Source organism: Pseudophryne corroboree, chromosome 10 (assembly GCF_028390025.1).
Source record: "Pseudophryne corroboree isolate aPseCor3 chromosome 10, aPseCor3.hap2, whole genome shotgun sequence".
In the NCBI taxonomy this organism is placed as follows: Eukaryota; Metazoa; Chordata; class Amphibia; order Anura; family Myobatrachidae; genus Pseudophryne; species Pseudophryne corroboree.
Window position 1 is genome coordinate 76,965,431 of NC_086453.1, and position 144,179 is coordinate 77,109,609.

Here is a 144,179-nt window from a genome sequence, read left to right on the forward strand (position 1 = left end):
GTGAGCAGTTCTCCTGCTGCACATACTCAATAGCTCCCTCTGCTGCCTGCAATGTATCCAGCGCTGCAGAGAGCTCTGCTGATCAGAGCTCTCTGTGAGGAGCAGTCGTGCGTGTTTGCCCGGCGGCTCTGATTATGACTGCAGGTGTGACCGGCCAGTGCATAGATGGAGACAGGGCTGTCTCCATCTCCGGAAAACAAATTTGATCCGTGCGGGAGAGGGTTGGGGAGAGGGGGGTTCTGCTCCACTGCCACCAACGGCAGACCTTTATAAAACAAAAATAAAAAAATCAGGCCCCCAATATAAGAGAGGCCTGGGGTACTGTGTCCCCTTGGCACCCCCCTTAGTCCGGCTCTGGTTAGAATACATCACTAATACTAGTCACAAACTCATGTAACAATTTACAAAAAACAATTCACATTGTTTCCATAGTTACAGGAATCGGCACTCACAGTCATTGATGCAGCTTGCCCGGTGCCGCCTCAAGACTATGGAAATGCTGGATATATGGCAATAGTCGAGTGGCACTCCAGGTCTTTGATATAAAAAAATGGCACCTCACGCCCGGATCTGCAATGTTTTGGTTCTTTAAAAAAAACCTTCATCAGGCACAAACAACAATCAAATGCATCTTACCTTTATACAAAAGTATCACCCTGTGAGACAGCCCCAGGGAGTCCAGCTGACTAGACTTCCGGTGACATCATGGGCTGGTTACGTGATGTGCAATTTTACCCTTCACCACACAAATATAGCACCAGAGTGAGAACAGGGCCAGTTCTTGGCCTTGTGGCGCCCCGGGCAAAATATAGGGGCATGGCTTCAAATGGGGGCGTGGTCACGACGCTGAAAGAAAATAAAAAATAAAAAAAAAGTATACTTACCATCCCCATTCCTGATCCAGCCTGCTGCAGACCCCCTCCGCCGGCGGCGCCGCTCTTCTCCTCTCTTCGATCTATGGGAGAGCCGTTATTACGTCTCTCCCATAGAACAGCATAGACACTAGAGATCAATTATGACCCCTAGTGTCTGTGCCACTATGCTGTGCGGTGCGCGATGACGTCATCGCGCATCGCACAGCAAAGGTCCTCTACGTGAAAGGAAACTAGACCGTGGCGTCTAGTTTCCCTTCATGGAGAGGACCTTTGCTGTGCGGTGCGCGATGACGTCATCGCGCACCGCACAACTAAGGTCCTCTCAATGAAGGGAAACTAGACGCTACGCGTCTGGTTCCCTTCAAAGCGGGGGGCACAGCAGGGCACTGCGGGGGGCACAGTGGCGGATCTTGCCCTGGTGCGGCGCCCTCCGGATGGCACCGGCGCCCTCCGGAAGGCGGCGCCCCGGGCAAAAGTACCGCTTGCCCGTGGCAAGAACCGCCACTGAGTGAGAAGCATACTGGAATACAAATAAAACAGCTAATTTTAGTATAAATCTTGAGCCCTGCAATGGATCAACAACGTCTCAAAATATAGAAACATTTGTAACATGCATAGAAACTAACACAATGTATACAAATTGATGCAGACTATTTTAGGAAAGATCAAACATAATGTACAATGGGCCAGTGGCAAACACAGGATTTTCATAGGGGGGTTTCTGTACATGATAGATAGACAGACACACACACACACACACACACACACACACACACACACACACACACACACACACACACACACGACATGCCCCCCAGCAGTGCCAGCTACACATGACATGCCCCGCATCAGTGCCAGCTAGACATAACATGCCCCGCAGCAGTGCCAGCTACACATGACATGCCCCCCAGCAGTGCCAGCTACACATGATAGTGTTCACTTTTTAGGGCATGGTGCTGATCACAGGGAGGGCACATTTTTAAGTTAGGAGGGCAAAATGATGTACATACTGCTTGTTGTTCCCATACCTATATGCCAAAGCATGGACAGTGCGCGACGAAGGCGCGCAGCAAAAATTAAGGGGAGTTACTTCGTGGGGAAGGTACGTGGCCACATAATAGTGGCAATTTGCATTACACCACACAGTAGTGCAGCTAATACACACTGCACCAGGTAGAACCTCCTATACACTTTGCGCCAGGCACAGCACTGAGACACATTGCACCAGGGAGAGCACTGAGACACATTGCCTAGCCACAGACGCCTAGCGGGAACACTACATGACATGCCCCCCAGCAGTGCCAGCTACACGTGACATGCCCCCCAGCAGTGCCAGCTACACGTGACATGCTCCCCAGCAGTGCCAGCTACACGTGACATGCCCCCACCCTCCCAGCAGTGCCAGCTACACGTGACATGCCCCCAGCAGTGCCAGCTACATAAATGGCCACACAGTGCCAGATATGCACCCACAGTTCAGATACATAAATGCCCCCAAAGTGCCAGATACATAAATGCCCCCACAGTGCAGATATGCCCCCCACAGTGCCAGATACATAAATGCCCCCACAGTGCCAGATACATAAATGCCCCCACAGTGCCAGATACATAAATGCCCCCACAGTGCCAGATACATAAGTGCCCCCACAGTGCCAGATATAAAAATGCCCACACAGTGCCAGATATGTCCCCACAGTGCCAGATATAAAAATGCCCCCACAGTGCCAGATATGCCCCCACAGGGCCAGATACATAAATGCCCCCAGTGCCAGATACATAAATGCCCCCAGTGCCAGATGCATAAGTGCCCACACAGTGCCAGATACATTATTGCCCCCACAGTGCCAGATATGCCCCCGCAGTGCCAGATACATTAATGCCCCCCACAGTGCCTGATACATTAATGCCCCCCACAGTGCCAGATACATTAATGCCCCCCACAGTGCCAGATACATTAATGCCCCCACAGTGCCAGATACATTATTGCCCCGTGCCAGATATGCCCCCAGTGCCAGATACATTAATGCCCCCAGTGCCAGATATGCCCCCACAGTGCCAGATACAATAATGCCCCTAGTGCCAGATATGCCTCCACAGTGATAGATACATTAATGCCCCCAGTGCCAGATATGCCCCCACAGTGCCAGATACATTAATGCCCCCAGTGCCAGATATGCCTCCACAGTGATAGATACATTAAGGCCCCCATGCCAGATATGCCCCCACAGTGCCAGATACATTAATGCCCCCAGTGCCAGATATGCCCCCACAGTGCCAGATACATTAATGCCCCCAGTGCCAGATATTCCCCCACAGTGCCAGATACATTAATACCCCCAGTGCCAGATATGCCCCCACAGTGATAGATACATTAATGCCCCCAGTGCCAGATATGCCCCCACAGTGCCAGATACCTTAATGCCCCCAGTGCCAGATATGCCCCCACAGTGAGAGATACCTTAATGCCCCCAGTGCCAGATATGCCCCCACAGTGCCAGATTAAATGCCCCCAGTGCCCAATATGCCCCCACAGTGACAGAAACATTAATGCCCCCACTGTGCCACATATCCCCTGAGTACCTGATGTGCCGGGTGCCGGCGATGAGGGAGGGGGAATGCAGCTGCAGGCAGGCGCGCTGTGCGGCGCCTGTGCCCTAGTGATCTGTGCGCGCTGTGCGGTGCCAGTGTCTTACATCAGACGCCGGCGCCGAACAGCGCGGCGCGCGCAGGGCTAGGACAGGGCCGGCTCCAGGCTCCAACATGTCGGCGCCAGCGTGCGGCGCCCTTTAAGAGTGGCGCCCTGCGCGGGCGCTCGACTCGAACATGCCTGGAGCCGGCCCTGTACTTACACACACACACCATACATACACATAGCATACAAATGCACACAGCTTACAGACTTACACACATACAGCAGACACAGACAACATACACATACACATCACACACAAACTGCTGTGATAATCGGGATATGATGGGCCTCACCTGGTCACCATAATTCATTATACACTACCTCCCCCTCCCCCCTACAGAGTCTCCCTGATTTATGAGGAACTCACCTGGCTGCACAAGAAGCGCTGGAGACTGTACCCAGCACCTCATCTGGATCCTTAAGAACTGCCTGAGAGGAGCTGCGAGCTGCCACTGCCAGCCACTAGCTGTCAATGTTAGGACGCAACTACCGCTGCCTGCATGGACACAGCCTGCCTGAGCTGCTCCGTACTCTAAGTAAAAAAAAATAATAATAATTGCGGCGAGCAGGGGGGTTTTCTAGGTGCTCGGAACTCCCCCTTCCTGCGTGCGTGTATGATGGGGATCATATTACAAGGCTTTTAGTCAGCAACATAATCACATTTAGAGAAAACAATTAAATGACAAGGCTTCATTCAACCCCTTTGGGGCTATTGTATTTAGCCGATCAATCCAGTGGGCCTCTCTTTGCAAATAATAGCTTACTGTATGTCTATCAACTGTTCTCCCCCCCTCAGGAATAAAGTCTGTCATCTTATAGCATAAAGAAGACAGAGTGTGTGAAAATTCTTTAAAGTGTTTAGCCTCCGGCTGCTCTACACCTTTACTTTCTACTGTTAGTTTTATTGTTTTTTTTCTAAATGTGATAATGTTGCTGACATTGGGGAGGGGGATTGGAGCAGGAAATGCAGGCTTGTCATGGCTGTTTTCGGGGAGGGGGGGGGGGCCTGATGATGTTGCCTGCATTTCCTGCGATTGTAAACATGGAAATGGTGTGCCTGCATATGCAGCCAGGATGTGTAGGCAAGTGTCAACCTCTATTTTCCAAATCTGCAATGCAATCTCAATGATCAGCATGCGAGCTGATCAGTACAAGTTTTTGCTAATTTAGCAAAAACTGCAATCAACTCTGAATAACCCCCTTAGATTGCCAGGCAGCAGCATGGCTGGGTGAAAATTGCAGAGTGTGCTGCATGGCATATGTGGGGTCATTCCGAGTTGATCGCTGGCTAGCTAGTTTTTGTAGCCGTGCAAACGCTATGCCGCCGCCCACTGAGGAGTGTATTTTAGCTTAGCAAAAGTGCGAACGCATGTGCCGCGGAGCTCTGCAAAAAAGTTTGTGCTGTTTCAGAGTAGCTCTGAACCTATTCAGCGCTTGCGATCACTTCAGCCTATTCCTGTCCGGATTTGACGTCATACACCCGCCCAGTGAACACCCAGCCACGCCTGCGTTTTTTCAGACAGTCCTGCATTTTTCCAACCACACTCTGAAAACGGTCAGTTGACACCCAGAAACGCCCCCTTCCTGTCAATCTTCTTGCGGCCACCAGTGCGAAGGAAAACTTTGCTAGAACCTGAGAACAACCACAAAGAGCTTTGTACCATTGCGGGGCATGCGCATGCGCAGAAATGCCATTTTTTTTTACCTGATCACTGCGCTGCGAAAATCGTCAGCAAGCGATCAACTCAGAATGACCCCAAAGGAGCAAAGATGTAGCAGGACACATCTGCACAACGGTTGCATATCAAATTGATCAGTGCAATCTAGCAAAGAAGTTTTGTCACTTCAGTTGTTTTATTTAAGATAATAAGATGCACATTTTGAACTAGAAGATGCTCAGCATGGCCCAGTCGCTCGGGATTTGGCTCACTGAGAGGGGCTGTTTTGCGTGACTGAGGCTACGGTGTATGAGATCATATCTGTACATTATCACAAATTCAGTCTTCCAATATAAATTGATGGAATCAAGTCAAGCTTGTCCTCTTCTCAAACTGGCCACAGATCTGATCTGCCTAACCAGACTCTCATTCAGTCTATACCACATTTGTCCATGGACAGTGGCTACCTAAAGGAAATATTGAACAATGAACAATACAAATGTTGCTGAATATGAAAATAAAGAATAATGTTTATAAGGACTTCCACTTTATCGCCAGTTATATGCAGTTGAAAGATTATAACTGGATGGCACTTGGGTTTGTGTCCCCGGACACAGGGCAGTAAAGATGCCCAGAACTCTCAAAGACATTCGTATAAGTTTCACTTTGTTCTATAAACTATAAATAGATCAAAAAATTATTATGAAAAAGAATAATACGTTTAACAAGTACAGTACTCAGATGCATGGAAAAGGTGTTCTTAGGCACAACCTAGCGATTTTAATTGCAATTGAGTATGTACCCATTTCCTGTGCATACGGAGGTTAGTGTATTTGCATAAGATGTGTGTTATTGGCAGAGCTACCAGGAAGCTGTGTAGTGTGTATGATATTACTCTGCAATGTTCCACAGCATCTGGTTATTAATTATTATCTCGCAGACCTCCCCTTAGAAGAAGTGAAACTGACTGGGACCTGGAGAGCACAGAACAAAGGTTCCAGCTTGGAGCTCAGGAGGCAGAGACTGCAGAATCAGACACAGACAGGGGGCATCAGCCATGGGTCTCTATAAATGTGTCCTCCCTTCTATGCTGATGCTGCTGATGGGAGTGGTGGTTCCAGGTAACATTTGCTGGGATTTATTGTGTGAAAATTTAACTATGTTGCTAAGTGAAATGTTTCAATAAAACACTGCTGGTAATTGACAAAAGTCATCAGGCTGCACAATAATTCTGTCATTTGTCTCATGTATGTAAGCACAGTGATGGTGATGCTGTATTATCCCCTGCAGGTGCTGTGGATGCTCAGGTGGTGAATGGAGCTCTTGGGGGATCTGTTTACTTAGATGTGACTTTCACATTCCAACCAAATACAATTATATGGAATTTTATCATGGCTAATGGTACCAGGATCCCAGTAGCTAACCTGCAATCTTCTGGAACTATACACTATTTTGGTCATTATTTGGGAAGATGTGAGTTGTATATGAATGGAAGCCTGAGGCTGGATAATATTACACACACTGATCAGGGGGAGTACTCAGTGGCTGCTCAAAATGCCGACCTTACAGAATTTGGTACAAAACAGCTTCAGCTCTACATCTACGGTAGGTACTAACCATAAGTTGTAATGTGCTCAATTCCCATTAAGTTTAATTTTTCAATGTGTATATAGTACCATGCCTGAGCAGGAAACTGATTAATAGAAATGTACTTTGTAACGTAAAATTATTTAAACAGAAACGCCATACAGTACTCTGCAAACAATATCTTCCTGCACAAAGCAATACATAAATGTAACCATAAAAGATTACCATTGCGTGTGCATATAGTAATAAAGAAGTATATATTATAGTATGATACAACTTCATTTATGTCTGTACTATATAAATCACTGCAATATGGAATGGTAGCTGCTCAATACCTCTTAGGTGCTCAATTTAGATATATTTTTTTATATGTGCCATATGTTGCCTAATGTAAGGTCACATGATAATGGCACATATAAAAATATATCTAAATTGACTTACATTAGGCAACATATATAGCCCACAGTGGGTGCTGTTATCAGGTAGCATTATGGGCCTCCAGTATCAGAGACGCTGTGAAGTTGGCCTGAGGACTTAAACATATTTTTGCAAATATATGTAATGAAGATCTCTGAACTTTCTATTACCATATAGCAGTGGTTCTCAAACTGTGTGCCTAGGCACTCTGGGGTGCCTCTGGGTGCTTGCCGGGGTGCCCTGGGTTGGTGGTCCAGGACCAATTCAAATTAATTACAGTCAATGCAATAGGCAAAACCAGTGCTTGTGGCTTCGAATCATAAAATATGTGGACAAGCAGAATCCTGTCCCTCACCACATAACTGAACCAAAGGATGACATATAAATACAATTTAATTTAATTTTCTGAATTTCTCAATAAGAAACTTTTGGTCTAGGGGTACCATAAAAAAATACTGAAACTCTAGGGCACCGTGACTTAAAAAAGTTTGGAAATCACCAGGGCCGTAAACAGATGTGTACAGTGGGGGCACCGCATATAGCGCTGCAGGTTAGGGGGCGCTGTTGGTGGCACTTGTCAATTATCTGTTTTAATTACTTTCACCTGCAGCTTCCCCGCTTTTTAAAGCCGAGCATTTCCTGACCACCCCTGTTTCCTACCCTGACCCCTTCTGTCGCTATCACCTTTACAACATTCACGAACCCGGGATTCGAACCCATTGCCTGTGGCATTGCAGTCAATCAATTCATTGAGCTATCTGCCCTTGCATAGAAAGCTAGAGAAGTCTAAGATAGAGAATTCTAAATATTTGAAGCTTACCTTGTACTTTGTGAAAAAAGGATCAGCATTGGGGTTGAGCAGATCTATGTAGGGTGTGGCTGCACACTACATAGATCTGCTCAATTGCAATACTGATTATTTTTTTTACAAAGTACCAGTAACTTCATATAGTGTTCATAGTTTTTATGCAGGATCAAATCGCTCAATGAGTAGGGTGTTTGATTAGAATTCAACAGGTTATTGGTTTGAATCCTGGGTATGGCAGTATATTGAAATGTGTTATTTAATAAAGGATATTGTAACTTAAATTCAACAAGATCTCAAGTTGGGTTACGGATGTTATTCCGGCAGGCGGGATGCCAGCTGTCAATATCCCAACAGCAGCATCCCGCCCACCAGAATGCCGGCAGCAGGGAGAGCGCTAAGAGTCCCCTTGTGGGCTCAGTGACTCGCTGTGCTCTCGACAGGATCTATTCCCACTGTATGGGTGTCGTGGACACCCACGAGTGGGATTAGCCTTGGTGCGCTGGGATTATGGCTGACGGCATTGTCGGACATCGGGATTTCGGCGTTGATATTCTGAACACCGGGATCCCGACAGCCGGCATTTTAACTGCATCCCCTAAAGTTAAGTGCATGAATGTGGTATACAGAGGATTTGTGTCCAAAGCCATTTTCTTGCACTTGCAATAGTCTAGAAATATGTGTTATTTATTTATATATATATATATATATATATATATATATATATATATATATATAGATAGAATATATATATATATATATATATATATACATACATATAGCAAAAGAATATGAAGAGGGGGTGCTTCATAGTGTAAAACCATTTTATTCAATATAAAAAAAACTTTAAACAAAAGCAGCACTTTGGGATGTCAAGAATCATACCGCATCTACCAGTGTGGGCTGGTTACCACATGGTTTAATGAAATTCCTCCCGGCAATTACCCAAACCTCGTCTCGTGGCAACTTGGACTCCTGCCTCCCGCACCTGGCTGCCAGCAGCGGTCACCGCAGGTCTGATCACCGGATCACTTGCTTCGGGACGGTGAAAGCCGGAGGATGATGACAATCAAAACGACTCCGCCCTAACGTGTTTTGCGCAGACTTGGTCAGAGGGCGGTGCCATTTTGACGCGACAACTAAATATTTATTGTCTGCATTAGCCAATCATTTACTACATCAATTCACAGGCACAACGGGTCAGTTTATTAAATACACTTAAGCTGCAGGTGTTATTACCTGAAGACTATGGGTTACCCCAATCCATTTTGTACTTATTTTTAAGCAGCGATTTGAATAATACCTTTGTACATAGTATTACTTAATACCACTTTTGTATCAGTTACAAGTTACATGTATATTCTGATCTGTCCCTTTGTTTACATTATAAATACATATACAACATACAACAAAAAGCATTTAAAAGATACTAATTATTTAAAAAAATATTTTTAAAAATGCTAGACCCACAAAGAATAACTCATCCATGTAGGAATTCATCTGCACTTCGTATCTACATTTTATACCGAAGATTACACTTTACAGCCAGTTCATTCTACTACATTAGATCCCAGAACTTTATGATTACGTATCTTTTGCTTCTTTATTTTTACTCATAAACACTAAGCACCTTGAACGCAATTATTCCTATTTGATGATATGAGGAACCATAAAGATGAGTGAGCTACTACAATAAAAAGAATCAAATAAACGGGGTGATTTCAAAGCCTTCATTCAATCCCTTAGGGGTTAACGTATCAAGTGTTAGTATCCAATACGTTTCTCTTTTAAATAGTTCCTTTTCTCTATCACCACCCTTATACTGAACACGCTGAATACCTTTGTAACGTAATTTACTTGGGTCACTATCATGATATGCCTGAAAGCAATATAATATTATGAGTTACATGAATTGCAACTCCACGTTTGTGGTATATATATTGAGTTGCCCCTGTGGGTACGTATATGTAGGCAAAACCAAGAGAATGTTAAAGATACATATCTTAGAACATATGCAAAATATTAAAAATAAGGTGGCGAATCATAGTGTGCCACGTCACTTTCAGGCATATCATGATAGTGACCCAAGTAAATTACGTTACAAAGGTATTCAGCGTGTTCAGAATAAGGGTGATGATAGAGAAAAGGAACTACATAAAAGAGAAACGTATTGGATACTAGCACTTGATACGTTAACCCCTAAGGGATTGAACGAAGGCTTTGAAATCACCCCGTTTATTTGTAGTAGCTCACTCATCTTTATGGTTCCTCATATCATCAAATAGGAATAATTGCGTTTAAGGTGCTTAGTGTTTATGAGTAAAAATAAAGAAGCAAAAGATACGTAATCATAAACTTCTGGGATCTAATGTAGTAGAATGACCTGGCTGTAAAGTGTAATCTTCGGTATAAAATGTAGATACGAAGTGCAGATGAATTCCTACATGGATGAGTTATTCTTTGTGGGTCTAGTGTTTTTAAAAATATTTTTTTAAATAATTAGTATCTTTTAAATGCATTTTGCTGTATGTTGTATATGTATTTATAATGTAAACAACGGGACAGATCAGAATATACATGTAACTTGTAACTGATACAAAAAGGGATATTAAGTAATACTATGTACAAAGGTATTATTCAAATCGCTGCTTAAAAATAAGTGCAAAATGGATTGGGGTAACCCATAGTCTTCAGGTAATAACACCTGTAGCTTAAGTGTATTTAATGAACTGACCCGTTGTGCCTGTGAATTGATGTAGTAAATGATTGGCTAATGCAGACAATAAATATTTAGTTGTCACATCAAAATGGCACCACCCTCTGACGAAGTCTGTGACGAAACGCGTTAGGGCGGAGTCATTTTGACATCATCATCCTCCGGTTTTCACCGTCCCGAAGCAAGTGGTCCAGTGATCCGATCTGCGGCGACCGCTGCTGGCGGCCAGGGGCGGTAGGCAGGAGTCCAAGTTGCCACGGGACGAGGTTCGGGTAATTGCCGGGAGGAATTTCATTAAACCATGTGGTAACCAGCCCACACTGGTTGATGCGGTACGAGTCTTGACATCCCAAAGTGCTGCTTTTGTTTAAAGTTTTTTATATTGAATAAAACGGTTTTACACTATCAAGCACCCCCTCTTCATATTCTTTTGCTAGATCCATTCACCCAAAGAGTTCCGGGGACACAGAATGAGGCTAGCAGCAGTCCAGAAATTCAAAGTGGACTTTTAGTGATCATTGTTTGTATCAGGTGGAACACTGAATACACATTGTGGCTACAAGTGTGGATTTAATTCATTTATCAAGCAGAAGTGAATGAGCGCAGAGTCCACATTGTCCTTTTTGTCTATATATATATATATATATATATATATATATATATATATGTGTGTGTGTGTGTGTGTGTGTGTGTGTGTGTATATATATATATATATATATATATATATATATATATAAACGTGGGAAGGGGCATCATAGCATGGGCTTTCTCTGGGATCAATCTTGTCATGCTCCTTCACCACAGGGCATTATTTATTTATTTTTTAACAGTTTCTTATATAGTGCAGCATATTCCGTTGCGCTTTACAATTAGAACAACAGTAATAGAACAAAACTGGGTAAAAAAGACAGACATAGAGGTAGGAAGGCCCTGCTCGCAAGCTTACAATCTAGGCATGCACCTTATGTCCCTATTGAAAAAAATAAGGGGGGGGGGGGAATGCCAATTCTCTCTCTGGCACAGGGCACCAAAAAGTCTAGGTACTGCTCTGGGAATCACTGCCATATAGTGTAAAAGTCTTGTTACTGATGCCCCTTGGTGTGCTGGGCAATTATTCCCCCACCACTTCCCCCCCTTTGTTTCTATATAAATCACTGGCAAGAAGTAAATAGTTAGTGGTAAGAAGTAAATAATTAGAAATAGGAGGCATGATGGGGAGTTAGGGTGTGTACACACAGTGAGATCCTTGCTATGCCCGATTTTCACTTGCGATTTCCCTTGAACTCCCTGGAGCCTAGATAGCACAGATTTTGACTAACTTTTATTGAGATCTGTACTATGGCCCTCATTCCGAGTTGTTCACTCGGTAAAAATCTTCGCATCGCAGCGATTTTCCGCTTAATGCGCATGCGCAATGTCCGCACTGCGACTGCGCCAAGTAAATTTGCTATGCACTTAGTAATTTTACTCACGGCTTTTTCATCGTTCTGGCGATCGTAATGTGATTGACAGGAAATGGGTGTTACTGGGCGGAAACAGGCCGTTTTATGGGCGTGTGGGAAAAAACGCTACCGTTTCCGGAAAAAACGCAGGAGTGGCTGGAGAAACGGGGGAGTGTCTGGGCGAACGCTGGGAGTGTTTGTGACGTCAAACCAGGAACGACAAGCACTGAACTGATCGCAGATGCCGAGTAAGTCTGAAGCTACTCAGAAACTGCTACGAGGTGTGTAATCGCAATATTGCGAATACATCGTTCGCAATTTTAAGATGCTAAGATTCACTCCCAGTAGGCGGCGGCTTAGCGTGAGCAACTCTGCTAAAATCGCCTTGCGAGCGAACAACTCGGAATGACCTCCTATGTGTGCTTACGATTTTGGCTTATGTGAGATTTTGGCTTATGTGAGATGTCATTGACATGTGAGATGAGCTAGACAGTACACTGATCTAGCAAGGATTAAGTTGCCTGCACAGTCTATCTTTTCTTGCGATGCCGACCTGGCGGGACCGCGCATAGGGATCGCAAGGTGACTTTCACCTTGCGATCTGCACTAACTTTTTTTGCGATTTTGACTATATAGTCAAAATCGAAAGAAAATATCTCACCGTGTGTACACACCCTAAGACTGAGAAAATTATGTGAAAGACAAATACCAGTGCAGGAAATGTATGAGAAAGAAAAGTATATGAAGAAGAATTTGAAACAGATTTTGCTAATGAAAGAATGTAATATTTTAAATCATTAATGGATTAAGATGTTTAATTCTAAGTGATGATCAGCATAATTTTGTTCTGTTAACACCATACTGAGGTACTGTAGCACTAAAAGTGAAGGGTGCACAATGTTCAAACCTTCCAAAGTCATATAATTTCTAGCGATCACTGTAACACAGGACAGGTGCAGTTAAGCAATAGTAGGTTACCTGTTGGTAAGCCATTAAAATACAGCAAGCTAAGCAGCAACCTAAGTAAAAATGTAGCTGAAAACTGTCTCAAAAGAAAATGTGTCCCTATTCTAGTATATTACTGGCACACTTTTTTCATGGCACCTAAGGTAATGACCGAAGGCACACTGATAATTCCAAAGCTATTGTATATGCTACATTTATTACAAAATTAGGCTTTCAATTAGGCTAATTCAAAAAATGGATCTTTAATCAGAAAAGAACGATATAGGAGTTCTGAAATGTTGGATTACCAAGGAGACTTAATTTCTTTTATTTGCGTGTAGCCGTTCTTGCTCCATTACATTTGCCCACATTGCTGAATGTGATAATTGGAGGGCACTAGAAGCAAAAAAACAAACAAAAAAAACCCCCTATTTGTCTAGTAGTGCTGCCTTTTATATGTACTATCTGTCTGTACTATCTGTCTGTCTGTCTACTAATTTTATAAGAACAATGGGGGTCATTCCAACCTGATCGCTCACTGCAGTTGTTCACAGCGCAACGATCGGGTTCGGAATTGCGCATGTGCCGGTGCCGCAGTGCACCTGCGCATGCCAGATGGCCGAAGGCCGTCGTTCCCTAGCGATCGCCTCTGCCTGACTGACAGGCAGAAGCGGTCGCTGGGCGGAAGGGGGCGGTGCGGCAGCGTTTGGCCGCCATTTTGGGGATGCGGTCCAGCCAACGCAGAAGTGGCCAGACCATGCAGAGGGTGGGCCGCAGCAGGGGCAGCGACGAGCAGCTCCTGGTCAGCCACAGGAGCTGCTCTGGCCGGGAGTTACTCAACAAGTACACAAGCATCACTGCTGTGCGATGCTTTTATACTTGTGCAGGGGGGGGGCGGACAGACATGCGGGGCGGGCTAGCTCTGTGCTGGGCATCCCCCCGCATGTCTGGGAATATGATCGTAGCTGTGCTAAATTTAGCACAGCTACGATCAACTCGGAATGAACCCCAATATGTCTGTTGGTTTGTTCCAAGTTGGCATAAAAACAACTAAATTGATGTTGAGGAACACGGCATAACTTTGTAGTGGGAACTCCATGAAATACTTTAGATAGCAGAAGAACAGTACTTATGTATGGGTATACACTGTATAAAGGTGCACTTAGAAATTCATTATTCAAAATGTGCTATATGGTTTGGTTAGTAAGGAGGAAGGTGTGGGTGATTACCATACTGAAATGTGTTGAGCTGCTCATTGTACCTATTGTGTCACTCTTCACTTGATATTCGGACAAGCAATATTTTTGTGGACATGACTAAGACATATTTACCGTTGTTTGGAGATCCAATATGGGACTACTTGCTCATTCAAAGACTACATGGACCTGCTACTACAAACAAACATGGTAACATTGATCCACTGGTTGGATATTATACTGGAACTGTTCTCCTTTATATGCACCTCTTTATTTATGCCAGAGTTGGGGAACCTTTGGCCCTCCAGCTGTTGTTGAACTACACATACCAGCATGCCTTGCTACAGTTTTGCTATTTGACCATGCTAAAACTGTTGCAGGGCATGATGGGATGTGTAGTTCAACAACAGCTGGAGGGCCGAAGGTTCCCCATCCCTGATTTATGCGTTGGTGGTTACTGATTGAGTTTAACCATATGATTACACGACCTGGATCACCAGAGTTATTTGGATCATAGGCAACCCAACTGACACTAGAGCCTATTTGCAATACAGGTGAATGTAATTGGTACAATCCATTACCTTGTGTGCATGAATTGTCTTTTAATATACTTCTTGTTTAAGTATTTTAATGTTTACGAAATATGGTATTTTATTCACCAAACCATATTGCACATTCTGATTAATGAATTTTTAAGTGCACCGTTATATATATCCACAAGCACTGATCTTCTGCTGTACTTTTTTTTAGCTGCTATTCCCTTGCATAGCAGCTAATTGACATGTTTCGGTACAGTATTTTTGTTTGCTTTTGTTTAAACTCTTAGAAATAACCTGCACTTTGTTTCATCTCGATCTTTCAAATTAAAGCTGAGCAATAACAAAAACAAAATTTACTGCCATTATTAATGCAAGAGATAGGTGTGGCACAATGCGCACTTCTGGTAAGGGGTGGGGCACAACAAATTTTTGTAAATTGTAGGAGCCAGCTAAAAGTTTAGGAGCCAGACCATCATCCATGACCAAAATATATTAAAACTTGTATAGACCACCATACATGGCCCCTTCAGTAATCATCAGATGCCCACATGCCCATACCTGTCACCAATACATAAAATGTCACACAGTATGCACCAAATTGATAATATGCCACACAGTATACCCCAATTGAAGATGTGCCACACAATATGCCCCAAATTGATATAATGACACACAGTATACCCCAAATTCATAGTATGCCATACAGTATGCCCCAAATTAATATTATATCACACAGTACTATATGTCCCAAATTGATATTATGCCACACGGTATGCACAAAATTGATATCATGCCATACAATATGATTCAAATTGATATTATGCCACACCCAAATGCCCCAAAATCATAATATGTTACACAGTATGCCCCAAATTGATATTACTGTATGTCACACTGTATGCCACAAATTGATATTATGTCACACTGTATGCTCCAAATTAATATTATGCCACATGGTATCCACCAAATTCATAGTTATTCACACAGGATTGCCTCAAATTGATATTATGCCACACAGTTCACCCCAAATTCATAGTATGCCCCACTGTATGCTCCAAATTAATATTATACCACACAGTACTGAATGACCAAAATTTATATTATGCCACCAAATTCACAAGGCAAAATATCATCATCCCGCTGTCTGATTCTCACGGATTTTGCATTCCACATAAACAGCCATTCATTGCCACCATTTTCACTCTGGACTTGGAGAGTGAGGGAGACAGACCTCTGTGTCTCTGTGGGTGATGGCATTAGGTAAGCTCAGTCTGTGCTCTGTAGGGGTGCTGTTCCTGTCACTGTAGTGTACCTGGGCTGTTAAGAGTTCTGTCCTGGCTGTCACTGGTGTTTCATGTGCTGTTAGGGGTGCTGAAGTTGTATATGGGTGATGCTGTCACTGTGTTGTACAGGGGGTAGTGGCACTATCCTCCTGTATGCTGTGAAAATACAGGGGTGCTGGCTGTAAAAAATATGGGGTGCAGTGAAAATAAATGTACACTGACCCTGTCTTGTATGCTATAAAAAAATCTGGAGGGCAGTTAAAATAAATGTACACTGGCCCTGTCTTGTATGCTGTAAAAATTCAGGGGTGCAGTAAAATAAATGTACACTGGCCCTGCCTTGTATGCGGTAAAAATTCTGGGGTGCAGTAAAATAAATGTACACTTGCCCTGTCTTGTATTCTGTAAAAATTCTGGGGTGCTGCTGTTAAAATAAAAGTACACTGGACCTGTCTTGTATGCTGTAAAAATTCTGGGGTGCAGTGAAAATCAATGTACACTGGCCCTGTCTTGTATGCTGTAAAAATTCTGGGGTGTAGTGAAAATCAATGCATACTGGCCCTGTTCTGTATGCTGTAAAAATACAGTGGTGCTGTTGTTAAAATACAAGTACAGTGGTCCTGTATGCTGTAAAATACATGGGTGAGGTGAAAATAAATGTACGCTGGGCTTGTCTTGTATGCTGTAAAATTACAGGCGTGTTGTGAAAATAAAGGGGTGCTGGCACTGTCCGCGGTTGTGATGTCTAGGCCTAACCTTCAAAACACTGTACGGGAAAAGGAGGCTCCTACCACCATTTGCATGCCCTCTGCAAGTGCTGGGAGGAGCACTGCCAGTCCAGCTGCTGATATTGAGATTGAGGATATCACTGTAGAAGTTCACCAGGATGAGGAGGATATAGGTGTAGCTGGTGCTGTGGAGGAAGTTGACGATGAGGATTCTGGTGGTGATGTGGTTTGTTTGAATAAGTCACCAGTGGAGACAGTTGTTAGTCCATGGGATGAAAAAGGCCATTGTCATGCCTGGGAAAAATACTAAAAAAGCCACCTCTTCGGTGTGTAATTATTTCTTCACAAATCCGGCAACAGGTGTCAAGCCATCTGTTGCCTTTGTCAATCCATAATACATAAGTAGTGGTAAGGATATTAAACACCTAGGAACATCAGCGTATTCATCATAAGTCATTGTCAAGTTCAAAAACGTTGGGTAATAGTGTAACCAGTCTACTGATACCTAAATGATGTGGACTGTTTGAATATTATTTCTCTGTGAGGCTGAGGATATAAACACTAAGGGGGGGATCTGAGGATAAGGATGACATCTTGCCATTGTAGAGCCAGTTTGTGCAAGGAGAGATTAATTGCTTGTTGTTTTTGGTCGTAGCCCAAACAAACCAATCATTTCAGCCACAGTCATGTGGCAGACCATGTCACTGGTTTGTTAAAGTGTGCATGTCCTGTTTATACAACCAAAGGGTGGGTGGGAGAGCCCAAAGACAATTCCATCTTGCACCTCTTTTCTTTGCCACATCATTCCAGGAGTGCTGCTCATCTGCCCTATCAGTCCAGGGGTGCTGCCCCACTGCCATTTAAGTCCAGGGGTGCTGTTGTCTGCCTGCTGTGCTGTGTATTTCTCCAGGGGTGCTGCCTATGCTGTATAAATCCAGGGGTGCTGACCTATAATTCCAGGGGTGCTGCTGATCCTAAGTTTAAATGAAAGCCTAGAATAGATATGAAACAAGCTTCAACATCACAAATATATTTGTGAAAACATAGCCGCAAAGGTGGAAATGGAAATTGCTATTTTGACAAGGTGTTTTTTAATAAAGTGGGGAGAGACCTCATTTGTGGCCAAAGTCAGTGTGACTCAGAAGAGACAGAATCATAATCCAGTGCCACTGCCAAAGAGGTAAAAGTGAAATGTTTGCTGTAGCATTAGAGAGAGGTTCTTCTCAATTATTTAATGTTAGGTACTCACTCAAATGAATGGCTCCAATTAGTCAACCTTAATTTTGATTTATTATTGATATTCCACATTTTGGGATTATTTATTTAGAAGATGCGCATTTGTTGTACAGGGATCTTCTTTTCCTAAGAGCTGCGTAGGGTTATCGCAAGACCTCGCAGTGTTAGAAGAACAGAGTTTCAGTGATCTTGCATTGCATCAGCTTTCCATTGCACTGCAGCACTAGATGGTCCAGGATCTCCAGTGAGGCACAGTTACTGAATAAGGCCCAGTATGGAGTCATGTGGTGATTTACAGCCAGGAAGATGTCTGGCTTGCCAGGCTAAGGCATGCTGTGAGCACAGAGGTTAGCATTGCTTCCTTCCACAGTCCTACTTATAGTAGGAAATTATTTTCGACTGTAGAGTGGTAAGTGCCACTAGGGCAGGGGCTCAATAACAAAAAATTCACTACAAAGTACTGCTTAATACTGTACCGAACTCACCCAAACTTAATTTGCCCATCCGGGGCTGCTGTGAGGGCTCAGGAGGGGCTGCTAAAACATCTAAGGGGCTGCTTTATTTAAAAATTAAATATGAAAAAAATAAACAAGCACACAGGTATGCTCACATGCGTGTAACTGGGACACACAGGTATGCTCACATGCGTGTAACTGGGAGCTGTGGAAAACAAAAATAAGGCATCTGCCACAAAATATGTAAAAAAACTGCAATAAAAAATGGAAAAAAAAAGAAACCCACGAGATTTTCACAAAATAAATCTCCAGACTCCGTGGAGGGGAAAATATCCAATTAATAATTATTGTTTGCTTGGTTGAAGCCCTTTCTGTTCCTCACCAATATAGGAGAGGAGGTGAAAGCCTGTGTGTTGTTCCTGATTGCGTGTGCCTCTCTATTTTTTTATTCACCTTCTTGACACTGTCCTCTTCCTCTTGCCTCTTCTCATAATGTGAAAAGTCATCAAAGAAGAAGGTGATATGTTTGTAGTCAGCTATGATTCTGAGAACTTGGCAAGCTTTTTCCAGGGGGGACCACCTGTCGCTGAAATGATGGGTTTATTAAACTGTGCATGTCCTGTTTAAACAACATAAGGGTGGGAAGGCACTGGGTGGATGGGAGGTTTCAAGACTATTCCATCTTGCACCTCTTTTTTATCTTTACATTATGTGCTGTTTGGGGACTAGTTTTTAAATCTGCCATCCTGTCTGCCACTGCAGTGCTACTTCTAGATGGGCCAGGTGTTTGTGCCGCACACTTGTGTCGCTTAACTTAGTCATGCAGCTACCTCGGTGCAACCTTTAGGCCTAAAAACAATATTGTGAGGTGTGAGGTGTTCAGAATAGACTGGAAATGAGTAGAAATTAATATTATTGAGGTTAATAATACCGTAGGATCAAAATTACCCCCAAATTCTGTGATTTTAGCTGTTTTTATGTTTTTTTCAAAAATCATTCAGATCCAAAGGGTGGTTTTGGCAAAACCAATCCAGAGCCAAAACATGAGTGGGGATCCAGATCCAAAACCAAACCACAAAACCCGAAACGTGCCTTCCACACACCTCTAGTTAAATAGCTTTGATAAGTAGCTATTCATGTTTAGTTATCCTTCCGGCAATGCAATCCGGTCTCCACGGGTCCGACAATCTAATCTTCAGCTGCGGTTCTCTTTTGCCATGCATGGAGTCAGCCAGTAGATCCCTGTGCGCATGCGCTGTCAGCTGAGCTCCCGGGAGGCTGCAGGGGCTGCTGAGAGTTCAGGGGGTGAAGCTAGTACCGGGCAGAAAGCAGGGAAGAATTGTTTTGCACTGATTTTCAGACTGCGCCATCCTGAGATGGTGAATCTGACACACTGGAGAAGCAGAAGGCAGAGCTTTCCATTCCTTCATGAATCGCACTCACCATAAAAAAGTATGCAATGGTGATGCGATTCGGGCACGGAGCAGGGCTGCCGCTGGAGACGTCAGGAACTTCTGCATGGTAACCCGCTCTGTGAATAGCTCAAAGCAAAGAAACGCCCTGTTTTCCCCAAAACAGGGCATTTCTCTGCTTTATGAATAGACTCTACTATTCTGAGGACACAAACCCACATGTTTTGACAGCAAATTGAAATCCACACAGTAAAAAAGCATATTACTGTACATAAACTCATGTTGGGCTGAAAATTGTCAGCTTGCTGTAAACTGTTGTTTGTTGGACACCCATTGTGGGGTATTCGGTCAGAATGTCAACATTCAGAATATTGAGTTATTGACAGTCAGAACGTCACACCATAATGTTGACATTTTCTGAATGTTGAGACCCAGAATGTCAACATGGACATTATTTCCATATGTAACATGACCACATACAGATAGGTCGACATGTTGATTATGTCAACATTGTGTATGACAACAATCAAAATTTTGACATAACATTTGAGTTCTAGGTTAGAGTTATGTTTAGGTTTAGGCTTAGGCTAAGGCTAAAATAATGAAAAATGCTATGCTGACATGTGTCAACATTTCTTTATGTCGACATGTTACAAAGCAACATAACTTCCATGCAACATTCTAATTGTGAATGTTGGCAAGCAGAATGTAGATAGTCCAGGGTTAGGGTTAAGCTGCAGTTTACAGTTAGGTATAGGTGGTGGTTACTGTAGAGAAAGGGTTATTGTTGCAATCACCTGAAAATGCTGACATTCCTACTGTAGACATTCACCACGCCAACATTCTAATTGTAGACATTTTGAACCACACCCCAGTATACCTACATGTACACAGGAGAGCATAAAATAAAAGGACTATGAATGTTCTACATAATAGACAGGCTTGGATTAATACCTGATACTGCTCCAATTTAAATTGTCTCTCTAAAACAAAGAATCAACAATCACAGGTTGGAAAGATACAAGTAGCCTTAAAATGTTGCATTTTTTCTCCCCATGGGAATTTATTAAAGATTTCCAGTGAATCTTTAAATGACATTCACTTTCTGTAAGGTATTACCCATGTTGTGGGTTCCTAATGAAAACATGGCAAATACACTGTTGCAAATAAGCTGTGCTGTCACTCGCTATTGTATCTGACATATATTGTTTAGTATATGAGAAAGATTACTTGAAATCGAAGTTGAAAAATCTTTAAATATTCACCACCAAAGCAACATTTCATACTTTTATTGATGGATCTTTAATGTCACCTAAATACACAAGGTTTCATTTAAAAATTATATTAGATATACACCAATAGACTAAAACAGGCACACACAAAAATACATCACTGATTTTTATTTTGTGTTTTGTTTCAGTTTCCCTCACTGATCCAGATCTCGTGGTCAATGCATCTGATGGTCTTATTGATGGCAAGAATGTGACTCTCCACTGTAACGCTGGCAATCAGAATGTATCTAGCTACGTTTTCCATAAGGACAAGGAGAACGTCTGCTCTAAGCCCCATGTGACCTGCAGGGGGGCATTCCTGGACTTCCAGCCAATCACAGGGAATGACACTGGTACCTACACCTGCACCATCCAGAACCCGGTCAGCACCAGAACCAGTAACTCTGTGCATATATTTGTAACAGGTAAGTCTGATGAATGACAGACATAGGGCCTAATTCAGACCTGATCACAACAGCAAAAACTTTCTCTAATGGGCAAAACAGATGGGGCAGATATAACATGTACAGAGAGAGTTATATTTGACTGAAATCTAAATTGTGGTGTTAAAATAAAGCAGCCAGTATTTACCCTGCACAGAAACAAAATAACCCACCCCAATCCAACTCTCTCTGACATGTTATATGTGCCCCACCTGCAGTGCACATGGTATTGCCCATTACAGAAAGATTTTACTTTTTGCAAACAGGTCTGAATTAGGCTCATAGTACACACTGATCTCTTCACAGCCCCACTCATAGAAGATCCATGTGCACTATGACGGGGCTGTGAGGTATCCACAGTGTGTGCTGTGAGGTGGGTTGTAAGCTGTGATGGGGTCTTTGTTATATGAGAGGGGGGTTGTAAGCTGTGAGGGGATCACTGTGCTGTAAGGGGGTGTATAAGGTGTAAAAGGTCAGTAACTGCTGCAAGGGGGTACAGGGAGCTATGAAAGAGTCAATGAGCGGTATTCAATTCTTTTCACCCCCTTCCACACCCATTCTGTTTCTGCTGATGGGTATGGTATTATCATTTTAGCTCGCTACACCAGGGGTAGCAAGGTGACTAACCCTTTACACAAGTAAACCTGATTACTATGGGCGCAATGTGCGCAATAACTGGTATCACTTTAGAAAAGGAGATTGGGCATGATACATTTGAATACGGCCCAATGTGTTTATCATCTGCTGATTCGCTCTGTCAGTCCCTCCATTGGTTGCCCATATTCTATCGTATTCAATATAAAATACTTCTACTCTCATATAAAGCTATTAACCAAACTACACCAGCATATATCTCTTTGCTTATCCCAAAATATCTCCCAACTCAACCTCTCCGCTGTGCACAAGATCTGCATCTCTCATCTACGCGGATCACTCGCTCCCGTTCACAATTGCAGGACTTTCTTCGGGCAGCACCCACCCTATGGAAAGCCCTCTCACACACTATAATACTCTCCTCTAGCCTCCAAACTTTCAAGCTTTCCCTGAAAACTCACCTATTCAGGCGAGCCTATCAAATTCCTGAATAGCCCACATGACCTTCAGAAGCATTCATATCTAATTACATCCCGTCAGGACGGTCGTTGCAATCTGGTGATTGCTATGCTATAGATAGAGCCAATGCCGTAACTAGACATTTTAGCGCTGTGTGCAAGAAATTGCATCAGCGCCCCCACCCCCCCCCCCCTTACGCAAAATAGGGGCAGTGCATGTCGCAGGCGTGCGTCAAAAATATAAGGGCGTGGCTTCATGGGGAAGGAGTGTGGCCACAAAATATTACCAATTTATATTACTGTGTACAGTAGTATCCATTATTCAAATTACGCTGCAAAGTAGCGCCACTACACCAGGTAGAGCCCCTTTTTATACACTACGGCAGCAGTCCCCCTTTTTACACATTTCGGCAGACAACATCCCCTTTTTACACATTACGGCAGACAATCCAACTTTTACACATTACAGCAGACAGCGTCCCCTTTTTACACATTACGGCAGACAGTCCCTCTTTTCACACATTACGACAGGCAGAGTCCCCCTTTTCACACATTACGACAGGCAGAGTCCACCTTTTACACATTACGACAGGCAGAGTCCACCGTTTACACATTACGACAGGCAGAGTCCACCTTTTACACATTACGACAGGCAGAGTCCACCTTTTACACATTACGGCAGACAGAGTCCACCTTTTACACATTAGGTAGACAGAATAGATAGGTAGATAGGTAGAATGATGGGAAGCACATCCCAGCATTCACAGCAGCGGCGGCCAGCCTATGTGGAAGGAGAGGGACAGCTGCAGTGGTGCCGCCACCAATTACAGTGCACTCCAAAGCTGCTGCTCCTCTCCTCGCGCACACAGGCGCTTTGTAATGAGTCAGTTTGACTCATTACAATGCCTCTGACTAAAGACCCCTTGGAACGGGTATGCGGCCAGTTGCGCCCTCAGGGCGACTGCGCTGTGTGCCAGACACACCTAGCATACACCTAGCGGCCCTGAATAGAGCTTATCTTTGTGTATCCTTCCTTTTTCCCTATAGATTGTAAGCTTGTGAGCAGGGCCTTCCTACCTCTATGTCTGTCTGTTACTACCCAGTTTGTCTTATCACTGTTGATTCCAACTGTAAAGGGCGGGCATTTGGAAAGTTGTTCTGGTGTCCCACAGTCCAGTGTGTGCATGACGGGAGGCTGTGTCATATGCGCATATGAAAGAGACAACGCAGAGTCCAGAGTGGCCGGGGTGGTAAAGAGGCGGATCGGGAGATGAGAGAACTACAGGGAGTGAAGGGCAGTGGGTGGAGAATGCAACGGGAGTGCAGAGAGGGGTGTTTCCGCAGCGGGAGAGGTTAGTACATCCCACCCTGTATTTGAAAAATGACAGGATCTTGTTGGTTGGTAGTTTATCTCTCTCCACTTTATCACTTTCCAAGGCTTAGTACTTCTGCCCCAAAATATAACATTATAATGCCCTCCAGTTAATTTTATATCACATTACAATAAGCAGGTCTAGGGGCGTAACATAACTAGATATATTGTAGGCCCCAAGGCAAAGTTTGTAGGGGCCCCTGTGTTCCACCCAGTAGTGAAAAATGTACATAACACATGTAGCTTTGACAGAGATGGTGGGCCCCTCTCAGCTCTAGGCCTCATAGTAGCTGCACTGCCTGCACCTATGGTAGGTACGCCCTTGTATGTGGCTCTGAATCAGCCCGCAAATGAATATGCTCTATATGTAATTAGACAGTAAGTGAAATTATTGTACTCGCTAAACAAGGAATAAACAAGTACAATAATATGTATTATTAACATTGAAAGGACCCTATTCTGGTATATTGTATTGTATTGTATGGTTTTGTATTGAAAGGACCCTATACTGGTATATTGTATTGTATTGTATTGTATTGTTTTGTATTGTTTTGTATTGAAAGGACCATATACTGGTATATTGTATATGGTTGCATGGTTAAAATACTGTATGCTACATAGTGCATGTGTCTTCATACACCAGGCGTCTTTACACCACACATTGCGAGATGCCTGGTTTGATTCAGCCATTCAAAAGGTGTAGCCAGGGGCGGATTGGGAACAAAAAGCGGCCCTGGAAAAATTTGTACTAGTGGCCCCACATCGTCAGCACCAGAGGTGTAAGGTCTAGCCATGGGCCATGGCAGCAGCTCCCTCCCCCCAAGACTTTCCAGATACTCGGCATGTCCAGCATCAAGGGGGAAGTTAAAAAAAATAAAATTAAATTTTATGAGCACATTATATGATACACCTTCAGAATTTAGGAAACTATATAATTCTTTAGAAAGATATATTTTCTTTCTTATTACACCAACCATATCCCAATCACTATTCACTCAATCTTATGTCAGCCAAGCAGGCAGACAGAGCATACACTAGATCATCTGCAATCACAGGCTAAGTGGCAAAGTAATTTTCATATATGCAAATTATTTTGCATCTTATTCATTATGTCTATAAAGAGGATCACATGTCCTCAAACAAAACAGGCCCCATGGGTGCGTCGGCCCACCGGGAATCTTCCCTGTAAACCCTATGGCCAATCCGCCTCTGGGTGTAGCATACCATTTTTTTCTTTAAATTTGTATCTTATTCACATTGTAGAAGCAGTGAAACACCAGAGATGCCAGGCTGTGACTTTAACCTCACTGGAATTAGTGCCTAATTCAGACCTGATCGCAACAGCAAAATATTTCTCTAATGGGCAAAAACCATGTGCAGTGCAGGTGGGGCAGATATACATGTGCAGAGAGAGTTAGATTTGGGTGGGGTGTGTTTAAACTGAAATCTGAATTGAACTGTAAAAACAAAGCAGCCAGTATTTACCATGCACAGAAATAATGTAACCCACACAAATATAACTCTCTCTGCCCATGTTATATCTGCCCCACCTGCAGTGCTGCATGGTTTTGCCCATTAGGGAAAATTGTTGCTGTTGCGATCGGGTCTGAATTAGGCCCTTAGTTTTAATCACATACACAGTTGCAGATGAAGCACAATAGAACTTTGGGGTAAATTTACTAAATGGGAGTTCTATTTAAGATGGGATGTTACCCATAGCAACCAATCAGATTCTACTTCTCATGTATCTAGCACCTTCTAGAACACAGGTTCTCAAACTCGGTCCTCAGGACCCCACACGGTGCATGTTTTGCAGGTCTCCTCACAGAATCACAAGTGAAATAATTAGCTCCACCTGTGGACCTTTTAAAATGTGTCAGTGAGTAATTAATACACCTGTGCACTTGCTGGGTTACCTGCAAAACATGCACTGTGTGGGGTCCTGAGGACCGAGTTTGAGAACCACTGTTCTAGAAGATAATACCTGGAATCTGATTGTTTGCTATGGGCAACATCCCATTTTAAATAGAAACTCCCATCTTAGTAAATTTACCCCTTTGTGTGAGAAAAAGTCACGGCTGCTGCATTATAGCACTTTATACACAGATTCAGACTCATGCACAAATGTACAGTACATTACAGATCACATTGATCAGTATAATCTAGCAAAGTATTTCTATTACTTACTGTTTGATTTATGTAAATAAAACAAACATTTTGAGCTAGAAAGATGCTAGGCGCAGCCGAGTCGCATGGGTACTGGCACATAGTTTGGAGCATCTGAAACCACAGTATATGGGGACACATCCGTACAGAGCATATATGGGATAATGCTCATTTATTGTTAAATTTAGTATAAGAAGTCAGCTAGCAGCTCTGTGACATAGAGTATTTTTTTTAATTATGATCATTACACAGTTTCTTTTGTGATTGATTAATGTAAGAATCTGAGTATGTTGTTCTACAGCATGTGCCAATGTGATCTTTGTGTTGTCATCTCCAGTGCCGGTCTCTGGGGTGAACCTGACCAGTAACGCATCAGATTCGCTGGTCTGGCCAGGAATTACTTCAGTTTCGCTGAGCTGTTCAAGTGGTGGTACAAATGTCAGCTTTTCCTGGAGCCTACAGGGGGCACCACTGCCTCTTGACCACCGGTACTATCTCACCGAGAATAACTCCACCCTCATTATCAGCCCTGTCTCAGCCAATGATAACGGAACCTTTACCTGCACAGCTTCAAACTCAGTAAGCAACAGTACCAGCAATGGCGTGACGCTTACCCTGGCCTGTGAGTAATACAAGGAAGATTTCTATGCAGTAGATATATTTTGTTACTGTTTGCTGTTTTCCAAGTGCATCATTGTACATAATAGCCTATGCAGTTATATACCATAAACCCCTTCCTTCCACATAAAGACAAAAGCCAATAACAGTGTATCAGTAACATATTAAAACCACAGAGGGGAATAGAAATCTTTTATAGCCCTTGGCCACTGCCCCTGTTACCTGTAATATATGAACCATCAGACATTGACATTTATCAGTGTTTATCTAATATATCATCCATTTGTTTTATACATTTTTGAATACGGGAGACCCATAAATTATCCAAAGAAATTCTGTAAACAGTAGAATAAATGTACAGTCTACTCTACAGTACTATTTTTCTTTTATAAATATAGTATACTGCTTATACATCAGCCTATGTGCAGATTGTTGTGTAGTTTTGCCTTTAAATCATAGTACTTATATTAGACGCAGATTACGTAATGTCAGTACTATACTGTAGGAATCAATGAGTGAATAAACTCAGTGATACAGACATATCCATGTAATAAAATTAAGCACATTACTGTATTTCCCAAAAAATGTCAGTTTAATGCCTTATATACCCCATATTGGATGAGCGGTCCAGTTTTGCAAAAAACCAAACACACCCAAATTTTGAGGATTCAAATTGAGGCAAGTCCTGGCTCGTATCACTTTTGGGGTTCTGAGTAGAACTGAGACCTGGCTCATGTTTTCCCAGGCCGAATTAAGGGAGGGGAGACAGGGGCGGTTGTCCTGGTGCCCCCTCACACAGGGTAATCAGACCCGACAATTGGGACAGCAGCTGCCGCCACTACATACGGCACAGTGCAGAGCGGCTCCTCAGTCCCTCATCAGTGGCACATAACACATCACATCCGTGCCACTGATGAAGGGACTCAGGAAACGCTCTGCGCTGTATGCACTGGCAGCTGTTCCGATTGCCAGGTCAGAAAGCATGGGAGGTGAGTAACTGGGTAGCATGGAAGGGGGTGGGGTGTACTGTGGCCATATTAGGGGGATATAGGGGGTGCGGACAGGGCAAGCAGTCATTTTATTGGAAGGCCACCCCCACAATTTAGTTGTCCCGGGACTCCCACAAGCCTTAATCCAGCCCTGGATCTTCCCCACAAGTTCTGATCTAAAAAAAAAATCAGATCTTTTGTGTATGTTTTGGATGGCATGTACAGTATGTCCCTCCCTCGTGATTTCAGATGCCATTTTACCCAGGAGAGTATACTAGCCTCCAAGCTACATGATGTTACCTGTTTTAGCAATTTTTTAAGATGTACAGACAGAAAACAAAACCCAAACATTTGAGGGTGGACTTGTCAAAACCAGAAGACGGGGGTCAGCGCACATCTCTAATTAGTACATTAGAGCACAGTAAGCTTTGAGTTATCTTAACTCTATTAATCCCGGACATCTGGATTGGCTGCATGAGCAGGCCATACAGTATTGTGAGCTACCAGGGAGGAATAATGGCATACTGTATGTGTTATCAGATCCACACTTCCCTATATGATAATACTTGCTGTACAAGTGTGCTTATGATTGCAACCTTGGTATTTTGTTTTGATATCATTAATAAATACTATTTTTTTTTCTCTTATAGAGAGCACCCTTTAACCTTGGTTTTATACTGTTTGCCTAATAAATTTCCTACTTAAGCACCTTACTACTGTCTTTGGATTTGCAGCACCAGTCTCTGCGGTGATGCTGAGCAGTAACACATCAGGATTTCTCTGGGTGGGAGATGATTCTGTGTCTCTGCATTGCTCAGCTCAAGGCTCAACCATCACATTCTCCTGGACACTGAATGGAGAGCTATTGGATGGGACGCAACATCCATCATATACCATTACACAGGGAAGCTCCCCTCCTTACTCCAATCTCACCATCAGCCCAGTCTCCAGGAAGGATAATGGATCTTTCACTTGCACAGGATCTAACTTGCTGAACAATGAGACCAGTCATGCACTGAGCTTGGACTTGGCTTGTGAGTATTACTGTATGCTGCAACAAGTGCATTTTATTTAGTCTATCAATGGCTGTTGTGTTTGATAGGGGTAGTTTGGAATAAATTATTACAGTTTTGGAAATGTATCCATAAATTTACAACTTCAGGTTACAGTTGATCTTGGACTTTTGGTGCAGAATTGAAGCACTGCTGTGACTTGGGGGTTTATTTACGAAGCGTCAAGTTGTAAAACTAGGAGCGTCTGATTGTGTTTATGCCCAATATTTCAAAGAACAAAACTTTTACTAGCCGCGTCCAGTAAAAGCATTAACATAGAATTTGATGACAGATAAGAACCTCTTGGTCCATTTAAGGGAGTAATTCAGACTGCATCACTGCAGCGGCAGCGATCGCAGTCTGAATTGCTTTATGGAGTGCGCACGCGCAGAGGATGCACTGCGCGTGCGTACCCCGGGAGTCCAATGACATGCTATCAGCATCTCACTTGTGCGATCGTCTCTATCTGATTGACAGGCAGAGGCGGACGTGAGGCAGGAGGGGGCATGCCAACGGGGGTAGAATGCTGTTGCCAGGGCATGATCCAGACAACAAAGGCGTGTCCTGACCATTGGGGGTGCAGTCCGCGGCGGCTGCGTGATGTTACACGCAGCTGCTGTGACCCAGGATGCGGCGAGTAGTGGCCTGCCAGCGTGCAGGAGCTATGCTGGCAGGGAGCTAGTCGTCAGGTACAAAAGCATCGCCGCCGTGCGATGCTTTTGTACCTGTGCGGGGGGGCAGAGCCAGACATGCGGGGCGGACTAGCCCTGTGCTGGGCGTCCCCCGCATGTCTGTGAAACTGATCGTAGACATGCTAAATTTAGCACATCTAAGATCAGCTCTTAATTAGGCCTTAAATACATGTACACACACACACCTACACACTAGGGCTAATTTCTGACCTCAGTGCTGTGAGACAATAATGAGAACCATTGCACCATCAGTACTGCCCTTTTAAATATCGGCCATAAACACAATCAGAAGTGTCAGGTGTGCAACCCGTTGCATCATAAATAAACCCCTTGGTCCTTAATACCAGAAAACCTGACCATAGAATGTAATATTGGTGGATGATGATTTTTTACTAGAACTATGAGTAGTGGTAGCGAGACCCTCAGGCAGGGCCGAAGCTAGGATTTTTGGCACCCGGGGCAGGCAGTAATTTGGCACCCCCCATGCGCACACACACTTTATTACTGTGTTTTTGACATGGTTCCAAACAGTTGACAAAGTGACAACCAGCAATGGCAGGGTGCATTCAGCACACACTTCCTAAGAAAATGGATAGGAACACAACAACACAACAAAACTAACATGCACCTTAGAAACAGTATTGTGGGGGACTCTGACTGGCCAACTGCTATAGGACTACAAAGCCCAGTATGCCAATCAGGACCTAGGACCAATTAAAGAGGAGCAGTACCAACTTTCTGGGGAGGAGGGACACACAGTGTTGGTTATCCTGACTGCAGAGACGAGTCCCTAGGACTGGCTGGTGTTATATACCTGATATAAGCCATGCAATCACTGTATCACACACACTGGGGTGGGAGAGGACTCCAGCTGGCCAACTGCTGTAGGACTACAAAGCCCTGCATGCAAGTCGGGACCTAGGACCACACTTTGGGAGGCAGCAGCTGTCCTGGCGTATAGAGATCTCACCTCAGTGCCCAGACTAATTATCGACTGCTGCTGCTTCCTCTCGCCCTGTTCTCCTCTGGTGAAGCTGCAGTGCAGGTCTGGGAGGCCCTGAGGAACAGGGCCGGGGGCAGACATAGTTTACACAGGCACAGGAGTGTGTGAATGGCCACACCCGCCCCATTCATAAGTGTTCTAGTTGCCGGGGGGAGGTTGGTTTCCTAGGAGTCCACATTGGTGGTACTGGGGAGCTGGGACCTGCAACAAAGGTTCTGGGACCTGGCAGTAGGTAGCCCCTTAGGGCCCTGTCCTTTTCTGGTGGAGCTGCGTGTGGGAAGGGGGAGGCGCTGGGGAACAGGCATCTGGGCAGACATCACTTACACAGGCATTGGAGTGTGTGAGTGGCCATGGACCAATGCTTGGAAAATGAAAGGTAGCAGCTGGAGAGTCCTTGGTCACTGCCCCTGCCCCATTCATTAGTGTTTTAGTTGCCGGGAAGGGGGGAGTTTTATTGGTGGTGCTGGGGAGCTGGTACCTGCAGTGAGGGTTCTTGGACCTGGCAGAAGGTGTCCCCTTAGGGCCGAGAGGAAAGAGGAGAGGCAGAGTACCCATCTAGTACCCATCTCTGCACCGGGGCACATGCCCCCTTAGACCTCCCTAGTTGCGGCCATGCCCTCAGGTATCGCTCCCTGGGAAATATTATCAAATTAGACTCTTAAAAATGATGAATGGGATTTATTCAAATAGACTGTCATTTACAGAAGTGCCTTTTAATTTTGGGTACAGTATGTTGATTTAAATGGAAATATTAAATTGAGATTTTGAGCAAGTTACTAATACCGATTTCAGACCGCAAATGGCGAGTTGCACTCAGGATTTGTACATGGGTAAGACTCCACGAGACCCCTTTCAGACAGGCGGTCCAACTCGGCTTTTTGCTGGTTGGTGACGTCACCACCGACACATCTGGTGGGGGGCGCTTGGAGATGAGATGATCTCCTTCCTGTGGTGTGAATGGTCTAGCTGTTGGTGTCATTGGCTGGGCCGTTGACACCGTGGTGTCATCGACACAGCCTACCTGTTCACAATGCACTACAAGACGGTTTTAACCCGTGTTCATCCCTGCTCGCTACCCAAGTTGAAATACCAGGTCGCTCGAGGTTATTGCTGGCAGTCTGAAAGGGTTATATGAGTGAATGTAGGTAAGAGAATTTAGGGAGAAAGTTAAGAACAGGTTTTGCAGTGTAGAAATGATTATATAATGTTGCATAAAGTTCCTGTAACAGTAAAGAAGAGAACATGTTATAATAAGAGCACAGTAAATAGTGAATGAAAAAATAAATTAACGTGAAAGAGGCAAGGGAACTCCGGCCACGCAGCCCGACTCCCCACTACAGCCCAACTCTTCATCGCAGCCCGACTACCCGCCCACAGCCTAATTAAGCCCCCCGCTGCCTATCTAAGCTCCTCCCACAGCCTATCTAGACACTCCCACCCGCAGTCTAACTTTCCCCGGCACCTGGTGGATTAAAAGAGGTGCCGAACTATCAGGTGCTGGATAATCAGTGGTGTACCTGTAGTAATTATGCTGGTTGTGGATACACGGATAGAGTACAATATGGGACAACTGTGGTCCATTCAGTTAGATTGCTAAACAGGTAAGAATATACTAAGAGGCTACATAGATATTTACTAGGCAGAAATATTAATTGATAATACAGACAGTGAAAATTTCAGAACCGTTTGGCAGATGATTCACCGTATTCCTCATTAGGGCTCAGAATTTGACACATTTCTCCTTAAATGTTCCATGTGAAATTCCTCTCATTATTTTTGCCTCCCTCTGTACTCCATTATCTCACCAGAACCACAAACCATTGTGAAAGGACACTGTTGTTCCCCCAGCTTTATAGTATTTATAGATTATACATCAGCAGATTTACCATTCCAAGGCAAAGCAAAAGTCATTCATGCAGACTGTGGTATCAAAACTTCACATTTCTTTCTTCTACCACAACTTGCCTATCTCTAATAATGCAGTAGTTTCATTTTGTATTTATTTTTTACAATAGACATAAATGTCATTAGTTTGGAAAGGTAAATCACATGATAAAAACTAACAAACTTGGCTCTAGGGGTAGATTTTTTAAAGCTTCTAAATCAGACAAGTAGTGGTGATGCCAATAGCAACCTATCAGATTCTGTCTATCATTTTCAGATAAATGATAGCTAGAATCTGATTGGCTGGTATGGGCAACACCCCCACTAGTCTGTATTTAAAAGCTTTAGTTAATCTACTCCTAGGGCTATATGAATGGCTTATTGAATGGCTGCTACAGTATGTTCTTAGAGACTGGTATAGTCTGAATGTGATTTAATAGTTGGGGCATTTTGGTAATTCTGGTACTTCTCAATCACAACAGTTACTAAAAGTGAAATATTTGCGGATGGTGGTTAATAAGAATTGTTTTTGTATCATACTGCAGTTTTGATTTGTTATATTAGATACAGAACCTGTGACATGTATTTGTGTCAGTATTGAAAGGAATTGGTAACTCTAGTTGAGAGGACATTGGGGAATTCAATTCAAAGCAAATTGAGCAGCGCCGGGAGTTTGCTCCCGGGGCTATTCAATTCACTGCAGAGTGACCTCCACTGACGGGATTTCTTATCGCACCCCGGGGGTCCCGATAGAAACAGCATTGCGCTGGGCAGTTAAGTTGGAGAATGCCGTTCTCCCGATAAAACACCCTGTTTAGTCCGGGAGAACAGGCATTTGCCGACTTAACATTGCGTTGAATTGAAAAGCCCTGGGAGCAAACTCCCGGCGCTGTTCAATTCACTTTGAATTGAATTACCATTGATAGAAGAACCCGATTGGGAATTGCCATCAACCTGTGATTTCAGATTGGGCTGAAGCTTTTATTAACAAAGTTTCTAAAACCAATTGGAAAAAAAAAACACATTTGCCAAAGAAGCACAATATATAGAGGCAGATGTACTAAGCCTTCGAAGGAGATAAGCTAAAAACCAGCCAGCTACTTTCATTTTTCAAACACAGCCTGTAACATGAAAGTTAGGAGCTAGTTAGCGGTACTTTATCCCGCTCTCTCCAATTTATCACTCTCCAAGGCTTACTACATCTCACCTAGAGTCTCAGCTGTCCTCATCTAGATAGATAATTGGTTCCAAAGAGATTCACATGACTGAAATGTTTATATTTAGTGGTCTTGCTCTTTCTGCAGTGGTAATTGTGTGAATGTGGCTGGTCTGCATAGTAGCTTCAATGGTATGGAATGAGTGGACATAGGACAAGACAGGGACAGTAGGAGAGATGAAGCAGGATATTACACATGCCTTTAGGTAATATAATCATTGCCAAAAGTCACAGCTTCACATTTGAGAAGTAGATTAAGCATACCTCCCAACATGACCTTCTCCAAGAGGGACACAATGCTCTGCTCCTGGACTTCCCTCTTAATGTATGATTTCCATTACCTGTAGTGAAACACCATTCTTATCCAGTAACCTGCTCAACACAGGTGTAGGCAATCATACATTAAGAGAAAAGTCCAGAGGCAGAGCATAGTGTCCCTCCTGGCAGGACCGGTCCGCCCGTTACGCATGTTACGCGCACGGGTAAGGCGCCACACTGTTGAAGGCGCCGGCACAACAGGCGAGGAGAGCGCAGTGCGCGCCTCTCCTGCCTGCCGCCCTGCACCCTCGGTCTGGTCTCCGTCAGTGATGGCGGAGTTTATAGCTCAAATCAGGTGCCGGTTCGTTAGCCAATCAGAGCTCACCGACCGGCGCCTGATTTGAGATATACACGCTGCCGTCACCGCCGGAGACCAGACTGAGGGGCAGAGCGGCAGGCAAGAGAGGTGCGCGCTGCGCTCTCCACACATCCAAAAAACATTGAGCAGCACTATGGGGGCATATATGGCATTGTGGGCATATGTGGCACTGTGGGGGCATATCTGGCATTGTGGGCATATGTGGCACTGTGGGGTTATAGCTAGCACTGTGGGCACATGGCACTGTGGGGGCATATCTGGCACTGTGGGGTCATATGTGGCACTCTGGGGGCATAGCTAGCACTGTGGGCACATGACACTGTGGGGTCATATCTAGCACTGTGCGGGCATATCTGGCAATCTGGGGGCATATGTGGCACTCTGGGGGCATATCTGGCATTGTGGGCACATGGCACTGTGGGGGCATATCTGTATCTGGCACTGTGGGGGCATATCTGGCACTGTGGGGGCATAGCTAGCACTGTGGGCACATGGCACTGTGGGGGCATATCTGGCAATCTGGGGGCATATGTGGCACTCTGGGGGCATATCTGGCATTGTGGGTACATGGCACTGTGGGGGCATATCTGTATCTGGCACTGTGGGGGCATATGTGACACTGTGGGGTCATATGTGGCACTTTGGGGGCATATCTAGCACTGTGGGCACATGGCACCCACTATCTCCCTGTGACCCCAGCCTCCTCAGTCACCCACTATCTCCATCACCTCTGCCACTCAGTCACGCACTTTCTCCCTGTCACTGACAATCTCCCTGGACCCCTGGGGGTACTATTGTGTGGCCACGCCCCTTCCTTGTGAGACCACACCTCTTTTAAAATTTGATCCCATCAAGGGGCGCTAAATTCTAAATTCGCTTACCAAAAAAATTAAGCTCGGGCCGGCCCTGCCTCCTGGAGAGGGTCATGTTGGGAGGTATGGATTAAGGTCTTGCACCAGGTCAGAGAAGACTATACTACCCAGGTGGCATTCCAAACCAAGGCAATCAGTTTAATCCTTATTCAGTTGGAGGTTATAAGCATCTACAGTATTATAGTAGTGTTATGCTGGTGACATTTAAACTGAAAATCTTCTGCAGCTGGATTAGCTGAGTGTATCATTACAAGTAAATGATCTGCAGCTAAAAAGCATTACTCTAAATATTGAGTGTAAAAGTATCAAAACATCACTAATTAACAAGAGTGAATGGGCGATTTCACATAGTGAATTTTACTGATAGAATCAGCATTTTTATACTACCATAAAGTGGATGGAGGACAGCAGATATCATTTAGGGGCTCAATTAGGTCTTCCAATATAATGTACAATGCACACCCCTGAGCCCTGGTACAGCTATTTAATAATGCAGTATGTTAAATAATATATGTAATTCTCAATACACTTCATGATTACTTTTATTAATTTCATTTCACAGGGAGCCCAGAAGGAAACATTCAATGTCTTGCACAACCTTATGGTCAAAGACTCCAGATACTCCAGCTTTCCTGCTCCTGGCCGGGAGGACAACCTGTAGCCAACGTGACCATGATATTTGATAACGAAACAGAGACCAACCATGACAAAGTGATAAGGAATGTGACTTCATTGACTAATGTTCAAGGGTCAAATCTGACCTGCAATGGGGATCAGCTGGGGAGAACCTCAAGCTGTACATTGCCATTAGGTAAGATATACTCATAACAATAATAATAATGTATTTCTGAAACTGCTCCTTTATGTAGCTGAGCCACCTGGAGAGAGTCTGTGATATTACCATAGTACATACTTGCCGATATTCTGGCTGCCTCTTCCGGGAGGAGGCAGCCAGCTTAGCATGGCAGGGGTGTGGCTCAGAATATTGAGGGCATATCGGAGGAGGGGTGGTGCTAGGTAGGGGCAGATCGGGGACATGGCCATAAAATTGTGTCATTGCGTACCCGCCCCCACTACACAATGCTGCTATTACATGTATTGGGAGGTAGGGAGCGGGGCCATGATGACACAATTCACCACAAATCACGTCATCTGCCCCCATCTGCGGGACCTTGTGTGCAGCTGCGGGGGAGGTGCGGACAGGTGTCGGCTGGCCGGGAGACTTGCCCTCTCTTCCGGGGGCTGGAAGAGCCACCCGATTTTCGGGAGCCTCTCGGCCAATTTGGGAGAGTAGGTAAGTATGCCATAGTACAAGAGCAGTGAGGAAGAAAACTAAGTCATGCACTATAATAATTCAATCTTACTGTCATTGGAAAGAATAACTGACCCCAGGTTCATGCCTTACCAATGAGATACAAAATGTGACACATGTAATGCCCACTCTTAATCCCTGAGTTAAAGGTCCATTGCACATGACCTATCTGCCTAACGTTCCACATCCTACTGCCCCTCCACCCAGTGGTGTCACATGGGGGTGACACCAAAATGCCATCTTCTGCTAAGTAACAGGAGCCAGGTGCTGCACTGTAACATGTGCAGCACTCGGCTCCTGTCACTGTGTAGGAGCCGGCACTGCAGTAACACCACTCCCTGGGGTTGCAGCCCGCATCTCCCAGAACCCCCGGAGTGATGAAAAACGGCCATTGGGACATGAAGCCACACCCCCTCCTGTGAAGCCATGCCCCTTCATGTGAAGCCCCACCCTTTTATTGCACCGCCGCACTGGGTGTCACTGTGATATGTGACGCATCTTCCTCTGCCCACTGCTATCTGGGTTTATAGACAGAAACTCATTGTCAGCCTTTTGCTAAGCCTCTTCAGCAGCTTCCAAGCATACGGTATAACCACCTTTACTTTTCAATAATCCCACTCAGGTATGATGTCTGAAGAATGGTGTTTATTATTTAGCAAAGGAATTGCGTATGTGCATATGCGGTAAAACTGTAAATGTAAACAAAAAGATGCAATTACAATATGCATGTGAAATAAAAGCAAGGCAAACATATACAGTACATAACATGGAGTATGCAAACATAACACTACATGTGCAAAGAATAGGCCACAGTGCAACTAGTACAGCTAACATACATGACTGACTAACCAGGTCTGTGATGGCACAGTTACTCAAAAACTCACCGTCTAATGCTATACCAGGTTGGACCCATGTAAAGTATGTCTGCCTAAGACCATGTGAGAAGTAGAAATGGCTACCCACAGCTTCTTTCGCCCAGAATGCATTGCTAGACTAGCTACAAGAAGTTAGGAGGGCCAAAATGGAACAACTTTCAGCTACGTCTGTGGTGACTACTGGATGGGGTGGATGACACAAATTAATGTTAACACAGAAGTGAAATAGATTTAAAACCTACGCTGAAAGGCATATTACACATGACTATCTCACGTGTCACAGATCTCCCCCAAAGCCCCTAGTGAGCCCAAACATCTTCTCCCATTTTTTCCTTTCACCCAATTACTACACTCCACCAATTACCAACTACCAATTATTACACGCCACCAGAATATCTGCCCAGTAGCTGTATTTCTATCAAAGCTTGTACATCAGTCAATGCTCTACTGTCTGCTGCTCTGTACCATCTTGACCCTTGCTCTGTCCCATCCCTCCCCATCTCTGTCTACTGCTATATCCCAATCCATCCCCATCTTTGTCTTTTGCTCTGTCCTACTCCATCATGCACTCTGTCTGCTGCTCTGTACCGTCCCACACCCTGCTCTGTCCTACCCAGCCCCATATCTGTCTGCTGTTCTGTCCCACTCTCACGCTTACTCCACTCCCAGCAGTTCCGGTGGATTATCCTCTTTCACAGATAAGCTACGGTCTGTCCCTTACCAGATTATATAGATATATTACCTCTCCACCCACTAAAAGCAGGCTTCTCCCATTGGTTTTATTTTTTTTGTAAATTCGGGCAGTTGCATGGGAAATGCAATCTAGAATGTGAATTTAAGTGTTTGAAGGAGAATTTTGCTAATTCTCATCCAATTACCCTTTAATACATTCTGGTGATATTAAAATAACATGTAAAGGGTGTGAAAACACCCTTTTTCACATTAATTTAGAAAAAATATTTTTAATATATATCTCCGTAAATGTGTATATAGAGAACAAATGTTATGAAAGAATATGCTGATGCTCTTACTTGGAAACATTTTCTTAATTTATATTATGTTAGGTCATGTGAGCCAAGTTTATAACAATTTGATTCTTAGTCGCATACAACGCTGATATTAATGTAGTTTGGTGACTCTTTGCTAATGTGCATGCACGATAATCCCTAAACTCTCTTACAGCGCGTTTGTCTCAGAGTATGAACGCACAGAGGTGCAGTGCTTATTAAGAGGTATAGTGTGTGAAACGTATTGGAAATGTATTAGATGTTTCTGGGCAATGACTGGGAGGTGGCTAATCAGACTCATGGAGATGTACAGTCTTATGGTCGAGTTATGGGAGTGTCGTGGGCATGTTGCAGAAGTGGCTGTGAACTCAACCACTTACATTGGAGACCATACTCTACTCCTAGCATTGGGCTGGTCCAAGTTTCAGTTGTGCATCCTATGGTTGAGCCTAAAGACATGCTCATCTAATAGTCAAACGCAGGTGTGTGTAGGGATGGTAATTTCCAGTTGCCCAGAATACCCTGTCTAGACAAGCGTCTTAAGTTATGACCATAATAGCTTTATTGTATAATACAATTTTACTAGAACTGAGGCAATAACATACAGAATAAGGGATGAAACTGAGCCGTTATGTATGGCCAGTGACAGCAGCTTTTCTTTCCATGGGCTGGCCACACAAAATTAAGCATATGGAAATGCTACTCTAGAAATCCTGCATTTGCCCCTGAATCAGGATTATAGCGACTATAGATGCACAGAGTGGCTGTCTTAGCCCTTGCACACTCAGCCATACGCTTGCACACCAGGAAAGGGCTTATACTGGTATTAGCATAATATCGCACTTGCGACTATGCCAAAAGACGCTAATGCGGCCGCACAGTGTGCAACTCAGGATCAGCTCCTCTATGTACTTTCAACTAATAACACCAATCGGATAAAAGATCGGTGTTACAGAACACACTCAGATTTGTTATAACTACAGTATGTCTTATTGAACGAATCCTTCCTTTAACAGTGCATGAATATTGCTTTTCACTTTATTGCATTTTTTTTTCTCTAAGTAAATGCTGTAGATGTCACTTTGCATTATACATGTGCAAATCAGAGAGTATATAATCGACCAATCACAAAATGCAACACACTAATTCAACACTTGTTTTCATTTAAGACATGCAACTAATATGTAATTGATTGCTTTAGAATACACCAATTGGAGCTGTGCAGTCTTATGTTGAGCAATCAATATGAGGTGACTTAGCATAGTTTTTCTGATTTTATTTCATCAGAGCCTCCACAGTCCCCGGGACATAACAATAGTGCAAATACTACAGTGACAGAGGGACAAACCGCAGTAATGAACGTGAGTCTGACAGCTGGACCCCAGAACCGAGCCAGTGCTCCCACATACAAGGTCCTCCCTGCTGAGTTCTCCTGGTACTATCCAAATCACACGGTTATAAATAATGGAAGTAGAGTCATAGTGATCTCCACTGCCTATACATCCAGTCTCCAGATCACTGATGTGACTGCAGATGAAAATGGAAAATATGAATGCAGAGCAAATAATTTAATTGGAAACACCACCTTCATCTTCACACTCCATGTGGCAGCAAAAGGTAAGTCACCTTCATTTTTGAGGGGCATCAAACAATTTAAATTATCTTATCATATGTACTCCATAGTCAATGGCGAAGCTGCACTGGGTTCAAAGTATGTGCACCTGGAGATGACTGTGCTTGGCAGAGATGAGAGTGCTTGGTGGAGATGAGAGTGCTTGGTGGAGATGAGTGTGCTTGGTGGAGATGAGTGTGCTTGGCGGGGATGAGTGTGCTTGGTGGAGATGAGTGTGCTTGGTGGAGATGAGCTTGGCCTTGCAATGCTGGACACCCCCCTGTACTCCCATTCTGTCATCAAAATACCAGAGCAGGGGCCTCTTCTTCGCATTCCCCAGTCTGAGGAATGGTCTGAAAATGCAGCTGATCTACTCTTCTGGGCAAGATAGGCTAGAGTGCCATCAGATGCAATATTCCGCTCATGCCCACAGAAACTGAAGTTGCTGATAGTTAGGAAAAGATAGGTAACCAGGCCCTTAGAGACACACTACCCTACGTTTTAGAATATTTGTAAGCATTACTTTTTTTTTTAATCTCTGTTGTTATGACTAGTGAACATGTTTTATATGGGCATTAAAGTAGCATGCAGGGCTGCCATCAGAAATTGTGGGGCCCGGAACTGATATATAGTCCATAGAGAAGGATGGCACTCGTGGAGTCTATCAGCATGCATAAAGAAAACACTGATTCCTTAGCTTACATCAACATCTCAAAGCATGGCTCCTTTGTCAAGTCTTCATAAAGGAGCCACACTCCAAAACATTGACGTAATCTAAGGAATCAGTGGGGTATATTTACTAAAAATCGTATTTTCCCGTTTGAGGTCAAAGTTCAATCACGAATGACATCGAAAGTGTAAATATGCAACTTTTTGAATTTAGTACGACTAATTTACTAAGCTGCCGTATTCTGCATTTTCGGGTTTACCGATGTCGATGTCATTCGTTGTTTTAGGCAGTGTTTTACGTGAGTGACTTGTAAAAAACTGCCGACTTTCATACAATGAATCTCGGCTGGATCTGAGAGATCCGTGCTGGGCTTCATTGTGCACCTTGTAAAAAAAAAAAAAACATGGTTAAAATAAAAAAAAAAATTGCGTGGGGTTCCCCCTCCTAAGCCAAACCAGCCTCGGGCTCTTTGAGCCGATCCTGGTTGCAAAAATATGGGGAAAAAAATGATAGAGGTTCCCCCATATTTAAACAACCAGCACCGGGCTCTGCGCCTGGTCCTGGTTCCAAAAATACGGGGGACAAAAAGCGTAGGGGTCCCCCGTATTTCTGAAACCAGCACCGGGCTCCACTAGCCAGATACATAATGCCACAGCCAGGGGACACTTTTATATAGCTCCCGGCGGCCCTGGCATTACATAACCAACTAGTCACCCCTGGCCGGGGTACCCTGGAGGAGTGGGGACCCCTTCAATCAAGGGGTCCCCCCCCCTCCAGCCACCCAAGGACCAGGGGTGAAGCCCGAGGCTGTCCCCCCCATCCAAGGGCTGCGGATGGGAGGCTGATAGCCATTGTGTAAAAAAATGAATATTGGCCCTCATTCCGAGTTGATCGGTCGCAAGGCGAATTTAGCAGAGTTACACACGCTAAGCCGCCGCCTACTGGGAGTGTATCTTAGCATCTTAAAATTGCGACCGATGTATTCGCAATATTGCGATCACAAACTACTTAGCAGTTTTAGAGTAGCTCCACACTTACTCTGCCTGTGCGATCAGTTCAGTGCTTGTCGTTCCTGGTTTGACGTCACAAACACACCCAGCGTTCGCCCAACCACTCCCCCGTTTCTCCGGCCACTCCTGCGTTTTTTCCGGAAACGGTAGCGTTTTCAGCCACACGCCCATAAAACGCCATGTTTCCGCCCAGTAACACCCATTTCCTGTCAATCACATTACGATCGCCGGAGCGATGAAAAAGCCGTGAGTAAAAATACTATCTTCATAGCAAAGATACTTGGCGCAGTCGCAGTGCGAATATTGCGCATGCGCACTAAGCGGAATTTCACTGCGATGCGATGAAAAATACCGAGCGAACGACTCGGAATGAGGGCCATTGTTTTTAGTAGCAGTACTACAAGTCCCAGCAAGCCTCCCCCACAAGCTGGTACTTGGGGAACCACAAGTACCAGCATGCGGAGGAAAACCGGGCCCGCTGGTACCTGTAGTACTACTACTAAAAAAATACCCCAATAAAAACATGAGACACACACCTTGAAAGTATAACTTTAATGCATACATACACACCTCCATATACACATACTTACCTTATGTTCACACGAGGGTCGGTCCTCTTCTCCATGTAGAATCCATGGTGTACCTGTGGAAAAAATTATACTCACAAAATCCAGGGTAGATGGCTCCTCTTCTTGTAATCCATTTGTAATCCAGGTACTTGTCAAAACAAAAAAACGGACACCCGACCTCGCACTGAAAGGGGCCCCATGTTTTCACATGGGACCCCTTTCCCCGAATGCCAGAAACCCCCTCTGACTTATGTCTAAGAGGGTTCCATCAGCCAATCAGGGAACGCCACGTTGTGGCATCCTCCTGATCGTCTGTGTGCTCCTGTACTGTATGACAGGCGGCACACGGCAGTGTTACAATGTAGCGCCTATGCGCTCCATTGTAACCAATGGTGAGAACTTTGTGGTCAGCGGTTGACCGAAAGTAACCTCACCGCTGACCACAAAGTTCCCACCATTGGTTACAATGGAGCGCATAGGCGCTACATTGTAACACTGCCGGGTGCTGCCTGTCATACAGTACAGGAGCACACAGCCAATCAGGAGGGTGCCACAATGTGGCGCTCCCTGATTGGCTGATGGAACCCTCTTAGACATAAGTCAGAGGGGGTTTCTGGCATTCGGGGAAAGGGGTCCCATGTGAAAACATGGGGCCCCTTTCAGTGCGAGGTCGGGTGTCCGTTTTTTTATTTTGACAAGTACCTGGATTACAAATTACTTACAAGAAGAGGCTTCTACACTGGAGTATGTGAGTATAATTTTTTCCACAGGTACCCCATGGATTCTACATGGAGAAGAGGACCGACCCTCGTGTGAACATAAGGTAAGTATGTGTATATGGAGGTGTATATGTATTGTAACACTGTAGGGGTGCAAGGCGCCTTTTCCTGGGGAATATGGCCGCACGCAGCAGCTGAGGAACAACACAAGTCCAGTTTCTGGTACAACTGACCCCGGCCAGTTTTATTGAAACAGAAAATAAAACAAAACCCAAAAATAAAAATACCTTGCCTGTCCGGCACTAACTAAACATAAGATATTCCTAACTGTCACTAAACAAAACACAGAGTTCTTCAGTACATACTGTATAGCTTACTTGCATCAGAAAGCGTGTCTCTCACACACAGATCCTCCAGCCTTCCCAGGCAGTCTGCCTATACTAATCAGGTTAGAAGCACTATAACACTCTTACACAGCTGAAACCCTGATTAGCCCTCTGTGAGGCCAAAGACCCGAACTGGGCCCAATGTCTAGAACTCGCCTTATCTCTCTCTCAGAGCCTTTACCCAGCTTTTACAGCAAACTGAAAAGGTTCAGACAAAACAAAAAGCATTTTTCCTAGAAGTTAACATTTTCTAAAACATGTAAGACAAGAACCTGGGACAAATATACCTGCCCTCAAACACTATCCCAGTGTTCTTGTCACATATCCCCCTCCCCTGTTTCGACCTAGGGGCCGGAACACTTGTAGCCCCCAAACAGAAGATGCGAGACAATGCATCTGCGTTGGCCAATTGTGTTCCCGGTCTATGTTCGACAGTAAACTTAAAGTCCTGCAACGCTAGAAACCATCTAGTTACACGAGCATTCTTGCCTCTATTTACATACATCCATTTTAAAGGGGCATGGTCCGTCACTAGTCTGAATTGTCTACCCAAGAGGTAATACCTCAAGGTATCTAGTGCCCACTTAATGGCCAAAGCCTCCTTTTCCACAATGGCATACCTTTTTTCATGCTCATTGAGTTTCCTACTCAAATAAATGATAGGGTGTTCGTCCCCATCTCTGGTTTGGGACAGCACAGCACCTATCCCTACCTCTGAGGCATCTGTCTGTACCACAAATTCTTTTGAAAAATCTGGTGTTATCAACACCGGTTGTGAACACAAAGCCACTTTTAACGCTTGGAACGCCTTTTCTGCATCAGGGTTCCATTTCACCACATTTGACTGCTTCCCTTTGGTAAGGTCTGACAACGGCACCACTGTGGTCGCAAAATTAGGAATAAACCGTCTATAGTACCCAGTAATTCCCAAAAAAGCCCTTACCTGTTTTTTATTCACTGGACGAGGCCAGTTTTGAATAGCATCAACTTTATTCAATTGGGGCCTAATCAGACCTCTGCCTATGGTGAAGCCCAAGTATTTGACCTCCTCCATTGCGAGGCAGCACTTCTTTGGGTTAGCAGTTAACCCTGCCTCTCTGATTGAGTCCAGTACTGCTTGTACTTTAACCAAATGGGACCCCCAGTCTGTACTGTGAATTACCACATCATCCAAATAGGCAGCTGCATATTTTCTATGGGGCCTCAAAATTTTATCCATCGCCCGTTGAAAGGTTGCTGGAGCCCCATGCAACCCAAAGGGTAACATCTTATACTGGTACAGCCCCTCCGGAACCGAAAAGGCTGTTTTTTCTTTGGCGCTATCAGATAAAGGTATTTGCCAGTAACCTTTGGTCAGGTCCAATGTGGTGAGAAACCTGGCTGTTCCCAGCCTTTCTACAAGCTCATCCACACGGGGCATGGGGTATGCGTCAAACTTGGACACCTCATTTAACTTACGAAAGTCATTACAGAAGCGTATGCTACCGTCGGGCTTCGGGATGAGCACTATGGGACTGGACCACTCACTGTTAGACTCCTCTATGACTCCCAGTTCTAACATGGTTTTAACTTCCTTAGAAATAGCTTCTCGCTGAGCTTCAGGAATCCTATATGGCTTTAAATGAACCCTGACCCCTGGTTCTGTGACAATGTCATGTTTTATTATGGTCGTTCGGCCAGGCAGCTCTGAAAATACCTCCCTATTTTGGCTGAGAAATTCTTTAACCTGATTGTTCTGATCAGCTGATAATGTCTCTGACACCTTCACTGCGGGAAGCAACCGGGGTGAAGACACCGAAGGGCAAGGCTCCGCTGACAGAGACAACCTATCTTTCCAGGGTTTGATTAAGTTAACATGGTAGATCTGTTCGGGTTTTCTCTTTCCCGGCTGGTATACTTTGTAATTAACCTCATTCACTTTTTCCCTAATCTCAAATGGACCCTGCCATTTAGCTAGGAATTTGCTTTCCACAGTGGGTACCAAAACAAGAACTCTATCGCCAGGAGCAAATTCCCGTATCTTGGCACTCCGGTTATAGACCCTCTGTTGAGCACTTTGGGCCTGTTCCATGTGCTCTCTGACAACAGGTACCACGGCTGCAATCCTATCCTGCATTTGTGTTACATGCTCAATAACGCTTCTATAAGGAGTGGGCTGTCCTTCCCACGTCTCTTTGGCAATATCCAACAGCCCTCTGGGGTGTCTACCATACAACAAATCAAATGGAGAAAACCCCGTAGAGGACTGAGGAACTTCTCTGATGGCCATTAACAAGTAGGGCAACAAACAATCCCAGTTTTTCCCATCTCTCTCAACAACCTTTTTTAACATACTTTTTAATGTTTTATTAAACCTTTCCACCAACCCGTCAGTTTGGGGATGGTAGATGGACGTCCTGAGGTGAGTGACCTTAAATAACTTGCACAACTCTTTCATGATCCTTGACATAAATGGAGTACCTTGGTCAGTCAAAATTTCTTTTGGTATTCCCACTCTACTAAATACCTGCACCAGCTCCCTAGCTATCGCCTTGGTTGTGATAGTGCGTAAAGGGACAGCCTCTGGATATCGAGTGGCATAGTCCATAATTACCAGGATATACTGATGGCCCCGAGCAGACTTTAACAAGGGCCCCACGAGATCCATGGCTATTCTGTCAAACGGGACCTCTATAATAGGCATGGGAACTAGTGGGCTCCTGAAATGGGGTCTAGGGGCATGATACTGGCATTCAGGACAGGAAGAACAATATTCAGACACTTCTTTATAAACCCCTGGCCAAAAGAACCTTTGTAAAACTCTTTCAGTGGTTTTTTCTGCCCCTAAATGTCCTGCGGTAACGTGACTATGAGCTAAATCTAGTACCGTTCTCCGATAAGGCTGGGGAACTACCAGCTGTTCCACCACATCCTCACCCCTTTTGACAATGTGGTACAAGAGCTCATTACAGATGGCCATGTGGGGATACGTAACCCTGTCACCTGGTACCACAGGTTCCCCATTAACAATCTTAACATTCTCTCTAGCCTTTATTAAGGTAGGATCCTTTAACTGTTCAGACGCAAACAGATCCTTCTTTACCTCCAGGTCAGACACGCTTTCAGTTCTAACTACTATGTCTCTGTTCCCGGCAAGAGGGTCCTCACTGGACTCCCCATCTGTCACTTCCCCAGCCAAACTAGCAAAAGGCAAAGGGCCAGAAAGTTCCGAAGACCCACGTACATCCATAAAATCACCGGTATTATCAACTGGCTTTTTACTTCTCACATCTGTTGATAACCGTGATTCCCACAGTTTCCAAAAATGAGGAAAATCCCTCCCTATTATGGCCTCATGCACCAAGGTAGGGACCAGTCCCACTTTAACCATTGCTGACCCACAACAAGTTTCTATATTCACCTCAGCAGTGGCATAATGTTGGGTATCCCCATGTATGCAAGTTACCCCAATAGGTATTTGCTGGACCTTTAAGGGGTTCACTAACCCAGCTTTCACGAGGGTAACTAAACTTCCTGAATCTAGCAAGGCCTCTACCCGGTTACCCTCTAAGAACACATCACACATTTGTTTTTCCAGCTCAGGTGAAGGTACCACAGTACAGGCTAACCTAGCAAAGAAAGACATTCTGCGACATTCAAAGGCAGCATCACATTGCATGGGTTCTTGCGTGACTGGGCAATTGGCAATAACATGACCTGGCATACCACACCTAAAACATTTAACCACACGATTATCAACCCGTTTGGGCAGCATAGACCGTTCTAGCCCCATTGGCCTGTCTCCAGGGCCAGTGTTTACAGTCTCTCCAGCCCTGCGTTCTCTTAACCGCCCAGCAACGTTTTCCCACGGAACAGTCTTACCAGTCTTTACTAAAGGGCGCTGTCGAGGATCTATGGGTTGCTGGGTGGTCATCAGTAGTTCCTCTGCTGCCAAATACCTCTCTACCATGTCCACTAATTGGTCAGCAGTACCCGGGTTTCCATGGCTCACCCACTTGCGCAGGACCATGGGCAAAGATCTCAAGTAGCGGTCCATGACGACTCTTTCCACCATCTGGGGACCAGTTAATGTCTCTGGCTGTAGCCATTTTTTTGTTAGCTGAATAAGGTCGTGCATCTGGGAGCGCGGAGGCTTCTCCATGGCGTACAGCCAACGGTGCACCCGTTGTGCTCGTACTGACAGCGTGACTCCCAGGCGGGTCAGGATCTCAGTCTTTAGTTTATCATAGTCCCGAGCCTCAGCAGGGCTTAAATCAAAGTAAGCTTTTTGGGGCTCACCTGACAGGAAAGGTGCCAGCAGACTGGCCCACTGTGCTTTTGGCCAGTTCTCACGCTCTGCAGTCCTTTCAAACGTGGTCAAGTAGGCCTCCACATCATCAGCCTCTGTCATTTTCTGCAGGAAGTGACTGGCCCGTATAGAACTAGAGCTGGTCGGAGCAATGACGGCCACATCTCCAATCCGGGCTGCAAGGCTCTGCACCACTTCTGTTAAGGCCTGTCTATCCTGACGCTGTTGCCTGTAAAGTTCATCAACAACTGCCTGCTGTTGTCTCTTATTTTCCTCCATTGCCACCTGCTGCTGTCTTATATTTTCCTCCATTGCCACCTGCTGCTGTCTGTTGGCCTCCTGCTGTAGTCTCCAATTTTCTTCCATTGCCACCTGCTGCTGTCGGTTGGCCTCCTGCTGAGCCGCTGTAGCTTGCAGCAAGGCTTTAAGCAGATCCTCCATGTCGACAGATTTTTCAGGCGGCTTTGTAGCTGCTTTCACCCAGGACATATCAAACCCTCAGGGGTGAGTCTCAGTAACTTCACACTGGGCTGTATCTGCATAAACCACCGTTTTCTGCAGGCCTCACAAAGCTGCTGCTTTCACTTATGCGCAGAACGGTGTGCTCGCATTCTCCACCAAGTTGTAACACTGTAGGGGTGCAAGGCGCCTTTTCCTGGGGAATATGGCCGCACGCAGCAGCTGAGGAACAACACAAGTCCAGTTTCTGGTACAACTGACCCCGGCCAGTTTTATTGAAACAGAAAATAAAACAAAACCCAAAAATAAAAATACCTTGCCTGTCCGGCACTAACTAAACATAAGATATTCCTAACTGTCACTAAACAAAACACAGAGTTCTTCAGTACATACTGTATAGCTTACTTGCATCAGAAAGCGTGTCTCTCACACACAGATCCTCCAGCCTTTCCAGGCAGTCTGCCTATACTAATCAGGTTAGAAGCACTATAACACTCTTACACAGCTGAAACCCTGATTAGCCCTCTGTGAGGCCAAAGACCCGAACTGGGCCCAATGTCTAGAACTCGCCTTATCTCTCTCTCAGAGCCTTTACCCAGCTTTTACAGCAAACTGAAAAGGTTCAGACAAAACAAAAAGCATTTTTCCTAGAAGTTAACATTTTCTAAAACATGTAAGACAAGAACCTGGGACAAATATACCTGCCCTCAAACACTATCCCAGTGTTCTTGTCACAGTATGCATTAAAGTTATACTTTCAAGGTGCGTGTCTTTTTTGTTTTTATTGGGGTATTTTTTTAGTAGTAGTACTACAGGTACCAGCGGGCCCGGTTTTCCTCCGCATGCTGGTACTTGTGGTTCTCCAAGTACCAGCTTGCGGGGGAGGCTTGCTGGGACTTGTAGTACTGCTACTAAAAACAATATTCATTTTTTTACACAACGGCTATCAGCCTCCCATCCGCAGCCCTTGGATGGGGGGGACAGCCTCGGGCTTCACCCCTGGTCCTTAGGTGGCTGGAGGGGGGGACCCCTTGATTGAAGGGGTCCCCACTCCTCCAGGGTACCCCGGCCAGGGGTGACTAGTTGGTTATGTAATGCCAGGGCCGCCGGGAGCTATATAAAAGTGTCCCCCGGCTGTGGCATTATGTATCTGGCTAGTGGAGCCCAATGCTGGTTTCAGAAATACGGGGGACCCCTACGCTTTTTGTCCCCCGTATTTTTGGAACCAGGACCAGGTGCAGAGCCCGGTGCTGGTTGTTTAAATATGGGGGAACCCCTCTCATTTTCCCCCCCATATTTTTGCAACCAGGACCGGCTCAAAGAGCCCGAGGCTGGTTTTGCTCAGGAGGGGGGACCCCACGCAATTTTTTTACAAAAAATAAACACTTTCCCATCCCCTTCCCACTGATAAACATGCACGGATGTCATGGATCCGTGCATGCCTATCCAAACACGGGATAAAAAAGCAGGTCTGTTTTTTTTAGCACTTTTTCACAAATTGTATTTCTGCACTGCAGTGTTTGGCTATTGTCGGCAGTGTTTGTGATTTGCACTTTTTAGTAAATTACCGATTTCTACCAAATTGCAGGCGTATTTGACCGATGGTGTATTGATTCGTGATTTTTTCCTAAGACTTCCAAAATATTACGAATGCCCTCATCACTGCCGAGATATTTGCTTAGTAAATTACCGAAATGACACTTTGAAGAAAAAACGGCATCTCGGTCAAAATCGGGACCTTAGTAAATATACCCCAGTGTCTTTCTTTGTGCATGCTGATAGACTCCACAAGTGCCATCCTTCTCTATGGACTATATTATGACTTAAGGTGAACATGCACCGGAGCAAGCTGCAACTATATAAACACATGAGTGCGGAGCATTCTAGCAAATATATATACAGGTGATCATTGGTTTTTAAGTTGCTCCTATAGAGATTTGTCAGCAACTACAATGTGCACATTAATGTAAGTCATGGATTACACGTGTGCTGTGTTCTAACTGTGCGCTGTACGTGGTGTAACAGGGGTGTAGTTATTAGGATATTATCATCTATTGGGCTAGAACATCAGATTACAGTATTTGTTGTTCACCTCCTAGTGGCTTGTAGAAGGATGTAATCTTCCAAAGCAAATAATAAAATCTCTCTTGAATGTGTTTCATTTGACAATAGCAACCAGCTTATTGATCGGGTCATTAGGTGAAATCTCCTAAGACACTGCAGTCTCTATCAATGATTGTATCACTTGCTGTTAACAAGCAATCATTGGTTACTGTGTAACATGTTCTATTTCAGGATGAGATTTTACATTATGTGACTGTTGTCTCTTTCAGACATGCATCTAAACCCAGGTTTTTGCACATGAACGTGCATCAATGTGGGATTTCTGCATGTGTGAAAGGATGCAACCCAGTACAAAGTCCCAGGTGCGGGGTTGGACTTGCCCAAAAGGTGTACAAGGGTTAACCCCCGGTGGGCCCCACCTCTTCCCCTAAGGATCACGTTTCATTTCTGCATTTGAATTATACATTATACATACTGTACTGGGGCCTAAGTTCATGCCTGGCACCCGGAGGCGAAATAGACGGTGGTGCCCCATCCCCCCAGTTTCTCTGGCTTGCACATGTGCTAACGTCCCCACGACTTGCCAATGGTACATTGATAATAAATAGAGCCTTAGGAGCGGTTTTATCAAAGCTCAGAAAGAGATAAAATTGTGAGAGATAAAGTACCAGCCAATATGCTTCTGCCTTACATTTTTCCCGGTGGGCCCTCCATACCCCAGTCCGACACTGTCCGACTCTTCAACTATGCTCCTGACTATGGTCATGAAGCTGAGACCCGGGAATTTGCCGGCTGCTAGACTCAGCAAATTCCTGGGTCACATGTCTGAAAGGGGTATTATGTGAGTTTACCAGCTAAAGTGCAAAATCAGGAACCAGGACCTTTTTGTAAATATCCATTTCAAACCAGCTGCTGCTCTCTCAAAAGATATGGGACGCTGAATCCCAAAAGTGACGTAAAAACTTGAAGAGCACAAAAGAGTGAGCACAAGCGGAGTAACTACAGTATCTCATGAATATTTAATCAATGAAGTAGAACAAAATATAAATAAAAGTAAAAGATTATACATAAGCATACAAGAGACATAGGGGGTAATTCAGAGTTGATCGAAGCAGCAAATTTGTTAGCAGTTGGGCAAAACCATGTGCACTGCAGGGGGGGGCAGATATAACATGTGCAGAGAGAGTTAGATTTGGGTGGGTTATATTGTTTCTGTGCAGGGTAAATAATGGGGGTCATTCTGAGTTGATCGTAGCTGTGCTAAATTTAGCACAGCTACGATCGTAAACTCAGACATGCGGGGGACGCCCAGCACAGGGCTAGCCCGCCCCGCATGTCAGTGCCGGCCCCCCCGCACAAATACAAAAGCATCGCACAGAGGCGATGCCTTTGTATTTGAGGAGTAACTCCCGGCCAGCGCAGCTCCTGCGGCTGGCCGGGAGTAGCTCGTCGCTCCCGCTGGCCGCAGTGGCTGTGTTGGCCGGACCGCTCCCCCTAAACGGCGGCGTTCAGCCCCCTCCCGCCTAGCGACCGCCTCTGTCTCAGATGTGATCGATAGGTAACAAAAGCTGCCATGCGCAGTTCCGACCCGATTGCTGCGCTGTGACAAACTGCAGCGAGCGATCAGGTCGGAATGACCCCCAATGGCTGCTATATTTTTACACTGAAATTTAGATTTCAGTTTGAACACACCCCACCCAAATCTAACTTCTCTGCACATGTTATATCTGGCCCCCCTTGCAGTGCACATGGTTTTGCCCAAATGCTAATAAATATGCTGCTGCGATCAACTCTGATTTAGGCCCATGGGGGGGGGCATTCCGAGTTGATCGCTAGTGAAAAATGTTCGCAGCGCAGCGATTAAGTGAATATGTGGCACTTCTGCGCATGTGTATGCGGCGCAGTGTGCACGCGCAACTTACTTTCACAACGGGCAATGTATTTTTACACAAGGTCTAGCGACGCTTTTTAGTCGCAATGGCAGCCGCAGAGTGATTGACAGGAAAGGGGCGTTTCTGGGTGTCAACTGACCGTTTTCAGGGAGTGTTCGAAAAAACGCAGGCATGCCAGGAAAAATGCAGGCATGGTTGGCCGAACGCAGGGCGTGTTTGTGATGTCAAATCCGGAACTGAATGGTCTGAAGTTATCGCAAGCGCTGAGTTGGTCTGGAACTACTCTAAAACTGCATGATTTTTTTTTGTAGTCGCTCTGCGATCCTTTCGTTCACACTTGTGCTAAGCTAAAATACACTCCCAGAGGGTGGTGGCTTAGCATTCGCACAACTGCTAAAAACTGCTAGCGAGTGAACAACTCGGAATGACCCCCATAGGCCCTCATTCAACATCTGTTGCAGTTTTGCTAAATTAACAAAACTACAACTGCTTGTGATCGCATGCTGAGTGCCACCCAGCACAGGGAAAGGCCACCTAGCATGCCAATGGCGGCCAGTGGTGCAATCGCAATTGAATTGCGATCGCATCGCTGATTAAGGGAAACTCCCTGCCTACGCAGCCTGATTGCGAAGGCAGTCGGGGCCCCGCCATTCTCTTCATTGCAGCGTGTGATGTCACATGGCCACCCCAAACCCGCCCCTATTGCTTTTGCCATGGTCCCGCAATGCCAAGTCACTGCCCCCACAATGCTGTGTTGTCACCCCTGACTACCCCGCAAACGTCTCTGCCTGTCAATAAGGCAGAGGTGTTCGCATCAATGCAATGCAATCACATTTCCTAGCCCACGCATGCGCAGAACAGGACGTGTGCATTTGCACTGGGCATAAAGACGGCATAATGTGATCGCATCGCATTAGCGGGCCTTACTGAATAAGGCCCATAGGGCAGTGTCCTATTAGCCCCGAAGTGATTTTGGCCAATCAAAATAGTCAGATATCGCGATAATGACTGATGGTTATCCAATTAGAGGCCATTTTGATTGTCTGAAATTGGATCCGTGATCACTGGAAAAAGCAGGAAAAGATTTTCCGATTCCCCTTCCGCATTCTCTGCCTGGTGCTGGCTCAGATTCCGTAAACTTGGCCTGATTCATGTTTGTAAATAGAGCAAAAAATATACGCAAGTGGAGCAAATACATTTATATTGTTTCTGTGCAGGGTAAATACTGGCTGCTTTTGTATGTAGCCCACAAGTGCTGGACAACTTTTTACACTGCAATTTAGATTTCAGTTTAAACACACCCCACCCAAATCTAACGGTCTCTGCACATGTTGCATCTGCCCCACCTGCAGTGCAACATGGTTTTGCCCAGTTGTGTACGTCTTTGCTTTACTTACAAAAATAAATAAGGTCCATTGTTACTGTGTGCATCAGTTTCCCCCAAGGAGTCTTTCACAAACTTGAAAAACTCATCCAAAATGCTGGGGAAGTTCCAGGACCAGCAATTATCAGTACTTTTAGGCTACGGCCACACATAGCAGCCAAGCTTGGCCGCAAGGAGACTGCACATGGGCCTATGCAGGTGCCCACACATGTGCGGCAGTCCCGTCGCCGCCGTATCCGACCGCAGCATGCGGATGACAGGACGGCGGGATTTCATTGTGAACACATACATTTCAATGTATGTGTTCACACAGTGCGGCTGTGCCGCACTGTGCTCCATTGAAATCGCGTGTGTCACTGGGATCCATGTGCACACAAATCCCCCCTACCGGCCAAGCGGGTCCCGTTCAGCCTGACCCACTTGGCCGCTATGTGTGGCCGGAGCCTTAGCACATTGTGGATATATTTTCACTAAGAATTCAAATATCTGCCATGAAATGGATTATTAATACTTGTGGCAGTACCAAGATTATTAATACACAGCCCCCTTAGAAAACACATTTCCCTAACAAGATAGGTTAGTAACTTGTATCAACTGTAGCACAAGATTCAATAAATACAATATTGCAATAGTTGCAACATGTGTACTGGAGGCATTACAGAGAGGGAAATAAAAACGGAACCATTAATAACCCCTTCAAGCTAATTAAGCTTTGTTTCCCTGTTCTCCCCCTGGTGTGTTTATTTCTTAAGCATTCATTTCTAGGAACGCAGACTGATTTCAGTGTTTCAGTGATACATCTCTCAACAATATCATTAATCTGGAGTTTAAAAGGCTCCACAGGATAGATAGTTTTTTTTATTGTATTTATTTTGACAAAACTGAACAGAATTTCATGACTTATTTTTGTGCTGTTTGTTTTACAGCAACTCCTCCTCCTCCTTCTCTTGCATCGAAAGGACTGGATGGTGGTGCCATAGCTGGTATCGTTATTGGCGTGCTCGCCGGGGTGACCATAATCCTTGTTATATTGTTCTTCATATTCAAGAAAAGTATGTATATGTGTATTGTTTATGCTATATCCTTATTTCCTCATGCTAGCACCTGGTATAGTTGTACAGGTATGGGATCTATTATGCAGAACCTGTGGATCTATTTTTCTCCAGTTTGGAGGATTACGCAAATACTATAAACATACTAAAATACCTCAAATACCCCCTCCCCCCCCCCCCCATTTAAAGTGTTCATCAGCGACAGCGCTCCTCACAGTGGCGGCTGGAGGGGAACTTTGTGACCATTCATCACCAGCAAATAGCAGCAATTATGTACTTCTTCATCCTGTCAGGATTTAGGAACACTGTTAAAGACGAACACAAACCAAATTTTTACACAGTTGAGTACTTATCGGCTGACTGTCCATGCGTCTAAGTCGTACTGTGTATGTGCTATGCTGGTCTTGCAGTGGGGTCGCAGAGAGGCTTTATTTGCAAAGTGGTTAGTTTGGGAGAAGATGTGGGGAGTGGCAGCAAAAATGCAGGTACATTGTGACGGGTGTAGTATGGATGACCGGCGGTCAGGAGACCGCCGGTCAGCTTACCGACGCCGGGATCCTGGCGTGGAGGGGTGAGTGCAGCAAGCCCCTTGCGGGCTCGGTGCGCTCGCCACGCTGCGGGCTCGGTGCACGGGTTCTATTCCCACTCTATGGGTGTCGTGGACACCCACGAGTGGAAATAGTCCCTGTTGGTCGGCATGCCGACCATCGGGATAGTGAGGGGTCGGGATGGTGGGGGAGGTCATGTGACTGTCGGTCTCCCGACCGCCGGTCACATGAATACCACCTCATTGTGACTGTCTTCAGGGCGTGTCTCAGCCTGCAATCCCATACACTTCCTGCAGCCATGCTGCACAGCCATAGGACTAGTCAGAACTTCAATAACTTCAATAAGCTGCATCTCTGTACATAGCCGCTGGAGCTCCCAAAGGTGCCGGTCAGCCTGCTGCAGCATCTGCATATTATTGCACTGTTGCTGCATACACATTCGCAGCTGCTGCATCTCTTAATCAGGTCCACTGTGAATAATGGGATTTTGGATACAAACTAAAATACCTGTACTTCTGTGTACCATGGGCTTAATTCTGAGTTGATCGCAGCAGCATATTTGTTAGCAGTTGGGCAAAACCATGTGCACTGCAGGGGGGACAGATATAACATGTGCAGAGAGTGTTAGATTTGGGTGGGGTGTGTTCAAAGTCAACTAAAATCTAAATTGTGTAAAGTGTAAAAATAAAGCAGCCAGTATTTACTCTGCACAGAAACAATATAACCTACCCAAATCTTACTCTCTCTGCACGTTATATCTGCCCCCCCTGCAGTGCACATGGATTTGCCCAACTGCTAACAAATTTGCAGCTGCGGTCAACTCTGAATTACCCCCCATGTCTGGTTATACTGTGCATGTTCTGCTTTGTGTAGTTATACAGTTGTTTTTTCTTACGCTACACTAAAACTAGTGCATATAGAATTTGTCATGGCAGCGTTTCATTGTGTGTCTGTTCTTTGTACCCTATTTATTATCACCTCTTTTGAGGGATAAAGTATAAAAATTATTTTTTTATTTATTTATTTGTTTAATTTTTACCTCCTACCTATAAAAGTGAAACAATTTTTCATTCACTTCCCCAGCCTACCTGTGCCTTCAGTATCTGTAAGTGGTGCCAGCAAGGCTGATAAAACGTCCTTTTGTGCCCTTCCTGGTATTTGTAACGTTTTTAAATATTTTGTTTGGAAACCTTACAATGTAAACATGGCAGTATTCATGCAATTACTCTTTTATGTTGACATTTAACTCACTGTAACACTTTGCAACTATTCATACTTTATTGTCAGAACTGCTAAACTCTCACAGGGGCGTTTTAACAGAGGAGGGGGCCCATGTGCAGACTCCTGGTGGACCCCCTTCTCTCCACGGTGCAGTAGGCTATTGCGCATGTGCAGGTCTCCGGAAACATGGCACCTGGCATGTTCTGGAGACTAATTTCACTACTGAGCATGCTTGGCGGCCACTTTGGCTGTGATTTTTGCTGTGGATGCAGTACCCAACATGGGACTTTGGACAGGTAAGTAATAAAACATGGGTGTAGCTTGTGTGGTGTGGACACCCTGGACCCATGTCCCCATGTGCACTGCACACATTTCACCCATTTCTCTAACGTCCTAGTGGATGCTGGGAACTCCGTAAGGACCATGGGGAATAGCGGGCTCCGAAGGAGGCTGGGCACTCTAGAAAGATCTTAGACTACCTGGTGTGCACTGGCTCCTCCCACTATGACCCTCCTCCAAGCCTCAGTTAGATTTCGTGCCCGGCCGAGGTTGGATGCACACTAGGGGCTCTCCTGAGCTCTTAGAAAGTTATAGTCTTAGAATTTGTTATTTTCAGTGAGACCTGCTGGCAACAGGTTCACTGCAGCGAGGGACTAAGGGGAGAAGAAGCGAACTCGCCTGCTTGCAGCCGGATTGGGCTTCTTAGGCTACTGGACACCATTAGCTCCAGAGGGATCGACCGCAGGCCCAGCCTTGATGTTCGGTCCCGGAGCCGCGCCGCCGTCCCCCTTACAGAGCCAGAAGCAAGAAGATGGTCCGGAAAATCGGCGGCATGAAGACTCTGTCTTCACCAAGGTAGCGCACAGCACTGCAGCTGTGCGCCATTGCTCCTCTCACACACTTCACACTCCGGTCACTGAGGGTGCAGGGCGCTGGGGGGGGCGCCCTGAGGCAGCAATAAAAACACCTTGGCTGGCTAAAATACCTCAATATATGGCCCCAGGGGCTATATATGAGGTAAATACCCCTGCCAGAATTCCATAAAAAACGGGAGAATAGGCCGCGAAAAAGGGGCGGAGCCTATCTCCTCAGCACACTGGCGCCATTTTTCCCTCACAGCTCGGCTGGAAGGAAGCTCCCTGGCTCTTCCCTGCAATTCTACAGTACAGTAAGAGGGAAAAGAGAGGGGGGGCGTTAAAATTGGCACTGTATACAGTATATTATATAAAAGCTATTAGGGACATAACTCAGTTAGTCCCTGTATATATATAGCGCTCTGGTGTGTGCTGGCATACTCTTACTCTGTCCCCCCAAAGGGCTTTTGTGGGTCCTGTCCTCGTTTAGAGCATTCCCTGTGTGTCTGCGGTGTGTCGGTACGGCTGTGTCGACATGTTGAATGAGGAGGCTTATATGGTGACAGAACAGAGGCCGATATATGTGATGTCGCCCCCTGTGGGGCCGACACCAGAGTGGATGGATAGGTGAAAGGTATTAACCGACAGTGTCAACTCCTTACATAAAAGGGTGGATGACGTAACAGCTGTGGGACAGCCGGCTTCGCAGCCCGCGCCTGCCCAGGCGTCTCAAAGGCCATCAGGGGCTCAAAAACGCCCGCTCTCTCAGATGGCAGACACAGATGTCGACACGGAGTCTGACTCCAGTGTCGACAAGGTGGAGACATATACACAATCCACTAGGAACATCCGTGACGTGATCCCGGCAATAAAAAATGTGTTATACATTTCTGACTTTAACCCAAGCACCTCTAAAAATGGGTTTTAGGTTTGGGGAGAAAAAACAGGCAGTGTTTTGTTCCCCCATCAGATGAATAAATGAAGTGTGTGAAAGCGTGGGTTCCTCCGTTAAGAAACTGGTAATTTATAAAAAGTTACTGATGGCGTACCCTTTCCCGCCAGGTGGATAAGTTACGCTGGGAGATATCCCCTAGGGTGGATAAGGCGCTCACACGTTTGTCAAAAAAGGTGGCACTGCCGTCTTAGGATACGGCCACTTTAATAGGTACCTGTTGATAAAAAACAGGAGGCTATCCTGAAGTCTGTATTTACACACTCAGGTACTAGACTGAGACCTGCAGATAGTGCTGCTGCAGCGTGGTCGGTGACCCTGTCAAACAGGGATACTAGTTGGCAAACATAAAAACATATTAAAGACGTCGTCTTATATATGGGGGATGCACAGAGGGATATTTTGCCGGCTGGCATCCAAAATAAATGTAATGTCCATTCTGTCAGGAGGGTATTAGAGACCTGTCACTGGACAGGTGATGCTGACTTAAAAAGCGCATAGAGAGCCTTATAAGGGTGAGGAATTATTTGGGGATGGTCTCTGGGACCTCGTATCCACAGCAACTGCTGGGAAGAAATAATTTTACCTCAGGTTTCCTCACAGACAAAGGTACAGTCCTTTCGGCTTCAGAAAAGCAAGCGGGTCAAATGGCGCTTCCTTTCTGTACAGAGACATGGGTAGAGGGAAAAAAGCTGCACCAGTCAGCCTGTTCCCAGAATCAAGATTCTTCCCCCGCCTCCTGTGAGGCCACACCATGACGCGGGTGCTCCACAGGTGTAGCCAGGTACGGTGGGGGGCCGTCTCAAAAATTTCAGCAATTAGAGGGCTCGCTCACAGGTGGATCCCTGTTTCTTTCAAGTAGTATTTCAGGGGTACAAGCTGGAATTCGAGATGTCTCCCCCCAGCCGTTTCCTAAAATATGCCTTGCTGACAACTCCCTCAGGCAGGGAGGCTGTGCTAGAGGCAATTAATAAGCGGTATTCCCAGCAGGTAATACTCAAGGTGCCCCTACTTCAACAAGGACGGGGTTACTATTCCACACGGGTTGGGGTACCGAAACCGCATGGTTCGGTGTGACCCATTTTATATTTAAAATCCTTGAACACAAAAATTCAAGTTCAAGATGGAATCGCTCAGGGCGGTTATTCCAAGCCTGGACGAGGGGGATTACATGGTATCCTGGGACATCAAGGATGCTTACCTGCATATCCCCATTTACCATCCTCGCCAGGAGTACCTCAGATTTGTGGTACAGGATTACCATTACCAAGTCCAGACACTGCCATTTGGACTGTACATGGCACCGAGGGTGTTTTATCAAGGTAATGGCCGAAATGTTGATACTCCTTCAAAAAAAAGGGAGTTGTAATTATCCCGTACTTGGACAATCTCGTTATAAGGGCGAGGTCCAAGGAGCAGTTGGTAGTCGGGGTAGCACTATTTTGGAAAGTGCTACAACAGCATGGTTGGATTCTAAACAGTCCAAAGTCACAGCTGGTTCCTATGACACGTCTACTGTTCCTGGGGATGGTTCTGGACATAAACCAGAAATAGTGTTTCTCCCGGAGGAGAAAGCCAAGGAGTTGTCATCTCTAGTCAGAGACCTCCTGAAGCCAAAATAGGTAGCGGTGCATCATTGCACGCGAGTCCTGGGAAAAATGGTAGCTTCCTACGAAGCAATCCCATTAGGCAGGTTCCATACAAGAACTTTTCAGAGGGACCTGTTGGACAAGTGGTCCGGATCGCATCTTCCGATGCATAGGCTGATAACCCTGTCTCCAAGGACCAGGGTATCTCTACTGTGGTGGCTGCAGAGTGCCCATCTTCAAGAGGGCCGCAGGTTCGGCATACAGGACTAGGTCCTAGGGACCATGGATTCCAGCCTTTGAGGCTGGGAGGCAGTCACACAGGGAAGAAATTTCCAGGGACTTTGGTCAAGTCAGGTTATTTCCCTACACATAAATATTCTGGACCTGAGGGCCATTTACAATGCCCTGAGGCCGGCAAGGCCTCTGCTTCAAAACCAGCCGGTACTGATCCAATCAGACAACATCACGGCAGTCGCCCATGTAAACCAACAGGGCGGCACAAGAAGCAGGATGGCGATGGCAGAAGCCACAAGGATTCTCCGATAGGCGGAAAATCATGTGTTAGCACTGTCAGCAGTGTTCATTCCCGGAGTGGACAACTGGGAAGCAGATCTTCTCAACAGACACGACCTCCACCCGGGAGAATGGGGACTTCCTCCAGAAGTCTTCCAATAGGATTGTACACCATTGGGAAAGGCCACAGGTGGACATGATGGCGTCCCGCCTCAACAAAAAGCTATAAAAGATATTGCACCGGGTCAAGGGACCCTCAGGCGATAGCTATGGACGCTCTGGTAACACCGTGGGTGTACCAGTCGGTTTATGTGTTCTCCCCTCTGCCTCTCATACCAAAGGTACTGAGAATAATAAGAAGGCGAGGAGTAAGAACGATACTCGTGGATGGCCAAGAAGAGCTTGGTACCCAGAACTTCAAGAATTTATATCAGAGGACCCATGGCCTCTGCCACTCAGACAGGACCTGCGGCAGCAGGGGCCCTGTCTGTTCCAAGACTTACCGCGGCTGCGTTTGTCGGCATGGCGGTTGATCGCCGGATCCTGAAGGAAAAGGGCATTCCGGAGGAAGTCATTCCTACGCTTACTAAAGCCAGGAAAGAGGTTACAGCAACTCATTATCACCGCATATGGCGAAAATATGTTGCATGGTGTGAGGCCGAAAGGGCCCCAACAGAGGAATTTCAACTAGGTCGATTTCTGCATTTCCTGCAAGCAGGAGTGACTATGGGCCTTAAATTGGGTTCCATTAAGGTACAGATCTCGGCTCTGTCGATTTTCTTTCAAAAAGAACTAGCTTCAGTACCTGAAGTTCAGACATTTATAAAAGGAGTGCTGCAGAGTCAGCCCCCGTTTGTGCCTCCTGTGGCACCTTGGGATCTCAACGTGGTGTTGAGTTTCTTAAAATCACATTGGTTTGAACCACTAAAAACCGTGGATCTGAAATATCTCACGTGGAAGGTGGTTATGTTATTGGCCTTGGCTTCTGCCAGGCGAGTATCAAAGTTGGCGGCTTTGTCTTGTAAAAGCCCTTATTTGATTTTCCATATGGATAGGGCAGAATTGAGGACTCGTCCCCAGTTTCTCCCAAAGGTGGTGTCAGCGTTTCACCTGAACCAGCCTATTGTGGTGCCTAGGCTACTAGGGACTTGGAGGACTCCAAGTTGCTAGACGTTGTCAGGGCACTGAAAATATATGTTTCCAGAACGGCTAGAGTCAGAAAATCTGACTCGCTGTTTATCCTATATGCACCTAACAAGCTGGGTGCTCCTGCTTCTAAGCAGACTATTGCTCGTTGGATTTGTAGTACAATTCAGCTTGCACATACTGTGGCAGGCCTGCCACAGCCAAAATCTGTCGATGCCCATTCCACAAGGAAGATGGGCTCATCTTGGGCGGCTGCCCGAGAGGTCTCGGCTTTACAACTTTGCCGAGCAGCTACTTGGTCAGGGGCAAACACGTTTGCAAAATTCTACAAATTTGATACCCTGGCTGAGGAGGACCTTGAGTTCTCTCATTCAGTGCTGCAGAGTCATCCGCACTCTCCCGCCCGTTTGGGAGCTTTGGTATAATCCCCATGGTCCTTACGGAGTTCCCAGCATCCACTAGGACGTTAGAGAAAATAAGAATTTACTCACCGGTAATTCTATTTCTCGTAGTCCGTAGTGGATGCTGGGCGCCCATCCCAAGTGCGGTTTATCTGCAATACTTGTACATAGTTATTGTTGAGCCATCTGTTGAGAGGCTCTATTGTTTCATACTGTTAACTGTGTTTCATATCACGAGTTGTACGGTGTGATTGGTGTGGCTGGTATGAGTCTTACCCGGGATTCAAAATCCTTCCTTATTGTGTACGCTCGTCCGGGCACAGTACCTAACTGAGGCTTGGAGGAGGGTCATAGTGGGAGGAGCCAGTGCACACCAGGTAGTCTAAGATCTTTCTAGAGTGCCCAGCCTCCTTCGGAGCCCGCTATTCCCCATGGTCCTTACGGAGTGCCCAGCATCCACTACGGACTACGAGAAATAGAATTACCGGTGAGTAAATTCTTATTTATAGAAACACCAAAGCTCTTTCAGATGTCTGGCAAAATATTAACTAGCATATAACAAGAAATAACTACTTTATCTAGTATTCTTCATGTGGGTGTCCATCCCTGCCCAATATATTCAGTGTCAAACCAAGATAGTGTTAAAAAACACTCCCTGTATTGATGTTGGGAGCAGAGAGGAGGGGTCTTTCTGTCCTTTAGAATCAAGTGGAAGATGGTGGCATCCTTTCCCTATGCCTATAGCATTGAGGGGGCATTTTTCAAAGCTGGAGAAAGAGAAAAAATTGTGAGAGATAAAGTAATGAAAAAAGAATACTAAAGAACTATGCTTATAAACAAAAGTATATAACATATAAAAATATATCTGCAACACTGGTAGGGTAGAAAGGTAGATCATTTTTATAATTTAATGAAATTCATTAATATTATAAATAATATATATCAGTAAAGCAGCATTGTACACAATTATTTGTCTAGCCATAAAATGATAAAATTAAAGTCAGCTGACAACGCCAAACTGTATATCTCATATAAAATGTAAGGATTACCCTTACTGTATATAGCAAACAGCCCCTCTGATTGATTGTGCTCTCCTGTGGAACAACAAGTCTCAGAATGTTAATAACAATTGGATCAGTTTTGGGTGTATATAATCTTTACTAGTTTATATATCAGTGTCCCAGATCTAATTTTCATATAAGGGTGGTCACCCAGTATGCAAAGGAGTCCTCAGCTGCTGAATGTCGCAACACTCCTTATTCCAGACAGAGAACTGGCTGATGTGCCGCTACGAAGACCTGCTTCTTGTGTGAGAATCTCTGGCTGTTAGAGATCAAATGTTTTGTTGCTTTACAAAAGCACATTAAAGTGTTGACGTGTTGCTATACTGCATTGAGTCCAGAGTGCCGCATTTTTGTCTATTACTATATAGGTATCTGGCCTCTAGGTCAACCACACTTACAGTAGGTCAACAGTCATTAGGTCGACCAATATTGGTCGACATGCATTAGGTCGACATGGTCTATAGGTCGACATGGTTACTAGGTCGACACAGGGTCGGACTGGCCCACAGGGGTACCAGGGAAACCACCGGTAGGCCCCACTGCCTGAGGGCCCACTCCTTCATCTAGGGATCAGGTTCCAGACTGTGCACTTGTATTATACATGGTAGATATGTTGCATTACACTGCACTAGACTATTGTGTATTTCAAGCCTCTGTGGAGGCTGGCCACACACCCTTTGTTGGCCTCTATAACTGCATTCCCCCAATGGGCCCTTCATGCCCCAGTCCGACACTGGGTGAACATGGTTACTAGGTTACTAGGTCGACATGGAAAATGGTCAACATAAGTTTTTCACTTTTTTTTTTATTTTTTTAACTTTTTCATACTTTACAATCCACGTGGACTACAACTGTGAATAGTAACCTTTGCCGAGCACAGCAAAACACCTTGCCTAAAGCTTGCTCGCCATGCTAGGGGACATGGTGCACTAATTGGGGTTCCCGGTCACTTTACGAAGAAAACAACACCAATTTTTTAAAATAAAATCCTGTTGACCTTTTTCCATGTCAACCTTGTTCATGTCGACCTAATGACCATGTCGACCTATTTCAGGTGTCGACCTAGTCACTGTCGACCAATAGCGGTCAGCCTAATGATTGTCGACCTAAGTGTGGTCGACCCTATGATCCACACCCACTATATATTACACTATGGGCCAATTCAAATGTCCGCTGTAATTTTTCAATTGTTAAAAATGGGACTTTACCGCAATTTTTTTTTTGCCTAATCCAATCAGAGCCAATTTTTAGCACCTGACAAATTACCTGTTTTCACTTGAAAACACATAGGATCCGTAATTAGTTCACAGACTTATCCATTCATGGCCGTGAAAACAGGGCACTTATCAGGGATTTTTTTCGAGGCCCCAGCAGACCCCCCAAAAATTCCCTGATAACTGATAATGTCAGGCTGCCTTGGGGGCTAATTGAGTAGCTCCAGGGGATCAATTAGCCTGTGGTAAATTACTGTGGGCCATTGAATTCCCCCCTATTTTTTTTAACGTGGTGACAATTGTTTATTTTATGTAAAGTGTAAGAAAGATCTCCCAAGCTAATTTACATTGATTTACAAATTGTACAGTAACTCCTTATGTATAGCTTGCACTCCTTGTAGCTGAGCAAACTATCTAAACCCAGCGTAACTAGTGAAGAAGGAAAAGATGTTATATTATTACACATTATAGTGTGTTGGAGATGTAGGTACTGTGTACTCTGCTCTGGGGTACTCTGATATCTGTAAATAGATGGAGGGCTCTATATCTGGAATGTCTAAGGGTGGTAAAAGACAGGTTTTTGTTATGGAAGAGAATACAGAGTAGCCCAACCAGAGCAACTGATTAAACTTTATAGCACCCTACAAATGGCAAATTGTATATTTCATCTGGTATGGCTTATGAAGTTGAGAACTTTTAATGGAATTATAAACAAATAAATACCCTGAGATATGGTACCTGGAAACGGTATCCTGATGATCTCTAGGATTGCCCAAACCTACTGTAGTTGTATTGTGTTGTCCTATTACTCACCAACAGATTATTCCTGCTAGTGTATATTGTCCCTGATCACCTCTTATACTGCTAGAGGCCCTGCGGAAAGTAGATTTTTTTTAATTATTATTATTATTATTATTATTATTATTATTATTATTTTCTATGACCAGTGAGTAAAGGTGAAAATCAGAACCTGCTATGGGACATCCTGATAAACTGCGGTGAATGCATCATGGACACTTTGCTCCTGAAGGCTCTGTAGCCTTGTCCTTTTAGTGTAGTGTATGGCTGGCCAAACCGGTCCTCGAGATCTACCAACAGTTCATGTTTTCCAGGCCTCCTGGAGATCTGTAGAACTGTCAGTTAGGAATGAATGCAGCACATCTTAATTAGTAATGACTACACCTGTGCACCAGCTAGGTGACCTGGAAAATGTGAACTGTTGGTAGCTCTCGAGGACTGGTTTGGCCAGCCCTGATGTAGTGGAACGTGGGAATATACCTAACTTCCATGTACCATGTTCACTTGGGTCCCCCAGCCATATCTTATGCAGTATTGGGCTGTTATAAGAAATAAACCCCCTGGTGATAGGTAAGACTCCTTGTTACAGCTCAATCTCCTCTTTTATGCTAGTTATCTGTATCTCACAGTGCCTTGCTTGCAATAATTCATACTCATAGTGAAGCCTACCTTCTGGGATAGGCTGGAATAGATTACTATGACTGTTTTACCTTATTAATCACCCAGAATGAAGTACAAACTAGTTGTCCTGAATAAACAATAGGTCATATTGTTGTGAGTGGTTTATTTAGTAATGATGACAACCATCTTGGGGTTGTGGAGCTGAAAGACCCTGGCCCAAGAAAAACATTACATTTGAGGACTGGAAGAAGTGGTTCTAGCTTGATATACATACATATAAAGTAGCATTTATTGCAGCGTATGGAGCACTGTAAGGGTAAAGTGGGGAATCTTTTTGGTTTAGCTTCAAGTAGCTTGGGATGCATGAAACCATGTTATAGTTCTCCACACATTGCAAAAATCCCTATTTCATCTGTACAGCAATACAGAGTTGTGGTAATAAGCACTCTCCCCCAAATCTGGTAGGGTTAGGAGACAAGACAGAGGATCCACCAGGAGTGGTGGCTATTGTTTTATTATTACTCCAGCCCATCACCATCTATTAATAAATCATAGCTATACACTGCATCATGTGAGGCCAGGAGAGAGACTTCTGACCCTAGGCTAGAGGTTGTGTTTGAACAGTGCCAGGGAATACAGGAATACTCATTTTCCTGTTACACCAGGCTCCCTTCCTGTTCTGTCCTATAGCTTGAATATACAATACATTTGCATATTTTTAAAACAAGAATAATTTTATCTTGTCCCGTACAATTAGCTCACTACCCATACAATATGTTTATTTGCATGTTTAGGAAACATGATTAGATTTATCTACTCCCGTACATCAGCCCAGCGCCCAATGTTCCTGCTAATACAATCATTGTCTTTATGTAGAAGTTTTATGTTATTTAGTAATAATAGGGCTTCTCACCCACAAGTTATTTAAAAAAGAAGTATAAAAAAGTATTAAAGTACAGTATATACAAAATATATAAAAGTAGATATAAAAAACCTATAAAACTAATTATTGCACAAACGTATATATGCAGTATAGGGGCATATGTATTAAGCCTTGGGGAGAGAGAAAGTGGAGAGAAATAAAGTATCAGCCAATCAGCTCCTAACTGCCACGTTACAGGCTGTGTTTGAAAAATGACAGTTATGTGCTGTTTGGTTGGCAGTTTATCCCTCTATCTACTTTATCTCTCTCCAATGCTTTATATACCTGTCCCCGTAGTGCTGAGGTTTAAATGTAAAGTAGATAGGTGGCTTTCATTATACAGTACTTTTCTATAGAATCTGTGGGGATAATAATAACTAGTCACTGTTTAGGTTAATAATTGTCCAGCTTTTGAATAGGGATAGTTTCTTATCTATTATTCCGCCAACTTCTTGTTTCCAAATCCCGTGTCCAACTAATTAACCTTTCTGTATCATACAGAAAAACAAAACAAGGAAAGCATAAGGTAAGTGTGCTATGTACAAACAGACTCACTTCTCTAATACAGAGAAAACAATAAGTCTATTTGTTACATATACTGTAGCGTGCCATCTTTCTGTGTGTGTTCTCTGGATCTGTAATACATACTGTATAGCAGGAACATATTAAATATAGTCTAATGGTACTTGTGGCCTTTATTTTACCATGGTTAATCCAAAATGAGTTTCCTGACACTTTGTTGGATGTGGAGCTTTCAAAAAGAAAGTGCTGGGAGATAGATGGGTGGAAATTGGAAGCTAATCATCTGCCATTACACTGTGCCTCTTATCAGTCATTGCCTGTGGTGGACGTGCTTGGCCGGCTGGATCACTACTCATCTTGAATGTCTGTCCTGCTGTTATCATAGTCAGTGCACCAAACCTGTTTCCGTGACATGTCGTTATCACCGTACACTTTTAAAAGTTGGCGATGAATATTTGTATAATGTTCCAATGCTAAGTTCTTGTTTAAGTGAGGAAGTAGTCTGCGACTGATTTAAAAAATTAAGATTAATAAATCACCTGGGCCTGATGGAATGATTAAAACAAATTAAGATTAATAAGTCACCTGGGCCCGATGGAATTCACCCGAGGGTTCTCATGGAACTATACTCCGAACTAGCAACTCCGCAATCTTTGATTTTCATTGACGCACTTACATCAGGCTTGGTTCCCAAACACTGGCGTATAGTGGAAGTTGTGTAGATATTCAAAAAGGGAAGTAAATCTGAACTGGGTAATTATAGACCAGTAAGCCTTACATCTATAGTGGGGAAAGTACTGGAAGGTATTTTAACAGATAGGATACAGAAGTTCCTGGAAGCCAATAAGGTTATTACTAGGATCATGTCAAACAAACTTATTAGGCTTTTATGAGACAGTTAGTGCTAACCTAGATCAGGGCAAGGAGGTGGATGTAATCTTGTTAGACTTTGCTAAAGCTTTCGATACAGTACCGCACATGAGACTATAATTTAAAAATAGTGGGGCTAGGGAGCACAATATGCACTTGGGTTAAAAATTTTCTGGATAAGAGAGCAGCGAGTAGTGGTAAATGGAACTTCTTCAAATTGGACTGAAGTACTAAGTTGCATGCCACAAGGGTCTGCACTTGGACCACTATTGTTCAACATTTTCATAAATGATCTAGAGGTAGGTCTAGAGAGCATGGGGTCAATTTCTGCAGACGATACCAAACTGTGTGAGCTTATAAATTCGGAGGGGGATACTGAGTCTCTTCAGAATTACCTATTTAAATTAGAAGCATGGGCTGCAAAATGGAGAATGAGGTTTAAACAAGTGTACAGTATTGCACTTTGGTAGCAAGAACAAAAATACTACCTACATACTAAATTGGTTAAAAACTATGGGTATCTGTACTGGAAAAAGATTTAGGTGTTCATATAGATAACAAACTCAGCAGTAGTACCCAAAGTAGGATTGCAGCAAATAAGACAAACAAGGTATTAGCATGCATAAAATGGGGAATTGATGTAAGGGATGAGAGTGTTATAATCCCATTATATAAATCACTTGTAAGGCCACATCTCGAATACTGTGCACAATTTTGGGCACCATACTACAAAAAGGATATCCTGGTACTTGAAAAGGTTCAGAGATGGGCGAACAAATTTATTAAGGGGATGGAGACACTAGAATACGAGGAAAGGCTTGGTAATCTAGGCATGTTTACACTGGAAAAGAGGAGATTAAGAGGGGACATGATTAACATTTACAAATATATAAGGGGACAATAAACAGAGCTAGCAGGGGATTTGTTTTTGGTAAGATCAATACAGAGGAAGCATGGACATCCACTTAGGCTAGAGGAGAGGAGATTTCGCTCACAGAGGCGTAAAGGTTGCTTCACTGTACAATATGTAACTCCCTGCCTGAGAGAGTAGTAATGGATAAGGATATACATGGTTATAGTGGGTAGATCACGTACTATAGAAAAAAAAGAGGAATAAACATAACGGCCAACATTCACAACTGATAAAATTGTCCTAAAAATAATACAGTGCAGGAGACCAATAATAGGTTGAACTCAATGGACAAATTGTCTTTTTTCAACCTCAGAAACTATGTAACTTTGTAACAATTTGCTCTTCAGACGCAGAAATCTGATCACACTACACACCTCATTGTATGACCATGTTTCCAGCAGATCCGCCATCTAACACCTAATGTTGGGACAGTATGGCTGACATGAGGTACAGTCTAATGGTCTTGAGGGGAAGCAGTGGTCCACCTGCTCTGACCTGGTGGGAAATGAGAATGAAATAGAGAACATTACACATGTGAGAGGTCTTGTTACCTTACTTATTGACCCACCCTCGAACTTGCCAATTTTGTACTATGCTCATTGCACATTCAGTGTAAATCAAAATACAATCCTTAATGTCAGAATTAATATACTCTAGAAATATATTTAATTTTTGCTGAGACAATTTGCAGAATGTCCAGCCTTTATAATCTTTAATGACACTGCTGTTATATAATGGATTTACAGTATATTCTAATGTATCCCTCAAGATTCTTAGGGGCATATTATATTATTGCCAGCCCATACTGACGCATGCGCAGGCCAACAGCCGCACATGTACGTTACACTCGCTGGGTCTGAAACCTAAAAGAATATCAATTTGCAAAAAAAAATTTCACCAGAAGAAGACTCTCTCACAAGCTCTGACCCAGCACTTGAAGGTTGATTATTGCAAGCCTTTTGGTTATGGGCAATATCATCGTAGACACATTAAAATGCAAGATCTGATAAGTATGCCCTTTATGGGGAGATTTATCAAACTTTCTAAAATTAACAAGTAGTAGTGGTCCCCTTAGCAACCAATCACATTTTATCTATCATTTTAAATAATGTAGTAAATTAATAATACCTAGAATCTGATTGGCTGCTATAGGTAACACCTCTGCTTGTCCTCTTTAGAAGATCTGATAAAGCTCCACTTAATATTGAGTCTCTATTATTTAAAAAAAAAAATTAGCTAAGGGTCTGTCTGTGTTATATTTAATTCTTTGATCGTTTGTGGTCACGAATCCTTTGCCGCAACTGTAGTCCATTGTTCTGATTATCACAAAAAGGATAATTCCTATAAAACACAATAAACACTAATACACTAAAAATGAAGCATGCATTAAAGCACAGGATTGGATGCCGCAAAAGGTGCACGCCAGGTGCACAAAGGTGCACGCAATTAATTTAACATTTTTAATATTGCATGACTAATTCACTGTGCAACCATGTGACACTCGTTTTCTTAGCTTCTTTAACTGATTGTTATTTTCTCCCCAGAATGAATGATCCTGATTACCAGACAGGTAATGTATAAGCAATGCTTCATGTGTATGACTAAAAATCACTGTGCCTTCGGAATATAAGGGCTTGTGTTTGCAGGTATTGAAAACAAAATTAGTTAGAAGAAGTATAGAGAAAATATGGTACTTTGTCCTCCTTTTAATGGAGAGTAAAAGTCTGTATGCAGCATCGTGTTCAGTACTGTGTAATTCATGAGTGTTCTTGTATAGTGTTTTATAAGTGATGATGATGCTAAAGAAGATCCTACAAATTTGAGACAGTATCTTTAGAACTAGGACCATGGGGGTCATTCCGAGTTGTTCGCTCGCAAGCTGCTTTTAGCAGCTTTGCACACGCTAAGCCGCCGCCTACTGGGAGTGAATCTTAGCTTATCAAAATTGCGAACGAAAGATTAGCAGAATTGCGAATAGACAGTTCTTAGCAGTTTCTGAGTAGCTCCAGACTTACTCGGCATCTGCGATCAGTTCAGTGCTTGTCGTTCCTGGTTTGACGTCACAAACACCCAGCGTTCGCCCAGACACTCCCCCGTTTCTCCAGCCACTCCCGCGTTTTTCCCAGAAACGGTAACGTTTTTTCGCACACTCCCATAAAACGGCCTGTTTCCGCCCAGAAACACCCACTTCCTGTCAATCACATTACGATCACCAGAACGAAGAAAAAACCTCGTAATGCCGTGAGTAAAATACCTAACTGCATAGCAAATTTACTTGGCGCAGTCGCACTGCGGACATTGCGCATGCGCATTAGCGACTAATCGCTCCGTTGCGACAAAAAAATAACGAGCGAATAACTCGGAATGACCCCCCATATTAACAACAGAGCATGTGTGTGTGGAGGGGGTAGGGGTGGGGTGTGTGTGGGGGGGGGGGGGGTTGCCCAGAGGCATGTTCTGATGTATCTAATACAGTGGTTCTCAAACTCGGTCCTCAGGACCCCACACAGTGCATGTATTGCACGTAACCCAGCAAGTGCACAGGTGTATTAATTACTCACTGACACATTTTAAAAGATCCACATGTGAAGCTAATTATTTCACTTGTGATTCTGTGAGGAGACCTGCAAAACATGCACTGTGGGGGTAATTCCAAGTTGATCGCAGCAGGAAATTTTTTAGCAGCTGGGCAAAACCATGTGCACTGCAGGTGTGGCAGATATAACATTTGCAGAGAGAGTTAGATTTGGGTGGGTTATTTTATTTCTGTGCAGGGTAAATACTGGCTGCTTTATTTTTACACTGCAAATTAGATTGCAGATTGAACACACCACACCCAAATCTAACTCTCTCTGCACATGTTATATCTGCCTCCCCTGCAGTGCACATGGTTTTGCCCAATTGCTAACAGAATTCCTGCTGCGATCAACTTGGAATTACCCCTTGTGTGGGGTCCTGAAGACCGAGTTTGAGAACCTGTGATCTAATATATATGCTGGCTGGTTCCCTTGGGGATAAACAACACTGTGTGTATCAGGTGCCTTGCAGCACCTGGGACTCAGCATAAGGCATCACACTTCTTCTAAGCCTGCCTCCAGACTCGTTTAAAACTAGCCAATGGGAGTCTGGGGGCGGGCTTAGAAGGAGTGTGATGCCTTATGCTGAGTCCCGGGTGCTGCCCATCCACAGGGGAACTGGCCAGCACATATATTAAATACATCAGAACATGTATGATTATATGGGCTAAGCGATTCTCCCCTGCACTACATGGTTGGCACTGCAGCCGCCGCTGGTGGCAATACATAGATATTGTTGTAAAACGACAAGGAAATGTTGCCACTGACCGCAGACACATACAGACAGCTTGTGTGGAAGTAATCGCCTAAGAATAGCACTCCTGAGTCACATGACTAGCAATGCCACACATAGCGCCTGGTCACGGGTACTCCTAAATCATTACAGTTGTTACAAATACATTGCATTTAACTGGGCACTATATTGTTGCTAAAAGTAGAAGCTGCCAAGTACAGATGAGGTATAACATGCAGCCTCTCTTACCAGTCTGTTCTCCGCTTGATAAATAAGCCCTTTAGACCAGGCATGTCCAAACTGCGGCCCTCCAGCTGTTGTGAAACTACAAATCCCAGCATGCCCTGACACAGTTTTGCTGTCAGAGAATGCTAAAGCTCTGTCTGGGCATGCTGGGATGTGTAGTTTCTCAACAGCTGGAGGGCCGCAGTTTGGACATGCCTGCTTTAGACAGATAGCAAAGGTCACTTGAAGCTGCAATATGGTATAAGAGCAGTGCATTTGCTTTGCACAAATATTCCTATTTGTCCAGCAAGTGTATGACAAGGAAGGAATGTAAGCATTTTGGGCATACTCTGAGCACAACATGCACAAGTATAACTATAATGTACAATTATCCCTTTAAAGTTCTAACTACTATCACTTTTACACCACTTCTTATGTAATTTCATTATATCCATCTATCTTGAACAAAGCTTGTTTACTGTAGTATTGAAGTAAGTGTACAGTTCAATGGAAAACAAGCAAAATACTGCGCCCGAATCACAAAGCAGCTAATAATATCCCAACACAAGTACCATCAAATCATGTAAACATACAATACAAAAAAATAGAATGAAAATAATTCTATTACTGTAAGCTGCTGAGTGGTTTTCTTTCTTCCATTTATGTTGTTTTCTCAGAGTAAATGAGACATAAATCCTGCAGGGTACTTAAAACATGAAACAATTCTGCTCAGTCTGAGGACCTCCATCTTTAATATAACATACTGTACTGTTCAAGGTGAAAGAGCAGACTCCTCCTCCAGACACCCCAGTTGTATTGCCATACTGCTAGGGAATTTCCAGTGCCTGTATTAAATGCTTTACTTTTCTGGATGTCACGTTCAGGTCACCTTTGAATACTCCCCAGGATACCAGAAAATGTAACGTCGGAGAAAAATTGTCGTGTAGCAAAGTAAAAAAAAAAATGTATTCACACTTACAAAAGTCATGCTCATTTTAAAAATAAAAAATTACAGAATATTCAAAATTTCATAATAATTAGCCCCAGCTCCCCTACCGGAATAAGATAGAATGCAAGCCCATATAAAGGTCTATAAGCAAGGGTTCTGGCAGGGCCGTTTCTAGACAATTTGGCTCCCAGTGCGAGATTTAAAAATGTGCCCCCCCCCCCCCCAATTGATCTAAAAAAAAAAATGCGTGCCCCCCCTCATATCGCTCCCGACAAGGGTGTGTGGCCTGATTAAAATGGGCGTGGTCTCATTAAAGTGGGCGTGGCCTCGTCTGATATCATCACACCCACCACAGGGGAAAAAAAATAAAAATAAAAAAGTCCCCTTTTTACACATTACAGCAGGCAAGTGTCCCCATATTACAGTGCGGCAGGCAGGTGTCCCCATTTTACACAGCGCGGCAGGCAGGTATCCCCATTTTACACAGTACGGCAGGCAGATATCCCCATTTTACACAGTACGCAGGCAGGTGCCCCCATTTTACACAGTGCGGCAGGCAGGTATCCCCATAGGCAAGTGTCCCCATTTTACACAGTGCGGCAGGTAGGTATCCCCATAGGCAGGTGTCCCCATTTTACACAGTGCGGCAGGCAGGTATCCCCATAGGCAGGTGTCCCATTTTACACCTTGAAAACATGTCGACCTAGTGACTGTCGACCTATAGTGGTTGACCTAAACATTGTCGACCTAGACACTGTCGATCTTCAGACCAGATCCCGTCTGGGAGTCTCTCCACTATGTCGGCTCTTCCACTTTGAACAGTATCTCATATTAAAGACTGAACACAAATGACACAAATTCAGATGAGGGGTTACTGTTTTTGAAACCCTCCAGGAATATGTTATGTGTATATTTATGTTTTCTTCTGTGTCCCATTTATGGTGAGAAAATGCTAAAATGGAGAAAAGAGCAACAACACTTAAAGTAACATCATTATTATTTGTTATAAAGATACAGTATGTTTCACATTATGAAAATCTGTACAAACACTTGAATCAAATAAGGAAGAGGAAATAAAAAGTAAAAAAATTCAGTCTGTAAGGACCTGTAAAACAAATTGTTCATGGGGAAAATGTTGATACATTTTATTTTACAACCTTCATTGCACATCAGTGAGCTCTGGACTTTGCTCGGTACATGTAATAATTTGCTGATGACACTGAATTAGAAGCAGAAAGATAAATACTGGCCCGTTACAGAGGGGAATGCAGTGATACGTGTACTACTGTATTCCTGTCTTTCATAGCCAGATTAAGGAGGGGGTGCAGGGAATACTGTACCCTGAGCCCCTCTGTCAGGGGGCCCCCTGGCTGTGACATCACTAGCTCTCCCTCTTTTGCAACAGCAGAACCAGGCAGCCAGAATGCAAGAAGGACAGTATACAGATCAGGAAGAGACACAGGAGTATCAGGTTTCATGAGTCACCAATAACGCTTCCTAACCAGAGGAGGCATAGGAGGGAGGGAGAGAGCCATAAGTGTCCTCCTCTTCTGTGTTGAAATACCTTTCTTATTAATTGAATAGTTCAACACAGGTGATGCCAATTATATATATATACATATATATCATATAAAAGAGAAGCATTTTGTCCCTCCTGGATAGGGTCATGTAGGGAGGTATTCACAATGTAATATACACCCCTCACCCACCCCCTTCCCCAGGGCCTCCTTGTATTAAACTCTCCCCCCCCCCCCCCCCCCAGGGATTAATCCGGCCAAACTGTCTCTGTACAATAATTTGTTTATGACATGGACAATTCTACCAGTCAGACTAAAAATGGGGCATTGTCTTTGCTTGTGAAATACAAGAAGTATAAGCCACCTGAATTTCTGGTTCATATCATAATCTATTTCTGTTCTGTAATCTACTGTATGATGCTTTCAAGCCCAAATGTCAATACACATTGGGGGTCATTCCGAGTTGTTCGCTCGTTGCCGATTTTCGCAACGGAGCGATTAAGGCAAAAATGCGCATGCGCATGGTACGCAGTGCACTACATTATAATTAGAGGAATTAATAGACACACAGTTGTGTCAAAAGAGATATTAATCACTTTTCATACTTTCTTCACTTTCTTCCTTTGCATTTTTAATATTTAGCTGATGTTCATAGATATACATTTTTCTAAATATTAATAAAAGTTCATTATTAATATACTTTGCATTTTTGTGCACCATGTACAGTATGGATAATGCTTTCTCTCTTTTCTCTCTTTTTGTCTGTTGTATATAATTAGTTGTCAATGGTAGCACCCCCTCAGATATTGTGAAATATTTTGAACTTTAATTATTAGGAGGGGCTCTTTGCTACCTATGTATTAATGTACCAATGCAGAGGGCATCCACATTTTGGTCTAAACATCTGTCATGGAGCGCCACTATCTCCACTTTAAACAATTCAGGGTTATTTGCTCAGTATAACACTTTACATTAAGAGTTGTAATTTTGATTCACAAGTACTGTAGGTGATAGAATTGGAATTCCACTTGAAATTGGTTTGAATCTACTGTTGAAACATTTAACAGCATACTGTGTATTGTCTAGAACAGCCGCTGCAACACATGCCAGCATGTACTGACAAGGTTTCTGTGTTAGGGCATTCTATAACTGTGGCAGTGCATGCTGGTAAGTTTAGTTCTACAGCTGCTGTAGTGCCACATTTTGCATACTCCTGGTCTAGAACGTGTCTTTCCCATGCATGGTTTCATACAATGGCTTCAAGTCTTACCATCTGGTAGAGGACTCTCAGAAAGTTAGATACTCAAACCCAGGGAACTAATAAAGAGACAAAGAAACTTTATAATTTTTTTAACCTAACTTAGTGCCCATGAGTTTAGAACCACATGCAGAAAGCCTACCACAGTGATATGTTTTGTGCTACCTATGGGCTGATTCAGAATTTGTGCTACAAATGGGCTCTCAATATGTCTGTCAGATGATCCGGAGTACAGGCCGTTGGCTGAGATGGTTCTACAGCTCCTATTGTGGTGTAAAATTGCTCTACACATAACCTGCAGACTAACGAGTGGTGCCTGGAACCACATGCCTAACACTTATAGTGAGACCCTGCCTGTTAGTCAGTGCTAGGTGATTGTTTTGTCAACCTGCTTTGCGCATAACCCATAAACATTGGAATGATACATCTGCTTTGACCTCTGGCTTTCCTTTTGATCACTCTCCTGTATTGAATTATGTGTACGGACCTGGCTTGCTTATTGACCATGCTTAGAAATTCCTTTGCTTACTAGTGATAGCTGTGTGCTGAATACTGGATTTGTTTTTGGATCATGTTTCTGTCTCATCACTGCTTGGGTGGTAGGACTGTGAGTAAGAAAGTTGCTAAAAATTGCAATATGCACTGTATACACCAGGCATGTCCAAACTGCGTCCCTCCAGCTGTTGTGAAACTACACATCCCAGCATGCCCTGACACAGCTTTAGCATTCTCTGACAGCAAAACTGTGTCAGTGCATGCTGGGATATGTAGTTTCACAACAGCTGGAGGGCCGCAGTTTGGACATGCCTGGTATACACGTTACAGTAAATGGGCCTGAGAGCGCAGATAAGTACCCAAGTATTTTGCAGCATATAAGATGCTAATCAAACCAGAAGCATATGTATTTTATTTTTTATAAACAACACTAATACACATACAAGCAACCATCCCTCTTCCGAAACAGATTAGTAAATATACTTTATTTTGTAAAATGAGTATTCATAATAAAGTAATCTTGCTTTTAAATCACAATTTCAGTACTTTCATTTAATTTTCATCAATGGGTGTGATTTTCCCATTCAAACATGCCTGTGTCTATTATCATCTGCTCAAAACTTGTGCCAGGGCTCAAGTCCCACTATAAATCAGATCCAGAATATTGTTTATGCTAATTTCAGTATGTGGGTCTTAAACTGGTAAAATAATCTGAGATTTGTAATAAGATTACACCACATTTCTGCTTCACTATAAGCCACAGTGCTCTATGCATTTAATCAAACTCTGTATTCCCTGACCATAACACAGAGCAAATTCATATATTACTTCTGTTTTTTCTGATCACGTTTCCGGTCTCCTGGATGCTCCTCAGTTATTTCTGCTTTGGCAGCAAGTCCACTTTGTCTTTATACTTGTTTCTGATCACAGATATTTGTTTTACAGGAGCAAAGCTTCCATCTGTAAAATTCAACAAAGAGAATGGAGGTAAGGTTATTGACGATACTTATTCAGTTAGCTAGAGTTATATAAATATAGAAATGTTTCTGCTACAAGGGGAAAGAATGGCAAATGGCATTTACTCCTTCACCATACACATTCCAAGTCATGGGTGTAGCTATAGAGGGTGCCAAGCTATGAGGCCAGAAACTTTAGGGGCCTGGTTCACTTGAACACAGGTCATATAATTGTCCACTAAGTTGTCTAGCAATATGGACTGAGACACTACAGTGTGGCATACTATTTACTGGGGGCACTGTGTGGCATAATGTGAATTACGGCACTACGATGGCGCATAAGATGAATTAGGGCATTACTACCGGGCATAACACTATGGCTCATTAAATGTACAATTCTGCAGAGAGAGGTGGCTCTCGAAAAGCATTGAGGCCAGGGCCCCTTTAAAATATTAAAATTATTAGGTTGTCTTCTGTTTCATGACTTCTAACAGTTGATTTCATAGAAGTAGGAGAGAAAGCAGACCTTAAAAGAGAGTAGTAAGATAAAAAAAAGCAAAGATAAAAAGTACTATGGCTTGAAGTGTTAGGATAAGATAACCTCTTGCCTTTCTCCTTGATTTTATTACTTTCTCCATACAATACACTATACAGATATGGTTGAATGTACTGTTTGTCTCACATTATTAAACCCTTAACATAATAGCCTTCTCTTATAACATTCTCCCCACATGAGGATTTAAAGGTTTGGTTAGAGGGCAAATAGAGACCACAACTCAAGTATACTGTATTAGAGTTCATTTATTCAAGAACACCAGAGCGACATTAAAGAAGACGCTAAAAAAAGTTTTAATTGCAGCAATTGTCTCTAAATCTTTACGCACTACAATTCTTATATATATTTTTGTAAAAACAAGATTCTGCTGCTCAAATATATGCTGTTTGGGATATGTACTACAATTCTTCATAAGTAAATGAATAAGTTACCGTGGGTGTGATATGGCTTACCAGCAGTACGGATGCTTCCCAATGGAGAGAATACTTACAGCCCCCCCCCCCCCCCCCCAACACACACACACACACGTCCCGCGCAGCCTAACCCTAACCCTCCCCGGTGGTGCCCAAACCTAACACATCCCTCCCCACCCTGAAGCCTAACCTAACCACCCCGGGGGTGCCTAAACCTAACCCCACCCCCCCCACCCCGTCTTAACACAAACAGTGGGTGGCTTATGTACGATCATGATTCAGCATTTTGTCCACTGTCGGAATTCCGGTACCGGCATTGTGGCCACGTGTCGCGATTCTGGCACCGGGATTCTGTCTGCCGGCATCCCAACCGCCAGCATCCTGACCACATCCCGTTACGGTACATTTTATTTTTCACACGTTGAAGAGAATGAGACATAATTCATTTATATCCACACTACCAGTGAAATAGGTGCACTATTTTACCCTTATTCCCTTGGATAACTAAACAATTGAAGTTCTCCAGAAACTTATTTCTGTACAGTTGGTATCTTTGTACAGAGTTTAAGATGGTACTATTTTATTATATTCTATTATTTTGCAGATACAGCAGAAGCTTCATTTACAAACAACTTACAAGATGACGTAAGTTTCTTTACATTGCTGTAGACAAATAGTAGTTGTAAATATGTAGCTTCCTTTTAGACACATTGGGGGTCATTCCGAGTTGATCGCTAGCTGCCGTTGTTCGCTGCATAGCGATCAGTGAAAAAAATGGCTAATCTGCGCATGTGTATCCTCCGCAATGCGCACGCGCGTCGTACGGGTACAAAGTCCATTGTAGTTTTGCACTGGTTCTAGTGACGATTTTAATCGCACAGCCGGCCGCAAGGAGATTGACAGAAAGTGGGCGTTTCTGGGTGTCAACTAACCATTTTCAGGGAGTGCTTAGAAAAACGGAGGCGTGGCTGGGCGTTCGCTGGGCGGGTGTGTGACGTCAAAAGCCGTCCCTCCATTGTTAGAATCTATGCACACGAAGATTAACTACAGGGCTACTCTTGTTTTGCACAAAACCATTTTGTAGGCACTTCTGCAAAGCTAAAATACACTCCGCAGTGGGCGGCGACAATGCGTTTGCATGGCTGCTGAAAACTGCTAGTGAGCGATCAACTCAGAATGACCCCCATTATTATATTTCAAAGATTTAAATAAAGTCCATCTGTGGCCACTTTACCAGGCTTCTAAGTCAGTATAGTGCACTTCTCATGCAGGTGGCTTCCTTCATCTAAATTGTGAGGCAGAAAATGTGACATTGTGTGGAAGCTAGTAAGAAAGCAGCATAATGAAGGCTGCAGACAGCGAAGGATAAAGGGGTCTATTTATATTTACTAAGCTTTGGATGGAGGTGAAGTGGACGGAGATAAAGTACCACCAATCAACTCCTAACTGCCATGACAGTTAGGAGCTGGTTGGCTGCTATTTTATCTCTGTCCACTTTATCTCCGTACAAGGCTTAGTAAATAGACACCTAAGAGAAGTGAGAGACACCCCCCACCCCCAAAGTAGATCCCGCCAGTGCACCATGCTTTGAATGTGCAGTTCTCGGAAAATGGCTACCGCCATTTTACCACTGATGTCTCTATTGTGCAGATCTCAGAGAAAATGGTGCTGGTGCCATTTTCTCAGTGATTTCTGCAGAGCCGGCAGAGAGGCAGTGTGGGGCCACTGTACATCTTGCACCCATTATAGGTACGCCCATCAGGGCAGTAGAAATTTTTCCAGGGCCCTGGAAAAACAGGGTGTGTGGCCTAATTCCGGAGGTGTGACTATGCTCCCTTTAAGAAATAACTCCCTGACCTTGGTCAGGGTGATGTCCTGTGCCCTTCAACCAAGGTCAGGTCCAGGGGGAGCGCGATCAGTGTGATTATTCTCCCCCCTGACAGACAGAAGAGACAAGCTGCACTCAGCCGTTGCGTGATGGTGCCATTATCGGCCACTTGGGAATCAGCACCTTCATCGTGTACTAATCCAGAGCTCATAACCCTTGTTTCATGTGTACCAGTAACTTGTGTCTGTCCTTTCCTGACACTTTTTTTTTTTTTTATCTCTTTTCAGGGTGAAATTAAATATGCACGAATTGAGTTTAAAAACACACCCTCTACCAAATTGACAAACGAAGAACCAGAGGAAACACTATACAGTGATGTAAAAAAGTCAAACAAACAATAACTGGTACGTGAGACCAGAGAACTGAAATGACAGCAAACACAAGAGCGCTCATGGACAGTAACCATTGCATTTCAATGACTGGGCATTGAATACTTATAAAATAATCAGATATCTGTGCATAGAAGGAAAGATGCCAAGTGTTCTGTTCAGGGCTCTACCTTAAAGTATGTTTTGTCACAATTTAATATTTAATAACTATGCCTATAGATTTCTGCAGGACAGGAGAGCTGACCAGTCTTAGGGGACCCACACACTTCATTAATAGTTAGTACATACAGTCAGTCGATTTTATTACTAAACCCACCTGCATAGTTTACTTATGCTAGAAAAAAGTTACTGGCAGTGCTTGGTCTAAAGCTGGATACACACAGTTAAAGGGGGGTACTCACGGAGAGATCCATGCTTAAAATCTAAGCAATGTGACTAGATTGCTTAGCTTTTAAGCACAGATTACTCGTGTGCACCCCCTACAGCGATAGCGATGCGCAGCCCCGCGCATCGCTATCGCTGGTGCTAGATTGGCCTAAATGCAGGCCAATCTAGCACGTTGCTCATTTCAAATGAGCGGCCCCCGTCCTCCTCCACATCGCGCTGTGCTGAGCGGCGGGAGAGATGTGTGCTGAGCAGTTCGCTCAGCACACATCTCTCCCGTGTATATTGGCCTTAAGACCTGTCCAATCTTTGAAAATCTGATAATGTATGGGAACAAATAACAATCATCTATTTGCTTACAGAAGATGGAAAATGGGCAAAAATTGTCATTCGGATAAATTGGTTGAATCAAATGGATTTAACCAAGTTGTCTGAACATCCATTTGTGTCTGTTTTCCAGTGTTTGGGAGCAAATGGTCAATTGTCATTTTCCATACAGTATCAGATTTTCATTCCAACCAGAAAGGTTGGACAAATAGGGCCTAATTCAGGTTCAGTTGCAACGGCAAACGCAACTGGTGATGTTTCGCAAACCACGCATGCGTAAACAACATAGGGTGCATGCGGCTGAATACGAACTGCAAAACTTTTGCAGATCTGCATACAAAAAACAATACGCAAACAAACAATGGTTTAAAGGCGCGGTATAGGTGTGTCAGTGGGCCGTTCTTGAAAAAAAACGCAAAACTGGGCGTGTAACAGGGGCGTGTAGTGGGCGTATGGCAAGCGTTGTCAGGGCGAAGCATACGAAATTCTGCACACAGGCAACCTTAAAATACCTACACAGCTTTTGTACTTTCTGAGCAGGTATGAAGCTACGTACACCATGGAAGTCACCTTGACCGGTGCAGTATCATCAATGTTTTTGGTGTTAATTACACAATTAGAGAAGAATCGCACTCAGCTGATGTGTTACTGCCAGAATCACACACAACTTGTGTTAATGGATGGATTTTAGCCTCAAGCTTTTTACCTTTATGCATACCAAATTACAGGTTTTTATTTTATTTTACTATCATTGTTGGTAAATGCATTATTCAAATAAACTGTTCTGTCTAAACAATTATCAATATTAGTAATATATACAAATTACCCCTGTGTTTGTTTTATAATTATACAAAACCTGGTGAAACTTAAAACACAAAGGCAGAGGTTCTCAAACTTTCAAAAGTCAGGGCGTAGATCTTAGATGTAGGGATGTTGGTGGGAAAAAATAGGCCTTGAATGTAATTTGCAAATGTACGCTAATTTGCGACCATACGGTATTTCACAAAGAAATATGCAATGGTTTAGCAAATTTGCTTGGGTCTCCGGGTGCCTTCCCTTTTGCGAATTTGATTTTCCTTTAGTAGTTCTGCGTGGTATGGGTGTTGCTGGTAATTTACGCAGTTTTGCATATCTTTGCAAATAATCGCAAAAACATTTTGTGATCCCGTTATTTAGCATTCGTATCTGAATTAGGCCCGTAATCTTATAGTGTTTATCCAGCTTTAGATCTCTAAAAAATGCAATCAGGCATTATTTAATTACAATTTAATTACAATTTAACTGAAAGAAAAATAAGTGAGTAGTATATTTCAACATTTTAAATAAACTGTAAAAATAATATCTGATTATATCTAATAAATTTGCACTAGTCACATACAGTATAATGCACCTTCTAGCAGTAGTTTTAAATCTTGAGTTGATGTTTACAGATGACACAGTGACTAAACACTGTACGATGTATCAATGGAGTGAGGTTTTTTTATCTAATGCAGATCCAAACTTTGTGCTTTAAGAATTCAAACCCCAAATCAGATATGGGGCTTTTCCTATTTTGGATTTACTATATGTACAGTATTTACACTCTGTGATGAAAAGAGCACAAGATGCGAAGGCTAGGCCAGTCCCTACCACACTGCCCTCTGATTGTACAAAAAGCAATCATAGAAAATGTAAATATAGACACATCTATTTACTAAAGTTTCTTTAGTGCAAATCTGGTGTAACCTTGGATGACATTTCTACAGCGTGTTGACTTATTTAAATGACTATGCAAAATTCTAAATGCCAAGGGATGAAATATCAAATGCAAATTAAAGTGACAAATATGAGAGCTGGAAAAGGACAATGAAAGTGACCTCACGAGACTACGGAAAGTTGGAAAGTCAGTAGAGGTACAAAGTGTCAATAAAAGGATCAATTGCAATATACTGATTATTATCTCTGTTCTATAATGTCCACATAATTCAATTTAGTATAAGAATATTAAATAAATGTATTTATTGTATATTGATATATGATAAAAATTGCAAGCAAACTATGCCCCAGATTTATCAAGCCTTGGAGAGTGATAAATTGCACATGATAAAGTACCAACTAATCAGCTCCTAACTGTCATTTTTCAAACACAGCCTGTAACATGGCAGTTAGGAGCTGGCGGGTTGGTACTTTATGACAGTGAAATGTATCACTCTCCAAGGATTGATAAATCTTGACCTGTATATGTTTTAAATCCAAGACAACAGATTAAACAATAAATAGAAGAGAGATGGGTCGATTTACTAAGCCTTGTGTGGAGATAAAGTACCAGCCAATGAGCTCCTGTCATTTTTCAAACACAACCTGTGTCATGGCAGTTAGGAGCTGTTTGGCTGGTACTTTATCACCGTCCACTTTATTTCCACAAAGGGCTTAGTAAATAGACCCCAGTGTCTTTGATTATTAATCAACCGGAATATAATGGTTTAATAAACTGTATGAAACATGTATTTATATCCAACTATAGCTTGAACATTTCATGGCCCTGCACTAATTAGTATTGAAGCCTGAGTACTTGCCCCTTCTATTGTAATTCACTATGCAAATAAGATGGGAAACTGTGCAAATGACTATATGGCTAATTACATCTTACATTTCACAATATGTTCCTAAAGCCTTACTTTGTAACATGGAACTAAACAAAGAAGAGGTTGTCTTCAGTATGCCGAATGTCGGGATCCCGGCGCACAGTATACCGGCGCCGGAATCCCGACACTCGGCATATCGACAGATATTCTCCCTCGTGGGGGTCCACGACCCCCCTGGAGGGAGAATAAATACCGTGCCCGCAGCGTAGCGAGTGCAGAGAGCCCGCAAGGGGCTCCTTTGCGCTCGCCGCGCTGTCGGTATGCCGGAGGTCGGGCTCCCGTCGCCGGTATGCTGGTCACCGGGAGCCCGGCCACCGGCATACCATATTACAACCCAAAGAAGAGCATTATAAGTCTTCATATTCTATTTCTATGAAGTTAAAGAACAATTACATGATTGATAAAAATTACTCATTTCAAGATACTACATGAGGTTATTTTTTTTATATGACTGCTGTAGACCTTCTATAAAATATCTATACCCAAAAGTGACGTGTAAAATGCATTTGTAGTTGTGGGATAGCTATGGTAAGATAAAATAGCTAGTAGTGTTGGCACAAGTGAAGTCCATCCTGAAATAATTAATAAACAGTTATAGCTTCTGAATGAGTAATTGTGTTACCAACTGTAATGATACTGAAAATACAACATTGGCAAAACAATACAGTTATTGTAAATAGAGCAAAGGATATTCCCGCACCAGCCAAGATTTTGACAGACAGTTACTCTCTTTCCCTTATGACAGTTATTGTAAAGTTTGACTGTAATCTGAGCTCATTAATTATAAGGTTTTTTTTTAATATAGACGTCAGTTCAATCTGTCTTCCGCGCCAGAAACTCCACATTTGTTACTTGAAGAAATTGAGATTACTGTGTTTCAATGCAATTTGTTACTAGAGTTACTTATTACAGACGTAAGGGATTAAAAGTGCCTTAATAAATATATTTTTGGATGTAATTAGTACAATACTGCCTACATTTGTGCTGTAATATACTAATTTTGATGCTATTTAAACAGATGTAAATTATTTCAAGTTGTCAATAAAAAAGATTTTTATCTCATCCCTTAACCATACAGTACGTTGAGTGAGCTTTTTATTGTTCTTGAATAATGTACTGCTGTACATACTGTATATTGTGCAAGATTTGTTTTTATCCTTGCCTCCTTCTCTTTTTCTCCACCTCTCTCCTACTCTCCTACTTACACTCATCCTTCTCACTTCCTCATCCCAATACTTTCTCCCAACCTCTCCCTCCCCTACTGTTTCTCTATCACTACTACTTCACTCTGTTCTGTGCATCTCTGACACTGGTGGGAGGGGACAGAGTTCATACCAACTGTTACTACATGCCAATGTGATTACATCATTTTTATCAACAGACAAGTTTATTACAGATGTATATAGATATACACTGCTCAAAAAAATAAAGGGAACACTTAAACAACACATCCTAGATCTGAATGTATGAAATATTCTTATTAAATACTTTGTTCTTTACATACTGTAGTTGAATGTGCTGACAACAAAATCACACAAAAATTATCAATGGAAATCAAATTTATTAACCCATGGAGGTCAGGAATTGGAGTCACACTCAAAATTAAAGTGGAAAAACACACTACAGGCTGATCCAACTTTGATGTAATGTCCTTAAAACAAGTCAAAATGAGGCTCAGTAGTGTGTGTGGCCTCCACGTGCCTGTATGACCTCCCTACAATGCCTGGGCATGCTCCTGATGCGGTGGCGGATGGTCTCCTGAGGGATCTCCTCCCAGACTTGAACTAAAGCATCCGCCAACTCCTGGACAGTCTGTGGTGCAACGTGGTGGATGGAGCGAGATATGATGTCCCAGATGTGCTCAATTGGATACAGGTCTGGGGAACGGGCGGGCCAGTCCATAGCATCAATGCCTTCGTCTTGCAGGAACTGCTGACATACTCCAGCCACATGAGGTCTAGCATTGTCTTGCATTAGGAGGAACCCAGGGCCAACTGCACCAGCATATGGTCTCACAAGGGGTCTGAAGATCTCATCTCGGTACGTAATGGCAGTCAGACTACCTCTGGTGAGCACATGGAAGGCTGTGTGGCCCCTCAAAGAAATGCCACCCCACACCATTATTGACCCACTGCCAAACCGGTCATGCTGGAGGATTTTGCAGGCAGCAGAACGTACTCCTTGGCGTCTCCAGACTCTGTCACATGTGCTCAGTGAGAACCTGCTTTCATCTGTGAAGAGCACAGGGCGCCAGTGGCGAATTTGCCAATCTTGGTGTTCTCTGGCAAATGCCAAACGTCCTGCACGGTGTTGGGCTGTAAGCACAACCCCCACCTGTGGATGTCAGGCCCTCATACCACCCTCATGGAGTCTGTTTCTGATTGTTTGAGTAGACACATGCACATTTGTGGCTTGCTGGAGGTCATTTTGCAGGGCTCTGGCAGTGCTCTTCCTGTTCCTCCTTGCACAAAGGCGGAGGTAGCGGTCCAGCTGCTGGGTTGTTGCCCTCCTACGGCCTCCTCCACGTCTCCTGATGTACTGGCCTGTCTCCTGGTAGCACCTCCATGCTCTGGACACTACGCTGACAGACACAGCAAACCTTCTTGCCACAGCTCGCATTGATGTGCCATCCTGGATGAGCTGCACTACCTGAGCCACTTGTGTGGGTTGTAGACTCCGTATCATGCTACCACTAGAGTGAAAGCACCGCCAGCTTTCAAAAGTGACCAAAACATCAGCCTGAAAGCATAGGAGCTGAGAAGTGGTCTGTGGTCACCACCTGCAGAACAACTCCTTTATTGGGGGTGTCTTGCTAATTGCTAATAATTTCCACCTGTTGTCTATTCCATTTGCACAACAGCATGTGAAATTGATTGTCAATAAGTGTTGCTTCCTAAGTGTACAGTTTGATTTCACAGAAGTGTGATTGACTTGAAGTTACATTGTGTTGTTTAAGTGTTCCCTTTATTTTTTGAGCAGTGTATTTTGTCATACATCTTGTGCATTTATCCACAATTTATGAAAGTATTGTATATTTAAAATGTTCCTCATCTTCCAGAGGTTTTCCTCTACAGAAAGGCATGTTGCTAGCAAGCCAAAAACTTTATGATGAAAACAGCTTCCAGTTTCCCCCAAAATACTGCTCCTTTTCTACTCTGAAACTTACAGTACAGTATGTGTCACTACATGCCAGTCACATGCAGACCATATCAGACATCATATACTGTATGTTAGACTTGACCGCATACTGTATATGCTTAGTTGTTAGGGTCCCCTGCCCTGTGCTGCCACGTCGTCATGGCAACCGGGAGACACGTGCTAGCGGAGTAACCTGAGCGCAGCTGATACTCCGGTTCGGGTCTTTTGCTGTGCAGTGATTACAGGCTCTGTGCACGGCAGGGGATCCGGTGCTGGTTTTTGTGCTCACAGTCTGTGAGGTCTGAGTGGGGCGTGGACAGCACCTGCTTTATAAGGCCTCTTCTCAGGTTAAGCAGATGCTGCTGAATCTTTGTCGGTTAGTCAGTTCCTGAAAGTTAGCCAGTACTGTGTAGCTTTGTATTTGTTGTTGCTTACTGCAAATAGGCCTGGGGATTTGGTACTACACTCTGCCAATCCAGACCTAGCAGTAAGACTGGAGTCAGTCGTTTAGCTTGCTAGGGTTCTTTTACTACTCTGTGAACTTAGCAAGTTTGCGGCTGTATTCTAAGACTTGCCTGCCTAAATTCTGTTTCACTGTGCAAGGTGTCAGGTGTCAGTTTAGTGGCAGTAAACTGAACCTGTGCACTGCAAGTGAGGATTAGGATTGTGGAGACTCTCCTTGTGTCTATCATTCCATCTCTGACCAAGGAGTTTACTGCCACACCCGTTGGTAACCCTTTAGGGTTTTGCTGTTGCCCTTAGCAATAGCATTTCGGGTTCTCTACGTATTAAAACACAACATCTTGCTTTTCCCATCTGAGCATTACTAATACTAGGGAGACACCCAGTTTCTTAGCCAGGGGCTTCTCTGTTCACTTTGTGTTTATTTTGTTACCCTATCACCTTCTGTGTACGTAATGTCATATTCCCCAGTCTGTCTGTGAGTTCATTTGTTTTGCATACCTATCCGTTCAGACACCAGTACATTCCTGCAGGCACTGGTGTGCATAACAGTTCAAACACCAGTACATTCCTGCAGGCACTGGTGTGCATAACAGTTCAGACACCAGTACATTCCTGCAGGCACTGGTGTGCATAACATTAGTAAATGTACCCCTACTGTAGGTCCTCAGAACAATAATGTAAGGTAGTGATGAGCGGGTTCGGTTTCCGAGAAACCGAACCCACCCGAGCTTTACCTTTTTTTACACGGGTCCAAGCAGACTCGGATCCTCCCGCCTTGCTCGGCTAACCCGAGCGCGCCCGAACGTCATCATCCCGCTGTCGGATTCTCGCGAGATTCGGATTCTATAAGCAGCCGCGCGTCGCCGCTATTTTCACACGTGCATTGAGATTGATAGGGAGAGGACGTGGCTGGCGTCCTCTCCGTTTATACGAGACACTACAGTTGATCTGATTGCTTTGCTTGTTTATTTTACTATTGTGGGGAGGATTGGGGAGCAGCTGTTAGGAGGAGTACAGTGCAGAGTTTTGCTGATAGTGACCACCAGTTTTTTATCCGTTCTCTTCTCTGCCTGAAAAAAACGCTCCATACCATATCTGTTCTCAGTGTGCTGCATGATATATCTGTGCTGAGTGCTCACACTGCTTAATTGTGGGGACTGGGGAGCAGCTATAGCAGGAGTACAGTGCAGAGTATTGCTGACAGTGACCACCAGTATACGTTTGTCTGCCTGAAAAACACTCCTGTGGCTTTTTTTTTTATACTAGTAGTTTAGCAGTTTGCTGACAGTGTCCACCAGGTCCATTATACTGTATATAGCAGTATGGTAGGCCACTGCTGTACCTACCTCTGTGTCGTCACTCGTCATCCATAAAGTATACTATCCATCCATCTACATTGTATACCTGTGGTGGCTTTTTTTTTATACTAGTAGTTTAGCAGTCTGCTGACAGTGTCCACCAGGTCCATTATACTGTATATAGCAGTACGGTAGGCCACTGCTGTACCTACCTCTGTGTCGTCACTCGTCATCCAAAAAGTAATAGTATACTAGCCAACCATCTACATTGTATACCTGTGGTGGCTTTTTTTTTTATACTAGTAGTTTAGCAGTCTGCTGACAGTGTCCACCAGGTCCATTATACTGTATATAGCAGTACGGTAGGCCACTGCTGTACCTACCTCTGTGTCGTCACTCGTCATCCATAAAGTATACTATCCATCCATCTACATTGTATACCTGTGGTGGCTTTTTTTTTTTATACTAGTAGTTTAGCAGTCTGCTGACAGTGTCCACCAGGTCCATTATACTGTATATAGCAGTACGGTAGGCAACTGCTGTACCTACCTCTGTGTCGTCACTCGTCATCCATAAAGTAATAGTATACTATCCATCCATCTACATTGTATACCTGTGGTGGCTTTTTTTTTATACTAGTAGTTTAGCAGTCTGATGACAGTGTCCACCAGGTCCATTATACTGTATATAGCAGTACGGTAGGCCACTGCTGTACCTACCTCTGTGTCGTCACTCGTCATCCATAAAGTATACTATCCATCCATCTACATTGTATACCTGTGGTGGCTTTTTTTTTATACTAGTAGTTTAGCAGTCTGCTGACAGTGTCCACCAGGTCCATTATACTGTATATAGCAGTACGGTAGGCCACTGCTGTACCTACCTCTGTGTCGTCACTCGTCATCCATAAATTATACTATCCATCCATCTACATTGTATACCTGTGGTGGCTTTTTTTTATACTAGTAGTTTAGCAGTCTGCTGACAGTGTCCACCAGGTCCATTATACTGTATATAGCAGTACGGTAGGCCACTGCTGTACCTACCTCTGTGTCGTCACTCGTCATCCATAAAGTATACTATCCATCCATCTACATTGTATACCTGTGGTGGCTTTTTTTTATACTAGTTTTTTAGCAGTCTGCTGACAGTGTCCACCAGGTCCATTATACTGTATATAGCAGTACGGTAGGCCACTGCTGTACCTACCTCTGTGTCGTCACTCGTCATCCATAAAGTATACTATCCATCCATCTACATTGTATACCTGTGGTGGCTTTTTTTTTTATACTAGTAGTTTAGCAGTCTGCTGACAGTATCCACCAGGTCCATTATACTGTATATAGCAGTACGGTAGGCCACTGCTGTACCTACCTCTGTGTCATCACTCGTCATCCATAAAGTATACTATCCATCCATCTACATTGTATACCTGTGGTGGCTTTTAGTTGTGCGCATTAAAATATGGAGAACAAAAATGTGGAGGTTAAAAAAATAGGGAAAGATCAAGATCCACTTCCACCTCGTGCTGAAGCTGCTGCCACTAGTCATGGCCGAGACGATGAAATGCCATCAACGTCGTCTGCCAAGGCCGATGCCCAATGTCATAGTACAGAGCATGTAAAATCCAAAACACAAAAGATCAGTAAAATGCCTCAAAAATCAAAATTAAAAGCGTCTGAGGAGAAGCGTAAACTTGCCAATATGCCATTTACGACACGGAGTGGCAAGGAACGGCTGAGGCCCTGGCCTATGTTCATGGCTAGTGGTTCAGCTTCACATGACGATGGAAGCACTCATCCTCTCGCTAGAAAAAAGAAAAGACTTAAGCTGGCAAAAGCACAGCAAAGAACTGTGCGTTCTTCAAAATCACAAATCCCCAAGGAGAGTCCAATTGTGTTGGTTGCGATGCCTGACCTTCCCGACACTGGACGGGAAGAGCTTGCGCCTTCCACCATTTGCACGCCCCCTGCAAGTGCTGGAAGGAGCACCCGCAGTCCAGTTCCTGATAGTCAAATTGACAATGTCACTGCTGAAGTACACCAGGATGAGGATATGGGTGTTGCTGGCGCTGGGGAGGAAATTGACAAGGAGGATTCTGATGGTGAGGTGGTTTGTTTAAGTCAGGCACCCGGGGAGACACCTGTTGTCCGTGGGAGGAATAATGCCCTTGACATGCCTGGTCAAAATACAAAAAAAATCAGCTCTTCGGTGTGGAATTATTTCAACACAAATGCGGACAACAGGTGTCAAGCCGTGTGTTGCCTTTGTCAAGCTGTAATAAGTAGGGGTAAGGATGTTAACCACCTTGGTACATCCTCCCTTATATGTCACCTGCAGCGCATTCATCATAAGTCAGTGACAAGTTCAAAAACTTTGGGTGACAGCGGAAGCAGTCCACTGACCACTAAATCCCTTCCTCTTGTAACCAAGCTCCTGCAAACCACACCACCAACTCCCTCAGTGTCAATTTCCTCCTTACCCAGGAAAGCCAATAGTCCTGCAGGCCATGTCACTGGCAAGTCTGACGAGTCCTCTCCTGCCTGGGATTCCTCCGATGCATCCTTGAGTGTAACGCCTACTGCTGCTGGCGCTGCTGTTGTTGCTGCTGGGAGTCGATCGTCATCCCAGAGGGGAAGTCGTAAGGCCACTTGTACTACTTCCAGTAAGCAATTGACTGTCCAACAGTCCTTTGCGAGGAAGATGAAATATCACAGCAGTCATCCTGCTGCAAAGCGGATAACTGAGGCCTTGGCAGCCTGGGCGGTGAGAAACGTGGTTCCGGTATCCATCGTTAATTCAGAGCCATCTAGAGACTTGATTGAGGTACTGTGTCTCCGGTACCAAATACCATCTAGGTTCCATTTCTCTAGGCAGGCGATACCGAAAATGTACACAGACCTAAGAAAAAGACTCACCAGTGTCCTAAAAAATGCAGTTGTACCCAATGTCCACATAACCACGGACATGTGGACAAGTGAAGCAGGGCAGACTCAGGACTATATGACTGTGACAGCCCACTGGGTAGATGTATTGCCTCCCGCAGCAAGAACAGCAGCGGCGGCACCAGTAGCAGCATCTCGCAAACGCCAACTCGTTCCTAGGCAGGCTACGCTTTGTATCACCGCTTTCCAGAATACGCACACAGCTGAAAACCTCTTACGGCAACTGAGGAAGATCATCGCAGAATGGCTTACCCCAATTGGACTCTCCTGGGGATTTGTGACATCGGACAACGCCAGCAATATTGTGCGTGCATTACATCTGGGCAAATTCCAGCACGTCCCATGTTTTGCACATACCTTGAATTTGGTGGTGCAGAATTATTTAAAAAATGACAGGGGCATGCAAGAGATGCTGTCGGTGGCCCGAAGAATTGCGGGCCACTTTCGGCGTTCAGGCACCGTGTACAGAAGACTGGAGCACCACCAAAAATACCTGAACCTGCCCTGCCTTCATCTGAAGCAAGAGGTGGTAACGAGGTGGAATTCAACCCTCTATATGCTTCAGAGGATGGAGGAGCAGCAAAAGGCCATTCAAGCCTATACATCTGGCCACGATATAGGCAAAGGAGGTGGAATGCACCTGTCTCAAGCGCAGTGGAGAATGATTTCAACGTTGTGCAAGGTTCTGCAACCCTTTGAACTTGCCACACGTGAAGTCAGTTCAGACACTGCCAGCCTGAGTCAGGTCATTCCCCTCATCAGGCTTTTGCAGAAGAAGCTGGAGACATTGAAGGAGGAGCTAAAACAGAGCGATTCCGCTAGGCATGTGGGACTTGTGGATGGAGCCCTTCATTCGCTTAACCAGGATTCACGGGTGGTCAATCTGTTGAAATCAGAGCACTACATTTTGGCCACCGTGCTCGATCCTAGATTTAAAACCTACGTTGTATCTCTCTTTCCGGCAGACACAAGTCTGCAGGGGTTCAAAGACCTGCTGGTGAGAAAATTGTCAAGTCAAGCGGAACGTGACCGTCAACAGCTCCTCCTTCACATTCTCCCGCAACTGGGGGTGCGAGGAAAAGGCTAAGAATTCCGAGCCCACCCGCTGGCGGTGATGCAGGGCAGTCTGGAGCGAGTGCTGACATCTAGTCCGGACTGAAGGACCTGCCAACGATTACTGACATGTCGTCTACTGTCACTGCATATGATTCTCTCACCATTGAAAGAATGGTGGAGGATTATATGAGTGACCGCATCCAAGTAGGCACGTCAGACAGTCCATACGTATACTGGCAGGAAAAAGAGGCAATTTGGAGGCCCTTGCAGAAACTGGCTTTATTCTACCTAAGTTGCCCTTCCTCCAGTGTGTACTCCGAAAGAGTGTTTAGTGCAGCCGCTCACCTTGTCAGCAATCGGCGTACGAGGTTACTTCCAGAGAATGTGGAGAAGATGATGTTCATTAAAATGAATTATAATCAATTCCTCCGTGGAGACATTCACCAGCAGCAATTGCCTCCAGAAAGTACACGGGGACCTGAGATGGTGGATTCCAGTGGGGACGAATTAATAATCTGTGAGGAGGGGGATGTACACAGTGAAAGGAGTGATGAATCGGACGATGATGATGAGGTGGACATCTTGCCTCTGTAGAGCCAGTTTGTGCAAGGAGAGATTGATTGCTTCTTTTTTGGTGGGGGCCCAAACCAACCCGTCATTTCAGTCACAGTCGTGTGGCAGACCCTGTCGCTGAAATGATGGGTTCGTTAAAGTGTGCATGTCCTGTTTATACAACATAAGGGTGGGTGGGAGGGCCCAAGGACAATTCCATCTTGCACCTCTTTTTTCTTTCATTTTTCTTTGCATCATGTGCTGTTTGGGGACTATTTTTTTCAAGTGCCATCCTGTCTGACACTGCAGTGCCACTCCTAGATGGGCCAGGTGTTTGTGTCGGCCACTTGGGTCGCTGAGCTTAGTCACACAGCTACCTCATTGCGCCTCTTTTTTTCTTTGCATCATGTGCTGTTTGGGGAGTATTTTTTTGAAGGGCCATCCTGCCTGACACTGCAGTGTCACTCCTAGATGGGCCAGGTGTTTGTGTCGGCCACTTGGGTCGCTGAGCTTAGTCACACAGCTACCTCATTGCGTCTCTTTTTTTCTTTGCATCATGTGCTGTTTGGGGACTATTTTATTCAAGTGCCATCCTGTCTGACACTGCAGTGCCACTCCTAGATGGGCCAGTTGTTTGTGTCGGCCACTAGGGTCGCTTAGCTTAGTCACACAGCGACCTCATTGCGCCTCTTTTTTTCTTTGCATCATGTGCTGTTTGGGGACTATTTTTTTCAAGTGCCATCCTGCCTGACACTGCAGTGCCACTCCTAGATGGGCCAGGTGTTTGTGTCGGCCACTTGGGTCGCTTAGCTTAGTCACACAGCTACCTCATTGCGCCTCTTTTTTTCTTTGCGTCATGTGCTGTTTGGGGAGGGTTTTTTGGAAGGGACATCCTGCGTGACACTGCAGTGCCACTCCTAGATGGGCCAGGTGTTTGTGTCGGCCACTTGTGTCGCTTAGCTTAGCCATCCAGCGACCTCGGTGCAAATTTTAGGACTAAAAATAATATTGTGAGGTGTGAGGTGTTCAGAATAGACTGAAAATGAGTGGAAATTATGGTTATTGAGGTTAATAATACTATGGGATCAAAATGACCCCCAAATTCTATGATTTAAGCAGTTTTTTAGTGTTTTTTGAAAAAAACACCCGAATCCAAAACACACCATAATCCGACAAAAAATTTCCGGTGAGGTTTTGCCAAAACGCGTCCGAACCCAAAACACGGCCGCGGAACCGAACCCAAAACCAAAACACAAAACCCGAAAAATTTCCGGTGCACATCACTAATGTAAGGGGATGGCAATGTCACTATCCCGGTAGCACCTGTATTTATTGCAGCTTAGTTTGCCAGCCCTGGCCTACTCTTCATGACATCATATGTAGAGAAAAAAGGAGGCCAACATGAATGGAGATAATTTAGTGAATGACAGTAAGTGATCATCCCTTGGAACAGATACAACAGTGATAAGTATGCAGGGTTTAATTTGTGATGAAAGACAGAAGAATGAAGTTTTGCCACTCTTGTCTTTAATGTTTATAGATCATTATCAGTGTCAGTTTTTTGAGTTCTATTTCTTTTTTAGCTACAAACTAAGTACTATATATATATGTCACTTTACACAGAAAACATAACTTTCCACCTGTTCTGATCTGGCCTACCATGAACAGCTATCATTAATCTCACATCATTTCAGATTCAGATCTAGACTATATTAATAATGCAATTTGATCTGACACCATCATGCTGAATATTTCCTGCTTGCTGTGTTATTGCAGCTCATGTCTGCCAATAGCTTTCGTCAGCAGCAACTAGAATTTCTTGTTCTGTAGCTGAGCTGTAACATTTACCTCTTTGTTTATTCTTCGCTTGTCTTATAACATCTCCAACCACTTTGTCCAAGTGTTTCTCAGACAGAGGGAAATTGTAATACTCCCATTCCTTTCAGAGCAGTAATAGCAGAGCGGGTACAGGATGGGGTGGCCAGATAATACGGTATATGAGGGAATTGGGGAGCAGAGGTAGCCCTTGCAAGACTGCCCAGGGTTATGGGGAGGGCCCTGGGGCGTACACGGCTGTGTTTTCCTAGGGAGAAGCACACAATATTGGCAGCACTGAACCCCCGAATACATCCTGCACAAGTACTGCTACAAAATTGGCCATTCCATATAGTTTTCATCCATTTGATCTTGTTGCTAGCAAAACTAGTGTTGGTTGTGTTTCTATGAGTACAGTATGGATGTGTGTGTGCAGTGGGGGAACTTGTGAGTGCAAGAATATACATTGGGCAGTGGGTGACAAAGAGAGGGTGAGAGGAGTACAATCACACAGTCCGACACACAGTCCTGCGCTGTGAGGAGACCAGGGGGGATGTACCTTGGTGTTGAAAGAAGTGTGCTAGTGCATAGACTCTAGTCTTCCTGTCCTCCAGGGAGGTCTCATGCCTTAGCTAAAGATGGCAACCATGATCACTATTGAGAGTGCAGGGGCCATCTTATTTCTTTACTGTATAAATCTGTGAAGTGACATGGTGGGAGACAGAAGTCTCCTACTTATCTCCGATGAGAGACCTGGATAATACCTGCCATAAAGCTGTTGCAGCATTCCTGCACCAGGGGCAAATGCAGGATTTTTAGAGGGGGGTTCCCAGATGCTCAATTTTATAGTGTGGTCAGCCCATTTAGGGGCAGTTTGGTATTGTGATCAGTTCCACGTACACAACATACTTGGTAGGAAAATCTGCTGTCTCTGGGTACGTTTGGCTGCTCAGTTCCATACCTTACACTGCATGTTGTGGCCTCAGCTCTAGTAAAATCATATTATACAATATAGTATTGTGGTCATGATTAGAGAATCTGGCTTAGAGGGAGGTTTCCAGGCAACTGGAAACCCCTCCCCTGAATTTGCCTATGTGCACTGCTACCTGTTTGCAGCATACACTCACCGGCTGGTAATCTGTATGACACCCTGATCCACTTCAGCTCTGCTCCATCACCAGTGTACATGTACCAGTGAGTACTGCTTGTTAGCGTCGGGAGGCGTGTGTCCTGGCGGTTGCCGTGGAGCCAGGCCGCCGCACCTCCCACTGACCCCCGCCCAGTACCTAGCAACAGGCAGACACCAGGCACTGTGAGCCGCCGGATCCCTAGCAACAGGGACGCCGGAGGCAGATGGCATTTCCCATTGCTGGGTAACTAAGTACCCAGCTGTGTACAAGGACGTGCAGCAGGACAGCTGCATGATATTTGCAATTAAGGAGTTTCTTCTGTGATTGGTGCAGCACAATTTATATTCTCTTCCTGGTCACTCCAAAGACACTGGTAATAGTTCTTACTTCTGTGTGAATGTGTCAGCTCATTGGATATCCTGCCTGTGTTGTGCTGTGACCTGGAGACTTTGACTGATCGATTCTTGACCAGATCTTGCCAGCCGGTGTTCAGGTTTTCGTGGAGTATCCACGCTAACAGTTCTTTGTTTATATTTATATCTTTAACATCCCTGAGCATTGTTGCTCTCACTGTTTATTTGCTTATAGCATCTAAGACAATTTTTGTCTTCATTATCACTCGTGCATTGGTGTTGCAGGGTTAGTTAGGTTCCCCTTTACTCACTTGCAGTCCCGGGTGGTGCCTTGTCACTTAATAAGACTGGGAAGCATCGGAGTTTGGGTGGACCTAATTCGCCCATTCAAATGCGGCTGCCGTGGGCAGAAGGACTATAGCACCGCAGGCACCATCCAACCACTAAGAGGGGTAACGGAGTTAGGGGTAGAGCATGAGTTGCTGCAGACATCAATTCTAGCTGCAGCTTTACCTGTGAGTATTGGAACTTCCCAGTTGTCGCATACTCCCCTGAGTTCCAGGTACTCATCCATAGCACTGCTGTACCTGCTATCTATCAGTAATCCAACACCACTGCATAAGTAACTGGGCTGTTCATAGTGTGAGTCATCCACTGGTGAGTGTATGTAAGTCTGCAATACAAGCACCTGCACACACATCATTTTGTCTTGCACCAGGGGTAAGGCAGCCACAACAGCAGGGCCATCACTAGGAGGTGTGCGAGCACTGACATCACACAGAGTGCAAGGCCACGGTTGCAACCTCATTGCTGCCCCATGGCACCGGCATGTGGCTTGCAGATTGCCTGTAATGGCATTATGCATCCAGTGGCACTGCTACACAGCCAAGGGACACTCTGTGCCGGTACCCTACAGCCTGTATTGCCTGAGAACACTCTAGGAGGTATATTTACTAAAGTTCAAATTTGAGATAATTTTTATGAATCTACAAAATCAATTGAAATTGAATCTATTTGATTTTCAAAATCCCTTAAAAAAACACATTTACTAATAATCGATTTTGCATTTGATTTTCAAATAAAATTCGATGTTGATTCATGTTTGAAATGGATTTTGAGTTGAATTTATGAAATCCCTTCTAAAATCGAATCTTAAATCCCCACTAAAATCCCCAGCAAATTCAAATGCAAAATCGAGCAGACCTTACTCATTGCCTCCTATGTGGCTAAATGTTTCACATGCACACTAATTAAAGGGCAATCTCTCTCTTTACACTGTTTAGTACATGATAACCAATGATTTTTTATTTTTAAATAATTACAGCTGAAATAGTTGGCAATAAGCTTTGCCCTAATCTGCCTTCCTTACTGCCTTCCACTTTATTTGCTCACAGTCAGTTGTAGGTAACAAAACCTCCGCCTGTTTCCTGTTTATTGCATAATCTGGGGGAAGTGGTTTATTTAATGTGTGATTATGCAATAGACAGCAGCAGAGCACAATATCGGACACTTTTGCCAAATTATATAATAATATGCCTTCCGAATTATTTATTTTTAATAGAGCAAAGGTGCATTCTGTCATGGATTGGGAGGCAATATGTGCCTCTTTATACTTATTCTCAGCAGGAGTTTGATGATTTTTCAATGAAGTCAGAAGCCAGGAGCAACAGCCATAGCCTAAATCACCTGTTGTTGGGAGGGGGGAGAGGGATTAGAACAATATAATAAGAAGCACAAGCAGCTGCTTCATTAACAAATATAGGTAACTTACTCAACAACCATCCATCTGGCATGTGGCTCACCTCAAATTTTGTAGGCAGGGATAATTTGCTGAGGATATAGGCATCATGGCACAAACCAGAATAGCCAGTAACAACACTCATGAATTAAGTTTCACTATATCATCTGACAAAAGTGTCAGATATTGTACTATGCTGCTATCTATTGCACATTCATAGACTAGGTATGCCCAATTGTATAAAAAATGTGCAGTATTCAACCTATGAAGCTACTAATGTTGCTCTGATTAATGCTCCTGGGTTCTCTGTCAGGTGGTGATTTGCATACTGCAGGGTGCACAACATACTATAACCTTGGACAGCCATTATTCCTACAGCCACACTGCTCCACATGCTTTTGGGTCATCACAATCAATTTCCTACCAATAGAATGGTGTTTAGAAGCACAAATCGGATGTCTAACATGTTTCAATTAATTTGATGATTTGAAGTTTGTTTTGGAGTTCGATTTCAAATCTGATTTTAGTAAATGAGGGGATCTTATAGTTGATTATAGGAAAACATCAACGTTTTTCAGAAATTCGATTTTGAGTGGGATTTGAGTTGAATTCGTTTTTAGAATCGATATGACATTCGATTTTACCTTTAGTAAATCTCTTCAATCAAAACCAAATGGAAATCTAATGCCAAATCCCTATAAAATCAAAATCGAACTTTACTAAATTTTGCCCCAGGCACTAGTCGGCTTCTTAAAACTGGCAGCCCTGCCCCCCTGGGCATGACATCATGATGTCATTGGTTTAAGGGGAGGGGCCAGTACAAAGCTGCACAAAGCCCTGAACAACATGTACACATCCTAAGAGACATATCTGTGGCTTCTTCAACTCTCCATTGATCATAATGTGGGTTAACATCCCCTTACTGTACTTTGTGTCAACCTCCACTTTCTCTTTCCTTGTTCCACCAATCACAGCACAGTAATTCGCAATGGTGAGATATATCTGAGCCTGCATGCTAGCTGAGACACCCTCCAATCTGCTGCTCACACACTGCACATGTTAAGTTGTAGCTGTCACAAACATGGCATCCATTCATCACTATACAGAACAGCAGGTAACACTCAGAGTGACCTCCAAACTTTCTTCCCATCATATACTGTGGCCTGTGAGTAAGACACATTTGGCATATCAATGGGTGCAGGATGTGCAGTGCATACACAGGCCCCTGTGTACCACACTCTGCGCCCATACTGTATATTCATCTCTCCAGAGTTCCACGTTGAAGCTGCTGCAGCAGCAGAAATCAGAGCTTTATGCATATGCAGTAGAGAAGTCACCGAGAACATAATGGAGGCAATGCAAGTGTCTACTGTGCCACCACAGAAGAAGGGGCCCACACAGAGTCTGCACACAGGCCCCCCTCCTCTCTTAAACTGCCCCTGGACAGGTGACTAAATAGTGCCCGATAAGTGGGACTGTTTGACCAACATCAGGACAGTTGGGAGGTCTGCGATGAGTGGCAAAGTGCACACCCATGGACAGGCCTTAAGAGTGGTTACATGGGATAAAGTGTGCATTTGTAACATAGAGGCACTTGCATTGCACATAAGGATAGATTTGTTTTGTCTTACTTTCCCATATGAATATGAGGTTTATCAGCATGTCATGTGACTTTGTGTATACATAAAGGGAGACTGAGAAAGGCCACTTGCAAGATATAGATAAGAAGGTGACCATATAGGACTTTCAGTTGTATTTCTTACAGTAACTGCCGCTAAGCTGAAAACATAAAATAAGCGCTGAAATAAAATATAATCATATAACTCAGTGGTTCCCAAACATTCTTTCACCAGGGCAGTGGCGGAACAAGCAAGCGGTGGGCCCAGGTGCGACAAAATGCTTTGGGCCCCCCCCCCCCCCCATCCAAGTCCACCCCAGGGGCAGTGCGCGCCGTAGGCGCGCGCAAAAATACATAGTGGCGTGGCTTCGTGGGGAAGGGGTGTGGCCACAAAATAATACCAACACAGTAGTCTCCATTATTCAAATTACGCCGCACAGTAGCACCACTACACCAGGTAGAGACCCTTTTACACCTTACAGCGAACAGATTCCTCTTTTTACACATTACAGCAGACAGCGTGCCCTTTTTACACATAACGGCAGACCGCGTGCCCTTTACACATTACGGCAGACAGCGTGCCCTTTTTACACATTACAGCAGACAGCGTGCCCTTGTTACACATAGCGGCAGACAGCGTGCCCTTTTTACACATTACGGCAGACAGCGTGCCCTTGTTACACATTACGGCAGACCGCGTGCCCTTGTTACACATTACGGCAGACAGCGTGCCCTTGTTACACATTACGGCAGACAGCGTGCCCTTGTTACACATTACGGCAGACAGCGTCCCCATTTTTACACATTACGGCAGACAGCGTGCCCTTGTTACACATTACGGCAGACAGCGTCCCCATTTTTACACATTACGGCAGGCAGATTCCCCATTTTTACACATAGCAGCAGGCAGATTCCCCATTTTTACACATAGCGTCAGGCAGTCCCCCTGTTTTACACATAGCGTCAGGCAGTCCCCCTTTTTTACACATTACGGCAGGCAGATTCCCCTTTTTACACATTGCGTCGGGCAGATTACCCCTTTTTACACATAGCGGCAGGCAGTCCCCCATTTTTACACATTGCGGCAGGCTGATTCCCCCTTTTTACACATTGCGGCAGGCAGTCCCCCCTTTTTACACATTGCGGCAGGTAGTCCCCCCTTTTTACACATTGCGGCAGGCAGTCCCCCCTTTTTACACATTGCTGCAGGCAGTCCCCCCTTTTTACACATTGCTGCAGGCAGTCCCCCCTTTTTACACATTGCGGCAGGTATACCCCCCTTTTTACACATTGCGGCAGGTAGTCCCCCATTTTTACACAGTGCGGCAGGTAGTCCCCATTTTTACACAGTGCGGCAGGTAGTCCCCCATTTTTACACATTGCGGCAGGCAGGCACAAGAAAGAAGGAAAGAAGGAAAGAAAGAAGGAAAGAAGGAAAGAAAGAAAGAAAGAAAGAAAGAAAGAAAGAAAGAAAGAAAGAAAGAAAGAAAGAAGGAAAGAAGAATTATACTTACCCTCTCCGCTGGCTCAGGCTCCTCGGTGCAGCGTCAGAGACGATTCCCGGGCTGGAGAGAAGGAGGAGGAGGGAGGCTGAGAAGGGAGCCGCAGCAGCGCTGTGTTACTGGTGGAGGCGCTGCTGCTGCTGCCCCTCTGCTTCCCTATAGGCTGTTCTCGGAAGACAGCCTATAGGGAAGCAGAGGGGCAGCAGCAGCAGCGCCTCCACCAGTAACAAAGCGCTGCTGCGGCTCCCTTCTCAGCCTCCCTCCTCCTCCTTCCCCCGTCTGTAGTACCGCTGCTCCTCTCCTCTCCTCTCTTCGCCGGGCGGCTGTGCGCTGCGGGCAGCGGTTGCCCGCAGCGCACAGCGGCATGTAATGAGTCAGTTTGACTCATTACATGCTTGGGCCCCTGGACAGAGGCGGGCCCCAGTGCAGTGCACTGCCTGCACTGCCGGTAGTTCCGCCTCTGCACCAGGGTGCCCTAGAGTGTCAGCATTTTCCCCAAAAAATGTTATTGAGAAACTGTACAAATATATAAATTAAATAAACTGTGTTTCAAAGTCATCCTTAGGTTCATTGTACTTTTATTTGTCCACATATTCTATGCCTGGCAGCCACCAGCACTGGTTTTGCCTATCACATAGACAATGAATCATTTGATTTGCTACATGACCACCAACACAAGGCACCAATGCAAGTGCCCAACGGCACCCAGCTTGGGAACATTTGATGTATCTTTCACTAAGCAAATAAGCACATACTTCTATTGTCGTCAACTAACATTTTGCATTGGAGGATTCACAAGGCCATAATTAGGTGCATGTGAGCAGTGCCATCACACAAGTGGGGCTCTGTGGGTGGCAACTGGCTAGTACTGTGCCTCATCATGACATCATGCACTCAGGGAGCGTGGTCAGCACAGCATGCCGTAAAGCTTTGTTACAGAGATGGGGATTAACCATCGGTGCACAACGTAGATTGAGGTGGATTCTTCTCCTGGTTGTTTGGGGTTCCCCCAGTCTGAAGGAAGAAATCATATTTGATGCTCTCAGGTGCTGAAATCATGGAATCTTTGCCAATAGATCCCCATTTTATAGGTATCCTGGGTGGGAATGGCATATCTCATAGTAACATAGTATCTATGGTTGAAAAAAGACAATTGTCCATCGAGTTCAACCAATTTGTGGTCTCCTATGCAGGATTATTTGGTATAAAATTTTGGCCGATGCTGATGTGTGCCGTTATGTTTTATCCCTCTTTTTTATAATAACTATAGTGCGTGACTATGCACCATAACCCTGGATATCCTTATCCATTAGGAATTTATCTAATCTATTCTTAAAGGTGTTGACTGAGTCTGCCATTACAACTCCCTCAGGCAGGGAATTCCAAACCCGTATCGTCCTTACCGTGAAAAAGACTTTACGCCGTTTTGTGCAGAATCTTCTCTCCTCTAACCTGAGCGAGTGTCCACAAGTTCTCTGTGTTGATCTAACCAAAAACAGGTCCTGCGCAAGATCTGTGTATTGTCCCCTTATATATTTGAAGATGTTGATCATGTCCCCTCTTAGTCTCCTCTTTTCCAATGTAAACATGCCTAGCCTTGCAAGCCTTTCCTCGTATTCCAGCATCTCCATGCCCTTAATTAGTTTGGTCGCCCGCCTCTGAACCTTTTCTAGCTCCAGGATATCCTTTTTGTAGTATGGTGCCCAGAATTGTACACAGTATTCAAGGTGTGGCCTCACTAGTGATTTATACAACGGGAGTATAACACTCTCGTCCCTAGCATCAATTCCCCGTTTTATGCATGCTAATATCTCATTTAGGTTAACCCACTGATGACCATACCTACCTTATGTTATGCACACCAGTGCCAGCAGGAATGTACTGGTGTCTGAACGGAGAGGGATGCAAAATAAATGAACTCACAGACAGACTGGGGAATATGACATTACATACATAGAAGGTGATAGGGTAACAAAATAAACACATAGTGAACAGAGAAGCCCAAAGGCTAAGAAACTGGGTGTCTCCCTAGTATTAGGAATGCTCAGATGGAAAGAAGCGAGATGTTGTGATTTAATACGTAGAGAACCCGAAATGCTGTTGCTAAGGGCAACAGCAAAAGCCTAAAGGGTTACCAACGGGTGTGGCAGTAAACTCCTTGGTCAGAGATGGAATAATAGACACAAGGAGAATCTCCACAATCCTAGTCCTCACTTGCAGTGCACTGGTTCAGCTTACTGCCACTAAACTGACACCTGAACACCTTGCACAGTGAGAAAGGATTTTGGCAGGCAAGTCTGAGAATACAGCCGCAAACTTGCTAGGTTCACAGAGTAGCAAAAGAACCCCAGCAGGTTAAACTACTGACTCCAGTCTTACTGCTAGGTCTGGATTGGCAGAGTGTAATACCAAATCCCAAGGCCTATTTGCAGTAAGCAACAAACAAATACAAAGTTTACACAGTACTAGCTAGCTTTCAGGAACTGACTAACCAACAAAGATTCAGCAGCATCTGCCTACCCTAAGAAGAGGGTTTATATAGCAGGTGCTGTCCACGCCCCACTCAGACCTCACAGACTGTGAGCACAAAAACCAGCACCGGATCCCCTGCCGTGCACAGAGCCTGTAACCACTGCACAGCAAAAGACCGGAACCGGAGTATCAGCTACGCTCAGGTTACTCCGCTAGCACTTGTCTCCCGGTTGCCATGACGACGTGGCAGCACAGAGCAGGAGACCCTAACAGTACCCCCCCTCTGACGAGGGGTCAAAGAACCCCTACCACCGGGTTTATCGGGGAACGGCGAGAAGAAAGAGCGTAACAGTCTGGGGGCATGAAGATCACAACTGCGCACCCACGACCGCTCCTCCGGGCCATACCCCTTCCAGTGCACCAAAAATGACAGCCGACCCCGAACCATCTTGGAGTCAAGAATCCTTTCAACAACAAACTCCCTCTGGCCACGTATCAGAAGAGGGGAAGGTCTTCCACTGGAAGAAGGATTACTAATCGCCCGTTTTAAAAGGGAACAATGAAATGTTTTATTGATACCCAAAGAACGGGGTAGATCTAACTGAAATGCCACCGGATTGATAACCCTAGTGATCTTATAAGGACCGATGAACCGGGGGCCTAACTTATGAGATGGCTGTCTCAACTTCAAATTCTTGGTAGACAACCAGACGACGTCTCCTAATTTGAAGCTGCAGGGTCTTTTCCGCTTATCAAAAACCCTTTTGGTCACTAATGACACAGACACAAGGGCTTTCTTCACTTTCCTCCAAATACCTCTAAGGACCGAAACCACAGAGGAACCACCAGGCGTGGAGTCCTGGGGGTCAAAAGAATTGGCCTTAGGATGATGCCCATACACACAAAGGAAGGGAGAGATACCTGTAGCAGAGTGAGCCGCGTTGTTATAGGCAAACTCCGCCACGGACAGATGAGCAACCCAGTCAGTCTGACACTTGGAGACATAACACCTGAGGAACTGCTCCAAGGACTGGTTCACCCTTTCAGTCTGCCCATTAGACTGCGGATGGTAGCCTGACGACAAGCTGACAGAAATCTGGAGATCGGAACAAAATGCCCTCCAGAATTTGGCCACAAACTGGGATCCGCGGTCAGAGACCACATCAAGTGGCAACCCGTGGAGGCGCACAACATGCAGCATAAATAATTCAGACAGGCGTCTGCCCGATGGCAGCCCAACCAATGGAACGAAGTGCGCCATCTTCGAAAACCTGTCAACGACAACCCAGATGGCTGTCATCCCCGAGGATTTGGGCAAGTCCACCACAAAATCCATTGAAATGTGGGTCCATGGCTTAGATGGAATAGAGAGTGGATGTAATGGGCCAACAGGAACCACTCTAGGAGTCTTATTTCGGGCACAGATGTCACATGCCCGAACCCACTGATCCACATCCCTAGCCACCGAGGGCCACCACACCACCCTAGATAGCAACTCCCGAGTTCTGGCAATACCCGGGTGACCTGCCAACTTCTTGGCATGGAATTCCAGGAACACTCGCTGTCTTAACCTAGGAGGCACAAACAAAAGACCTACCGGAAGGTCTGGAGGAGCCTGCTCCTGTGCTCTAAGGACTAATGACAAGAGGTCCTGGGTAATGCCCACTTTAATACATGATGGGGACACAATGGGCAATGGCTCCTCGGTGGTCTCCTGAATTGGAGCAAAACTCTGCGAGAGCGCATCAGCCTTGATGTTTTTTGACCCAGGGCGATATGTTATCAAAAAATTAAAGCGAGCAAAAAACAAAGCCCATCGTGCCTGCCTAGCATTGAGGCGCTTCGCTGACTCTAAATATGCCAAATTCTTATGGTCAGTGAGAATTGAGACCACAAACTTAGCCCCCTCAAGCCAGTGTCTCCACTCCTCGAGTGCATCCTTAATAGCCAACAATTCCCGGTTACCCACGTCATAATTCATCTCGGCAGGCGAAAATTTACGGGAAAAGTAAGCACAGGGATGAAGGCAATTATCAGACACCCCCATCTGAGAGAGCACTGCCCCAATACACATCTCAGAGGCATCCACCTCCACCACAAAAGGACGCTCTGGATCTGGGTGTCGCAGCACCTTGGCCGAGACAAATGCCCTTTTGAGACGGGTAAAAGCCGCTTTGGCCTCACAAGACCAGTGAGCAACATCCACCCCTTTCTTAGTGAGTGCCACCAAGGGCGCCACTATAGATGAAAATCCAGCGATAAATCGTCTATAAAAATTCGCAAAGCCCAGAAAACGCTGAAGCGCCTTCAAACTAGTGGGCTGCACCCAATCCAGGACTGCCTGTACCTTGGAACCCTCTATTTGGAAACCTTCTGGGGAGATAATATATCCTAGAAATGCGATTTGCTGAACTTCAAATTCGCACTTCTCCAGCTTCGCCCCAAGGCGGTGGTCTCTGAGTTTCTGGAGGACTAAGCGTACATGCTTCCGATGTTCCTCCAGGGAATGGGAGAAAATTAGGATGTCATCTAAGTATACAACTAAGAATCTATCCAAATATTCCCTGAGCACATCGTTCATAAAGTCCTGGAAGACTGCCGGGGCATTACAGAGCCCAAAAGGCATCACCAAATATTCATAATGCCCTGAGTGGGTATTAAAGGCAGTCTTCCATTCATCCCCCTCTCTTATTCGGATTAGATTGTACGCACCGCGTAGGTCAATCTTAGAAAAAATGGTGGCAGTACGAAGCTGGTCAAACATGACCGAAATGAGAGGCAGTGGGTATGAGTTTTTAATCGTGATACGGTTCAATTCCCTGAAGTCGATGCAGGGTCGCAACGAACCGTCCTTTTTACCCACGAAGAAGAACCCCGACCCAACTGGAGACTGTGAAGGTCTGATAAATCCCTTAGCCAAGTTCTCCTGAATGTACTCTGCCATAGCCTGAGTCTCAGGACGTGACAGGGAGTACAACCTGCTCTTGGGAAGCTTAGCATTCGGCAACAAATCAATGGCACAGTCATAGGGGCGATGGGGAGGTAGTACCTCTGCAACTCTTTTGGAGAACACGTCCGCAAAATCTGCATAACATCCTGGCAATCCTGGCAAACTTAGCTGCGAAAGCCTGACTGGAAGGCTCAAGCAACTCCTGAAACAATCAGTACCCCAACTAAGAATCTCCCCAGAGACCCAGTCAAATTGAGGATTGTGGGCCCTTAACCAGGGTAACCCCAACACCAATGGGGCAAAAGTACAGACAGTCACATAAAAGGACAATTTTTCAGAGTGTGTGGCTCCAATAAACAAAGAAATCTGGCTAGTGCAAGAGGTAATTTTACCTTGGGATAATGGTTCCCCGTTTAACCCACAAATCTCAATTTCCGATGCCAAGGGTACTAAGGGAACAGAGTGTTTCAGGGCGAATTGGCGGTCCATAAAAACCCCGTCGGCCCCACTGTCCACAAAGGCCTCAGTCTTGACAGTTTGACCGAGGATCTTCAAGGTCACCGGAATGATAAAAGTCTTCTTGGGAAATTCTGACTTCTGGCCTGACAGGATATTTCCCATCACCCTCAGGCCCTGAAGTTTTCCGGCTTTTCAATCTGCATAGGCTCCTCGGAAAATTCCTCAGAGTCTGAGGTTCCCTTGGGAAAGAAGGAAACCTCGGTCTCCCTTTCAAGCCTGCGCTCTCTCAGCTGTCTATCCACCCGAATGGATAACTGCATGAGCTGATCCAAGCTATCAGGCAAGAGATATTGTACCAGTTGGTCTTTTAACTGGTTAGAAAGACCTCTTCGGTACTGGTGTCTCAGGGCTGGGTCATTCCACTGGGTATCATGGGCCAACCTCCGAAACTCCGTACAATAAACCTCAACTGGCCTTCGCCCTTGCTTAAGGATCGAAATCTGAGCCTCGGCTGAGGCCGTCTTGTCAGGGTCATCATACAACATGCCCAGTGCCGTAAAAAAAACATCAACACTTTTAAGCGACGGACAGTCAGGCTGCAACCCATATGCCCAGACCTGTGGGTCTCCTTGTAGCAAGGAAATCACTATGCCCACCCGCTGAATCTCTGACCCAGAAGACTGAGGCCTAAGCTGGAAATATAGCTTGCAGCTCTCCTTGAAACAAAAGAACTGCGAGCAATCTCCAGAAAAACGATCCGGGAGATTTACTTTCGGCTCCTTAACCCCTGAAGGCACTGCTGCTGCGGGAGCTCCGCCAGCGGCCTGCGAGGTGTGCATTTTAATGGACAAATCATTAAATTGTCGAGTCAGGACCTGCACCTGATCGACCACCTGTTGCAAAGTATTTTGAGGGGTATGCTCCATATTCCCACAAAATTTCAACAGGAGTATTTGGCTGCTGAATATGTTATGCACACCAGTGCCAGCAGGAATGTACTGGTGTCTGAACGGAGAGGGATGCAAAACAAATGAACTCACAGACAGACTGGGGAATATGACATTACATACATAGAAGGTGATAGGGTAACAAAATAAACACAAAGTGAACAGAGAAGCCCAAAGGCTAAGAAACTGGGTGTCTCCCTAGTATTAGGAATGCTCAGATGGAAAGAAGCAAGATGTTGTGATTTAATACGTAGAGAACCCGAAATGCTGTTGCTAAGGGCAACAGCAAAAGCCTAAAGGGTTACCAACGGGTGTGGCAGTAAACTCCTTGGTCAGAGATGGAATAATAGACACAAGGAGAGTCTCCACAATCCTAGTCCTCACTTGCAGTGCACTGGTTCAGCAAGCTGCCACTAAACTGACACCTGAACACCTTGCACAGTGAGAAAGGATTTTGGCAGGCAAGTCTGAGAATACAGCCGCAAACTTGCTAGGTTCACAGAGTAGCAAAAGAACCCCAGCAGGTTAAACGACTGACTCCAGTCTTACTGCTAGGTCTGGATTGGCAGAGTGTAATACCAAATCCCAAGGCCTATTTGCAGTAAGCAACAAACAAATACAAAGTTTACACAGTACTAACTAGCTTTCAGGAACTGACTAACCAACAAAGATTCAGCAGCATCTGCCTACCCTAAGAAGAGGGTTTATATAGCAGGTGCTGTCCACGCCCCACTCAGACCTCACAGACTGTGAGCACAAAAACCAGCACCGGATCCCCTGCCATGCACAGAGCCTGTAACCACTGCACAGCAAAAGACCCGAACCGGAGTATCAGCTACGCTCAGGTTACTCCGCTAGCACTTGTCTCCCGGTTGCCATGACGACGTGGCAGCACAGAGCAGGAGACCCTAACACCTTATAACCAGAGTGGAGGAAAAGAGGTGACAAGGATTGTTCCAACAGACGCAAATTTCAGTGAGGGCGTGTTCTTGCATATGCGGCTTATGCAGACCAGCAAGTAGGTGCATATACACCTGCTAAGTGGCATACTGTATCTTTTGCAGTTACTATAGGGCAGCTGCAAGTGCAAAGCATTGATAATAACTTGTAGTAACCCAGGCACATACAGTATTCTGCCGGTGCTGATGTAAACAGCTTCCGATGTTTACGGATCTGCATATGGGCAGAGATTTGCTATTTTTTCATGCACTTTTTGAGGAGCAATTTACGCCCATTTTATGTTTAACTCTGCATCAATCATTGGGCTCATAGTTCCATATCTTAAAAAAATATATATGAAAATCCAACTATTTTGGCCATTAAATAAATGCTTTATTCATTTATATTAGGGCAGGTTAAACTTGGTCTTTAGAAGACCAGGGTTGGACTGGTCCACAGCAGTATAGGGAAAATCCTCCTCTAAGGGTCCTGATCCTGACTGCGGTCTCAAATTATACATTGCTACTGTATTAGAGGGTCAGTTACCTGGTGGAGTAGGGCCACTGATAAACATGGTGCTTTCTTTGTATGCTTCTATAGAAACTACAAGAGGGCAGTCACAACACAACCCTGTCCCCTCCTCTTGTTGGCTGTGTGCGTTAACATAATGAATACAGTTCCTGCCAGTGACTGGAATGACATTATAGCTCTGCATTAATTGACTAACCTACAGTATAATTAAGTCAACACATTGTTAGAACTTCTGTACCAATTCTAATAACATACAGTAATTGGAATGCTATTGCCACTATTGCATATATTCTGCAAGTAAGGATATGTATGTATAACTGTACTTCATGAAAGTACATTATATCTTCATTCTTTGATTAAAACTCTGAGTCATCAAGAGATAGGAGTATGTAGGTGATTATAATATGGTCACCAATATCAGTCTACTCATTAAACATGTCAAAAGAGAGATTAGTCAGAAAGCAACTTGTTCTATTTGCATTTAACAACCAATAGGACCAAAGTGCAGAATTAGGAATGTCTCTATCATAGGTTCACCTGTTACATTATATTTTAGTTCCTCAGGAGGCTTGCCACCTGGCAATAGCTAGTGGTCTAAGATGGCAAGCCTCCGAAGCACCCCTGATGGCAGGGAGAGTGATTTTTTTAAATCACTTCCTTGCTGCAATTAACCACGCAGCCATGCATGTGCATTGGGTCCAGGCCATGTACTCTCTAATAGTTTGCAAAGCCTCAGTGTTGGCTGGTCACACCCCCTCTGGGGTCTTGTCACTCCCCTAAGCATGGGCCCCTACCACTGCAATTCCCCGGTGGGCCCTTCATGCCCCAGTCCGACACACCACAGCACACGCCTGCCGACCAGAGCAGACACAGCAGCTGAGAGAAATGCAATTTCTGTGTCTGTGACTGACACACTGCATTTCTCCCTTCTAACTATTCAAATGGATCCACATAAACCCCAAAAAAGAAAAATGACTGTTTTCTCTCCATCTTTCTCTTCAGAAAAATTGATAATTACAAGGAAAAGAGGAAACTTTTCTTCAAAAAGATAGGACGGTGACTCTGAGGGAAAAACTTAAACAGAAGTTTTTGAATCGGTGTCTGAAGTAGGCGCACAAAATTAACATAGTAACATAGTTGCTGAGGTCGAAAAAAGACAATTTGTCCATCGAGTTCAACCTGTTGGTGTTCTCCTACACTGTAATATTTTTTTTTTCGTTTTGTTATTATGTTAGACTAATTTTAACTGCGGTGAATGTGTAGCCGTTTTTTTTTTTGTTTGTTTGTTTTTTATTATTACTATAGTGCATGATTCACCCAGCAGAACCCTGTATATTCTTATCCATTAGGAATTTATCTAGCCCATTCTTAAAAGTAATGACCGAGCCCGCCATTACTACTCTCTCAGGCAGGGAATTCCAAATACATATTGTCCTTACTATGAAGAACAAATCCCCTGCTAGCTTTGTGCATTGACCCTTTATATATTTGTAAATGTTATTCATGTCCCCTCTGTATCTCCTCTTTTCCAGTGTAAACATGCCTAGCCTACCAAGCCTTTCCTTGTATTCTAGAGTCACCATCGCCTTAATCAATTTGGTCGCCCATCTCTGAACCTTTTCTAGTTCCAGGATATCTTTTTTTGTAGTATGGTGCCCAAAATTGTGCACAGAAATCGAGATGTGGCCTCACTAGTGATTTATATAATGGGAGTATAACACTCCTTCCTTGCATCAATTCCCCGCTTTATGCATGCTAATACCTTGTTTGCCTTATTTGCTGCATTCCTACTTTGGACACTACTGTTAAGTTTGTTATCTATGTGGACACCTAAATCTTTTTCCAGTACAGAATAGTTTTTCCCCATTTAGTATGTAGGCAGTGTTTCTGTTCTTGCTACCAAAGTGCATTACCTTACACTTGTCTATACTGAACATCATTCCCCATTTTGCTGCCCAAGCTTCCAGTTTGAATAAGTCATTCTGAAGAGACTCAGCATCCTCCACCGTATTTATAAACTTACACAATTTGGTGTCACCTGCAAAAATTGACACTGTACTCTCTAGACCTACTGCTAGATCATTTATAAAGATGTTGAACAATAGTGGTCCAAGGTGGTTATTCCGAGTTGATCTCTAGCTGCGTTTGTTTGCAGCGCAGGGAACAGGCTAAAAAGTGGCAGTTCTGCGCATGCGTATGCGGCGCAATGCACACGCGCGACATACGGGCACAATAAATGATGCAGTTTTGCACAGGGTCTAGCGATGCATTTCAGTCTCACTGGTTGCCACAGAGTGATTGACATGAAGTGGGCGTTTCTGGGTGGCAACTGACCGTTTTCAGGGAGTGTTCTGAAAAACGCAAGCATGCCAGGCAAAACGCAGGCATGGCTGGGCGAACCCTGGGCAGATGTGTGACGTCAAATCCGGAACTTAATAGTCTGAAGTGATCGCAAGCGCTGAGTAGGTTTTGAGCTACTCTGAAACTACACAAAAAATATTTGCAGGCGCTCTGCGATAAAAATGTTCGCACTCCTGCTAAGCTAAAATACACTCCCAGTGGGTGGCAGCATAGCGTTTGCACAGCTGCTAAAAACTGCTAGCAAGCGATCAACTCGGAATGACCCCCAAAGTACAGACCCTTGTGGCACACCACTTAGTACCTCAGTCCACTTTGAAAACGTTTAATTTACCACCACACGCTGCTTCCAATGGCTGACCCAAGTGCATATTTTGTTCCCTAGCCCGATTTCTCTTAATTTGTAGATAAGTCTCATGTGAGGTACTATATCGAAAGCTTTAGCAAAGTCTAAAAAGATTACATCCACCTCTTTACCCTGATCTAGGTTTGCACTAACTGTTTCATAAAAGCCTATTAAGTTAGTTTGACATGATCTATCCTTCACAAATCCGTGTTGATTCCTATTAATAACCTTATTGGTTTCAAGGAACTCCTGTATACTATCCCTTAGAATACCTTCCAATAATTTCCCCACTATATATGTAAGACTTACTGGTTTATAACTGCCCAGTTCAGATTTACTTCCCTTTTTAAATATCGGCACTACTTCCGCTATACGCCAGTCTTTGGGGCCCATGCGCGATGTAAGTGAGTAACTGAAAATCAAATATAGGGGTCTTGCTAATTTGGAATGTAGCTCCGGGAGAAAACTTGGGTGAATTCCATCGGGACCCGGTGACTTATTAATCTTATTTTTTTTTAATTGGTCACAGACTATTTTCTCACTTAAATAAGCATTAAGCAGCGGGACATTATCATTGCTGAGGTTATGCACCAAACCTGCCATCTGATCCTCTCTTGTGAATATAGATGAGAAAAACCCATTTTATTTTCCGGCTATGGGACATATGTCGTCTTTGATTAGGACACCCATATTGCCTTTTAAAGGGCCTATACTCTCTTTCTTTAATCTTTTGCTGTTGATGACCAAATGTTTATTATTTATTTTTAATAATAATAATAATAATAATAATAATAATAATAATTATTATTATTATTATTATTATTATTATTATTCATTTATTTATATGGTGCCACAAGAGTTCCACAGTGCCTTACAAAGTACATAAACAAATGAGCAGAACAAGAAAATAGTACTAGGCAATGAAAGACAAGTACATGGTAAATAAATATTCCTGTATCAGCAGTCAAAACACTCAAATAAGCAACAGGGTGGTAGAAATCAAGGGTTATGTGCCAGTGTATGGAGTGTAAAGTAGATGATAGTATAAGTAAGAGAAGTAAAGCATATGAGGGAAGAGGGCCCTGAGAGCTTACATTCTAAAGGGTAGGGGCAGACAGATAGTGGTGACACAGACGGGTTAGACAGGGTGCATGGGACAGAGGGTTAGATGAGAGATAGGTGGCCTTGATAAATAAGTGGGTCTTGAGAACCCATTTGAAGTTTTGTAGAGAGGTGGAAAGTCTGATATGGGGAGGTAGAGAATTCCAGTGGTAGGGAGCAGCACGTGCAAAATCATAGAGGCGGGAGTGGGAGGAAGTAATCAGTGGGCAGGAAAAGCAGCATGCATTTGTGGAGCGAAGAGGATGGATAGCAGTGTGAAGGAAGATAAGGTTAGAGATATAGATGGGAGAGGAATGGGTGATGGCTCTGTGAGTGTGAGAAGCTTGAATTGGGTTCTGAAGGGGAAGGGGAGGCAGATGTAGTATCTTGAGCCAGGCAGCAGCATTGACCATGATCTTGGAGGTCAGAAAAGCTTATGAGCTCACCTAAAGAGAACATACAGATGTGTCCCGTTGCATATAGCACCTTTCTGTAGCAGGATCGCAATGTATCCGTATGGCGGCATACTGCATGTGTCCACAACGCAGCTGGTTCCCATTGGAGTGCTTGGATAACAGAAGTGTGCTTACACATGAACATGCTGTGCTATGATCAGTGTGCTGTGATGCATATGCATCACAGCAACACTGTACGGGGACATGTCTGTATACACGGAAAAAAAGATGGGACCTAAAACAGGACCTTGGGGGACACCTACTGTTAGAAGGTGTCTTATTATTCAAATACAATTTGGAAACAATAAAAAATTTCCTCATAGGCATGTCTGTTCAGGCAAAACACTTCTATTCCTGTTATTGCCCATAGCAGGCAAAATACAACTGTCTGGAGCAGGCAAACCAGTCCAGGCCACAGTGAGGCAAAATGTAAATATTCATACTCAGATAGGATCTCTCTTTTGCATAAATATGACAGGTCCATCTTGCTCACAACCATCCTCAACCATTACACTCTAGAGCGTGGAATGGGAATCAGAGGTAGGATATCAGATCATCAGCCTCCTTAAAAAGGGGAGAGATCATGGGCGTGGCCACGGCGGTATCCGGGTAGGCAGCAGAGCACGGGAGCTCCCCGGCTAATTGATCCTTCTACCTCTCCTGGCCCCTGCTCCGGAGCCTGTGCCGCATATCCTGCCTGCTGAGCGCTCGGGGCAGCGGTGAACGTCCCCCGGCTGTCTCTGCAGAGTGCTCTCTGTCCGCGCCGGCTGCCGCTCGAGTTTCCGGCCTGGGCCGCAGGAGCATCCCCGGCCTCGAGTTTGGCGGCGCATAGCCGCGCTGCCGTGGGTGCACGCGGGCGCATCCCCGCGGCGAAACACCCCGCAAGTCACATTGTTTGAAGTCCGCGGCACCCCCTAATACCCGGGGATACTGTATTCCACTGCTCCTTGCCTGGGATTTCTGTGCTGGGCTGAGATGCTGGGGGTGGGGGGAGGCTGTGGGCCCAGTGGCCATCTTGGAAGCAGCTTCCTCCCCTCATATCATATTATCCTGCACTGAGACTGTGGGACAGATTGTAGTGCCTCTGGGTGTGCTGCCCGGCTCCCTATTATCCTGCCTTTATACGTTGCCTTGGTCCTCTGCCCTTTCCTGTATCCCTGGGACCTCCTGGCTCACCCCTCCTAGTTACCACTGTCCTTGGGGCGCATTTGATATTATATCGCCCGCTCTCTGTTGGGCCCTCTGGCACTGAATACTTGGGACCTGCGAGCCGGCCGAGCCCGATTGGATCCGTGTTGTGCCCGGTTGGTGATCTCAGCACGCTAATATGGTGAAAGGCGGTCAAAGCACGGCTGCGGCCAAGTTGGAGAAGTTTGCCCGCCAGTCCGCCACCCAGCCGGTGCAGCCATCTCCTAAAGCATCCTCTCCCACCCGCCCTGATCCCCTGGCTGGGGCCGACTCGGGCACGACTGTGCAGCCCCCCGCTCCGTCCATTCAGCATGTACTGGAGGCGATTGCGGGCAGCGAACAACGCTTGTCGGACAAAATGGAGAAGGTGCAGTGCGATCTTTCTTTACTACGTCAGGATGTCCAGGGAATCCGGGAGAGAGTGGGGGAGGCCGAGACGCGGGTCTCCAATCTGGAGGATCTCTGTGTCCCCCTAAAGCAATCCGTGTCGGCGGTCTCTCAGCAAGTTTCAACAATACAGACCAAGCTTCTGGATATGGAGGGGCGCCTCCGTAGAAACAATGTGCGGTTTGTGGGCCTGCCTGAAAGGGAAGAGGGGGCAAACCCTGAAGATTTCTTGGAATCCTGGCTCAAAGAGGCGTATGGTGCGGAATCCTTCACCTCCCAGTTTGCGGTGGAGCGGGCCCACAGGGTTCCTTTCCGGCCTTTACCTCCAGGAGCCCCACCACGAACTTTCATTGCCAAATTTCTACATTATAGGGACCGAGACTCTGTGTTACGCCTGGGTCGCATGAAGGGCCCCCTGCTTCGGAATGGTGTTCGGGTGTCGGCGTTCCCAGATTTTGCAGCTGACGTCCAGAAAGACCGGGCCCAGTTTCTGCCTATTAAACGGCGTCTACGTGACCTGAATCTTCCCTACTCAATGTTGTTCCCCTCCAGATTGCTGGTGGCCGCAGACGGGGAAACCAAGTTCTTCAGCTCTCCACGGGAGGCGGCGGCCTGGCTGGACAGATATGCTCCAGGCAACCGTCAACTTGCTCCGGACTGATATCCCGATCTTCCTCCTACCTGGGCCTTCTACACGCAAGTATATGTCCGGGGAGCACCCCCTTGTTACGGTGGTTCTGGACTTTGTTGCGTTGTGTTACATACCTCTGGGGTTTCTTTTTGTATCGGGACTCTAGGATCTTACGCTACGCATTAGTTTGCCGTAGGCACTTGGATCTCCAGGGTTGGGTTTGTTAGGGATATGTGTATGCCGCTGTTTGGGAAGGTATACGGGGAGGGGGGTTGGTGTATGGGTATTGTTGGTTTCTATGCAGGTTCTGTTTTTTTTTCTTCAGTTTATTGTTTTCTATGTTTTTATTTTTTTCTTCTATGTGAGGTATTGATGTGCTGTTTGGGCCGGATAGGCTTGTGGCCCGGGGTCTGCGGACGACGCTGTCTTCGGGATAATGAATGGTGTAGGCGGGTAGGGGCGCAGGCGTTTTTGATTCCGAGGTCCCTTAACCACCCTGTGCGGTGTTTCTGGGATATGTCCCGGATAACCACTTGGGTACCATGCCTGCCTTGACATTCTTGGCATGGAATGTCCGGGGTATCAATAATAAAGTAAAGAGATCCCTGGTACTCAAAATGGTCAGGAAATATGACCCGGACATTGTTTGTCTGAGCGAGACTCATTTAGAAGGTAATAGACTGACGTCGCTCCGCAGGCCTTGGGTGGGATGGGCGTATCATTCCTCTCACTCCTCCTTTTCCCGAGGGGTGTCAGTTATGATCAAAAGATCTGTCCAGTTTGAATTGCTTACGGTAAATACTGACCCTTGTGGTAGGTTTGTGTTCTTGGAATGCAAATTGAATTCTCAAAATTTTTTCCTGCTGTCAGTTTATGTCGCCCCACCTTTTTCATATGATGTTTTGCAGAAAGCCGCCTCATTTATTGCCTCCTCTCCCCATACCCCTGTTATTTGTTTAGGGGACTTTAACAACGTGTTGGATGTCTCCCTGGATAGGTGGAAGTCCCCTTCGGCTCTTGGGGCAGGGGGTACCCCGTCTAAATTTGCAGACTTTCTGAGTAATATGCAGTGGGTAGACGCCTGGAGGGTACGAAATCCCGTACTTAGACAGTTCTCGTGCTTCTCCGGCACACATGGCTCATTCTCTAGAATCGATCTGGCCCTGGTTTCCCCTGAGCTTCTGCCCAGAATTCTGGATGTTCACTATGAGGCGCGGGGGGTGTCCGACCATTCACCCTTGCTGTTGTCTCTGGAGGTGGAGTGCCAGAGGGGACAGTCGTATTGGAAGTTACATCCATCCTGGTTGGCTCAGTTGGGTGACTGCTCGGACTTGACATTAAAATGGGAGGGTTTTTTTGCGGATAATGTGGGCTCGGCCCCGACTCCTGTCATATGGGACTCATTTAAAGCCTTCCTGCGCGGTACACTGATCGGCAAAATCGCTGCACATAAATTGTCATGTAGGGAGAAGGAGAGGACACTTGAATCAGAGTTTAGAGACCTCGAGATCCGTTATCTGGCAGAGGGCACCTCTGCACTTAAAACGCGGTGGCTGACGGCTCAGGCGGCATGGCTGGCCCACCTCTCAGATAAAAATGCGCGCTCCCTGTTGTTTCGGGCCACTAACTTGTATATGCAGGCGGATAGACCGGGAAGCTTGTTAGCCCGCTTGGTACATTATGACCGGCCTGGGTCTACGGTTGTGCAGATGTCTGGTCTTGATGGCTCCATTGCAGACAACACCCCAGACATTGCGCAATTGTTCCTTTCGTACTATAAGGATTTGTATGAGTCTCGCCTGACGTGCTCTGCGGCAGACTTGGACATATATTTGGATAGTGTGCCCCTCTCCAGACTCCCCCCCGAGGCTTGCAGTTTTCTGGAGGCACCTTTGACTCTGGAGGAGGTGTCTGCGGCAGTGGGCATGTCCCCCAGTGGCAAATCTCCGGGCTGTGATGGCATCCCCACTGAGCTTTAGAAAACACATATAGAGTTCTTTGGCCCCAAGTTGCTTACCATGTTCACGGACACGTTTGCTGCTAATCAACTTCCCCCCTCAAAGTCCGAGGCTGTTATTATAGTGCTGCCGAAGCCCGGCAAGGACCCCCACCTCTTGGAGTCCTATAGGCCAATCTCCCTTATTCCTACTGATGCTAAGACAGTGGCGCACCCAGGGGGGGTTTCCGAGTACCCAGAAACCCCCCTCCACTAAAAAAAAAAAAAAATTTTTTTTTTTTTTTTTTTTAGCTGCATGAGTATTATTAATGACTGTCTAGCGTCCTCTGCAGCCTGCTGTATTCCTGGTGGCACTTGCAAGTGCAATAAAAGTTTACTTTATTTTAATTATAGTACATATATATCCATGTGCCTACATATATACACATGTATATACATACATACGTACATATAAACACACACACACATATGATATATATATATACATGTGTATATATATGTGTACTGTATGTGTGTGTATATATATATATTTATGCATGTTTAATATGCTATGTATATGTGTATGTGGGTTCACTACGATCTCCCGGCGGCCGGCCTCCTGGCGACCAGCATACCGGCGCCGGGAGGCCGGCTTACCAACAGTGTGGTGAGCGCAAATGAGCCCCTTGCGCGCCACACTATTCTATTCTCCCTCCAGGGGGGTCGTGGACCCCCACGAGGGAGAATAAGTGTCGGTATGCCGGCGGTCAGGCTCCCGGCGCCGGTATGCTGGTCGCCGGGAGCCCGACCGCCGGCATACTGAAGACCACCCGTGTATATGTATGTGTGTGTGTATGTATGTATGTATATATATATATATATATATATATATGTGTGTAGATATATATATATATGTGTAGATATATATATATATATATATATATATATATATATATATACACACACACACACACACACACACAGACACTAGTTTTATGGACCCAGCATATACTGGGTCACCTCAGTCCCCACCCCCGTGATTGGCTCCGCCCAGTTCTGGAAACCCCCCCATGCAAATCCTGCGTTTGCCACTGTAAGATCCTGGCAAAGATTCTGGCAGTTCGGCTCAACTCTGTTATTAAGTCCATAATACATCAGGACCAGTCTGGCTTTATGCCAGGCATAAAGCATTACTTCATATACCTCACTAATTGTACTGTAATACTGCTTCTTGATGGTATTTTTTTTTTATTTTTTATTTGTGTTTTCGTTTTTTGTTTATATTTTTTATGTTCTAGAAATTTTGGTAGGCTATGTTCCGGCTTACTAGTTGGAGTTGTAATTGGTAAATAATTGGGGAGAAAATTAAAATGTTCAATATGAGAGTTCTGACCTGTTTACAGACATTAGAATGTTTCTTTTCCTTTTTATATTGCAACGTGAGTGTAGTAAAAAAATGGGAGAAATTGCATATGTGATGTAATATACTTTACTTTTTTCGAGATCACGTATGCTATAACCTGTTGCATTGCCTTTTTTTTTTTTAATAAACAAACTCTATTTAAAAAAAAAAAGGGGAGAGATCAGCAAACTCCCGATAGTGAGAGTAGTCCTCCTCCCAAATTTTATTCTTTCCAATGGGCTTTAAATGAAAGCTGTTAGGTATTTAACTTTGCAAAACTGGTGTTTAGAACCTCACTGGTCAAGGAAGACAAATGTGTCCTCAGAAGCCATACTGGATAACCTGATATTCCAGCCTTATTTATATCTGACATTGATCCAGCCTTAAAAGCTTTAAGATACAGATCTTACTGATCGTATCGATACAACTTTTAAGAATATTCAATTTAAAATTGTAGACACAGCTTGTCCTCTTTGTTACAGTATGTTCTAGATCATAGGTTCTAAATCCTGGTTCTCAGGACCCCAAACAGTGCATGTTTTCCAGTTCTCCTCACAGAATCACAAGTGAAATCATTAGCTCCACGTGTGGATCTCTTAAAATGTGTCAGTAATGAATGCACCTGTGCTCCTGCTGGGTGACAGAAAGTGAATGCATATACTGTATATGCAGCATGCAGACCTCTGTGCATTTTGTTCCATAGTGAAAATATTAGGCACAACACGGTCAAATTATATCATGCACCCACCTTGGCTATTCCCTCTACCATCTATCCTAATTTTCTGCCAATGGGAATTAATTTGAATGACAGTTAATATTGTGTGACTGCAACTAAAAGTATGTTTGCAGTGTTCAATTCTATTGCCCTCTTTGATTACTCTCCGTGTTAGGAAACAGGAAATCAGGAGACCAGATAAGCCGGCCAGTTTACGAAGGTGAAAGCTAAAGGAAAATATTGTAACAATGAGGGAAACTTGGAATGAGGAAACAGGTTTATACACTGGGTACATTGTTCTTATGAAATGAACCATTCAGGAAAATTCACAATATGACATAATGCAGTAATGTCTTATGATCATAAACATACTGTATGTGTACAATAGCCACAGTGAGAGAGAGAACGTGAATGGTACAAGTGTTAATTTTGCAAGGATTTTAAATTTAGTTTCAGTCTTAGGCCCAGATTTATCAAGCATTGGAGAGTGATAAATAGCACGGTGATGAAGTACCAGCCAATCGGCTCCTAACTGCCATGTTGAGGCTGGGTTTGAAAAAATAGGAATTTAATTACCTACCAGTAAATCCTTTTCTCATAGTACGTAGAGGATACTGGGGTCCACATTAGTACCATGGGGTATAGACGGGTCCACTAGGAGCCTTGGGCACTTTAAGAAATCAATAGTGTGCACTGGCTCTTCCCTCTATGCCCCTCTTACCAGACTCAGTTTAGAAAATGTGCCCAGATGAGTCGGTCACGCTTAGGGAAGCTCCTGAAGAGTTTTCTGCATTTATTTTTCTTTTTGTTATTTTCAGGCAGGACTGGTTGGCACCAGCCTGCCTGCTTCGTGGGACTTAGGGGGGCAAAACAGCCCAACCTCCTATAGGGTTCTTGGAACTGGTAGTAACAGTCCTGTAGTGCAAACCTTAGATAAGCCTGATGAGGCAGCCAAATCGGAATATGAAGGTATGCATCCTTGATGTCCAGAGACACCAGGAATTCCCCCTCCTCCAAACCTGAGATCACCGCTCTCAGAGACTCCATCTTGAACTTGAACACCTGTAAGTATGGGTTCAGTGACTTGAGGTTTAGAATGGACCTTACCGAACCGTCCGGTTTCGGTACCAGGGGCGTATCTACCCATTGGCCAGGATGGCGCTTGCCAGGGGCGCCAGGTAAGGAGGGGGCGCCGCCTGGCAGTGTCATCCACGTCCAGGGGGTAAAATCCAGTAGTACTGTCAGACTTGGTGACTGTCTGTTAGTTCTGGCACCAGTGTCAGGCGGCAGCGCACCGCACCTCACTTGTAATCAGACTCAACATAATCTACAGTTACCAGCATCCCTTGTTGCCGGGGGCTCTGGGAGCTATAGTTTATTTTGAGTCTGACTGATCACTAGTGCAGTGCTGTGCCGCTGGAAACCGATGCCGGCAGAAACAGACAGTCACAAGGTACAATCCGGATTAAGGGAGGGGAGGGGTGGCACAAGACTGCACTGCACGGCATTGATGACCTTCGGGAAATGGACGGAGTGGAAGCAGGGGGGCGGGGCTACATGACACTCAGTCAGTGCCAGGCAACCAGGTTTTTTCACATTAAGGACAATACGTGTTTGGAATTCCCTGCCAGATAGAGTAGTAATGGCGGACTCGGTCGATACTTTTAAGAATGGGCTAGATAAATTCCTAATGGATAAGGATATGCAGAGTTATTGTGGGTGGGTCACGCACTATAATAATAAAAATAAATAAATAAATATATAGATAAAAATAGTCCTAAAAATAATGCAGCGTAGGAGCCCCAAATAGGTTGAACTCAATGGACAAATTGTCTTTTTTCAACCTCAGAAACTATGTAACTATGTAACCCAGCAGCATGGAGGAGAGAGGGAGAGGACAAGGAGCGACTAAAGTACATGCAATGAGTGTACCCTGTCTGTGAAGTGAGGGGGTAAACACTATATAGTCTATCTGTATGTGTGTCTGTGACTGCATTTATGTATGTGACTATATGTGTATGTATGTTTGTGTGTGTATAAGTATCTACTGTATTTATGTGTGTATTAGTGTGTGACTATGTATGTGAATAAGTGTGTAACTATGGGGGTAATTCAGAGTTGATAGCAGCAGCAAATTTGTTAGCAGTTGGGCAAAACCAGGGGGGTCATTCCAACCCGTTTGCACGCTGCTGGTTGTTGCATCGGTGCGAACGGGTCAGGACTGCGCCTGCACGGCGCCCACAATGCGCCCGCGCGTCATTGCCCAACGACGACAACGACCAGAAGAAAGTGATTGCTAGCGCGATTGCAAGAAGATTGACAGTGGGGAGGTGTTACGGGGCGGATACTCACCGTTTTTTAGGAGTGGTGAGTCCAACGCAGCCGTGTCCAGGCGTTTGGAGGGCGGATGTCTGACGTCCATTCCGGGACCTGCATCACTGGATCGATCACACAGGCTAAGTAACTCTTACCCTGGTCTTGTTTTACAGGAATTTTTTTTGCATAGCAGGGCTGCACAAGCGATCGCAGCCCTGCTATGCAGATATACACTCCCCTATAGGCGGTGTCTAGTTGATCGCACAGGCAGCAAAAAGTTGCTACATGCGATCAGCTCGGAATGACCCCCCATGTGCAGTGCAGGTGTGGCAAATACAACATTTGCAAAGAGAGTTAGATTTGGGTGGGTTATTTTGTTTCTGTGCAGGGTAAATACTGGCTGCTTTATTTTTACACTGCTATTAAGATTTCAGTTTGAACACACCCCACCCAAATCTCTCTCTCTCTCCACATGTTATATCTGCCCCCCCCCCCCTGCAGTGCATATGGTTTTGCCCAACTGCTAACAAATTTGCTGCTGCGATCAACTCTGAATTAGGCCCAATGTATGTATGTATGTATGTATGTATGTATGTATGTGACAGTCAGTGGCGGTTCTTGCCACGGGCAAGCGGTACTTTTGCCCGGGCCGCCGCCTTCCGGAGGGCGCCGCACCAGGGCAAGATCCGCCACTGTGCCCCCCGCAGTGCCCTGCTGTGCCCCCCCGCGTTGAAGGGAACTAGACGCGTAGCGTCTAGTTTCCCTTCATTGAGAGGACCTTAGTTGTGCGGTGCGCGATGACGTCATCGCGCACCGCACAGCAAAGGTCCTCTCCATGAAGGGAAACTAGACGCTTCGGTCTAGTTTCCCTTCGTCTAGAGGACCTTTGCTGTGCGATGCGCGATGACGTCATCGCGCACCGCACAGCATAGTGGCACAGACACTAGGGGTCAGAATTGACCTCTAGTGTCTATGCTGTTCTATGGGAGAGACGTAATAACGTCTCTCCCATAGATCGAAGAGAAGAGAGGAGAGGAGAAGAGCGGTGCCGCCGGCGGAGGGGGTCTGGATCAGGAACGGGGATGGTAAGTATACTTTTTATTTATTTTTATTTTTTCTTTCAGCGCGTTGACCACGCCCCCAATTGAAGCCACGCCCCCCATATTTTGCCCGGGGCGCCACAAATCTTAGAACCGGCCCTGGTGACAGTATATATGTGTGCATGTGTGTAACTATTTGTATATACTGATGTGTGACTGTACTGTATATCATATGTACTGTATGTGACAGTATGTATGTGAGTGTATATGTGTGTGCCTATGGGTGGGTTCAGGTGTACTAATGGCAGTGGGGGTTATTCGGTAAGGATTGCAGATTCTGCTAAAAAGCAGAATCTGCAATCCTTTCTATTGCATGATGGGGGATGCTCATCCATCGCAGGGCAAGGCCGTCCAGCATGCTGAATGGTCTGCTCAGCCACTGCGACCGCAATTTAATTGTCGTAGCTGCAACTGTGGAAGACCCCCTGCAGCTGCAGCTAGGTTGCGTATTAGGTTGCTCCCTTACTTTGCCAGGGGCGCTCGAACCCCTAGATACACCCCTGTTCGTCAATTTGATTACCTGACCTTTTAGCAATGGCCCAAGTGAATCATGCATAAGCAATAGTGGGTCCCTGGGCAACCCCAGCAGCAGTGTATAGGGATTTGAGAGTGGTCTCAATCTTGCGGTCAGCCGTGTCCTTTAAGGATGCTGCCCCAGGAACAGGTAAGGCTATCTTGTGTGACAACCTAGATACCAATGCATCCACAATCGGCGGGTTTTCCCATTTCTTTCTATCCTCCAGAGGAAAGGGAAAGGCTGTAATTAACCTTTTAGGGATCTGAATCTTTTTGTCAGGATTAGCCCAAGTTTCTGCTGCGGGGTACACTGGGCTCCACAAGTCTGGACAATAGGGTGTAGAGTAGGATCTTGATCCGAGGCACCAACAGGCTCAAAGCTTTGATTGTCCCCAGAATGCAAAAAATTGTATCTGCACACAGACTATCTTTATCTCATCTATATTTGGAACATCCGTTCCATCATAGACCCCTATTGAATTAGTGGTAATTACCATCTACATTGGGGGTGCTACCAACTACAGTATATCGTAAATGCAGGAAGGAAGAAGAAAAGAACTGTATTGTCAGTGCACATAAGGGAGACTAGATCTGGTTATCACAACTACCAATATTTTAATAAAATTTAACTTTTATTGATATCTATTTAAAACTGGTGTATATTACTTACAAATAACCGTGAGTATAAGCGAAACATAGAGGTTAAAATGTTGACATAAACAAAACATATAAAGTGCAAAATGAAAATAAAGGTGATTTTAAGATTAAAATGTGTGTCCACGTGTTTTATTCTAATGTCCAGGTATGTATAGTTTATTGTTGCATAATTGGATCAGTATTCATTAGCTGTCAGAGTAACGGCGGAACACGCGTGTGGGCAGCGTGTCTCCACGTGTTTCTATGTCCATTTTAGATTAAATGTTTAGTCAGCTTTATCCATCAATATGCTTAGTTAGATAGAATATCACTGTGAGATAGCAAGATAAATGATTATTGAATTTTGGAGAGTCACATCTCTGCTCAGCAGTTAATAATACTGGGAACTGACAGGCAATGCAGCATTAGTTGTCAGAGTCACTGAATGCATATAGGGAGCAGGAGGCATAGCCCTAATTTACTAAAGTCACGCTGGGTGTTTATTTGTTAAAGTGATAGTATCACTGAGCATTCATGACATATTTAAGCAGATGCAACTGCAACTGTATTACCTAGCGTTTGTGATATAATTGAATAGATATAACTATAACAAATGGTGTTAAACAAATGCTTAAATCAGCTCAATACAATCACTATGTGCAGTGAATGCTGCCATTATTATTAGGAGGCAGTGGATATACTAACACTGAATTATATAGAGATACTCCTCTATTCATTATATATTAATATAGTGAATTAATAAGTAACATAGTATTGGCTGAAAAAAATCCTTTTGAGAACACATAAGGAATAAAAAGCACTGTCTCAAGCCAAGAAAGATACACAGTGGGGTATATTTACTAAGATTCGTAATTTCCGAAAATAGGTCAAAGTTCAATCACGAATGACATCGACAGTGTAAAACTGCAACTTTTTGAATTGATTACGATGGATTTACTAAGCTGTCGTATTCGTATTTTTCTTTGCTTCCGATGTCGATGTCATTCGTTTTTTTTTACCTATTTTTACGGCAGTGATTAGCAAAACACTGCCGTTTTTTTTTTACAATCAATCTCGGCCGGATCTGTGTGATCCGTGCTGGGGTTCTTATTTTTTTTTTTTTTAATTAAACAATGTAAAATCCCCAAAAAAAATGCGTGGGGTCCCCCCTCCTAAGCATAACCAGCCTCGGGCTCTTTGAGCCGATCCTGGTTGCAGAAATATGGGGAAAAAATTGACAGGGGTTCCCCCATATTTAAGCAACCAGCATCGGGCTCTGCGCCTGGTCCTGGTTCCAAAAATACGGGGGACAAAAAGAGTAGGGGTCCCCCGTATTTTTAAAACCAGCACCGGGCTCCACTAGCTGGACAGATAATGCCACAGCCGGGGGTCACTTTTATACAGTGCCCTGCGGCCGTGGCATCAAAAATCCAACTAGTCACCCCTGGCCGGGGTACCCTGGGGGAGTGGGGACCCCTTCAATCAAGGGGTCCCCCCCCCCCAGCCACCCAAGGGCCAGGGGTGAAGCCCGAGGCTGTCCCCCCCCATCCAATGGGCTGCGGATGGGGAGGCTGATAGCCATTTGTGATAATGAACAGATATTGTTTTTAGTAGCAGTACTACAAGTCCCAGCAAGCCTCCCCCGCATGCTGGTACTTGGAGAACCACAAGTACCAGCATGCGGCGGAAAAACGGGCCCGCTGGTACCTGTAGTACTACCACTAAAAAAATACCCAAAAAAACACAAGACACACACACCGTGAAAGTATAATTTTATTACATACATACACACATACATACATACTTACCTTATGTTCTCACGCAGGTCGGTCCTCTTCTCCAGTAGAATCCAAGGGCTACCTGTTGAAGAAATTCTACTCACCAGATCCATGGGTCCAGGCTCCTCGGCAAATCCAGGGTTAATCCACGTACTTGAATAAATAAAAAAAAACGGTGTCCCGACCACGAACTGAAAGGGGACCCATGTTTGCACATGGGTCACCTTCCCACGAATGCCAGAAACCCACTTTGACTTCTGTCTAAGTGGGTTTCTTCAGCCAATCAGGGAGTGCCACGTTGTAGCACTCTCCTGATCAGCTGTGTGCTGCTGTCCTCACTGACAGGCAGCACGCGGCAGTGTTACAATGTAGTGCCTATGCGCTACATTGTAACCAATGATGGGAACTTTCTGCCCTGCGGTTGACCTAAAGTGACGTCACCGCTGAGCAGAAAGTTCCCAGCATTGGTTACAATGGAGCGCATAGGCGCTACATTGTAACACTGCCGTGTGCCGCCTGTCAGTGAGGACAGCAGCACACAGCTGATCAGGAGAGTGCTACAACGTGGCACTCCCTGATTGGCTGAAGAAACCCACTTAGACAGAAGTCAAAGTGGGTTTCTGGCATTCGTGGGAAGGTGACCCATGTGCAAACATGGGTCCCCTTTCAGTTCGTGGTCGGGACACCGTTTTTTTTTTTAATTCAAGTACGTGGATTAACCCTGGATTTGCCGAGGAGCCTGGACCCATGGATCTGGTGAGTAGAATTTCTTCAACAGGTAGCCCTTGGATTCTACTGGAGAAGAGGACCGACCTGCGTGAGAACATAAGGTAAGTATGTATGTATGTGTGTATGTATGTAATAAAATTATACTTTCACGGTGTGTGTGTCTTGTGTTTTTTGGGGTATTTTTTTAGTGGTAGTACTACAGGTACCAGCGGGCCCGTTTTTCCGCCGCATGCTGGTACTTGTGGTTCTCCAAGTACCAGCATGCGGGGGAGGCTTGCTGGGACTTGTAGTACTGCTACTAAAAACAATATCTTTTCATTATCACAAATGGCTATCAGCCTCCCCATCCGCAGCCCATTGGATGGGGGGGGGACAGCCTCGGGCTTCACCCCTGGCCCTTGGGTGGCTGGGGGGGGGGACCCCTTGATTGAAGGGGTCCCCACTCCCCCAGGGTACCCCGGCCAGGGGTGACTAGTTGGATTTTTGATGCCACGGCCGCAGGGCACTGTATAAAAGTGACCCCCGGCTGTGGCATTATCTGTCCAGCTAGTGGAGCCCGGTGCTGGTTTTAAAAATACGGGGGACCCCTACTCTTTTTGTCCCCCGTATTTTTGGGACCAGGACCAGGCGCAGAGCCCGATGCTGGTTGCTTAAATATGGGGGAACCCCTGTCATTTTTTTCCCCATATTTCTGCAACCAGGATCGGCTCAAAGAGCCCGAGGCTGGTTATGCTTAGGAGGGGGGACCCCACGCAATTTTTTTGGCAAAAATAAGCACTTTCCCACCCCTTCCCACTGATATACATGCACGGATCTCATGGATCCCTGCATGCATCTCAAATCACGGAAAAAAAAAGCAGGTCTGTTTTTTTTTAGGACTTTTTTACGAGTTGTAATTTTTCACGGCAGTGTTTTGTGTTTTTTTGCTTTGCACTTCTTAGTAAATGACCGAGATTCATATCTAAACAGGCGTAATTTGACCGATGGTGTATTCATTCGTAATTTTTTACCTGAACTAGCAAAAAATTACGAATGCCCTCATCACTGCCGTGATTAGTGTTTAGTAAATGACCGAGATTAACCGAGATGACACTTTGAAGAAAAAACGTCATCTCGGTCAAAATCGGGAGCTTAGTAAATATACCCCAGTATCTCTATATGACAAATTTGGCAGTACCACCAAGCACGTGTGATACAATTGAGCAGATGCAACTGCAACAAATGTTTCCAATAAACTCTTCATGTCAGTCAAATAACACACAGTGATATATGTGATGTAATGTGGCAGTTATAAACACAATAATATTCTAACCTTGAAATCTAATTAAATCCTCTTTTGAATCGCCGCTATCTACTTATATTAAATAAAGGTTTTTTTTCTTTCCCTTGAAATAAATATATGAGACAGTGAACGGTGATGTATAATTTAGCAATGTGCTGATACTCCTTAAAAATGAAGGTGTTTTCCTTCTATGGATAATGACATTCTGAATACCTAACATGTACAACTGACTGTCATGTATTTAATTATGATTGATACAGTCCTCAATAAATGAAGGTGCTTCCCTTCTAAGGACATAATGATATGAATATCTGACAGACTGCCATATATTTGATTTATTATAGACAACTGAGGGAGAGACATATCCTCATACAATATATTGGACACCACAATAATAATAATATAATAAAGGACCACCTTTTCAATAATATGTTTGGATGCTTGATGAGGATGTACAATCTAATAGCTTGATCATATATTAATGTGTAGAGAGGTGTCACTAATCCCTCATAATGAGGATATTTGCTCCTCTAGGGAAAATAATATTGTGAATACCTGACTACCACAACCGACTGTTACATACCTAATTACTATTGATATCAAGCATTTGGATATTAACGAACTACACTCTGCATAGAAAGTGTGAAAAGGTAGTGGATCCAATTAATTAAGAAGGTATCACCAGCCCTTACAAATGAAGATGTCTACCTCTAAGGGGCAATATTAGTGTGAATACCCAAACATCATAAGAGAGTGCCTTATACTATATGGATATGAAAAACTGAGGAAGATATTGCTCCCCTCAGAGTGTATCACACATCAATATTAGATTCACAGCATCATCCTTCTATTCTATATTACATCATATTTCTGATTTAATCAGATACAGCAACGAATAATTCATTATACCCAATTTGAAACCAAACAGCCTAGAATAAATTTACATTTAGGGTATCACTACAATTGACACCGATGCCTCCTCCATAAATTTGATAAGGACTAAACACACGAATGAATACTGATTCAATTATGCAACAATAGACTATACATACCTGGACATTAGAATAAAACATGTGGACACACATTTTAATCTTAAAATCACCTTTATTTTCATTTTGCACTTTATATGTTTTGTTTATGTCAACATTTTAACCTCTATGTTTCACTTATACTCACGGTTATGTGTAAGTAATATACACCAGTTTTAAATAGATATCAATAAACGTTAAATTTTATTAAAATATTGGTAGATGTGATAACCAGATCTAGTCTCCCTTATGTGCACTGACAATACAGTTCTTTTCTTCTTCCTTCCTGTCCCCAGAATGCACAGCGCCGCCTACTATATCACCCCGCCTCCAAGCACAGGAGCTCAGTTTGTCAGTTGGTGCTGCAGTAAGCAGGCACTTAACAGAGGGGCTGCTCCAGGCAGCCCTGAGAAAAGCTTTTTATGAGGTAAAAAGTGAAGACTTCAAGGGCAGCAGCGGTGGTAAATGTCTTGTGACATTCACTGCTGCAGCTCCAGCTCTCCCCAGCGGCGCTGTACACTCCCGAGCCCTGGTTGCCGGGTACCTACAGCGGAGGCTCCAGTTTTCTTCATGTTAGACACACACGGCTGGGGCTCTCCAGGATCACGTGGCCGCGCTTCGGGAGGTGGTAAGTGGGTCCCGCTTGCGGGACCCGGTCTTTATCGCGATCCGGCGCAGTCAGTGGGAGGCGGGCCGCGTGCGCTGACGCTGGACACTGTGGATACAGGCGATCCCACTAGATCACCAGGGCATGGGCGCAGGTCAGGTTTTCTCTTAAAACCGATTTTAATATCGCCCACAGTACCCGGTGGTTTTGTCAGCAAGGGGGATAAGGCTTAGACCTGAAGCCCCTCCCCCAGCCCCAGGGCGCCATTTCCAGCAATTGTTCCCGCCCTGGAGCTGCATCTCTGTCTTTTCCTCATCACCTGTCAGTGTCTGCGGCGCCATTACTCCTCAGCTCACTGTTCCTGGGACTGCTTGGGCAAATCCTCCTGTGTAAAGCCGCCTGGTTGTCAGCGCTGTGCCTTTACATGACACTTAAGTATCCTACCTGCCATTTTAGTCAGTGTTAGTAAGAAAGAGTGCATTTAGTCAGGGGTTTATAGTACAATTACCCTGTGATATACATCCAGTTCTTACTGTGTACTGTTATATCTATTGTTATATAGCTGTGTAAGCTAGTCCAGTGCAGTATTATTGTCTGAAATAACCTCTGCATTGTACAAACTGTGACTATTTGTGTGTGCGGGCCCGGCGCTACCCGCTCAGCGAAGGGATGCAGTGCAGGGAGGCGCTGGGACGGAGAGGCGCTACCCCTGCTCTGCATTCCTTCCCTGCTGCGCCGTCCTGGCCCCCCTGCTGCTGCTGCTGTGTCTGTCACTGTATGACTGTGACAGTCACTGGCAGCGGAGCCTGCAGCGTGAAAAGCCTCCTCCCTCCCTCCCCTCACCTGTGTGTCAGCGGCTGTGTACGGGACGGAAGGGGGCGGAGCTAAACGGGACGGAAGGGTGCGGAGCTAAACGGGCCAGAAGGGGGCGGGGCTACACGGACCAGGCTGCTGTACCGAGGGAGACTGGCTTAGGTAAGTAGAGGGTGAGAGAGAAGTGTGTGTTTGTATATATGGTGTGTGTGTGTGTATATGGTGGGTGTGTGTATATGGTGTGTGTGCATACGGTGTGTGTGTGCATACGGTGTGTGTGTGTGTATATGGTGGGTGTGTATGTGTGTGTATATATGTGTGTGTGTGAGGTATGTCTGTGTACGCGCACTTTATGGATGGTAGTACTGGGGGGCATTACGTATAATGACGCTATTACTGGGGGGGGGGCATTACATGTAAGGACGCTACTACTACTGGGGGGGCATTTTGTGAAACAACGCTACTACTGGAGGGGCCATTACGTATAAGGACGATACTACTACTAGGGGGGAATTACGTATAAGGACGCTTCTACTACTGGGGGTGCACTACGTATAAGGACGCTACTACTACTGGGGGTGCACTACGTATAAGGACGCTACTACTACAGGGGGGCATTACGCGGAATGACGCTACTACTACTGGGGGGGGCATTACGTATAAGGACGATACTACTACTAGAGGGGAATTACGTATAAGGACGCTTCTACTACTGGGGGTGCACTACGTATAAGAACGCGTCTACTACTGGGGGCACACTACATATAAGGATGCTACTACTACTGGGGGGGCATTATGTATAAGGATACTACTACTACTGGGGTGCATTACATATGATGCTACTACTACGGGTGGGGCATTATGTATAAGAGGAATAAGATTGTGCTACATTGTGGCGTAATTTTAAATGGGGGTACTATTGTGTGGCCATGCCCCTTACTTGTGAGCCCACACCCCTTTTCCCGGCGCGAATATGGGAGGGCGCAAATTTATAGTTTGCAGGGGGGCGCCGAACACCCTAGCACCGGCCCTGTGTGTGTGCATTGATAGCTGAGTGGTGTCCATCTCGTGTCTTTCACTCAACTTGCTATCCCTATATTCTATAATCTGAGGGAGCTTGGTGCGTCAGGTTTTATCTAATATAGGATTTTCACAAAGATATACTGTATTACGTATTTTTCTCTGTGATTTAGTCACCATATCTCTCCTTTATCTCTGCTGGTGCTGACTACACTGCGCAGGGGTTTGGGTTTAGGGATATAGTGCTGCTAATAATTGTACTGTGTTACCTCATACTGCAAGTTATATCATGTCTGCTTCTGAGGGTAACGGTTCTGGGGCGGAACACACTGCTGGTGTTGCTGAAGCCACAGGCACATATGGGGAGAATACAGCAGCTGTGGGCTCTGGTTCTGGGGGCTCCTTGCCCCCCAGTGGGACTGTTGCAATGGAGGCACATACTGACCCTCCGTGGGCCACTTTTTCCACGCTTCTGCATACGCTAGTTCATAAACTAACACCCCATATGGGACCCCCAATGCAGGTACAACCGTATGTGGTCCCTGCAGCTAATCCGCCGTGGGCGGACGATTTATCTGCTCAATTAAAGAAGTTGAACCAGTCCCTGACTACTAAAAAGTCTGCCCATCGCTCGCCTAAGTCCAAGAGGTCCTCTAAGCGAATGCTTGTCTCCTCACAATCCACTGCTGTCACTGACACCTCGTTTGATGAAGACAGCACATACACTGACCCCACAGGTTCTGCCTCAGATACGGCTGATGGGGAGGATAGTTCACATGTGGATGTTCCTGATCTTTTGGAGGCTATTAAGTTAATTCTGCAGATTACGGATGATCCCGAGCCATCCGTTCCTCCTAAGAAACCAGATAGGTTCAAGCGTCAGAAGGTGATTAAACAAGTTTTACCTCACTCTGACCACCTAGTGGATATACGTCAGGAACCCTGGCAAAGCCCGGGTACGAAGTTTGTGCCTCAAAAGAAGATGCTGGCTCCCCTCGCGCCAGAGCTGTCTAAGAATTGGGAAACGCCTCCTCCAGTAGACTCACATGTGGCTAGGATGGTGGTTTCCTCAGCTCTACCTGTCACTACCGTCACGTCTCTAAAAGAGCCTACGGATAAACGTGTCGAGGGTTGTCTAAAAGCGATTTATACCCTCACGGGTGCTGCACAAGGGCCCACTATTGCAGCTACATGGGCGGCAGAGGCTATTGAAGCATGGGCCTTGGAGTTAGAAGCTGAAATCTCCTCTGACCATGCTAGACAATGCTTGTCATATATTGTCACAGCTTCTCGCTATATTAAAGAGGCGGCCTCTGATGCCGGTATCCTAGCAGCCAAGGCCTCTACTACGTCAGTCCTGGCTCGCAGGATATTGTGGCTGAGATCCTGGTCTGTGGATCTGGACTCTAGAAAAACCCTGGAGGTACTCCCTTTCAAGGGGGATATTCTGTTTGGGGAGGACTTAAATAAGATAGTGGCTGATTTGGCTACTGCCAAAACTGCCTGTCTGCCTAATACAGCTCCTTCTGTGTCGAAGGCCAAAGGTACGTCCTTTCGCCCCTTTCATCCTTCAGGTAAAGCAAAAGGTCAGGCGTACCATAAGCAGGCCCGCACTTCCAAACCTGGTAAGCCGAAGCCCAAAAGAGGCTGGGCTGCCCGTCAGCCAGCAGCCAAGACCGATAAGCCTGCCGCATGACGGGGTGGGCCTCCCCCTGGGGGATCCCAGGGTGGGGGGGGCGGCTTCTAGGGTATACCCAGGAATGGTTGAAGACCACTTCAGATGCCTGGGTACGGGAAGTCGTCACTCGAGGTTACACCATAGCCTTCAAAACCGACCCCCTCATCGATTTTGCCAGACAGACGTCCCGTCGGACCAGACAAAGGCAAACACTCTGCATTCGGTGGTACAGACCCTCCTGGATACAGGAGTCGTAGTACAGGTGCCTCTTGCTCAGAGGGGCCGGCGGTACTATTCTCCGCTGTTTCTAGTCCCGAAACCGAATGGGTCCTCCCGGCCCATTCTCAACCTCAAGGCACTGAACAAGTTTGTGAAGGTTTCCAAGTTCCATATGGAAACCCTTTGCTCTATAGTTCTGGCCTTGAAACCTGGGGACTACATGGTCTCCCTGGACATACAGGATGCTTACCTGCATATTCCTATAGCAGTGTCACATCAACAATACCTGAGGTTCGCTATTGGCAACCTCCATTACCAGTTTCGGGTGTTACCTTTTGGTTTAACAATGGCTCCGCGAGTCTTCACCAAAGTTATGGCGGTGATGACGGTGGTACTGCCGTATCTGGATGACTTGTTAATCCAGGCAAATTCCCCAGATCTTCTCCTGCGTCATCTGGATATGACGGTCCGGTTTCTACAAGCCCACGGGTGGCTCATCAACTGGAAGAAATCCTCCCTGGTCCCTGCTCAGAGCATGGTGCATCTGGGAGCGCTGTTGGACACTCACAACAAGAGGTTGTTCTTGTCTCAGGAGAAAGTCCTGAAACTTCAGGACAGGATTCGTTGCTTCCTTTCTCGTCCATAAGTGTCGATTCATTCGGCAATGCAGGTTCTGGGCCTCATGGTATCAGCATTCGACATGGTGGAGTATGCTCAATTCCATTCTCGCCCTCTCCAGAAGCTGATTCTAGCCAAGTGGGACGGCCTGCCTCACCGGATCAGGTCTCAAATGATCTCTTTGACTCCGGAGGTCCGTCTGTCGCTGCTCTGGTGGCTCCAGGACTGACAATTGTGCAGAGGCCGTCCCTTCTGGATATCCAACTGGGTCCTGTTGACGACAGATGCCAGTCTAACAGGTTGGGGCGCGGTGCTGGAGCAGCACTCCTTGCAGGGTCAGTGGACCAAGGAGGAATCTCTCCTCTCGATCAACATTCTGGAATTGCGGGCAGTCTTCAATGCGTTGAACCTAGCCAAGCATTTGATTCAGAACCGTCCTGTTCAAGTACAGTCGGACAACGCCACCACAGTGGCTTACATAAATCATCAAGGCGGCACTCGAAGCTGTTTGGCAATGAAGGAAGCCTCACGGATTCTACGTTGGGCATAACACCATCTACCGGCAATATCGGCAATATTCGTTCCGGGAGTCCTGAATTGGGAAGCGGACTTTCTCAGTCGTCAGGACGTGCATGCCAGCGAGTGGGGCCTCCATCCAGAAGTGTTTCAACTCCTCGTGGAAAGTGGGGTCTTCCAGATGTGGATCTGATGGCGTCTCGACACAATCACATGGTTCCGGTCTTCGGAGCAAGGACATGGGATCCTCAAGCAGCATTCGTGGATGCGCTGGCAGTGGCGGGGAGGTTTCGGATGCCGTACGTGTTCCCTCCGGTGTCACTCCTGCCCAGGGTAATTCGGAAATTCAAGCAAGAAAAAGGAAATCTGCTTCTCATAGCTCTGGCGTGGTCCAGACGGCACTGGTTTTCAGACCTGCAAGACCTATCGTCAGAGCATCCACTTCTACTTCCACAACGCCCAGACCTCCTCGTTCAGGGCCCCTGTGTCTATCAGGACCTAGCCCGGCTATCTTTGACGGCGTGGCTCTTGAAGCTTCCGTCTTAAGAGCTAAGGGTTTTTCTGAAGAGGTCATTAAAACTATGTTGCGGGCCAGGAAACCGACCTCTGCTCGGATTTACCATCGGGTCTGGCATTCCTACTTTGTTTGGTGCGCATCTAACCATTATGACGCTTTCAAGTTTAGTACAGCCAAACTTTTGGCTTTTCTACAGCAGGGCCTAGATTTAGGCCTGCGTCTGGCCTCCCTCAAGGTTCATATTTCTGCCTTGTCGGTGTGGTTGCAGAGAAAAATTGCGACTTTACCTGATGTTCATACTTTCACTCAGGGTGTGTTGCGTATCCAACCTCCCTATGTCCCGCCTGTGGCTCCTTGGGACTTGTCGGTGGTTTTGGAGGTGTTGCAGGAGTCTCCATTTGAACCTCTTGGTTCAGCTGACCTTAAATGGCTTTCCCTTAAGGTGGTGTTCTTGCTGGCTATTGCCTCTGCTAGAAGAGTGTCGGATTTGGGTGCCTTGTCTTGTAGTTCCCCATATCTGATTTTTCACCGTGACCGGGCGGTTCTTAGGACTCGTTCCGGATATTTACCTAAGGTGGTTTCTTCGTTCCACCTTATTCAGGAGATTGTGGTTCCAGCTTTTGTCTCTCCTGATTTGTCTCCCAAAGAGCGGTCTTTGGATGTGGTACGGGCTCTCCGTATCTATGTGAAGAGAACTGCTTCTATTCGAAAGTCTGATTCTCTCTTTGTTTTGTTTGGATTTCACAAACGTGGCTGGCCTGCTCACAAGCAGACCCTGGCCAGGTGGATTAGAATGGTGATTGCGCATGCTTATGTGAAGGCTGGTCTGTCAGCTCCTGTTCACATTACGGCCTATTCTACTCGGTCTGTTGGACCTTCTTGGGCGGCACAACGTGGTGCGACCCTTGATCAATTGTGCAAGGCGGCTACGTGGTCCTCCGGGAACACGTTCATAAGGTTCTATGCCTTCGATACTGCCGCTTCCCAGGATGCTTCCTTTGGACGCCGGGTTCTTTTGCCCGCTACAGTGCATCCCCTCCCATAAGGAACTGCTTTAGGACATCCCCATTGTCTAAACTTGTGGAGCCCAGTGTACCCCGCAGCAGAAAACAAGTTTTATGGTAAGAACTTACCCTTGTTAAAACTCTTTCTGCGAGGTACACTGGGCTCCACAAGGCACCCACCCTGACGCACTTAGCTTCTTTGGGTTGATATGGCATTAGCCGCTGACACTTCTCTTGTCGTGAGAGTGTGGTGTATGTGGCTACTAACCGTTGTCTTCTCTTTTCCTGCTACTGCATTGGACTGGTTACCTAAACTGAGCTCCTGTGCTGGGAGGCGGGGTGATATAGGAGGCAGCGCTGTGCATTCTGGGAACAGTTAAAGCTTTGAGCCTGTTGGTGCCTCGGATCAAGTTCCTACTCTACACCCTATTGTCCAGATTTGTGGAGCCCAGTGTACCTCGCAGAAAGAGTTTTAACAAGGGTAAGTTCTTATCATAAAACTCATTTTCCTCAAACAGGGCATTCAATTCCTTTGATGCTGGAAACGTAGCTGAAGATTTCTTTTTCACATTAAAATAAGATTCCTCATCCATCTCCGCCACCTTATCAAGAATGTGCAGGACATCTCTAAAAGCTTCTATCAGGGCCTGTATTCCTTGTGACAGGGCCGCATCGCCCCCACTCGCGTCCACTTCACCCTCCTCTGTGTCTGATGCATCGTCATCAGTATCAGCCTGATCTGGGCCAGAGTACGCTTTTGTGGACAAATAGCAGGGGTCTGAGATGCTGGTATGGGAACTGAATCTCAATTCATTAGGTCATCCATAGTCTTAATTATTGCGTCTCCTTCTCAGTATGGGACAATTTATTAGAAATATTTGAGATCATCCCTTTAATGGAATCTAACCATGTGGGTTCTGACCCACTAGCCTGAGAATGTGTACTTTCTTGGGTACACAGTATCGAGTCACCCGGGGAGGACAGACATTCTGCTGTGCAGGAAACACAGTCCCGTGACATGGTAATGTTAAGGGACACACACACCCACACACAGAAGATGAAAACATAGTTTACCCACACAGAGCCCGCAGGGAGACACAGAAGATGGAGCCAGCCACACCTCGCCCTTTTAGCCAAGTAAAAACTCAGCTGGATCGCCAAACTAAGTTCCTTAAGAGGGCTTAGTATTCTACAATGCTCCCCCCCTTTTCTAAGACCCCCTGGTACTGCTGAGGAGACGTGGAGTATTTGCGGAGGAGCTGCGCTTCCCTGTGATGCCAGTCAGTGTAAGCTGCAGAGGGAAAATGGCGCTGGTAAGCTGCTGGATCTGCTCATAGTGAAGCCCCGTCCCCGGAATGGCGCGCGGCTTCCCATTTTTTTTTATACTGGCTGAGGTATGTTTGTTGCTTAACAGTGGGTTAGAACCCCTGTAAGCTAGTTTGACAGTGTGGGTATTACATTGGTGGCTCAGCGCACCCCTCATGGTATCCTGAACTTTGGAGCGCAGCCTGCATGTCAGCGCTGTGCTCCATACCCTGATGCCGCCATTACACCCGGCAACCCGCTAACCGGGACGCCGGCCATCTACTCACCACTCTTCTTATTTCTGGATCTGTTAGGGGTGGCGGCGTGCTGCGGGACTGTACGCTTGCCATGGTGGGCCTTACGAATAGGTCCCTCAGGAGCTATGTCCTGTAAGCGGGGAACGGGACCATAAACCCTATAGGAGGTTGGGCCGTTCCCCCATCCTAAGTCCCACAAAGCAGGCAGTCTGGTGCCAACCAGTCCTGCCTGAAAATAACAAAAAGAAAAATAAATGCAGAAAACTCTTCAGGAGCTTTCCTAAGCATGACCGGCTCCTCCGGGCACATTTTCTAAACTGAGTCTGGTAGGAGGGGCATAGAGGGAGGAGCCAGTGCACACTATTGATTTTTTGAAGTGCCCAAGGCTCCTAGTCGACCCGTCTATACCCCATGGCTTTCTTCATAGTCAGCGTTGTTGCCCGGCGTGCGCATTAAGGTTCCCGTGCATGCGCAGTAGTGACCGGTCGCAGCTGTATGAACGAAAGCACGCTGCGATCGGGTCGGAATGACCCCCTATATGTTTAGTAACCTAGGCTCAGTAGGCTGAGAATGTGTTACATACAAAGTCTGGCTTACCGTAGTCCTCCCATATTTCATACACAAATGAATGCCTTAAGTTTCATAGAACAAACAGATGCAGTACACAGTCATATTTACTTCACAGCAGGTCATGTTTATTTACAGCAAATATGTAGAAATAGAAAAATGTAAAACCCAACTTCCAGTGTTAATTTTGACAATAATTTTAAAAGTACTGTAGTTTAATTCGACAAATTTAACACTGAATTGTACTTGTAATTTGTCTTATTTTACGGAAGACCAGCAATCCATGGTCCGTCTTAGAAACTTGTTGGCTTATGTGATCATTTTGAACCATTTTTGTAGCACATTGGGCAAATTTTTCTAATGTTTGTCAAAGAAACAGACAGTACATATAGTAAACTGTCTCATCTGCATAACTGATGATTATTATTTTTTTAAAGAAAACATCATAGAAAAATTAAACCTTTATTTAAATATTTGATTAAGTCAAGAACATATATTTAAAATCATGTTTACCTATTTTAGTGACTAAAGAAAATGCCTTGGGAGTCTCTGTTTGGACCACAGAGCCCATATATCTTCACTTCTACATTACCCCTCAGCCCCCAGTAGCAACAGGTCCTCAGTGTACTTTTATTATCGGTGCATGGCATTCTGGGACCAGGGGCATAAGTTCATTCCAGTAAGTTCATCCCAGGAGGCAAGTTGGATTGCCCCCACATCTAAAGATGGCAGTAGCCCATTGGAGCCTATGCAGTTCAGTATCCCTCTAACGGAAATGGAGGCTGTGTATATGCAGTTAGTGGGACTGCGCATGCGCAAAAGCCCTGGCACTCCTTACAGCACGTCACCGGGACTTGCTACTTTCGAAGCCCATGAAAACATTCACAAGATGTAATCACATTTTGCAATGGGATCCTGTGCACTAATATCATGCACAGATTTCATTGATGATTAATGATAAATGGACCCCAAAATCACTGTCAGGGGGTCGGACTAGCAGGAGAAATTCGTGCAGGAGGGATACGACACAAAGAAAGTACATCCAATGTGACTGCTCCAGCTGAGTGGTTAAACCAGTGGCATTTATATTTGGTCAGTATAAAATTCCAACGGTTGGCATGGGGAACACTCCAGATTGATGTGGAAAGGGTCACACAGGCTGCCGAGTATAACTTTATTTAGCCCCAGATAAAACAAAAGAGATCTCAGAGTGTCTTCTTTACAGTATGGTGAAGTTTGGGTTTGTCATTATTTCTGCTTTAGATGTTCCTAGTAACACTGTAAGCCAGAGTGACATCAGGACCAGACTGAACTAAACTTTTTAAATAAAAAAATATAATGACAAGTTTCATTCGTATGCATATTATGCATGTATTATTATTATTATTATTATTATTAGTGTTGATTTGTAAGGTGCCACAGTCTTGCATAGTGGCGGACAGGGCGTGAAAAAGCTAAGGAGCCAGACCTGTACTATATTTCCCTTTTTTCTTCTAATTCATTTACTTACCATAATATTTATATGTAGAACTGTTGTATAAGCCAATATAAGCTTTCTGCTCACTGCTGGTGACTTCATATAAAGCATCTTTCACTTATGAGATCAGGTTTCTGCCAGCTTGCCAGGCCAAGTTTTATTTCCTTCTTATGGTTCCTCACATTAGATGTCTGAATTGCACTGTTTGCTCAAGGCAAGGCTCTTTCTTTCTTTCTTTCTTTTTCTTTCTTTCTTTCTTTCTTTCTTTCTTTCTTTCTTTCTTTCTTTCTTTCTTTCTTTCTTTCTTTCTTTCTTTCTTTCTTTCTTTCTTTCTTTCTTTCTTTCCTTTCTCCCAAGAGGACATTAGTTGCTCAGATGGACAAAGGAATTGCATTATCTGCCTGTAGCTCAGACGTTCTTTTACCAAAATGTATAATACATTTTAATACAAAGATAACAAGTATATTAAATTGGTAAGAAATAAACTCTATGATCAACAAGCCCATCCCCTTTTTGGATCTATTCATGACACCGAGAAGTAACTGGATGAGACTATCACCACAATTCCTCATTTACCAGTCACAGAATAGCTCCAATTATCACAGATCTCCTTTTATATAATCCAGATGCCCTATGGTCAGAAACTCTTATCAGCTAGTACATAATTACCCTCTGGTAAGTCACCCAGTACCAACGAATTTACAAACTCCTTTTGCCAAGCTATGAATGAAAGAGAGAATCCCTTACCCTTCACCAATAGTGACGGTGGCTTTCCCAAAACTGTACCTTTCACAATTATAGGCCCAATGCGCTTCTCCATCCTGCATTTAAGATGAAGTGATTGCAAAAAATATAGGCAGGTGGGTTCTATATAAGGCAGTCAGCCCCCACCAATAAAGTCTGTGTACTACTTTTTGAGGAAAAGGGACTTTGGTCCTTGACCCTCACCACGATGGCATTCTGCTGTTTTTTTTTAAATTATCTCAAAATGCCATCCTGAAGGAAGTAGTTGATGTTGGCAATCTATGTGATCTACAGTATACTCTAAAACTCAACTCTGAATTAATGCATAAACCATTCCAGCTATTGAGCTGTTAGGTCATTCCATGGTAACAAACGTTACATTTTTAAATATATATTTCATGTGAAATATATTTTTTGAGCATGTGTTTTGAATATTTTGTGCAAAGTAAATGTTGTTTGTGTGGTACATGATATGCTTTAATTTTGATGCAAAGCTTGTCATGAAAACTTGTAACAAACGTTACATAAAAAGACCATTTTCGTGGAATGAACTTTTGCTAAATTCATCCAAATTAGACACTTGCTATCTGCTGCCCTTAACTCATCAATCTTAGAGATCAATTTATTAATGTATCAGTTGTGGTCCCTACTTTTGAAAATGGTCGTTTTCGGGAGAATTGCAGCCTTTTAACATAAGGGTCAGTCACAAGTATTAGAGGTATCTGCATCAGTTCCTCTATTTTCGGTTGCATGACCAGTTCTGATAGCTGTAGTTGATGACTACAAAAATGGCAAATTTACCTACCTCTAACACACTTAACTTTTCTGGGCTGGCACAGAGTAGCATCTGCCATCAATAGTAATTGATGGTTATTAGCTACATTTTTCCCAGACAGGGAATTTTGGATCCTCCCAGGCAGCCTTTACTGGATCCTACGCAGCCTAAAGGATCTGTATGCACAGTAGATAAGGTACTGGTTCTCCAAACCTGGAAGTAAAGTGATCATGGGTGAAAAGAGAATGTCAATAAATAACCCTGAAAAGACGCTGCTTATTGCTGTGATATGCTGCAATAAGCAATTACACTTTTTAGAGCTAAAGGGTCATAATTAGGACCCTTAATTCTTAAAAAATCAGTTTCCAGATGGAACATGTTTCTGATTGTATCAAACTCCCTAGTGTGACCTTCTCGGAAGACAAATATGGCATTCCAGTGGAATGGTCTTCAATCTGCAATAAATCTGGTTCCCTATATGATAGAGTCCAAGGGGTCAATTCAGAGTTTCACGCAATTACACTTGCACAGAACTAAGAGCCAATTCAGACCTGGTCGCTGTAGTGGCAGCGACCATAGGCTGAAGCCCAGTGAAGTGTGCATATGTGTAACAGCCACACTGGGCGTGCCCACAAAATGCGAAGGCATCTCACTTGTGCGATTGCCTCTGCCTGATAGACAGGCAGAGGCGGTCGCAGGGTGTGTAGGTGGCATTGTGGCAGTGTTTGTGGGGTAGTCCAGACAACGCAGGTGTATACGGTTTGTCGGTGGGGCAGGTGGTGGCTGCGCAGCTGCTGCAGCCAAAAACATGGTGGGTAGCCGCCTGACATTGCAGCTAGGCTGCATAGGCAGGGAGCTACTTGGCAGGTGTGAAAGCATCTCCACCGTGCGATGCTTTCACATGTCTGCGGGGGGGAGGGCAGGACCTGGCATGCGGGGCAGACTAGCCCTTTGCTGGGCGTCCCCCCGCATGTCAGAGATTTTGATCGTACAGATGGAGCAACGCTAATCGTGGCTCCGTCTCTACCTGGGGGCGCCCGACTAGGTGCTCCTAATGCAGCAACTGGGCAGCGTGCGCATCCGTGACATGCACGTGCCCCATTCACTATAATGGGAGCATCTCTGAGCACTCCCATAACGGGGCTAGGCGCCTTGTCCTGTCGGGAGTGCACGTTTGTGATGGAGCCGCACTAAATGAGCGCCACTCCATCTGAAGATGTGTGTTTTTTCGCACATCTACAATCAGGTCTGAATAAGGCCCTAAATGCAGCTATTGACCATTACACCAAGTTGCACACATCTATGCAGCCACACTGCCCCTATAAATCTGCTTGTTCAAATAGTCTTCCTCACTATTAGTGCACACTTGCCTGATACTTGGTACAAGAGATCCATCGGAAATTAGACAGAAGTCTGTGTACGCACAACTCAGATTGGCACACAATTCCGTCTATGCCCAAGACCTGCCCTCACTTAGCTTACCCAACATACACCTAGTTACCACCCAGTTAGCTCACATCTCTTGCTATGGACCAAACATTATCCCTCTTGGGTTCACAACATTTCAATAAATTTCTGACCAATGTGTCCACCAGATCCCCTGTGTACTGCGCTTCCATGCAGATTCCTTGCAGAGTGCAGGATGGAACTTGATTATGTAATTTGGTAATGTTCCTCTCACCACTGCAGCGATTGTTGCTAAATATTGAAAATACCCCAATCAATCCCCATGAAAAAAGCATCCCTATAGTCAGGGCAGGACTGGAACTAAAAGTCGTCCCTCGTCAAGTTGTGCCTTACATCCACTTTGCTAAGCAGAGCACCGGGAGGCTGAGTTGTTGGACAGGCCTTCAAATGGCTCAGTCTCTGACTGCTGTCCAGGCCAGCCAATCAGACCACTGGCCTATCTGTCATTTGCCATAAGATGGACATTTGGATCTGCCTACACCACATCCCTGTTACGCAATGGCAACTTTCCACGTCACTCATTTTGCAAGATCCACGGCCCAGTCTTCTTATTGGGAAACCTGGGGGGCCCAACACTTTGCATAAATGACTTTATGTCCTATGTGCACTTTCTGTTAACTCCTGTCTCATTATCCGATATGCTGCCAAGCGATGACTTCATATGTTGGTTCACAGTACTTGACATATTTGCATTATTTTTATTGCACCCCCCCCCCCGCCCCATCCTATTTTGTCTTCTGTATTCCTGCCTTGAAAACATTAAGACATATTAGAAAGGCCATATAGAACCATAAAAAGACTGTATTAGAAGTTGATTTTTTTTTCTATTACAGTATTTGAAGCTGCAATGAGG

The 144,179-nt window shown here is 44.8% G+C and overlaps 1 protein-coding gene across 2 annotated transcripts; it reads left to right on the plus strand.

Moving 5' to 3' along the window:
- The first annotated feature begins 6,122 nt into the window (after positions 1 to 6,122).
- Positions 6,123 to 84,987, plus strand: LOC134966062 (carcinoembryonic antigen-related cell adhesion molecule 1-like). 2 transcript variants are annotated; one of them, XM_063942527.1, is made up of 13 exons: positions 6,123 to 6,346; positions 6,516 to 6,830; positions 21,407 to 21,682; positions 26,628 to 26,912; positions 28,632 to 28,931; positions 35,816 to 36,064; positions 39,735 to 40,064; positions 54,427 to 54,552; positions 66,897 to 66,921; positions 70,245 to 70,270; positions 77,399 to 77,440; positions 78,983 to 79,023; positions 80,494 to 84,987. In XM_063942527.1, exons 1-13 carry the CDS (start codon positions 6,283 to 6,285, stop codon positions 80,605 to 80,607), a joined length of 2,193 nt encoding a protein of 730 aa, XP_063798597.1. In that variant the 5' UTR covers positions 6,123 to 6,282; the 3' UTR covers positions 80,608 to 84,987. The 2 variants fall into 2 exon arrangements, 1 of the variants encoding a protein (XP_063798597.1); XR_010188578.1 differs by lacking the exons at positions 66,897 to 66,921; positions 80,494 to 84,987 and having other exon boundaries at positions 78,983 to 79,002.
- Positions 84,988 to 144,179: the final 59,192 nt, after the last annotated feature.

What these genes read in the sequence shown, in the direction of transcription:
- LOC134966062 (XM_063942527.1), top strand. Translation starts at nt 6,283, where the DNA reads ATGGGTCTCTATAAATGTGTCCTCCCTTCTATGCTGATGCTGCTGATG. An exon ending in GATGGGAGTGGTGGTTCCAG is followed by an intron (nt 6,347 to 6,515) that starts GTAACATTTGCT and finishes TATCCCCTGCAG; the next exon opens with GTGCTGTGGATGCTCAGGTG. An exon ending in TGATCCTGATTACCAGACAG is followed by an intron (nt 70,271 to 77,398) that starts GTAATGTATAAG and finishes TTTGTTTTACAG; the next exon opens with GAGCAAAGCTTCCATCTGTA.